Genomic DNA, 109,532 nt, shown 5'->3' on the forward strand with positions numbered 1-109,532 from the left:
ATACTCAACTAGTCTCAAGAAGGCCAGTTGTATTGCTTCTTTAATCAGCACAACAGTTTTCAGCTGTGCTAACATAATTGCAAAAGGGTTTTCTAATGATCAATTAGCCTTTTAAAATTATCAACTTGGATTAGCAAACACAACGTGCCATTGGAACACAGGACTGATGGTTGCTGATAATGGGCCTCTGTACGGCTATGTAGATATTCCATAAAAAATCAGCCGTTTCCAGCTACAATAGCCATTCACAACATTAACAATGTCTACACTGCATTTCTGATCAATTTGATGTTATTCTAATGGACAAAAAAGTGATTTCCTTTGGAAACAGGACATTTCTAAGTGACCCTAAACGTTTGAATGGTAGTGTACCTGCATGGAAATAGCTCAGCCAATCACAGGTGAGAAGAGTAGACTGACAGGTAAGATGAGTCGCTACAACAAAAGGAGCTCACAATGACAAAAGCAGTGTTCTGAGAGACTTTACATTGGTCAACAAATACACTAGAGGGATATTAGAAAAGGTCCTGAATTTGAAGATAATAATAATAATAATAACTTTATTTGTAATAGCGCTTTTCAATTATGTAACAAAGTGTTTCACATCATAAAATAATAAAATAAAAGTACTTACAAAGAAACAAAGACAAGAGGAAGGATAATTAATGAGAAGCATCCCAAATGTCTTTGTCAAACAAACTGAAACATTCATCTTATCATAGAAAAACCTTGAAATCCCTAACTAAGGATTAGTCATCATGCCATGTCTTTATATGAATCAGGGTGTTCATGTGAGAGCTTCCTGGGGGGGGGGGTTGTGTTGAGAGCGTGACGCACCATGTTTAGTGACTAATATCTAAGGAAAGTACGGAAGGTTCTAAGACTGACAACTTAGAGCCCCAGGGCAGGATAACACTTTCTCAAGGACAGATTTTTCACCTAGTCGGCTCGGGATTTGAACCAGTCAATCAATCAATCAAATGTATTTATAAAACCCTTTTTACATCAGCAGATGTCACAAAGTGTTATACAGAAACCCAGCCTAAAACCCCAAACAGCAAGCAATGCAAGCATGGTGGCTAGGAAAAACTCCCTAGAAAGGCAGGAACCTAGGAAGAAACCTAGAGAGGAACCAGGCTCTGAGGGGTGGCCAGTCCTCTTCTGGCTGTACAGGGTGGAGATAGTACATGGCCATTAAGGCCAGACTGTTCTTCAAGATGTTCAAACATGCATAGATGACAAGCAGGGTCATTCAGAGGTCAAGCAGGTGCGGTAGAGAGAGAGAGATAGAGACAGAGAGAGAGAGAGAGAGAGAGAGTCAAAAACAGCAGGTCCGGGAGCAGCAGCACGACCAGGTGGACTGGGGACAGCAAGGAGTCATCAGGCCAGGTAGTCATGAGGCATGGTCCTAGGGCTCAGGTCCTCAGTGAGGGGAGGGAGAGAGAGATAATTAGAGGGAGCATACTTAAATTCACACAGGACAGCAGATAAGACAGGAGAATAACACCAGATATACCAGATATAACAGACTGACCCTAGCCCCCCGGCACATAGACTATTGAAGCATAGATACTGGAGGCTGAGACGGGGGGGTCGGGGGACACTGTGGCCCCGTCCAACGATACCCCTGTACGGTGCCAACCAGGCAGGATATAACCCCACCCACTTTGTCAAAGCACAGCTCCCACACCACTAGAGGGATATCAACAGACCACCAACTTACTACCCTGAGACAAGGCTGAGTATAACCCAGGAGTATAGGCTGAGTATAGCCCAGGGACCTTTCGTTACTGGCCCAACGCTCTTAACAGCTAAGCTACCTGCTGGCCAACATATTTCCTATTCTCAAGGAATGGATTCTTCTGATGGTGTTTTAGTTGCATATTTTTAGTTTAATGGTTTTAGTTTAATGGTTTTCTTAGGCAGCTGCACAAACCAGAATGCATTTTTAGTCCTCATCATTGGACAGAAAAAATACCTGTTGATGCCATGCATTAATAATCCTGTCAGGTACAGTGGGGAGAACAAGTATTTGATACACTGCCGATTTCTTACAAAGCATGTAGAGGTCTGTAATTTTTATCATAGGTACACTTCAACTGTGAGAGACGGAATCTAAAACAAAAATCCAGAAAATCACATTGTATGATTTTTAAGTAATTCATTTGCATTTTATTGCATGACATAAGTATTTGATCACCTACCAACCAGTAAGAATTCCGGCTCTCACAGACCTGTTAGTTTTTCTTTAAGAAGCCCTCCTGTTCTCCACTCATTACCTGTATTAACTGCACTTGTTTGAACTCGTTACCTGTATAAAAGACACCTGTCCACACACTCAATCAAACAGACTCCAACCTCTCCACAATGGCCAAGACCAGAGAGCTGTGTAAGGACATCAGGGATAAAATTGTAGACCTGCACAAGGCTGGGATGGGCTACAGGACAATAGGCAAGCAGCTTGGTGAGAAGGCAACAACTGTTGGCGCAATTATTAAAAAATGGAAGAAGTTCAAGATGACGGTCAATCACCCTCTGTCTGGGGCACCATGCAAGATCTCACCTCGTGGGGCATCAATGATCATGAGGAAGGTGAGGGATCAGCCCAGAACTACACGGCAGGACCTGGTCAATGACCTGAAGAGAGCTGGGACCACAGTCTCAAAGAAAACCATTAGTAACACACTACGCCGTCATGGATTAAAATCCTGCAGCGCATGCAAGGTCCCCCTGCTCAAGCCAGCGCATGTCCAGGCCCGTCTGAAGTTTGCCAATGACCATCTGGATGATCCAGAGGAGGAATGGGAGAAGGTCATGTGGTCTGATGAGACAAAAATAGAGCTTTTTGGTCTAAACTCCACTCGCCGTGTTTGGAGGAAGAAGAAGGATGAGTACAACCCCAAGAACACCATCCCAACCGTGAAGCATTGAGGTGGAAACATCATTCTTTGGGGATGCTTTTCTGCAAAGGGGACAGGACGACTGCACCGTATTGAGGGGAGGATGGATGGGGCCATGTATCGCGAGATCTTGGCCAACAACCTCCTTCCCTCAGTAAGAGCATTGAAGATGGGTCGTGGCTGGGTCTTCCAGCATGACAACGACCCGAAACACACAGCCAGGGCAACTAAGGAGTGGCTCCGTAAGAAGCATCTCAAGGTCCTGGAGTGGCCTAGCCAGTCTCCAGACATGAACCCAATAGAAAATCTTTGGAGGGAGCTGAAAGTCTGTATTGCCCAGCGACAGCCCCGAAACCTGAAGGATCTGGAGAAGGTCTGTATGGAGGAGTGGGCCAAAATCCCTGCTGCAGTGTGTGCAAACCTGGTCAAGACCTACAGGAAACGTATGATCTCTGTAATTGCAAACAAAGGTTTCTGTACCAAATATTAAGTTCTGATTTTCTGATGTATCAAATACTTACAGTGGGGGAAAAAAAGTATTTAGTCAGCCACCAATTGTGCAAGTTCTCCCACTTAAAAAGATGAGAGAGGCCTGTAATTTTCATCATAGGTACACGTCAACTATGACAGACAAAATGAGAAAAAAAATCCAGAAAATCACATTGTAGGATTTTTAATGAATATATTTGCAAATTATGGTGGAAAATAAGTATATGGTCAATAACAAAAGTTTTTCAATACTTTGTTATATACCCTTTGTTGGCAATGACACAGGTCAAACGTTTTCTGTAAGTCTTCACAAGGTTTTCACACACTGTTGCTGGTATTTTGGCCCATTCCTCCATGCAGATCTCCTCTAGAGCAGTGATGTTTTGGGGCTGTCGCTGGGCATCACGGACTTTCAACTCCCTCCAAAGATTTTCTATGGGGTTGAGATCTGGAGACTGGCTAGGCCACTCCAGGACCTTGAAATGCTTCTTACGAAGCCACTCCTTCGTTGCCCGGGCGGTGTGTTTGGGATCATTGTCATGCTGAAAGACCCAGCCACGTTTCATGTTCAATGACCTTGCTGATGGAAGGAGGTTTTCACTCAAAATCTCACGATACATGGCCCAATTCATTCTTTCCTTTACACGGATCAGTCGTCCTGGTCCCTTTGCAGAAAAACAGCCCCAAAGCATGATGTTTCCACCCCCATGCTTCACAGTAGGTATGGTGTTCTTTGGATGCAACTCAGCATTCTTTGTCCTCCAAACACGACGAGTTGAGTTTTTACCAAAAAGTTCTATTTTGGTTTCATCTGACCATATGACATTCTCCCAATCCTCTTCTGGATCATCCAAATGCACTCTAGCAAACTTCAGACGGGCCTGGACATGTACTGGCTTAAGCAGGGGGACACATCTGGCACTGCAGGATTTGAGTCCCTGGCGGCGTAGTGTGTTACTGATGGTAGGCTTTGTTACTTTGGTCCCAGCTCTCTGCAGGTCATTCACTAGGTCCCCCCGTGTGGTTCTGGGATTTTTGCTCACCGTTCTTGTGATCATTTTGACCCCACGGGGTGAGATCTTGCGTGGAGCCCCAGATCGAGGGAGATTATCAGTGGTCTTGTATGTCTTCCATTTCCTAATAATTGCTCCCACAGTTGATTTCTTCAAACCAAGCTGCTTACCTATTGCAGATTCAGTCTTCCCAGCCTGGTGCAGGTCTACAATTTTGTTTCTGGTGTCCTTTGACAGCTCTTTGGTCTTGGTCATAGTGGAGTTTGGAGTGTGACTGTTTGAGGTTGTGGAGAGGTGTCTTTTATACTGATAACAAGTTCAAACAGGTGCCATTAATACAGGTAACGAGTGGAGGACAGAGGAACCTCTTAAAGAAGAAGTTACAAGTCTGTGAGAGCCAGAAATCTTGCTTGTTTGTAGGTGACCAAATACTTATTTTCCACCATAATTTGCAAATAAATTCATTAAAAATCCTACAATGTAATTTTCTGGATTTTGTTTTCTCAATTTGTCTGTCATAGTTGACGTGTACCTATGATGAAAATGACAGGCCTCTCTCATCTTTTTAAGGGGGAGAACTTGCACAATTGGTGGCTGACTAAATACTTTTTCCCCACTGTATGTCATGCAATAAAATGCAAATGAATTACTTAAAAATCATACAATGTGATTTTCTGGATTTTTGTTTTAGATTCCGTCTCTCACAGTTGAAGTGTACCTATGATAAAAATTACAGACCTCTACATGCTTTGTAAGTAGGAAAACCTTCAAAATCGGCAGTGTATCAAATACTTGTTCTCCCCACTGTAAGTGTTAAGTGATCAAATTACATTTGTAAATGTAGCAAGAAGGGGAGGGGCAAGGTGCACAAACCAGTAAGATGGCTGTGAAACCCTTCAGTAAGATGGCTGTGAAACCCTTCAGTAAGATGGCTGTGAAACTCTTCAGTAAGATGAGTGTGAAACCCTTCAGTAAGATGGCTGTGAAACCCTTCAGTAAGATGGCTGTGAAACTCTTCAGTAAGATGAGTGTGAAACCCTTCAGTAAGATGGCTGTGAAACCCTTCAGTAAGATGGCTGTGAAACCCTTCAGTAAGATGGCTGTGAAACCCTTCAGTAAGATGGCTGTGAAACCCTTCAGTAAGATGGCTGTGAAACCCTTAGTATTAGGGCCCCTAACATCACGCTTCTACTCTGCTGAAGCTGTTGATAGCTCCTCTCACTCAGCCTCACACCTCTAACCCCACCAAAGGAGGCTGGTGGGAGGAGCTATACGAAGACGGGCTGGAATCAATGGAACGGTATCAAACACATCAAACATATGGAAACCATATGTTTGACTCCGTTCCATTGATACCATTCCAGCCATTACAATGAGCCCGTCCTCCTATAGTTCCTCCCATCAGCCTCCTCTGAACCACACCTCTCGGAGGCCAGTTTAACAGTTTAACACAGTCCCTTGCTTACAGAGTAAGACCGTCTCTGACAGGGGTAGGGTTAAAGGCTTCAGCATGCTTCAGTTCGGCTGGCGCCTACGGCTAGGCAAACCGAACTACTGTGCTCGCATGTTTCCTTAAAAGACCTTCGCTTGAAAACAAGAAAAAGCGGCAGTAGTATTGTTTGTCCATTTTGAGACACTTCCTCAAAATAGTCAGAATTGATCTAAGATCACTCAAGAAATCGGCCATTAATTTTGACGTTTTTGCCGAGATCTTAGTCGCACAATTTTATATCTAACTAAGATGTTTGGTGCAGTATTTCTAAATAAAACAATGTGCATGAAAACGAGTTGTCTCTTGTTGAATGACAAATACTTTATTGAAGAATCCCTACTGTTGACCAATCACCGATGAAGGGGCGTAGACTTTGGCTACTGACTTCGGCTACCGACTTCAGCTTTGCTTTGAGAAAAAAAATGGTGTACCTGAACAGCCGAAAAAACCCTTACCGATGTCCAAAACGATCGTAAACGTCACAAAATGTCGTCATAATATATGCCCAAACTCTTCCGAACTGTTTCGGCTGGGAAGCATGCGGACGCCTTTACTCTGTAAGCAAGGGACTGTGTTAAACTGTTAAACTGGCCTCTGAGAGGTGTGGTTCAGAGGAGGCTGGTGGGAGGAGCTATAGGAGGACGGGCTTGAGCAAGGCACTTAACGCTACTGCTCCTGTAGGTCGCTCTGGATAAGAGCGTCTGGTAAATGTAATGATAACACTTTTCTTGGATAGACCCCTTCATGTGTTCAACCCTAACCCCAGCCATAACCCTAACCCTAGATTAATGTCTACACCCCTGCTATCACTCAGACCTGGGCAGTATAGGAGCATCACTGCTCCCCGGTCTTCCTACCCACCCTGCTGCTCCCCCTATGGCCATTGCCCCCCCCCCCCCCCCAACTGACATTTACCCTGCCCCCACCCCAATGGACATTTATCATTGCACAGCTGTTAATATGTATTATTATTTATGTTTTTACTATTATCTATTTTTATTATATTTCTATTGTTTTATTTAACTTTGTCCTGCATTGATGGAGCTCGGAGCTCTATAATTTCACTGTACCCTGTAATTACATCTCCAACCCTGTACAAGTGACTATTAAACTCTCTAATCTAATCTCAACCCTAACCCTAGCTATAAACCTAACCTTAACCCTCAGAGATCAAGTCGCACCCTGGCCCCTTTCCTGAAAACGTCTGCTATCAGAGAGAAAAGGGAAGGCAATAAAAGAGCAGGGTGGATGTAACTATTTGTTTGTTCTGGGTCAGTATTACCAGAAACCAATGGTTTCTCTTCCTCATCTCCTGACATGTGGGGATTCTTAAGCCTGAGTCACTGACACTCACAGCCTGAGGTGTCTATGGGATTAGAGGACCCCCCTCTGGCTTAGCCCAAAGCCAGAGGGGGGTACGGGGGCATCCTACCCCCGAATAAAAAAATATTATAATAATTGGGTGGAGAGTCAAACAGGCTGCCAAAAACATTTGGGGCGGCAGCCCCGGAAGCCCACCCCTAACGACACCGATGGGGATGGACAGAACTTTACAGTTCTTGTCTGAAGATTTTTTGTATAATAAAGTATCTGTTACACAGTGTGTTTTACAATATGGACAAGAAATGACAGCGATACAAAGCCCATTCCAAATATCCATGGTTAAGGTTTATGTTTATTTTAACATCTTGGAACATACATAAAATGCGATGTCATACAATATAAAACACAAGTAAAAAGACAAGATCAGCCTAACTATATAGACAGTGCATCATCAATAACTCATAAACAACAAATTGTCATATCACAAAATCAATAAATATGCATATCAAATGTCTTTAGTGACAGAGAGTGTAATTTGCATATAGTTTGAGAGCTCTTGCCAAGAAATATCTCTGGTGTCTTGTATTGCGGCTTGTTGCTATTGAGTATTGCCTTGAACTCATCAGATCATACTGTCTCTGTGTAGCAGTGGAGGCATGGTTGTGTTTGATACCATTCCATTTACTCCATTCCAGCCATTATTATGAGCCGTCCTCCCCTCAGCAGCCTCCACTGCTGTGTAGGGGTTAGGAACTTGTGCAGTGGACTTGTGTGGTCGTGCAGGAGCGCTTTGAAGGTCTTGACTGTGGCTTTATCCCGTCTGCTTTCTGGAGATGGGAGTGAGTTGTAGGGAGTACCAATGACTTGACAGCATCGTCTCTGGATGCCTTCTAAGGGCTCTATTCAATCAGTATAGCGGAAATTCAGCATTAAAGCGTGATTGAAATTGAAAGGCAACGTTCCCGCGTTAGCCGAGACTGCATTCACGGTAAACGCTGCAGATGTCGGCTCAATAGGAAATTACCTTTACATTTCTAGTGCATTATCTGTAACGCTTCAGAAATAATGATTGAATAGAGCCCTAAGTCCTTGGAGAGACACTTTGGAAGGCCTATCCACACTGCGGAGGTATATTCCATGATTGGGCAGATGAAGTCGCTTTGACTAAGTCGCTTTGGATAAAAGCGTCTGCTAAATGGCATTTTTATTTTTTATGAAGGTCAGGTATACAGTGCATTCGGAAAGTATTCAGACCCCTTGACTTTTTCCACATTTTGTTACTTTACAGTCTTATTCTAAAATGGATTCAATTGTTTTTTCCCCTAATTAATCTACACACAATACCCCATAATGACAAAGCAAAAACAGGTTTTTATAAATTTTGGCAAATGTATACAAAAACCCCCTGGAAATATCACATTTACATAAGTATTCAGATCCTTTACTCAGTACTTTATTGAAACACCTTTGGCAGCGATTACAGCCTTGAGTCTTCTTGGGTATGATGCTACAAGCTTGGCACACCTGTATTTGGGGAGTTTCTCCCATTCTTCTCTGCAGATCCTCTCAAGTTCTGTCAGGTTGGATGGGGAGCGTTGCTGCACAGCTATTTTCAGGTCTCTCCAGAGATGTTAGATCGGGTTCAAGTCTGGGCTCTGGCTGGGCCACTCAAGGACATTCAGAGACTTGTCCCGAAGCCACTCCTGCGTTGTCTTGGCTGTGTGCTTAGGGTCATTGTCCTGTTGGAAGGTGAACCTTCGCCCCAGTCTGAGGTCCTGTGAGTTCTCTGGAGCAGGTTTTCATCAAGGATCTCTCTGTACTTTGCTCCGTTCATCTTTCCCTCAATCCTGACTTGTCTCCCAGTCCCTGCCGCTGAAAAACATCCCCACAGCATGATGCTGCCACCACCATGCTTCACCGTAGGGATGGTGCCAGGTTTCCTCCAGAGTTCAATCTTGGTTTCATCAAACCAGAGAATCTTGTTTCTCATGGTCTGAGAGTCTTTAGGTGCCTTTTGGCAAACTCCAAGCGGGCTGTCATGTGCCTTTTACTGAAGAGTGGCTTCTGTCTGGCCACTCTACCATAAAGGCCTGATTGGTGGAGTGCTGCAGAGATAGTTGTCCTTCTGGAAGGTTCTCCCATCTCCACAGAGGAACTCTGGAGCTCTGTCAGAGTGACCATTGGGTTCTTGGTCACCTCCCTGACCAAGGCCCTTCTCCCCCGATTGCTCAGTTTGGCCGGGCGGCCAGCTCTAAGAAGAGTCTTGGTGGTTCCAAACTTCTTCTATTTAAGAATGATGGAGGCCAGTGTGTTCTTGGGGACCTTCAATGGTGCAGAAATGTTTTGGTACCCTTCCCCAGATCTGTGCCTCGACACAATTCTGTCTCGGCGCTCTACGGACAATTCCTTCGACCTCATGGCTTGGTTTTTTCTCTGACATGCACTGTCAACTGTGGGACCTTATATAGACAGGTGTGTCCCTTTCCAAATCATGTCCTATCAATTGAATTTACCACAGGTGTACTCCAATCAAGTTGTAGAAACATCTCAAGGATGATCAATGGAAACAGGATGCACCTGAGCTCAATTTCGAGTCTCATAGCAAAGAGTCTGAATACTTATGTAAATAAGGTATTTCTTTTTCTTATTTATAATACATTTGCAAACATTTCTAAAAACCTGTTTTCGCTTTGTCATTATCGTGTATTGTGTGTAGATTGATGAGGAAAATTTAATATTTAATGAATTTTAGATTAAGGCTATTAAGTAACAAAATGTGGAAAAAGTCAAGGGGTCTGAATACTTTCTCAAGGCACTGTAGGATTTCAGTTGGGAGGCCAGCTCGTCTTGCTACACTTAGGTAGTAGATCATGGGTTTAACCTTTTTTAGGATATACCTGATGTGCTCGTCCCAGGTCAGGTCAGCTGACACCATTACACCCAGCAAAAGGAAGGACTCCACATGTTCAGCTGGATGTAAGTTTACAGTAACCGCTGGTGGAGAGGGCTTGTCAGCAGCCCTTCTGAAGCAGATTACCATATTCTTGGTTTTCTTTTCCTTCATATACAGGCAGTTGGTTTTTCCCCACTCTGCCACTGCATTGATCGCTGCGTTTTGCCTGGTAGCAACTCTGTGAGTATAAGTTCATCAAATCAAATCAAATTTTATTTGTCACAAACACGTGTTTAGCAGATGTTATTGCGGGTGTAGCGAAATGCTTGTGCTTCTAGCTCCGACAGTGCAGTAATATCTAACAATTTCACTTTACAAGGTGGACGCTGCTTGGGAGGCTGGAGTCTAGGGTGTTCATGTATCAGTGGCGGTCAGTGCCGTTTATGATGAGGGAGGACACATTTTTTTTTTCATGAACATGGCCTTATTTCTATTACAGCATGTTGGATGACTGTTCCTCATATTCCATTCACCCAGTTCAATGTAACATCGATAGTTTATGCTACTACATGATACTCTAATTTTCCCTATACCCATCATGAGGTTGCCACAACCTAGCCTATGAATGAAAGTTTACAACGTAGGTGCACACAGGTAGAAATAAAATTTGAGGTGACAGACAGTTACACATGGACAGACAGTGACACATTCAATACCGCCTTGCACACTCTTGCCTGCATCTAGCTTATCTAGGGTATAATCATTAGTCCAACAGTTGCAAACGAGAGTTTCTATTGGACGAATTCAGGTATTTCTATCCCCATTTTGTTTGCTTCCGTTTAAGAAACGTTTTTCAACAGAATCGGCAGAATGAATACACCCCTGATCACGCACAAACAGAGTTCACTTTCATAGCAGCCACATTGTATTCATTCTAGTCTCTATGCACTCTCCTCCTCTCACCTTTTCCCTTCGTTTGTAGACTTCAATGAACAACATATCAGCTGTATGTGACCAAGTGAAAAAACCTTTCCAAGCCAAACCATGTCATAACTGCTACACACACATCGTTGCCCCATATTAGCTAAAGTAACATCCTAGTCAACATAGCTAATATAACTAATCCGTTAGTAAACCCGCTACAATCATGCAGTAACGTTACAGTGTAGTCAGTAAGCAGTTAGACCGGCGAGCCCAGGTGGCAATAAATTAATAAAACCAAAAGCTTACCTTGACTTGGAAGTGTTCCAGTGTTGTGTTGGATAGTCATAGCCAGCTAGCTAACATAGCATCCCTCTGTTTGAGCAGGGTGTTTGAGTAACTAAACTAGCCAGCTGCATTTGCTAGCTAAGTAAGTGAAACTGAAAGTGAAAAAAAAAAAGATGAAATTTCTCTCGCTTCTCCTTCATTTTTTAAGAAATTAATTTGTTGAAAACTGTTCAACTGTTGTCTTTCTCGCTCTTTAAGTAAACTACTCACCACATTTTATGCACTGCAGTGCTAGCTAGCTGTAGCTTATGCTTTCAGTACTAGATTCATTCTCTGATCCTTTGATTGGGTGGACAACATGTCAGTTCATGCTGCAAGAGCTCTGATAGGTTGGAGGACGTCCTCTGGAAGTTGTCATAATTACTGTGTAAGTCTATGGAAGGAGATGAGAACCAAGAGCCTCCTAGGTTTTGTATTGAAGTAAATGTACAGAGAGAAGGACGGAAGCTAGCTGTCCTCCGGCTACACCATGGTGCTACCCAACAGAGTGCTGTTGAGGCTACTGTAGGCCTTCATTGCAAAACAGTGTGTTTTAATCAATTATTTGGTGACGTGAATATATTCAGTATAGTTTTATCTAAAAAGGATAACTTTTTCAATGTTTTACAATTTTTATTTTTTATGAAATTCACTGAGGAGGATGGTCCTCCCCTTCCTCCTCTGAGGAGCCGCCACTGTCATGCATAGCACAAACAGTAGGGGAGAGAGCACTCCACCCTGGGGAACTCCAGCTGGGACTGGCTGTGGGTTAGAAAGGCATGTTCTCCACCTCACTGTTCACTTGTGGTTGTCTAGGTAGCTCTTGATGGTGTGAGTAGAGTGAGTAGGAGCTGGCCATGGTCCATGGTGTCAAATGCTCTGCAAAAGTCTATAAAGTGTAAATGAACATCTTGCTTTGGCACTTCGTTTGAGATGTTGTGTCACAACTGTAGGAGATGGAGAAGCGCAGACACTGTTGACCTGTTCTTCACGAAGCCATGTTGTGAAGACTTGATATTCTGAGCAGTCTCCTTCTCCAGTATGTCACGTTGCAACCCCGTAAAGATTTTCCCCATGGCGCTGAGAGAGATTTGCCCGTACTCTTGGGGGATGTGGGGCTGCTCTGCTTAGGCATAGCACAGACGATGGACTGTTTCCATTGAGAGGGGAAGGAGCTGTGTTCCATACATGAGTTGAAGATATGGCACAGAACTGGTGCTAGCTCCTCACAATATGTTTTCAGGAACCAGGGGGGAATCTCGTCGGGGCCTGCAGACTTCTGCCCATTCAGTTGCTTCAGACGGGTTTTCATCCAGCCAATGCTGAATCTGCAGGGACAGAGGTTTGTAAGCTCTTATTTACAATAACTTATTTGTTCTAAGGATCGGTTCACCTTAGGCCAAAATTTACTCCTCTTTCTCACATATTTCACTTCAGATCTTCAAGAGGATTTTTCTATGGGATTTTAGTTGCCTAAGGTAAAAAGTAACATTTGATGTAAATGCACTTTGATTCTGAAACTTGTGGTGTAAATTACTGCAATAACCACAGAGGTTACACTGTTAGGTTTTAACTAGGCTTTAGTGCACTCTATGCAGATTATCAATGTTTCAGTACTTGTTTCTCTGGCAGTGACTCAAGATCTGGTCAAATATAGCATGAGGGGAATATTGACAGGATAACCACTCATAGTGAATCACTGAGAATCACAACCTGTTAGCTGAGTCACAGAACACAACTCAGGATAGTGAGGAACAACCTATCATTACCGCATGAGGCTAGTGGTACATACACAGTAAATAGCCAGTACTGTTTTAAGTGTGTTTTATATTTACAGTTTGGTCAAATTAAATTGAAATTAAATTATATTTTGGTGTGTTCTCTCTATTGCGTTGTTATTTCAGTGAACGTGTTCTACTACACTTACAGTATAATGAAATACTCTGTAGTTGTGTCACTGAGCTCTTGACCACAGGGTTTGGTTGCGGTCAGTTGTACTCATATGAAGTGACCACTTTACACAAAATGGATCCAAACCTGTAATGTTCATAGTATCACAAAAAACATTGATTTTACTGTATGCTGTAGGACCGTTGAATGCAATGGATACAGAACTGTCTAAAGTAAGTTACCCTTAACTGCCTACTGTGTCTGACATCAAAAAGCCTGTAGTGGGGTTGATGTAAATGTGGTGCAATCCCTGCAAAGGTTCAACCGAGATGCAGGCTAGAGAAACTGTGCTGCACACACACACACACGCACACACACACACGCATACACACACACACACGCACACATCCCCTCTCAGGAGGTCAACCAGCTGCTGCCATTTGAAGAAGGAAAAGAGAGAAGGGGGTGAAAAACTGTTTAATCTTGTGATTATCAAAAGGGACGAGTGATGAGCTCAAAGGAACTGCTCTAAAATTCTGAAATTCTTATGAATACATTTTCAAAAAACAAAACTTGCGAATGCATGATGTAATTCTAAGAATGTTGTTTCACAGTAAATTGTTGTGTACTTCTAATAACATTAAAACAAATCAATATGACTGCTTGGCAATATTTCAAGCTGGTCACACAACTAAACTGTACAGGGCCCAGTGAGGTAAAGGGAGTGATTTACGACACAGTATGCCCGAGTGGGCCCAGAAAGGGAAGACACAAGAGTTGAGTTCAAGTCTCTCTTATGGCAGGCACTGCTCTAATATAAACCAAATCCATTGAGAACAGAGTATGAAGTTGTACTGTATCTCAAAGCACTCAATAGAGGAAGAGATTTGACTGGGGTCTTTGACCACGGTATCCTGAGCACGTTGCCTCTTGGCTTAGGTGCAGAGGTAAAAAACTATTCCGATTAGACACAGAAAGAAGGACTTTGCACTGTGCATTTCAACCTGTAGAAGTTGTCATTGAAAACCAGCCATCTCTAAAAGCCTACGACTGTGGAATAGCACCACTGTGCTATACCAATACACTACGAATTGTATGGCTTCAAGTAATCTCAAGTGTAATGAATTTCTAATTCTGTAGATATCCTCATTCTGTATTTATTTAGATCAAAAATCCCATGTGCTGTGAAGTCTTCCCACTGAGGTGAAATCAAGGTTATATGCCCTGGAGCCAGTATCATTGTTACAAGAGCAACACTGGAAGTGTTGAGAAATGCACTGAATCCAGCGAGTAAAGAACTGAATAAGAAATACAATTATATTACAGTTTTTCTCAATCGTGTACAAGCATTTCTTTGAAACTATGTTGTCGATTTTCAAAACAGAGTCCACAAGACACCGAACTCTGTGGCCTTTTGCAAAACAGTAAATGCGTTTTCAAAATGTATTTGCCTTCTCAAAACATAAATACATTCATTCATCAAAACTATATTATACCGTCAAAATTGCAAATATGTTCATCAAAAGAACACGACTGCCTGCAAAAGATTAACACAACCACACTTTTCTCCTGAGTCCAAGGAGACAAAACAGAAAGTTAGTTGATCTTTTAAAAATCCAAATAGATCAATACATTTTCTTTGCAGTCAACTATCCAAAGGTTGTATGGATGGAAGTTGCAGAATTATGGGCAATTACTCTCCTTTTATGTATATTTCAACAAACAATTTCACATCAAATCAAATATTATTAGTGATAAAAAATTTAATAAATATAAAAATAAGCACATTGTGTGCAGGAATTATTCATCGGCATCATCACAATCCAAATCCATGTATTCAATACATAGCCTGGTTTGCTCCTAGTTTTGTAGACTTTCCATTGGCGCACAGAAACACAATCTACAATAGAAATAAGGAAAGGTTAATACAATGGCGAAACGAAACTGATGAATGTATAGGCCTCAATCCACACCAAAGCAAAGCTCTAAAATGGAAGGTCACAATGTTGGAGATGATGATTTAGGAGTAACCTAAAGTTACTTAAAAGTAACCCAACTTCATTCCCTGCATCTCTGTCCCCACTGCCTAGATATTTCCCTATATTGTACATGGTTTGACACTGAGGTGGTGATTGAGAATATTGTGCAGTAGAATTTACCGAGTGGTGCAGTGGTCTAAGTCATTTCGTAGAACATGGCGTTTGCAACGCCAGGGTTGTGGGTTCGTTTCCCACGGGGGGCCAGCATGAAATAAAAAATTATGTATGCACTCACTAACTGTAAGTCGCTCTGGATAAGAGCGTCTCCTAAATGACTAAAATGTAAATGATTGCCGGAAACAGTGAACACAATTGACCCTTAGTGAAGGGTCAATTGCACACATTTATCTTCTGATTAAAACAATGTGTTAATATTGAGTGAACAAAACTCTTAACAGTGAATTTTGTATTCACTGATGACATTTGTATTTAAAGTTTAGCAAAAGGTGGTCTAAGATAGGAAAGTCAGGTACTAAGGCAAGACAATTATCAGAAGTTCTGTACATTTAGCATTTTATCATTGCTGTTCTGCTATACATACGTTTCAACACAGTTAAAAAAATAGCTTGTACGCGATTGAGAAAAGCTGTAGTGCACTATGCACTCGTTGGCCTTATCAAAGGGCTGATATAGTTGGTCTTTATAGATCCTTCAGCTGGTAATCCACCACTATGAGTATTCCCCTGATGATACATGAGTCTGTGGTGAAGAGGGAAGACACATGCTCAAGTTACAGTTTTGTTTAATCGCTTTGGTACTATTTTCACAAGTATGTGGTAAAACTCTTAGTACAAAACTCAAAACAGATCATCAAAAAGGCTATTTTTTCAAAACTTTAAGCACATTTTTAATTGACTAAGTACAACACACAAAATCACACAGTAACTTTTTCACCAAATCTAATCAGTGTTTCATCTAGAAATACCTTTCATATAAAGTCATTGCCTTTCACAATGCAATGTTCACAATACTTTTCATATGAATCTCTTCTCATTTGTTTAAATACATTTGACCATCACTTAATCCAACTGCGCTTAATGGTTAATTACTTAACCGTTTGGTAAATCTATAGATTTTAAACTAGTTTGTCTACTATATATGGATTTTGTAAAGTATAAACATCTAAATTACATGTACATGTACAGTACCAGTCAAAAGTTTACACACACCTACTCATTCAAGGGTTTTTCTTTATTTTTACTATTTTCTACATTGTAGAATAACAATGAAGACATCAAAACTATGAAATAACACATATGGAATCATGTAGTAACCAAAAAAGTGTTAAACAAATCAAAATATATTTTATATTTGAGATTCTTCAAATTGCCACCCTTTGCCTTGATGACAGCTTTGCACACTCTTGGCATTCTCTCAACCAGCTTCACCTGGAATGCTTTTCCAACAGTCTTGGAGGAGTTCCCACATATGCTGAGCACTTGTTGGCTGCTTTACCTTCACTCTGCAGTCCGACTCATCCCAAACCATCTCAATTGGGTTGAGGTCGGGGGATTGTGGAGGCCAGGTCATCTGATGCAGCACTCCATCACTCTCCTTCTTTGTAAAATAGCCCTTATACAGCCTGGAGGTGTGTTGGGTCATTGTCCTGTTGAAAAACAAATGATAGTCCCACTAAGCCCAAACCAGATGGGATGGCGTATTGCTGCAGAATGCTGTAGTAGCCATGCTGGTTAAGTGTGCCTTGAATTCTAAATAAATCACAGACAGTGTCACCAGCAAAGCACCCCCACACCATAATACCTCTTCCTCCATGCTTTACGGTGGGAACTATACATGCAGAGATCATCCTTTCACCCACACCGTGTCTCACAAGACATGGCAGTTGGAACCAAAAATCTCAAATTTGGACTCCAGACCAAAGAACACATTTCCACCAGTCTAATGTCCATTGCTCGTGTTTCTTGGCCCAAGCAGGTCTCTTCTTCTTATTGGTGTCCTTTAGTAGTGGTTTCTTTGCAGCAATTCGACCATGAAGGCCTGATTCACACAGTTCCCTCTGAACAGTTGATGTTGAGATGTGTCTGTGACTTGAACTCTGTGAAGCAATTTCTGAGGCTGGTAACTCTAATGAACTTATCCTCTGCAGCAGAGGTAACTCTGGGTCTTCCATTCCTGTGGCGGTCCTCATGAGAGCCAGTTTCATCATAGCACTTGATGGTTTTTGCGACAGCACTTGAAGAAACCTTCAAAGTTCTTGAAATGTTCCGTATTGACTGACCTTCATGTCTTAAAGTAATGATGGACTGTCGTTTCTCTTTGCTTATTTGAGCTGTTCTTGCCATAATATGGACTTGGTCTTTTACCAAATAGGGCTATCTTCTGTATACCCCCCCCCCTACCTTGTCACAACACAACTGATTGGCTCAAATGCATTAAGAAGGAAAGAAATTCCACAAATTAACTTTTAAGAAGGCACACCTGTTAATTGAAATGCATTCCAGGTGACTACCTCATGAAGATGGTTGAGAAAATGCCAAAAGTGTGCAAAGCTGTCATCAAGGTCAGTCCAAACTTTTGACTGGTTGTGTATGATACATGATAACCATACATAACTACTCGTTATTGCTAATTGATTTCACATAGTGGTAACCACAATTTGTCACCATATAAAAGGAGGTGTGTGAACACTTGCAATATTTTCCAACATGGAGCAGGATAGACAGCATGGGAAAGGAATAAATCAAAGAGCTCGTGGACAAGGGGCCTGTCAGAGAGGTGGGTATGGGCCCTGTCAAAGAGGTGGGCATGGGCCCTGTCAAAGAGCTCAAAGAGGTGGGCATGGGCCCATTCAAAGAGGTGGGCATGGGCCCCGTCAAAGAGGTGGACATCAGAGAGAGGGAGGCAGGGAACTGTTGTGTCTAATGAAGTCCGGGCCATCGTCGTTGACCATGTGGTAAACAGAGGCCTTACCATGGCAGAGGCTGCCAGATTAGTTCACCTCAATCTGAAACGATCAACTGTCAATTCGATCATGAGAACATTTCGCCAAGAAAACCAGTAAGTCTGCAGGATATGCACTATACTTTACCATTACATTTACAGTAAATTACATATTGTAATGCATGTAAATTCACATAACATGTCACGGTATTCTTACAGTATGATCTATTGACAGTATACTCTGTTCTACCCTCAGAATTGACAGAAGACCCCATGGTGGTGGCCGTGTGCTGACCGACCAGCAGGAGTGGGCAGTGGTGGAAATGGTGAGGGCCAGAAATGACATACGGCTGTCAGAAAAAGAAAGCAGTCCATTGAGGAGAACGATGACTCCTTTGCCAATGTGCATCCATCAGCCTACCAACAATCACCTGCCTTTTGAAGAGACACCAGGTATCTATGAAACACATTTACCTGGTGCCTTTTGAGAGAAACAACCACCGGGTGAAACAACTGGGTGCTGAGTATGTTCAGGTACTGCACTATATACTGTATTACTGTTACTATTTGATGCACATGCTACTTCACAATATCATATTGGAACTATCCTGTAAAAATAACGAAACTAACTATCTTTGTTGATGAAGCGGGCTTCAACCTGGCCAAAACCCGACGCCGTGGGCAGAACCTCATTGGCCAACGGGTGACCGTCCAAGTGCCTGGACAACGTGGGGGAAACATCTCCATGTGTGCAGCTACCTCTGAAGATGGTGAGGTAGGACGTAGGCCATTACTTGGATCCTACAATGCTGCACACCTCATTGTGTTTCTCAATTAAATTGAGCAGGCCTGTCAAGGTGAAGGGTCACCTATGTCATTGTGTGGGACAATGTCAGGTTTCACCATGCAGAGGTGGTTCAGGCATGGTTTCTGCCCATCCCTGATTCCTGACCCTATACCTGCCATCATACTCTCCTTACCTCAACCCTATTGAGGAATTTTTTTTCAGCATGGAGGTGGAAGGTTGTACGATCGCCATCCCCATGAGCATGCCACCTTCTTTCTGGCAATGGATGAGGCATGCGACGACATCAATGCAGACCAATGTCAAGCTTGGATTCGCCATGGCAAAAGGTTTTTCCTGCGGTGCATGAACAATGAGGACATTCACTGTGATGTGGATGAGAATTTATAGCCAAATACTCAAGACAGGCTTGATGCAAATGAATCCGTGCTAAACGTTATGTTTTATTTTCATTTAATTTGTTTCATTTAATTTCTTACATTTGATTACAGACAGTACACCTATGTTGCAATTATATCTGAAATTTAAAAAAACATTTTTGCATGAATGATTGTAGAGGATGTCTTCATTGATCACACCTTTGATTACACATTGGATAGATATTATGGAAATTATCAATTTTCTCTAAATTTTGTTGGGTAATGTAAGTGTATTGGCTAATGTAAAAACTGTAATCTACTGTATTTACAGTACTGTAGCATATTACTTTCAGCACTTTTAAGGGCGATTTGAAACACCTATCTTGCATTGTTTGCTATTGGATTAACTGGTAGTTAAAACTACATTGAAAAGATATCGTTGTTTTTTGGTGATTAAACCAATGTTCTCATTACATTTCACTAACTTATATTTTAAATCAATGGTTGTGCGGTGAGAGATGTTTACGATCCAAATGAATGCACAATGACAGGTTTTGAATGAAAGACTGGCTGCGTTACAAGTGTGACCAGTTTGGAATTTTGTACTAGGAGTTGTGAAAATGTACCACATACTTTTGAAAATAGTACTAAAGTGATTTTAAAAAACAAGCGTTTGTGTGTGTTTTTGATTCTACTATCATTGTGGGGACCAAAGTCCTGACTAGGATAGTAAAGCAAGAAATTGTGTGCACATTTTGTGGGTCCCCACAAGGAAAAATCACAGGTTAAGAAGTCAACAGGATACTGGTCGGGTGAGGTTGTGTTTCTCTAGCAGGAGGTAAGCTTGGCTTCTTATATGGTGTCGAGTAAAGCTTAAACCATGTATTTAGATTGTAGGTAGGTATTGTAGTTAGGTATTGTAGGTAGTTTATCTGGGTAGTTATTGTAGGTAAGTATTGTATTCGGCTGAGCCCGGTGAAGCACGAGGCTAGCTAACCCACTACCTGGACCAATAAAGCTAGCTAGCTAGCGGGTAGCTACTGGTAACTATTAGCAACTGTGGATAGTTGTTTCCAATGTTATTTCATGCTTAAGAGTACCTGTAATTATGCCAGCTAGCTACCTACCATTCAGCTGTTTTTCTAACCTCATTATCTGAAGCGTTAACGTTAGGTAGTTAGTAACTACTGTACTCGAAATGTAGCTAGCTTGTTGCTACCTGGATAGCTAACTAAACAATAGCTGGAACGACCTAGCTGTAATATTTGGAGGTGCTTTCTCTCCATTGGGACAGATGCGAACTGGCTGAATCGATTCAGTGGATAGCTTTGCACTTAACTGGCTAACAGTAGCTACTAAGGGTAAGTTATAACCTACATTTATTTTTGTTTTGTTTTTACATACAGTGAGGGAAAAAAGTATTTGATCCCCTGCTGATTTTGTATGTTTGCCCACTGACAAAGAAATTATCAGTCTATAATTTTAATGGTAGGTTTATTTGAACAGTGAGAGACAGAATAACAACAACAAAATCTAGAAAAACGCATGTCAAAAATGTTATACATTGATTTGCATTTTAATGAGGGAAATAAGTATTTGACCCCCTCTCAATCAGAAAGATTTCTGGCTCCAAGGTGTCTTTTATACAGGTAACGAGCTGAGATTAGGAGCACACTCTTAAAGGGAGTGCTCCAAATCTCAGCTTGTTACCTGTATAAAATACACCTGTCCACAGAAGCAATCAATCAATCAGATTCCAAACTCTCCACCATGGCCAAGACCAAAGAGCTCTCCAAGGATGTCAGGGACAAGATTGTAGACCTACACAAGGCTGGAATGGGCTACAAGACCATCGCCAAGCAGCTTGGTGAGAAGGTGACAACAGTTGGTGCGATTATTCGCAAATGGAAGAAACACAAAAGAACTGTCAATCTCCCTCGGGCTGGGGCTCCATGCAATATCTCACCTCGTGGAGTTGCAATGATCATGAGAACGGTGAGGAATCAGCCCAGAACTACACGGGAGGATCTTGTCAATGATCTCAAGGCAGCTAGGACCATAGTCACCAAGAAAACAATTGGTAACACACTACGCAGTGAAGGACTGAAATCCTGCAGCGCCCTCAAGGTCCTCCTGCTCAAGAAAGCACATATACATGCCTTCTGAAGTTTGCCAATGAACATCTGAATGATTCAGAGGAGAACTAGGTGAAAGTGTTGTGGTCAGATGAGACCAAAATGGAGCTCTTTGGCATCAACTCAACTCGCCGTGTTTGGAGGAGGAGGAATGCTGCCCATGACCCCAAGAACACCATCCCCACCATCAAACATGGAGGTGGAAACATTATACTTTGGGGGTGTTTTTCTGCTAAGGGGACAGGACAACTTCACCGCATCAAAGGGACGATGGACGGGGCCATGTACCGTCAAATCTTGGGTGAGAACCTCCTTCCCTCAGCCAGGGCATTGAAAATGGGTCGTGGATGGGTATTCCAGCATGACAATGACCCAAAACACACGGCCAAGGCAACAAAGGAGTGGCTCAAGAAGAAATACATTAAGGTCCTGGAGTGGCCTAGCCAGTCTCCAGACCTTAATCCCATAGAAAATCTGTGGAGGGAGCTGAAGGTTCGAGTTGCCAAACATCAGCCTCGAAACCTTAATGACTTGGAGAAGATCTGCAAAGAGGAGTGGGACAAAATCCCTCCTGAGATGTGTGCAAACCTGGTGGCCAACTACAAGAAATGTCTGACCTCTGTGATTGCCAACAAGGGTTTTGCCACTAAGTACTAAGTCATGTTTTGCAGAGTGGTCAAATACTTATTTCCCTCATTAAAATGCAAATCAATTTATAACATTTTTGACATGTGTTTTTCTGGATTTTTTTGTTGTTATTCTGTCTCTCACTATTCAAATAAACCTACCATTAAAATTATAGACTGATCATTTCTTTGTCAGTGGGCAAACGTACAAAATCAGCAGGGGATAAAATACTTTATTCCCCTCACTGTACTGGTAACCAGAGTCGTTCAAGGGAATTCGGGACATGGATGACTAGTTAACGTTAGCTTGGCTCTCTCTGTGTTTCGTGCCGTGGGAGGAGGGGTTGGTTCGTTGGCAGAGAGCAATGGCTAGCTAGTATGCTAACTATTCTAGCTAACTAACTGGCTGAATAAGTTGACGAAGTACTCACTCAAACTGTCAAAACTAACCCAAAACTTTACACAACGTTAGACACGGACACAAATGATCTGTTTGGCGTGTTAACACACTGGTGGTTTGTTGTAACCGAGTATTGGTGCTAATCCATGTTATTGGAGGCTAGCATGCTAGTTGGCTATGGCGTCATAGGATTCGGTGCCCTGGACGGTTTTCACAGAAGAATACTGTACCAAGTTAGATGCTGAATAAACTAAGTTAGAGTATATTCCTAGAAAACATTGAACCGCTGTAGTTTACAACAATTATAATTTATAAAGTGGAAGTTGGGAGAGTTATATTTGAGTGTTTCAGTGAAACGTGAGGGAGGCCCCGCTCTCTCACTTTCCCAGATGTTTAGTTCATTTCATTCCGATCTCCTTTGCATTATTGTAGCCTTTTTCTGTAGCCTGTCAACTATGTGTCTGTCTATCCCTGTTCTCTCCTCTCTGCACAGGCCATACAAACACTTCACACCGTGTGGCTGCTGCCACTCTAATCTGGTGGTCCCTGCGCGCACGACCCACGTGGAGTTCCAGGTCTCCGGCAGCCTCTGGAACTGCTGTTCTGCGGCCAACAAGGCAGAGTTAATCTCAGCCTATGCTACCCTCCAGTCCCTCGACTTCTTGGCGCTGATGGAAACATGGATTACTCCTACTACTCCTACTGCTCTTTCCTCGTCTGACCATGTGTTCTCGCATACCTCAAGAGCATCTGGTCAGCGCGGCGGTGGCACAGGAATCCTCATCTCTCCCAAGTGGACATTCTCTCTTTTTCCCCTGACCCATCTGTCTATCTCCTCATTTGAATTCCATGCTGTCACAGTCACTAGCCCATTCAAGCTTAACATCCTTGTCATTTATCGCCCTCCAGGTTCCCTTGGAGAGTTCATCAATGAGCTTGACGCCTTGATAATTCCTTTCCTGAGGATGGCTCACCCCTCACATTTCTGGGTGACTTTAACCTCCCTACATCTGCCTTTGACTCATTTCTCTCTGCCTCCTTCTTTCCACTCCTTTCCTCTTTTGACCTCACCCTCTCACCGTCCCCCGTCCCCCCCTACTCACAAGGCAGGCAATACGCTTGACCTCATCTTTACTAGATGCTGTTCTTCTACTAATCTCACTGCAACTCCCCTCCAAGTCTCCGACCACTACTTTGTATCCTTTTCTCTCTCGCTCTCCTCCAACACCACTCACTCTGCCCCTACTCAGATGGTAATGGTATTTCCTGAAATACCTACATGAAAATACACAAACCACAACATAGAAACTGGGGAACGTAACACACCCAAACGAGGGCACTACGTTCATCCACCTCTGGCCTGCTAGCTCCCCTACCTCTATGGAAGCACAGTTCCCGCTCAGCCCAGTCAAAGCTATTCGCTGCTCTGGCACCCCAATGGTGGAACAAGCTCCCCCACGACGCCAGAACAGCGGAGTCACTGACCACCTTCCGGAGACACTTGAAACCCTACCTCTTTAAGGAATACCTGGAATAGTATAAAGTAATCCTTCTTCCCCCACCCCCCATAAAAAAAAAGGTGGTTGTCCCACTGGCTATCATAAGTTGAATGCACCAATTTGTAAGTCGCTCTGGATGAGAGCGTCTGCTAAATGATGTAAATGTCAATGTAAAAGGCTATTTTAGGGTTAGAATTAGGTTTAGGAGTTAGGGTTAGGGGTTTGGGGTTAAGGTTAAGCTTAGGTTAAGGTATTAGGGAAAATAGGATTTTGAATGAGAATCAACTGTTTGGTCCCCACAAGAATAGTAAAACAAACACGTGTGAGAGAGAGTGCAGATCGTTCTGGATTCTTGTGACTCATCTTACAAGTTTCAACCAAATGTTTACGCCTCAGGCTGAATTAACACCTATCTACTGTACTGTCCTCTCAACTGAGTTTACCTTCCCACTAAGTGGTTAAAATGTTATCTCTATATGGATGCTGGAAATCAACCTGGACTGTGCACCAAGTCACATGGAGCTGAGTGAAGCAGCCACTGACTGCCTGAATTTGGGATGCATAATTATCTCGAGCGGTTTGTGCCAAGCTGGGGAAGGTACCGTATTTCCGTGTCCTGCAGATGATCAGAGATAAGCATGGCCGCCACACAGATACATAAATTAATAGTCTGTCCTATTTTCACTTGAACCCAAATAGAGAGACAGTTTTGAGAATTGACTTACCGTATGACATTTACACAAATGAAGGCATATGATGTGACAGTTTGCACTAAAACATATTTTGTCACCCTTTCTATGAACTGCCTGTGACTAACTCATTATGACTGCAATATGTGTGGTTATAGAACAATAACAGGGGCTTATTGACTTTTCATGAAAAACAATGTGGTTTAATCAACAATGAAAGAAAATTCCAGAAACATTTTTTTTTTTAAGATGAAAAAAGGCTTTATACAGGCACAACAGTATTGCACAATTGAAATCACAACATTGCAATCTTTCAGTGCAAATTAGAAAATATAAAAAATAACAATGACATTTTGCTACAAATGTACTGGGTCCTGTGAGTCAGATAGATCAGTTTCTGTCTGTCTGCGCAGAGTGCAAAAGGGTCCTGAACAGACTGAATTCTGGGTACAGTAATCATAGTGCAAGAGGTACAAACCTGCACTTGTATGGATCCAACTTGGGAATTTTGATGTGTCTGGGGAAAATGCTATTCCTCTTTATGGTCTCTATCCATTAAGATGGATGGACAGTATGGACCATGCAGTCACTCAACGCATATACAGTGGGGGAAAAAAGTATTTAGTCAGCCACCAATTGTGCAAGTTCTCCCACTTAAAAAGATGAGAGAGGCCTGTAATTTTCATCATAGGTACACGTCAACTATGACAGACAAATTGAGAAAAGAAAATCCAGAAAATCACATTGTAGGATATTTAAAGAATTTATTTGCAAATTATGGTGGAAAATAAGTATTTGGTCACCTACAAACAAGCAAGATTTCTGGCTCTCACAGACCTGTAACTTCTTCTTTAAGAGGCTCCTCTGTCCTCCACTCATTACCTGTATTAATGGCACCTGTTTGAACTTGTTATCAGTATAAAAGACACCTGTCCACAACCTCAAACAGTCACACTCCAAACTCCACTATGGCCAAGACCAAAGAGCTGTCAAAGGACACCAGAAACAAAATTGTAGACCTGCACCAGGCTGGGAAGACTGAATCTGCAATAGGTAAGCAGCTTGGTTTGAATAAATCAACTGTGGGAGCAATTATTAGGAAATGGAAGACATACAAGACCACTGATAATCTCCCTCGATCTGGGGCTCCACGCAAGATCTCACCCCGTGGGGTCAAAATGATCACAAGAACGGTGAGCAAAAATCCCAGAACCACACGGGGGGACCTAGTGAATGACCTGCAGAGAGCTGGGACCAAAGTAACAAAGCCTACCATCAGTAACACACTACGCCGCCAGGGACTCAAATCCTGCAGTGCCAGACGTGTCCCCCTGCTTAAGCCAGTACATGTCCAGGCCCGTCTGAAGTTTGCTAGAGTGCATTTGGATGATCCAGAAGAGGATTGGGAGAATGTCATATGGTCAGATGAAACCAAAATAGAACTTTTTGGTAAAAACTCAACTCGTTGTGTTTGGAGGACAAAGAATGCTGAGTTGCATCCAAAGAACACCATACCTACTGTGAAGCATGGGGGTGGAAACATCATGCTTTGGGGCTGTTTTTCTGCAAAGGGACCAGGACGACTGATCCGTGTAAAGGAAAGAATGAATGGGGCCATGTATCGTGAGATTTTGAGTGAAAACAAGGGCATTGAAGATGAAACGTGGCTGGGTCTTTCAGCATGACAATGATCCCAAACACACCGCCCGGGCAACGAAGGAGTGGCTTCGTAAGAAGCATTTCAAGGTCCTGGAGTGGCCTAGCCAGTCTCCAGATCTCAACCCCATAGAAAATCTTTGGAGGGAGTTGAAAGTCTGTGTTGCCCAGCGACAGCCCCAAAACATCACTGCAAAACATCACTGAAAACCTTGTGAAGACTTACAGAAAATGTTTGACCTGTGTCATTGCCAACAAAGGGTATATAACAAAGTATTGAGAAACTTTTGTTATTGACCAAATACTTATTTTCCACCATCATTTGCAAATAAATTCATAAAAAATCCTACAATGTGATATTTTGGAGAAAAAAAATCTAATTTTGTCTGTCATAGTTGACGTGTACCTATGATGAAAATTACAGGCCTCTCTCATCTTTTTAAGTGGGAGAACTTGCACAATTGGTGGCTGACTAAATACTTTTTTCCCCACTGTATATCTAGAGTACATGGAACCATTGGCTGACTGTCGGAGAAGTTTCCATATCAGTTTCAGAAGGTGACAGTTCAGCTTTCAGTTGTTCTCTTGGAAAGCGTCTCTAGACACGACTACATAAACCCTTCTGAGATACAGTACTTTGAAATGAGGTTTTTGGTTTCATTTGGCAACACCAAAAAAGAAAAGACAGTCATACAAGATATAGAACATGGCAGAGCAGTAAAATGTTGGTGCCAAGAAAAACATGACAGAATGGTACACATGATGCACTTCTCAAAATTGGGTTTGCAGAACTGTCATCAACCAATACCATCAACCTTATATTTCATCTCCACGGTCAGCAAAACATTTTTTTTAATAAATCCAAAAGGCAGATTTTTGCCACATAAAACCTTGAATGAGCTGTAAGTGCTATGTTATTTTAAAGATATGCTTTTATCATTACATTTTATACTGTCAACATGCAATTTCCTGGATAATGTTTATTGAACTGTGGGTGTGGAATGAGTTTTCACATCAAATACCAACAGACTGACAGATGGGAGGCATTGGAATCAAAAGGGTGACCAAGGTAGTTGGACTGAACCACACCTATACTGTACTTTACAATAGGAACCAACCAGCAAAATGACAGTATAATCAATCTTTGGGTCACATGAGGGGACACATACAATTTAAAACCCATGGTGCAGAATGTGGTCACATTTAACATGAAACATCCAAAGTAACCCTACTTCACTTTCTTAAAAAACACATTCATACTACCACAGATCAGAAATACAAAAATGTTTCAAGAATTTTGTCAAGAATGCTTGGTGGTTTTTCTCACTATCTATCCATCTAAGTTCTCAAGCACTGCGAGTGATCCCACCCATTCAAACCTGTATTGAATCCATTGGCTCTCTATACCTGTTCCTCTGGCTAATGTTGGCTCATAGTTTGGTTCTCTTCCAGCAAAGCTTCTATGAGCTTTTAATGACCTAGCAACACTGCACTGGACTTGGCTGTCAACTGGGCTAACAAAGCACTGACAACAGCAGGTCCGAGCCAAAGGCTAAATGATAACAAGAATGATGTTTGACAGCTGATAAGGGCGGGGGAAACAAGTGAGATAACAGTAAAATACGTTGTTTCAAGAAGTTACATTGTTTGCCCTAATTCATGTAGATCTACTTTGATTTAATTATATATCATTATTTTAGGCATTGTAGTTGCTATCAATGTTTTTTTTCTGTTCTCACAATGACTACTAACATCCATGCTATTGCTCTTAATACTGAATATGTTTAGAAAGGCAATACATCAAAAAATGGTGCTTACATATAATTTAATTTAATATTTTATATCTGGCTTGACTGAAATTGCATCTTCAGTTATTGCTCGAGGTTAATACCTAAAGGGTTAATAAAGACAATTGAAGTGCACACTCAACTGTTGTCTAAAACTACTCCTGGACTTAAAAAAACACTTTCAATGGAGACTCTCCATTAAACAGACTTAATCTGGGTCCATGGAACCGGCCATGGGACTGACTGCATCAAACTACATTTGCAGATTAGTTTTGGGAGGGAAACAGTGAGTTGCCATGAGGACCAGGAGGAACAGACACAGCGCAGACTCTACACATCTGACCAATGGGTAAACTCACAAACACATAGAAACAAACAAATTAAATACAGAGGTGAAAAATACATAACTGCAAGAAAAAGAAAACAGCGCAGTAGTTTTAGAAAAAAATAAGCTGTACAAGGTACATGTAACCTCCACAAAGCATTATCCACACAGCATTATCCCTGTGAGCGCTCCACAACAGGACACTCCATCTTTGGTTCTTTGATTAGGCTCAGCTTTCCAAATCCGCGCAGGAAACATAGGTGCAAAATTCCAGGTGTTGTAGAATTTCAAAAGAAAGTATTCCCAAAGCTTTACAAATTCCCTATCCCAATTTATGCTGGATCAGGGAATCTTGAGGCCATTCAAGGTCAGAAACCATCAAGACAAAGTTGTAAAGGTCCACATATGAAGGAGAGTCCATTTTGAAAATGTGACAATTTTACATATTCATTTATGTAATGGGTCTTTAACAGAAGTCTCCCAGGTTCTACAGTATGTGTCTGCTGGGTGCTCCAGAGGATGGGATTGGGCCTTCTGTCTGTCCATCATCTTCTCCGCAGGATTATCTGTAATAGTCGTCCAATCAGAACACCCATCCACAGTAGGAAGGTGGGCTCTTGGTGCATCTGCTGCAGGTTTCCCTGGGCAACCTGACCGTTTCTGCCTGCAAGGCGCTGTGGAGGACACAGAGAAAGGAGCCGTGTTACATACACATACTCTTGTACATACAGTATAACCACTAAACATACTCCACAAACATAGAGCATTCAACATTATTGCCACAACACACAGTGTAAAAAGCACCATTCACCTCCAGACATATGATTCAAACAACTAGCACTAATAAACAGATTTATCCTCAGTGAACCCATGGGGGGTCTTGGCTGCACCATAAAGACCCCTGCTGTGTGTCGAAGACAGACAGCTGAGGTTAGCTGATAATACTGGACACGGCTGAGCTCAACTGTGGTCGGTGTGCCAGTCCTTTCATGACACACATGCAACCCTAACAAACACAGGAAGCAGGCCAACACAACTCAACATCCTGCCCCACCTCACCCCAAACCCATGGTCCCTCTCCAGGTGTCAGGATCAGTGGGTTCACTCCACACTTAGCCCAGGCAAACAAATGAAACGTTCTTACATGTGTTTGTGCTCCAGTGAAACTGTGCCAGGATGCGCTTGTGTACAGTACGTGTGTTTGTTAATTATGTGTACACAGTATTGAATTATACAAACACAATTGAGCATTAAATGAGCAACCAGAGTAAATGTATTTACCCTCTCAATGGATTGTTGATGCTCTGCTCTTTGGATCTCTGTGTCAACATTGCTGTGTTGGGCAGAGGCCCTGCAAACCACCACACTAGAGCCTTGGGCTGAACTCAACCCTCACACACGAACATACCAGGTTTACAACATGAGTCATATTTCTTAATGAGAAAAACAGGGCAGCAGCACGGTCATAAAAGCCATTCTATTAGGTCAGCTACTTCAGCTTCAGATGGAAGAGGCACTTGATGACCTAAACACAAATAGGGAAATTTTTCCTGTGAGATGAATTGAGAGATTAGGGAAGATTGTGAGCCATTCTATTAGGTTTTTAGCAGTGCACTTAGACTTGGCCAGCTCATGGGGTCCTAATAATGGGGGATGGATAGACTACTCCCTCCTCACAGACAATTACCTCTGCAGACTTGGCAAAGGGGAGGTGAAAACAGGTGGCTGTCTTGGCCCGGCCTTCACGCTGGCCTGAGGTCACTAGATTGGCAGGGCTTTTGCGATAAGCGCTGGTCATTTCCCCTGTGGCCTCTTTGGCAGAGGGGACAGAGGAAACACCAAGTCTGAGTTCTACTTTTACCAGAAACTATGTTTCTGACAGGAACTATGCTGAAGTATGACTGAGGCATCACTCCATTAGTGAATCACTGCATGTGTGTGGATTCAGAGCAGCTTGGCAGGGAGCCATACAGTGCAGACATTTAGGAACAAATGAATGGGGGATATCAACACTTTGTTTTAGTTTAAATGAGTCATGCCAAGAACCACAAAAGCCTGGAGTGACTGTGAATAGTGTCTGAGGAAACAGGTGATGAGGAAGTGGACTTAAATTGAAGTGCATTAACCCCTCTGTAAGAGAGACTTAGAGCAGAACTGGCAACCTTGCAAGACCCCATTCACCTTCGGGCCAAACATGATGAGTTCATGAAAGAAATGGCAGGCCGATGGTTTGGCTAGATATAAATGATTGCCCTGAAAGATTTAACAAGAACTTAAAACAAGCTGTTGAAAGGTTGTTTGATTAGAACATACAGTGCATTCAGAAAGTATTCAGACCCCTTCATTTTTCCCACATTTTGTTACGTTACAGCCTTATTCTAAAATGGATTTAAAAAATACAATAAAAACTCAGCAATCTACACACAATACCCCATAATGACAAAGTGAAAACAGGTTTTTAGAAATTTTAGCACATTTATTAAAAAATTATAAAACAGAAATACCTTATTTACATAAGTATTCAAACCCTTTACTCAGCACTTTGTTTTACTGAGATTTTAATAGAATAAGAAAGATGTCTGTACTTACTGTAAGCTTGACTAATTGAACCGTTCCAGGCAGTGGTTTCAACACAGGGTATACACATAGACTTGATCCAGATATTTGGCCATTGAGTCTGAGGGTAAAACCTCTCTGGTGTGTATTAGAGTATTGTGACTCAATGTTGCATTTTGTATTGCATTATATAGCTAGTACACACATTATGTAATCACACGGCACTTCACACCCTGAGGCATGCAACATGAGAGGCTGGAAAAAGGCAAATCAACAGGTGAATGATCCCTTTAATAATATATTATTAAAGGGATTTTGTACTGTACTTGCTACTTTCCTTAAAAATGGGATCAATTTATCTTTCCCTTTAAGAATCAGGTTTTTGGCAGTGATGACGTTAATACACAAATTCACTGAATACACACACTGACAGTTTCGCACCCATGCCCACAAACAGCTAATTGGTACAATATTACAAAACATTAACACTTTTCAATCTAGTCTCAAGTCTAATGGATCAGGGCCTGAGTATTCAGCTGTTTCTGTTCCCAAACTGTGTGATTTTCAGGTACCACATGCTGACTGGCCAATCTCTCTCTGACAATTGATCTGATGTGAGAGAACGCAGAGTGAAATCTGCAACACCACATGCAAGCTTAACAAAAACGTCCAAGGCCAGAAGAACACTGAAAAACAATTCGAACAAACTGGGAGAGCAGCCACAATTTGAAGTAGAAGACATGCAATTAAAGTGACTCGCTAATACGTTCGCAGATGTCTGCCTGCAATTGCTGAGGAAAAACAAAGTAGTCACTTACACTCAGCGAATGTGCTTTTATTTGATTAAAAAAGCTATTACGTAGCTGCTTAAAATAGTTCCCAAACAGACAAACTTCTCTCTCCCTTGTTCTACAAGACAAAGACTGCAGGTCCTAAACCAAAATAATATTGCGTCACAAATAAGATGGGCCGTCACTGCTTCCTAATGAAAATCCCTTTGCGTAACAATTTAAAAACAAGATAGAAACTCCACAAAGAAGTGAGCTGCCATGTGAATGCTCAGATAATTTGAGTGGCAAAATGCAGACCTTAGTTATCTTAGAATAACAACATGTTTCTGTGGCCAGACATCTGCTTTGCATTAGCAGGGTGCTTGTCCTTATGTCTCACACTACTATATTCACCACTGGAGAGACGTCTCACCAGACCTGGGCTCAAATAGTACTTGGATTTCTTCCAAATACTTTAGCTGTGCTTGATTGAGCTGGCCTGGTGCAATGGAACCAATGGAATAGCTCCAAAAGTGCAAACCCTGAACCAGAGAAAGCGAGTACTGAGACACCCAAAGCCGCAACACACTCAAAGACTTAACAGTGGACCAACTCCACTCAGAAGTTCTTTCCAGCGCCTCACACAAAGCATGACAACCTTTGGAGCCTTGGTTCAAACTGACCCTGGGAGAAGATGACAAAGATCAGGTCTGGAGGGCCGGAGCTGGACTGAGTGTGTCTCCATGGCGCTGGGTGAGTGAGGCCTGTAAAGGCGGACCAGTGGATAATTAGAGCCCACAGTGGGCTCCCTGAGAGCCTTAACCGCAGGGTAGGCATAATAAAGCTGAGCAGTCACGTAGTCCTGCTATGCTGCAACACAACCACTCACTCACCAACCAGCTACACTGCACCATCCCTGTAACCTGACCCTTCCTCCTGCCAGTCTCAAACCTCTGGCCTTGGCCTCATTGACCTTGATTGCACACTCAGACAGCCTTAATTAGTATTTTTCATGATGGCTTTTAGGCAGAGAAGGAATGGTGTGTGTGTGTGTGTGTGTAGCAAAACAAAACCTGGTCATCGCTAGTGTAATGTAGGTCACTGGTCAGTTGTGTGGGTGGCCAGAGGCCATAGAGCCAATCAGAAGGAAGAACTAGGAAGTTTGACAGATGACACAGACCTGTGGATCAGTAAACAAAGTGTGCAGGAGGTTTTTTGATTCACCTTACGTGACACCGTAAAACACACAAACACTTTGTCTACAATGAAATGACTCACTTTATAGTCACTAGCTAGGAAGTAATATGGCTCATCCAGATACAAGCATTATGACAGTTATTGGCAGTTGAAAACCTATACATAGAACTGTATGAAACACCTGCACTTGGCAGTAACACACAACGTAATAACCTGTATAAAGTTATTTAATAGACAATTGTGACAGATGGGAGACATATGAGACAGCTCTAGATTCTAGAAAGAGACAGTCTTGCAGAATTCCTCTCTGACGTCAACCAAACACCTGAGACCAGAACATGGCACATAGACACACACACACACACCCTGTTCTGTTCTAGAATGTGTGTTTCAACAGCCTCACCTGTTGAAAGGTGTGTCAATATGTATTTCTCCTCCGACACCCTGAGCCATTAGTAACACATTATTCACAGCAAATGCTCATGCACTCATTAGAAATAAATATTTCTGTTTTTTTAGTGAGCAAATACAAAGTCCAGTCATCAGTTCATCTTTTTGATTATACAGACAAACCTTCCCCTTTTATGGGTACCAGGAAGTGGCCCTTGGGGATGGCGATGAAGAAAACAGATACAAATCTACACGACGTCCATGACAGGAACATCCCGGGGTTATGGACTGGCAAGAAAAACAGTCAACAAATTCCATGCACAGTCACATCGAAACTCCCTGAAATGCATGCAACATGCATTATCAACAGCTTTCAAACAGATGTGGGGCAGCAAGGTCGCTGGTTTGAACCCCTGAGCCGACTAGGTGAAAAAATATTTTGTTGTTCCTTTGAGTAAGGCACTTAACCCTATTTGCTCCTATAAGTTGCTCTGGAAAAGAGCGTCTTCTAAATTACGTAAATGTTAAAAAACATTTTATGGGTCTTTCATTTCAGCCAATTCAAGACTGCTCAGATGGAGAGTGACAAGAATGGAACATTCTCTATAAACTAAAAATTCCCTCCAAAAATTAACCCAACAAAGCTCTTTGAGTATGATTGGTGTTCAAGTGTAAGATCTGGACAGAGTTATGGAATTAACCAGGAAATGGGTAACCCAGGGTAAGATTAATCCCCACCTGACAGAGATTGTTTTAGCTACAAAGAGCCTGTCCTGTAGCTACAGATGTAGGATCTTCATTTGATCACTCTTTTGTTGCTGAGAATTTTCCTGCACTGCAGGAAATGCAGATGAGCTTCGTGATATACATAAATTAACTGAAAACCTGCAATAACACGTTTATATGAACAGTATTGCACTTTTCATGTAGCCTCTCTCTCTCCCTCTCTCCTTCTTTCCCTCTCCATGACCTCACAAAACCTTTTCATGTCTGTACTGAACAGACAGCCTCCTGCTGGGGGTGTCTTTGAACATTAGGCCGGTCGTGTAACAGCTGATACGTGATATTCACACATGTATAGCAGGCCAAGAGTCATAATATGACCCTCCACGGCATATGCCATAGTGAGCTCACTGAAAATGATTAAGGTATACAAATACTATTATTTTGGTAACAACATATTATTCATATGCATTGTATTATAAATAATGTTCTAAAGCCAGAGTGTCCTCAGTACATAAGAAATGAGAGCACAGAATGTGTCTATGCTAGGTCAAGGACACAAATAGAAATCATCTAGAATGGCACATGTTGAGCTGTGCACCTTATCAGCTCCATTTGATACAGTGCAGTCCTTGATATGGTTTGTAAATAAGGTGATGCAACCTCCAGAAATGTAATGTGCAAGTAGCAAGAGAAAGAAACCAACTCTGATGGCTGCACAAGCATTTTCTTCAACGATGCTGTCATCGTAGCTCAATTGGTAGAGCATGGCGCTTGTAATGCCAGGGTAGTGGGTTCGATCCCCGGGACCACCCATATGTAAAAATATATGCACACGACTGTAAGTTGCTTTGGATAAAAGCGTCTGCTAAATGGCATATTATTATATTATATTATTATGATTTCGGCAGCAGGTCTGCGAAAACGCTTAAATAATTGACACTATCTAATGGGAAGATGAACTTTCCCTTGTCCTGCAGCGACTACTGTGATCATAATGATCCTGATATAATTGTTTTTGTGTATCGTATCCTTTGAGAGTGGTTGACAGCCACTAACTCACTTAGAGATATTTGAACTGAAGCTAACAATTCCCTGAAAGTGATGGTTTAATTCATTGTTTTCCCCCCAGAAATGACGTATCATCAGGATATATGGGTCTCTTTTTAGGCTCCTCCCTCTGTAAGTGTATAGTAGACTGCAAGTCTCAGTGCTGGTGTAACTACTCACCCCATGTATGAAGAGGTTGTTAAATTCATCTCCAATGCGCTGAAGCTCCTGACCGATTAGTATCTCTGGCCGCATGTCCCCCGCAGTCGGTGGTGGGCGTGCTCTATTGGGCCGGAGGGGGTTGGGCCACACGTCTGGGGGACAAAGAACAAATGGCTCTCAGAACTCATTGGCACACAATCTAATAACAAAGACCAAGCTACAACAGTACTAAGAAGAGTCCAGTATGACTCTCTTCTGACGTGCTAAGTGGTTCCTATAGTGTGGTTTAGTTGTCAATATGAATGTGTTCTGATCTCTTGTTATGACTCACGTGTCATGAACCATATGTCTAATATTTCTCATATCCCTCAGGGCCCCTGCAATATCAGTTGTACTATATGTTAATATGGAAACCCTTTACTGCAAGTAGCCTGGCATAATGGCTTTATATCACTGTCATAAAAGAGACAACAATAACACACACCACAGTGACAATTCATGACATGCATCATGCATCACCACAGCATTTCCCATGATGAGTGTAGGACTATTGTTATGAAATGTTACCTTTTGTTATCTTATGACAATCTTATGAGTGCGTTATAAAGGCTATTTGTCAAGAAACCTCAAGAAAAGTTGTCAAAATCTAAATGTAATTTAATGCACCAAAGGCATCAACTAGATTCAGCTGCGGGACAATTTTTTCTTGAGTGGATGGAAAACATAATTACAAATAATTTGTAGACGCCAAATTGACCACAAGAAGCCCAAACAGATATAATGTTTGACTAAAACATAATCATTTCAAACCTTGCTTACATTTGTATAAAATCACTCTGAGCTGATTTCCTTTTATTATTTCTTGCTCAGAAAACTTGGGGGGCCAAATATAAACCACCCACGGGCCAGTTGGGGAACCCTGATATAGACTACCAGATACTACACCACACTTGTGATTTTCTATATGTGTGCTAGGATCAATCATATCTGATAGTCAGAAAATAAAATGTCTGAGTAAAAAAAACAGGTAAATAATTCCTCCACAGCGTCTGCCTCCGTCAGGCAATAACAGGCGGTGGTACTAAAACTGGAGAACATTGATGATATTCTCCACAAACATACTCTTCAGACTTTATCTTAAGAAATGGCTCTGAGTGGGGCCCAGTTCATTGGCTTCCCAACATCAGAGATAGAAAAGTTGTTGTTCTCTACCCTCTTAGAAAAAGGGTTCCAAAAGGGTTATTCGACTGTCCCCATAGGAGAAACCTTTTTGATTCCAAGTAGAACCCTGTGTGGAAAGCCTTCTATATAGAACCCAAACGGGTTCTACGTGATTCCAAAATGGGTTCTTCAAAGTGTTCTCCTATGGGGACAGCCGAAGAACCCTTTTAGGTTTTAGATAGCACTTTTTTTTCTAAGAGTGTACCCATTAAAGGAAAATTCTATCCCAAAAATATATTTTAGTAGTGGTAGCAGAATGCATCATACTGGCTGTATTTCTGTATTTTGAAAGTTATATATCTTGAAAACTTGATTGCTGACATGCACAACATTTTGGACTATGGTCTAATTAAACAAATACCAAAAGATTGTTTTTGGGTGGAGTTTTCCTTTAAGTGTAGTCTCTTTGGGATTAGAGATGTGTGTGAAACACTACAGATAGAGATGTATCTGTCCCTCATATCAGCCGGCTCCTAAGGAGAATGAGCAGGGAGGAAGCCCTGTTTGCTGTTGACAAAAGATACAGAGGTCTATTCTGACTGGCCTCTACTCCAACTCACTACATGTGGCCTCTACTCCAACTCACTACATGTGGTCTCTACTCCAACTCACTACATGTGGTCTCTACTCCAACTCACTACATGTGATCTCTACTCCAACTCACTACATGTGGCCTCTACTCCAACTCACTACATGTGGCCTCTACTCCAACTCACTACATGTGGACTCTACTCCAACTCACTACATGTGGTCTCTACATGTGGCCTCTACTCCAACTCACTACATGTGGCCTCTACTCCAACTCACTACATGTGGTCAAATAAAAGTACACAGGTGAATTAGGCTGCTCAATCACATCTATTATGCACTAAGGGGACAAATAGCAGTGCATGTTTATCCCTGTGTATTTCCTTTTGCTTGTCTTCTATGGCCACTGGCTTTGTCACGGAATGTTATTGAGATTGAGTGTAAGTCTGTGTGCAAGCACAGGTGCCGTTAAACACATGTGCACGCATGTTTTGCTATCACGCACACACGCACACTCCTTGGTGGCTTGTTATGACAACTCAGTAAACGGAGGGCAGATACTGATCTAAAAAAACTTCCTGCTGAGGTTAAATCCAACTATTGGCTCATGGTCACGTTATTAAAGATGCTCGACCCATACAGATATCGTAATGACTACGGTATTTAAATAAATATAACTATAGACATTACAAACCACCCAAGGGACAATTAGCGCGCAATAAACCAAGACGCATCCGTGCATAATAGCCCGCCATCCTCCCCCCATATCAATGAATACGCTACAGAACCAATGGTCCTTAGTACATTGGAATAGTCAGAGGATGTCGTCAACTGGTGTGAGTTAAGTGTATAAAAAAAGTGCACTTTCTGATTGCCACAAGGGCAGCGCACATCATTTTTGCGCGTAAAGAGTTTATCATGTGCGCCATGCCATGTACCTGCCCACCTCGAAGCCAGCGCTCTGGATTGTGAGTAACAACCTGTGCGACACCAGCAAGGGTGCGTGCCTTACCATAATCTCGCCGGGTCTCCAGTGCCTGAGACATGCGCTGCAGTGCGTGGGTAATGACTTGGCTAGATGGGCTCGGAGTCTGTGTCGACTTGTTATCTTTCAATATCGGGGAGCTTGGAATAGAATCGCTGTCGAACGAAAAATATCCACTGGAGCCCCTGGACAGTGTTCTGAACACCGGCGACCTCGACTGGAAACCAAGCAGACTATTCGGAACCATTATTCCTCCCCGTGACTGCTGGTCCCCTTCGCAGGACTGGGGGATGTCAGACGGTTCGGCACGGGAGGCTGCTCCACCACCCGGATGCGACTCTCCGCTTTTCCCTCTCTCAATTAGAGTGGTCGAGACATTGGACCGATTGTGTGGTCTGTAGGATAGATCGAGTATCAGAGTTAGGCTATTTTTTATTATTTTGTCCGTGCATTGTCATTATTTGTTGGAGATTTCCTCTCCTAGAATCTAAAATCTAAAACTGCCATAATTTCTAGAAAACGTAGGCTAATAAAACAGAACGCGCATGGCTAAATATCCCGCAGGGTCGAGTCCAGTGTCCAGTCTATCCAAGTTTTTGAGTCGGCCGTTCCTTCTTCTTCCTCTCCACGTACCTCCATTGTTTGTACAGAAGTGCTGATTGCAGCATTTCTAGTAGGGAAAAACAGTTGGCATGAAGTTACGAGCCGTAGTAACTGCGTCACAACCCAATCTCCAAGCCAAATTAACTTATTCTATCCGAAATTAAATGTGTGAATAGCCTATTGTGGATCCCCAGGACAAATCTAGTTATAGTCATGTTTTTCGAAATTAATCTGATCGTTACTTGTATTCCATAGTCGAATTGGTTCCAAATAGCGCATAAAGGATCTCTCTTGCGCATGAAGGACCGCAGGCAGCATACACTTTTTCTCTATTATGCCTATAGGCTATCTGTCGACTTTATAATACTTTATATAATACTTTCAGTAACCTACAGTAGCCTACTATATCATAAATACTTACTCATATCAAACACATTCAAAGTTAAATCGAAAGCCGCATTTTAGAGACAACCAAATCGCAGACAGTCAGACAACGAACAATAGAGTACAAGCACGTCTAGCAGTTTGTTGCTTGAGTGTCCGCACACATTTGTTATGAATCTTTTTTTTCTACGAACATGTGTTGAAAGCAGACCTGATTGGATTAAAGCCTCTGTGACTGGCAGGCGATTGGATTAGCCAAATGAAACGCATCCAAAATCATAGGCTAGTCTACGGGTCCATTATCGCCACCCACAGGTTGCAGTAGTAGCTTTCCTCATTATATTTAAAAAAGTATTTTTTACTTTGTCTTGAAAATGGAAACACATTTTGACCCCTCGCCTTTATATCACTGAATCACCTGAGAACAGGAGACCCATTGTCGTTCAACTTCAACAGGTGATTCATTTATTGCTGGATCGTCTGAGAAGAGTGAGGGTAGGTTAACGTGGAAAACAAAAGAAAAACAAAACAGGTACCTTTCACTCATCCCCATCCTCAAAATAAAAAACTGCCTACTGGCGTATTATAGGCTATATAATGATGTCATCCATCGCATTGTAACCGATAATAAAGTAGACCAATAGGCCTACAAAATATAGCAGCCTAAATCTCAGGAAATAGTGGAAAGAAATGTGAATATGGTCTTTATTTTAATTCTATTCAATAGCAAAGTCCAACGAGTTCAGTGTTTCAAGCTTTTCTAGGATGATGATTATAGGCTACTAAAGATAATCAGGAACGATTGACATCGGTTAAGATAACATAATTCTCATATGCTAAACCGCTGTGCAGACACGGGGGTGGACTTCATCAAAACAAGCACGAACTTTCTCCAAATAATGCCAAAGCGCTGTCGACGCGAGGCGTGCGCAAGGCGTGCGCCGTGAGCGGAATACGATACTTTTGTTGCATTACGAAAACACATGACTAGCCAATTTGATATGGTAGCCTACAAATTAAATGCATTTAGACCAGACACCATAATTCTCTAAAAACGATTAAGTAGGCCTATGGGGCTTTCGTGGCTATTTTGCTCAGAATCACGGTTTCTTGACAACTGAGTGAAGTCTAAATTTGGGAGAATGGCGGTGCAATTTTCTGTTACATTTGTCTATTCTTAGTCTACTGAAATTATAACCTTTTTAAAAACAGTAAATGCATGCGATATTCTGATGTTCATTTTGCACTCACCTGGACGAATCGGACATGTCCTAAACCGCTTTAGTAGCGGGACATAAGAGTTGTCAATAACAGTAAAATATCTGAAAATCCACTGTTGAACTTCTCACACCTCCTAAATGCAAAATATTAGAGCCCACCCAGTGCCCTTTTAATCAGAAAACGACGATGTCAACATCGAAAGAATAGTGGTTCCGCTTTGTAAAAACAGATCCTCCAAAATATAGGTTGGTTGAAGGAAAGGAAAAAGCGTTCGACTCTTTTGTCTCCGGTGTGGATATCTCAACTGAGGATACTTCCTTGCTGTAGCAGCTCACTCGCAACTGATAGAAAAAGTTGAAACGTCTGGTCTGTGTCAAGAGCGCGGTGACGCCTGTGTGCCATCCTCCGCCTCTTGACCCGCCTACTCTTTCACTGGGTGGGATCTCAGCCTCCTCTCAAAGCATCCCTTCAAGTGTCCAGATAAACCTTCTCTCTCTCTTCCTCTATCTAGCCTATCTATTGATCCTGCTCCTGGTCACTATTAGCCTACTCTTGTTTCCATGTTGATATTACCATAGTATTTATACATTTCTGCTACCAGTCACTTTTCAGCCATGTTTACACTTCTACTATTTACTACTATTATTGATCCAGTCACTTTCTCCCAATCCCTGCCTACATTTACATATCTACCTCAACTACTCCAGGATCCCTGCCTACATGTACATATCTACCTCAACTACCCCAGTATCCCTGCCTACATGTACATATCTACCTCAACTACTCCAGTATCCCTGCCTACATGTACATATCTACCACAACTACTCCAGTATCCCTGCCTGCATGTACATATCTACCTCATCTACTCCAGTATCCCTGCCTACATGTACAAATCTACCTCAACTACTCCAGTATCCCTGCCTGCATGTACATATCTACCTCATCTACTCCAGGATCCCTGCCTACATGTACATACAGTGAGGGAAAAAAGTATTTGATCCCCTGCTGATTTTGTACGTTTGCCCACTGACAAAGAAATGATCAGTCTATAATTTTAATGGTAGATTTATTTCAACAGTGAGAGACAGAATAACAACAAACAAATCCAGAAAAACGCATGTCAAAAATGATATAAATTGATTTGCATTTTAAGGAGGGAAATAAGTATTTGACCCTCTCTCAATCAGAAAGATTTCTGGCTCTTAAAAGGAGTGTTCCTAATCTCAGCTTGTTACCTGTATAAAAGACACCTGTCCACAGAAGCAATCAATCAATCAATCAGATTCCAAACTCTCCACCATGGCTAAGACCAAAGAGCTCTCCAAGGATGTTAGGGACAAGATTGTAGACCTACACAAGGCTGGAATGGGCTACAAGACCATCGCCAAGCAGCTTGGTGAGAAGGTGACAACAGTTGGTGCAATTACTCGCAAATGGAAGAAACACAAAATAACTGTCAATCTCCCTCGGGCTGGGGCTCCATGCAAGATCTCACCTCGTGGAGTTGCAATGATCATGAGAACGGTGAGGAATCAGCCCAGAACTACACGGGAGGATCTTGTCAATGATCTCAAGGCAGCTGGGACCATAGTCACCAAGAAAACAATTGGTAACACACTACGCAGTGAAGGACTGAAATCCTGCAGCGCCCTCAAGGTCCCCCTGCTCAAGAAAGCACATATACAGGCCCGTCTGAAGTTTGCCAATGAACATCTGAATGATTCAGAGGAGAACTGGGTGAAAGTGTTGTGGTCAGATGAGACCAAAATCGAGCTCTTTGGCATCAACTCAACTCACCGTGTTTGGAGGAGGAGGAATGCTGCCTATGACCCCAAGAACACCATCCCCACCGTCAAACATGGAGGTGGAAACATTATGCTTTGGGGGTGTTTTTCTGCTAAGGGGACAGGACAACTTCACCGCATCAAAGGGACGATGGACGGGGCCATGTACCGTCAAATCTTGGGTGAGAACCTCCTTCCCTTGCCAGGGCATTGAAATGGGTCGTGGATGGGTATTCCAGCATGAGAATGACCCAAAACACACAGCCAAGGCAACAAAGGAGTGGCTCAGGAAGAAGCACATTAAGGTCCTGGAGTGGCCTAGCCAGTCTCCAGACCTTAATCCCATAGAAAATCTGTGGAGGGAGCTGAAGGTTCGAGTTGCCAAACGTCAGCCTCAAAACCTTAATGAATTGGAGAAGATCTGCAAAGAGGAGTGGGACAAAATCCCTCCTGAGATGTGTGCAAACCTGGTGGCCAACTACAAGAAACATCTGACCTCTGTGATTGCCAACAAGGGTTTTTCCACCAAGTACTAAGTCATGTTTTGCAGAGGGGTCAAATACTTATTTCCCTCATTAAAATGCAAATCAATTTATAACATTTTTGACATGCGTTTTTCTGGATTTCTTTTGTTATTCTGTCTCTCACTGTTCAAATAAACCTACCATTAAAATTATAGACTGATCATGTCTTTGTCAGTGGGCAAACATACAAAATCAGCAGGGGATCAAATACTTTTTTCCCTCACTGTATCTACCTCAACTACTCCAGTATCCCTGCCTACAGGTACATATCTACCTCAACTACTCCAGTATCCCCGCACACTGTAAATGTGGTACTGACACTGACCCTGTATATACTGTAGCTTACAATCTCCTGTTTTTATTTCTTCCTTTCTTATTTCTCGTGTTTCTCTATTTTTCTAGTTATACTATTTAAATATTGAATACTGCATTGTTGGGAAGGGCTCGCAAGTTAAGCATTTCACTGTACTTGTGCATGTGACAAATAAACCTTGATTAAAAAAAACTTGAAACTCTCCCTCTCTCTCTGTAGGTGAACAGTTTACAATACTGTAGTAATACATTAGCTACCAATTTCAAAGAGAGGCAACTTCAGATGTCAAAATCCTATACCAACCAACATTTCAGTTGTCAGAGAAATTATGAGGAGGGTCTCTTTCTATTAACATAACAAACTCCATTAGATGATAATACATTTTAGTCAAAAATTGTTTTACAGATAATCAACTTTGAGAAGAATTGTAATTTTCTAGAATCATTTAGTACACATTGAGCCCCTGAAATAGTTGTTGGATTGGTTCTTCACACTTTCGCCCACACATTCTCAGTTAGAAGAACAGCTATTTCACAAGACAGCGTTAAAAAGCCAGCTGCATCTTCTCACAATCATGTATGTGTTGATCATTTGCACAATATAACACTAATTATATAACTGGTTCACTACAAATTCAAACACAGCATGGTATGTACTTTTATGAATACTGAGCAGACTACTTTAACTTCTTGGTTCAACTGTTGACTGCAAGTCTTCAACAAAATTATAAAGAAAAAACATGAGTGAAACAAGATACACCATACAGTACATTTATTACCATACAGTACATTTATTAAGAGCATTGACAATTGATTTTCAGATATGACAAAGATACAGTACAAAACTGATGACACTTTGTCATGGAAAAGTTTAGGTTTCTATGCAAGCACAAGTAGCCTACAGAGTAAACAATGTTTGTTCATCAAGAGTCAGTCAATATTACAGGCCAACATGTTATGCAGACAACTGATCAGAGAATTGAAGGAGATAAAGTAGGCTACATTTCCCACATGTATTGTGTCACAAACCATTTAGTTACTGTGCTCATGTTAATAAAATATATTTTAAACATATCTTGTGTAATTACCATTTTTGTATCTTGCTGAATCAAACAGCTGGCCATCATGATCTAGTCGGTCTTGATGAGGGAAAGTATCTGGCAGAGAGATTCACAGTCAAAGTGTGTCTCTGTATATGCTGGGGATTTTATTGGTTGGGTGGGTGATTGCACATAGCTCACTGGTCCACGTTGTGAAGTTACCACATGCTGTTAGCATTGCAGCCTACCTGTCTATTGAGTCAGTCTGCTCCCATACACCTACGGTCTGGTCTCAGGCTTGGTCTCAGCAAGTAAGGGAAACCAGTATCAAATGTTACATTAGTCTTTCTTAATATTAAGACAAATAGAGTTGTTAAAAATGTAGTTGTGTTCCACTAGTGTCATGAATAAATTTCATTTCAAAGCTTCTTTTTATGTACAAACAAAATTAGCAAATGTTCAATAAGCAACACTGATTGTGTCAAGCTATTCTGAGCCACATAGGCATCTACTGTATATAATGGATTGGACCAAGCAAAGTACAAAAGCTTCCAAATGCACACATATCAAATAAAAACACACTGATTTGACAGTATAACAAACATGAAGCATTTGAACATTTCTTTGAAAACCGATAAGAGATTTAAATAGAAATTCATCAAAATAATCAAAGAAAATGAGACTGTCACATTTCTATGGCTGCGACTAATGGCACTAGTCTAGACAACAACTGGGCCTGTAGTCTTCAGACCTTGTCCAGATTAGGCAAAAGATCATGGGCTCTGTTCTAATATCCACACTACGTCACTTAGAATGCATGCCAAATACGTTGCTTCATTCTAAGTGGTATGCTAATATGGACATTGTAACACAGCCCATGGCTCTTTACTGAGACCAGGATGAGTCAAGCAGTGAGCAGGGCCCGTATCCACAAAGCATCTCAGAGTAGGAGTACTGATCTAGGATCAGTTTAGCCTTTTAGATCATAATGAATAATATTCTATGGACAGATCCTAGATCAGCACTCTTACTCTGAGACACTTTGTGGATACGGTCCCAGGTGTGAGCTGATACTCTGAGATGGGTACAGCACACTGCACAGTGGGGCTCATAACTTGGAGGCTCGGATGGGGTGCTCCGGTGCAGAGTAGAAGGCCCACTCAGCCCGGGGGTTGGCCACCCCAGCGATTGGGGCCTGGATGCAGCAGGAGGGAACGTTGAAGTCAGACACTACCTTCAGGGCCTCATCCTTCACCGATCTACACAGCTCCAACAGCTGGAGGACAAACCCAACAAGAGCCAATGACATTTACATAAATCAATGCAATCAATGAATGAGTGTGTGAGAAAATGGTTAGCCATGGATAAGGCTGGTATGAATAACCTTGTAAGTAGCTTGGGTCAAAGGTTGAATTGGTGGTTTTTATAATGGAGGTTATGTATTGGAATTCTAGACAATGTAGGGCAAGGTATAGACAAATATTGCTAATTAATCTGATCTGATTTGATTTGAGATGACCTTCAAGTCAAAGTTCAGTACAATCTTCTACTTTTCACAACCGTCCCCAGCAGGAGAATGACTCAGCATCTTGAGTAAGCAGCATTGGACATCATGGTATTGGCGGTACACTCTGGGCAGACAGGTGGCAGGTGTTGTATTGGATCAGAGGATCTAAGTATTCCAATAGCAACAGAAAGTCCAGACTGACTCAAGGAGCTAAATAACAGAGCCCATTGTCTTTAGAGTTCAGACTTACAACAGATTCAACTGCATATGAACAAAGTGTACTTGCATGATTGGGGGAATTATGAGAGTTTTTAAAAGATAACAATGGGACATCAGTGCAGAATGACTCAGTCTTCCTAACTGTAACTGCTAAAACAATTTGTCTGACTTTCTTGGTTTCCACTAGTTACCACAGTCCCAACGTAAAAATTGGCTATATTGTAAACATTCATGAAAACAAAAATTGGCCTTAATTTAAGGTTAGGGTTAGGCATAAGGTTAGCAGTGTGGTTAAGGTTATGGTTAGGCATAAGGTTAGCAGTGTGGTTAAGGTTATGTTTAGGTAGAACATCTCCTTTTAAGAAGATACATTGTAGAAATAGGCAGGGTTTATGACTTTGTGGCTCTGGTAACTAGTGACAACCAACTTTCTTGCTTTGACATTCAAAGTCTCTTGTTCTAAGAAAATGCTGGAACCAACACCTAATCTGAGCTATCTGTATTCACTGTGCCACTAAACAGGAAGGTAACTACACAGCAATAGGCAAACCTAATTATAGCAATAAACATTGAGATTAGCAATTGACTAATTTCAGTTGACCTCAGGTCTCTGAGTCACAGGTGCAGACAGCCTCCCTCATTAGCCGACCAGTTTCCCATTGCTGTTGTGTGGAGAGTCATATTAATCATAATCTCAGGAGGGCCTGTGATGTAATTGTTCCCAATCAGTAGGAGGGTAAACTTAAAACAGCCTTATGGGACAGGGCTGTGGGAGAAGAATTGCCTGTAGATCATTCAGAAACCCATTAAAACCAATGTGGTGGAAAGGGTGAGTAATGCACGCCAACCCCACAAATCACTGAGACAGTGTGAACAAATAGAGCACAATGCTGGGTTTATTTCTTAAAACTAGAAAAATATTTTTTCCCCCCCTTATATGCTGTAATTAATTTATTGAATGTTTTTCAGCTCAACACTTAGTAAGCAATTCAGTTTGTGAAGTGAGGCAACAGCAAGCATAATTGTTAAAAAAAAGGCTAAATATTAGCCCATAATATGCCTGACTAAATGTATATCCTCAATTCTGCTTTCATGTAGTTAATCTAGTAACATGTCATTGTTCATACAGGTCTCCAGTTGTGTGGAGAATATTCATTTCATGAACAGTGATTGTTCCCTCAGATTCACAGCTTGTTCAAGACCCATTGTAATGCCTGCCACCTAGTGGCTCCTAACCAGAAAAGCACTAGCACGTTTGACTCCATTATGTTGACTACGAGGCAATCTACTGCGCATTCAAAAAACTAAGTATTTACCTGTCCATCTGGTATTTGTTACAGTACATTTGTGCTATTTTATTTCACCCCTGGACAAGGGGAAGTTTATAGAGACTGTGTAGATACTGCAATACAACTTGGATATAATTTAGTCCTAAAAAGTAACTTACTGATGAAAGAACAAAGAGACCAGGGTTGTGATAAAGTGTTCAATTTAACCAACTCTTCAGTGTTTTATTTGCGTAACTCCATCTTATCTGTGGTCTATAAGGCACTAAATGATGCTTGGGCATGTTTGACGTGTAATTGCACTCTGCACCTTTCTAAAGAGCTCTCCCCCCTATAAAAGGTACTGAGGGTGTCAACCTGTCTCTCTGTTGAACATCTATCCCTCCACACTCCCTCTCGCTCTCTGAAGTCTCATTCCCCCCTTCCCTCCCTCCTTGTCAAAGATGAAAGGAGCGTAGCGCCCAGACTGGAGAAAGCAAGAGGAACGCCAGGTTTAAACAAACAGAGAGAGAAAGAGGAGCCAGAGGAAAGGTCACAGCAGACCGAGGGAGAGAATCAGAGTCAGAAGTAATAGTCTGTATCAGATAGTGAGCAGTGGCTATAAGGTTAAGAACATGTGTGTTTGGGGTTATTGACGACTAGTTATTGACAGCTACAGCAGTCCCCCCCACCCCTGGCAGAGCCCAGGTTCCCATGCAGTGAACCCTACCACCCCCGCGTGGCTGGAAGGGCTGGACACATGCTGAGAAAAACCACTGTGTTACAACTGTTCTCTTTAGTAAGCCTTAAGCAAGATCACATGGAGCCACCATGCTAATAAACTATTTCACAGTCAATTTTTAACAACAACAACAGACATCCTTATTATAAAGTAGAGGACGAGAGGGCTACTTTAGAGAACACCAGGCTTTTACAACTCCCTCATAAAGTCTCTCTGACTCAAGCAGACTGTTACTACACGGTATCAAAAACAAAATACAGGGACTGTCAGGAACAGTTCCAATATTGACCTGACAAGAACAGCAACAGCAATCAGCAGTGTGTGGGCACACATCAACTGTTGGTGCGTGCATAGAGATCAATCTGATGATCATCACCCACCCGGCCTAGTGTACAGGATGAGCCTGTTTCTGTCCAGGCTCACACAGTACCGTCAGGTAGGCAGGGTTTTGACTAGACAGTATACAGCTTTTGTCAGATTTGACTTTTCGTAGCAGGTTAGGAGAACTTACGCAGCAGGTTAGGATAATTAAAGTAGCAGGTTAGGAGAATTAGGTTAAGGTTAGGAAAAGGGTTTGGGTTAGGTAAAATGCAAAATAATTATACTTTTGACATCAATTTGACAAAAGCTGTATCCCTTCTAGCCAGGACCGGTGGACAGGGGCATTTGCATGGCCTGTTTAATACTGCTGCCTGTGTGATGATAAGCAAAGACAGTCACTCTTATCTGCTCTGTTTTTCAGTGACTCTCACTCCACCTTCAGAGGAACTCACCTTTGAGAGATGAGGCTTAGATATGCAGGAAATGGAAGGTACAGCAGATCGGCTCGTTACATAATAACAAGAGTTAAATATAGCTTACCTGACATAAGGAGTGTGGAAACCAAGCCTGTGTACATTTCTGAACACAGCCTACTACTTATATTCTGAAATATATATATTTCTCTCTACTAACAGATGTAGGATCTTAATTTGATGACCCTGTTGCAGGAGAACCTTCCTTGTACTGTATTGAGGTTTAAAAAGGCTTCTAAAATGTTTTATATGCACTTGATTTTCCCTTATGAAAATCAACAGCTACAAAAAGGTCCATTAATTTTAATCTACATAGTAACTCACATTTTCTGTTGATGCAGGATTATTTTCCTGCTGTAGCAAACTGGCTCAAATTAAGATCCTACATCTGTACACCTTTCTTATTAACTTTGTTCAGGGTCTACAAGTGATATTTTCATCTGTCCCAATGATCTAGTTCAGCACCATGTTAAATAACTGTCTCCTCAGATATGACTGTTCCCAGTGGGGGCTCTGGCAGTAATTAGGAGTATTGACACAGCGAGCAGCAGCCATTTTGTTCCTCTGGAGGCAGTGTAAACACATAGCCTGAGCACCTGCTGGTTAGATGCTAGCACAGTGGTGTCGACTCCCCCGTCTTATCGGCCATCGACGTGCTCTGCAGAGTGGGATAGCCCTCATCATAAACACTGCTGTTTGATCACAGCTAACTGTGAACAACTGGAATAGCAGTAGGTATACAAGGGGCTATGGAAGTGGGGTTCTTGTTTTTGCCCCATGCTAATTATCCATCTGAAGTTAGCATTTTTCACAGTTGTTCTCTGATGGTACAACAGCAAGACTTTAGGTAAATTCAAGACCTTACTAATCAATGTTTATCCCTCCATGTAGGTACACACACACACACACACACACACACACACACACACACACACACACAGAGGAACGACATACAAGAACATATACATATACTATTCTATATGTCAGATATCTTACCTGGGTGCGTATCTGTCGGCTGGTGGTGGGGGTCAGGTAGTGATGCTCTAGATACCAGGCTCTCTCCTGGTACACCAGACTGGTGCCATGGAGAAGACAGAACTAAGGAGAAGCACACACAAACAAACAAGCAATGGTAAAAATATGTCATAGTTAAATGTGTCATGTTATACCTCCTAGCATGACGAAAAGCTTGTGGATGAGATCAACCGCTATAGTAACACAAAAATTGTGCACATCAATTGTTAGAATGAAGACAAAAGGGATATTTGATTTGACATTAGAGTTGTTTCAATTGAGAAATGCAACTAGGTAATACAATTATAGCATTATATCAGTTAAACACAGAGCCTCCATCTTAATGCACCAAACAAACACAGTTGTTTCTGACTACGCATCCGGTTATTGTGTTAAAATAACATGTTTGTTCCTGTCAGGTCAGAGCTGGTACTGTGTATTCTGAGGACCATGAAGGAAATGGAAAAACAGAAATGGGTGGTCTAATATCGCATCTCTTCAGAGGTGATGGTGATGACAGCAAACCGCCACAGAAGATCAAAAGAGAGGAGTGGAAAATAGATAGAGAGAGAGAGAGAGAGAGAGAGAGAGAGAGAGAGAGAGAGAGAGAGAGAGAGAGAGAGAGAGAGAGAGAGAGAGAGAGAGAGAAAGAGCAGCCCCTCAGCTCTCCACTGAGAGCAAAACAAGGCAATTGACCTCTAAATAAAGAACTCCACAGTTCAGGGGGTTTATCACGTTTCGGCAGCTTTGCTCATTTCCTTGGTTCACATGGTTCGGCTAGAGAAGGGATGCCCACTGCGTGAGAATAGTCGAAACCGAACATGACCACACGGTCCATAATCTCGGAAACCCAGAACTAAAATCTTGCGTAATTACGTCCGATGCGCGATTAAGTTCTGGGGGAGATGTTAAGAGAAAGATACTAACGCGAATTGTGAAGTCTCCACCACCCTATATGGAAACTCTCTGCAAGTCTCAGGCAAGTATATGACCCAAATGTCCCCTCTCCTTCCAAAATCCTAAAGATGCGAGCACCGGCAGGGCCGGATGAAGAAATCATAGGCCCTGGGGCTTAGCTGCTTTATAGCCCCCTAACCTAATTGAGTTGATATGAACAGCTGATTTTCCAATGTCATTTCATATTGCCACCATTAAAAGTCAAGCATATCTCTCCACACAGGGGCTATCGCCCAGAACATACTCAGCATGTGATATCTATGGGAAATGCAATGCATTTGATATCACTAGCAATGTCAACATCCGTACATCAGATGTGTGACACTGCACTTCCAATACTTAAGTGACATGTATATACAGCGCCTTCGGAAAGTATTCAGACCCCTTGACTTTTCACATTTATTACGTTACAGCCTTATTCTAAAATGGATTACATTTATTTTGTTTCCTCATCAATCTACACACAATACCCCATAATGACAACGCAAAAACTGGTTTTTAGAAATGTTTAATAATTCATAAAAAAATACAAACTGTAATATCACATTTACATACGTTTTCAGACCCTTTACTCAGTACTTTGTTGAAGCACCTTTGGCAGCGATTACAGCCTTGAGTCTTCTTGGGTATGACTCTACAAGCTTGGCACACCTGTATTTGGGGAGTCTCTCCCATTCTTCTCTGCAGATCCTCTGAAGCTCTGTCAGGTTGGATGGGGGAGCATTGCTGCACAGCTATTTTCAGGTCTCTCCAGAGATGTTAGATCGGGTTCAAGTCCGGGCTCTGGCTGGGCCACTCAAGGACATTCAGAGACTTGTTCCGAAAGCCACTCCTGCGTTGTCTTGGCTGTGTACTTAGGGTCATTGTCCTGTTGGAAGGTGAACCTTCGCCCCAGTCTGAGGTCCTAAGCGCTCTAGAACAGGTTTTCATCAAGGATCTCTCTGTACTTTGCTCTGTTCATCTATGCCTCGATCCTGACTAGTCTCCCAGTCCCTGCCGCTGAAAAACATCCCCACAGCATGATGCTGCCACCACCATGCTTCACCGTAGGGATGGTGCCAGGTTTCTTCCAGACGTGACGCTTGGCATTCAGGCCAAAGAGTTCAATCTTGGTTTCATCAGACCAGAGAATCTTGTTTCTCATGGTCTGAGAGTCTTTAGGTGCCTTTTGGCAAATTCCAAGTGGGCTGTCATGTGCCTTTTACTGAGGAGTGGCTTCCATCTGGCCACTCTACCATAATGCCGTGATTGGTGGAGTGCTGCAGAGTGGTTGTCCTTCTGGAAGGTTCTCCCATCTCCACAGAAGAACTCTGGAGCTCTGTCAGAGTGACCATCGGGTTCTTGGTCACCTTCCTGACCAAGGCCCTTCTCCCCCGATTGCTCAGTTTGGCCGGGCGGCCAGCTCTAGGAAGAGTCTTGGTGGTTCCAAACTTCTTCAATTTAAGAATGATGGAGGCCACTGTGTTCTTGGGGACCTTCAATGCTGCAGAAATGTTTTGGTACCCTTCCCCAGATCTGTGCCTCGACACAATCCTGTCTCGGAGCTCTACGGACAATTCCTTTGACCTCATGGCTTGGTTTTTGCTCTGACATGGGTAATGGGTTGAAAACAAAGTCACTAAAAACAGACACCCCTTTATTATTATTATTATTTTATAACCAATTTGTTTTTTTGTCTTAATTAATCTAAATGGTATAGTCTACATACTTGAGCATTAGTATACCATCATGCCAATAGATTGTGGTAGTAGGAGAAACAGCAAGTTCTGGCCAAGTGCGCGCAACATTCTTCAGAATAAAGAAAGCGCCAGAACTTTGCAGATGTAAACTTGTGTCCGTTCTCTTTACTATTACAGGTCTGTAACAGAACTTCAAAACTTTTTAATATCGAAAGAATATGTAATAACATGCTATTAAACAACTTTGTCAAGGTGTTATCACGTTAGGAAAGGTTTGGTGTTGTTTTTGTGTCGAACTGAGAGAGAGAAGAACATGAGTTACAATGAGTGAGAGTATAAGTTAGCTTGATGCTAGCTGAGTTAAAAACGATTTGCAAGTCACAGAGACTTTACTGAGTAGCTTACTTGTACTGGATTTTGTCTAGGAGATTTTATAAAAAATCTATTTGTTAGGGATTTCTGAGTTCGTTTGACATGTTATTGGTTTTGTGTAAAATTGTGCTCACAAGCTGGTAAACTCACTGCGCACGCAGTGTGGGTGCATAAGAGAGAGACGATTTTACGGAGGTGCTACCATCTTAAAGCTGTCAGTTTTCTGTATTGGTAGAGGTATATAGAAAAACAGTCAGTTATTTTTGTCTTCATATGCAGTTGAAGTCGGAAGTTTACATACACTTAGGTTGGAGTCAATAAAACTCGTTTTTCAACCACTCCACAAATTTCTTGTTAACAAACTATAGTTTTGGCTAGTCGGTTAGGACATTACTTTGTGCATGACACAAGTAATTTTTCCAACAATTGTTTACAGACAGATTATTTCACTTGTAATTCACTGTATCACAATTCCAGTGGGTCAGAAGTTTACATACACTAAGTTGACTGTGCCTTTAAACAGCTTAGAAAATTCCAGAAAATGATGTCATGGCTTTAGAAGCTTCTGATAGGCTAATTGACATAATTTGAGTCAATTGGAGGTGTACCTGTGGATGTATTTCAAGGCCTACCTTCAAACTCAGTGCCTCTTTGCTTGACATCAAGGGAAAATCAAAATAAATCAGCCAAGACCTCAGAAAAAGATTGTAGACCTTCACAAGTCTGATTCATCCTTGGGAGCAATTTCCAACCGTCTGAAGGTACCACGTTCATCTGTACAAACAATAGTACGCAACTATAAACACCATGGGACCACACAGCCGTCATACCGCACAGGAAGTACGTTAATCTCCTAGAGATGAACGTACTTAGGTGCGAAAAGTGAAAATCAATCCCAGAACAACAGCAAAGGACCTTGTGAAGATGCTGGATGAAACAGGTACAAAAGTATCTATATCCACAGTAAAACAAGTCCTATATTGACATAACCTGAAAGGCCGCTCAGCAAGGAAGAAGCCACTGCTCCAAAACCGGCATAAAAACCCAGACTACGGTTTCCAACTGCACATGGGGACAAAGATCGTACTTTTTGGAGAAATGTCCTCTGGTCTGATGAAACAAAAATAGAACTGTTTGGCCATAATGACCATCGTTATGTTTGGAGGAAAAAGGAGATTGCTTGCAAGCCGAAGAACACCATCCCAACTGTGAAGCACGGGGGTGGCAGCATCATGCTGTGGGGGTGCTTTACTGCAGGAGCGACTGGTGCACTTCACAAAATAGATGGCATCATGAGGAAGGAAAATGATGTGGATATATTGAAGCAACATCTCAAGACATCAGTCAGGAAGTTAAAGCTTGGTCGCAAATGGGTCTTCCAAATGGACAATGACCCCAAGCATACTTCCAAAGTTGTGGCAAAATGGCTTAAGGACAACAAAGTCAAGGTATTGGAGTGGCCATCACAAAGCCCTGACCTCAATCCTATAGAACATTTGTGGGCAGAACTGAAAAAGCGTGTGCGAGCAAGGAGGCCTACAAACCTGACTCAGTTACACCAGCTCTGTCAGGAGGAATGGGACAAAATTCACCCAACTTATTGTGGGAAGCTTGTGGAAGGCTACCCGAAACGTTTGACCCAAGTTAAACAATTTAAAGGCAATGCTACCAAATACTAATTGAGTGTATGTAAACTTCTGACCCACTGGGAATGTGATGAAAGAAATAAAAGCTGAAATAAATCATTCTCTCTACTATTATTCTGACATTTCACATTCTTAAAATAAAGTGGTGATCCTAAGACAGGGAATTTTTACTAGGAGTAAATGTCAGGAATTGTGAAAAACAGAATTTAAATGTATTTGGCTAAGGTGTATGTAAACTTCCGACTTCAACTGTATGTGTTTCTATTGTATGAATGTGAAGTACATTTTGGTTTTCCTGTGAAATTATAGAGTAAGACAAGGTTATGTTGAATTCTGCTTTAGGTCAAGTGCATTTATGTTGTGTAATTTAATGTGTGCACTTGTTAAAAGTACGAACAAGAAAATAGACAATTGAACAAGAGAAAAAAATAACATTCTTCAGAATAAAGAAAGCGCAAGAACTTTGCAGATGTAAACGTGTGTCCGTTCTCTTTACTATTACAGGCCACCTCAGCTACAGACTGAGGCCGGTAACACATGCACTGTCAATTGTGGGACCTTATCTAGACAGGTGTGTGCCTTTCCAAATCATGTCCAATCAATTGAATTTACCACAGGTGGACTCCAATCAAGATGTAGAAACATGTCAAGGATGATCAATGGAAACAGGATGCACCTGAGCTCAATTTTTGAGTCTCATAGCAAAGGGTCTGAATACTTATGTAAATAAGGTATTTCTGTTTTTTATTTTTAATACATTTCTAAAAACCTGTTTTCGTTTTGTCATTATGGGGTATTGTGTGTAGATTGCTGAGGATTTTTTTATATTTTTAATCCATTTTAGAATAAGGCTGTAATGTAACAAAATGTGGAAAAAGTCAAGGGGTCTGAATAATTTCCGAAGGCACTGTAACTAGTGAACTGTGACAGGTGCATTGTGAAAACCTAACTGTGCATTGCTGTAGCTTAACTGTCTGCACAATGGACATGCAGTCACAGTATCTGCAATGAGCAATGGTTTTTTTTCTCTATGGTTTTGGTGGGGAACAGTAATACCCATTTAGAAGGATGAAACTCGAGGACCACAGTAAAAGCTATTTTGTATGAGAACAAGCTGTATTGATTGATTTGTTTGTTGAATAAGATATAGTGTTTCATTAATGCACAAAGAGTCACATGGAGAGAAGCTTAAGGGACACTTGAGGCTCTCTGTGCTTTTACAACAGACAAAGTCTGTATCAGGGAGCGTTGGAACTGCCCTACAGCCTACAGTCATTCCTTTGAAAATAAATATTGACGAGAGTCGATTCAATGTGAAATTGTACAAGTTACATAATAAGGGGGACAACATCCTAGCAACAACATTTTGGGGGAGCATCAACATTGTAGAAACACCTAAGGGTTTGTTGGATATTCATCAGGAAGGTGTCCACTAGATAAATACACTGATAAACAGTTGATGTGTTGTTCACTCACAGTTTCTGTTGACCAAAACCTAAATTAAGAATCACCATTGAACTTCCTCCTTATTCCCATTATAACATATACTGAGTCTTCAAAAACTCCAACTATGTGTCACATTAAACATAACTCTGATTTTTTATATCACAAGGCATGTCCTTGTATTCAGATGATGGGCTCGAATCACTGGCAACACTTTAAAATGAATGTAATGAATAAACTATTGATAAGTAGAGTACATACTAAATGAGTATTCCGGTATATAAAAACATTACAAACTTTTTAAAGCATTGAAACGTATTTATAAAGGGAGTTATTGAATTTTACCACCAAGAAATGTGTGTAACATTGCACGTCCTCAGATAAACGGCAGTGTTAGTTCAGTACAGATACAAGTAAATCTAACCAGTGTAAGAGCTGGCATAAAACATAACTGGGTGAAGATGAGGCCATCAGTAGACAACAAACTCAATCTATCAAATTAAATAAATACTATTGATATGATATCTGTTTAGAGTGGTTGCAATTCATAACAATATTGTAACCATGCGTGTGGACCAGAGTAATAGAATCATATGATGTAGCATCATTTGGAATCTGTCTGACTTACGTCTCCAGGCGCTAGGTCAGACAATTGGTCAGACATTGGTGCTCCCTACGGCCACTTACATGCTTCTACTTAAAATGCTAAAAGAAAAAAATAAATAATCTAAAAACAAAAGATTCCAAATGATGCTACATCATATGATTCCATTTGGTTCAATACACGAAGCAATGGTTTCAAAATAGATGCCTACCATCTCTATAATGAATAGGCCGACCAAAATATAACGTAGCCATTTCGAGACTCCAATAGATAACTCAGTTATTTTTTGCTTTTCTCGTGACAAAAGTGATAGTAAAATATTGTGAGCCAGAAATCTTTAACATTAAGCAACACGAAATCGTAATTTGTCCAAATGATCAGTGACGAAAAGTCAGCATCCCGGAACTAAGTTCCCCGTTAGTAGTCGCATCCCACAGTCTGTTGACAGATGCTACTACGATTTATGTTACGTCTGTCCACCATAAACCATGGTTCGTAACAAGAAATGTTTCATTATTGGCAACTTTATTACCTGAGTGAACTGAATGCTAATTTCCTGGTGTGTGTGATTTGTGGTAAATGAGGACGAGGGGTGTTTGTGGCAGCTCTCGTCAAACATGAGGTCTGGCCCATGATGACATTGTGTTGACATTGCTGTGTGAATGGCACACGGAAGCGTCGGGCCTCTCTCTGTTCCCACTCTCTTCCTATTATGCAAAACTGGTAACCTGGCAAAAAGGGCTGGACAGAAACTTATCACTAGGTCATTAAGTTTCTTATCGAGGACAATCCTCCCTAAATGCTCTTTAAAGGCAGGTCTACATGGTATGTATTGGAGCATCGTGGGGCCATCAGAGATTATTTGACATCAGATTGGATGTCTGACCTTGTTAGCAACATTGCTTGGAGCAATCTGAAACTGACAAAAACCACAACACAGGACTGACTATAAGAACAGCATAGGAAGACTGCATTTGAGCCCTATTCATACAGATAGGACCGCCAATATACACTACATTACCAAAAGTATGTGGACACCTGCTCGTTGAAACATCTCATTTCAAAATCATGGGAATTAATATGGAGTTGGTCCCCCCTTTGCTGCTATAACAGCCTCCACTCTTCTGGGAAGGCTTCCACTAGATGTTGGAACATTGCTGCGGGGACTTGCTTCCATTCAGCCACAAGAGCATTAGTCAGGTCGGGCACTGATGTTGGGCGATTAGGCCTGGCTCGCAGTCATCCTTCCAGTTCATCCCAAAGGTGTTTGATGGGGTTGAGGTCAGGGCTCTATGCAGGCCAGTCAAGTTCTTCCACACCGATCTTGGCAAACCATTTCTGTACGGTCCTCGCTTTGTGCACAGGGGCACTGTCATGCTGAAACAGGAAAAGGGCCTTCCCTAAACTGTTGCCAAAATGTTGGAAGCGCAGAATCGTCTAGAATGTAATTGTAAGCTGTAGCGTTAAGATTTCCCTTCACTGGAACTAAGGGGCCTAGCCCGAACCATGAAAAACAGCCCCAGACCATTATTCCTCCTCCACCCAACTTTACAGTTGGCACTAGCATTCGGGCAGGTAGCGTTCTCCTGGCATCCGCCAAACCCAGATTCGTCTGTCGGACTGCCAGATGGTGAAGCGTGATTCATCACTTCCTCAGAACACGTTTCCACTGTTCCAGAGTCCAATGGCGGCGAGCTTTACACCACTCTAGCCGACGCTTGGCATTGCGCATAGTGAGGCTTGTGTGCGGCTGCTCGGCCATGGAAACCCATTTCATGAAGCTCCCGACGAACAGTTATTGTGCTCATGTTGCTTCCAGAGGCGGTAGTGAGTGTTGCAACCAAGGACAGAAGATTTTTACGCGCTACGCGCTTCAGCCCTCGGCGGTCCCATTCTGTGAGCTTGTGTGGCCTACCACTTTGCGGCTGAGCCGTTGTTGCTCCTAGATACACTTCATAATAACAGCACTTACAGTTGACCGAGGCAGCTCTGGCAGGGCAGAAATTTGACGAACTGACTTGGAAAGGTGGCATCCTATGACGGCGCCACGTTGAAAGTCACTGAGCTCTTCAGTAAGGCCATTCTACTGCCAATGTTTGTCTATGGAGATTGCATGGCTGTGTGCTCGATTTTATACACCTGTCAGCAACGGGTGTGGCTGAAATAGCCAAATCCACTAATTTGAAGGGGTGTCCACATACTTTTATATATATATAGTGTATGTATTATGTAAGGTGCTAACAGTGTAGTTTAACATAGGGTATGTACTTACTATGGGACCTACATTATATGACCTCCAAGTCTCTATGAGGTCAGATTATGGTCAGGCTTTCTAGACAGCATATTGGTTTACAATATTAGCCTCAGTCTCAGTCATGCTCTAATGTGTAAAAGGACCCTGATGACATGCTGTGTGTGTCCCAACATTATGGCCATATCTGTCTGACCCAAAATAAAAGGGTTGAGTGATAAGAACAGCACAAGCCTTGTTATTGTGGTAATCACACGATTGGTGTGGTTTCTATATGTGCTTTAATGTTTTAGCTTACTGAATGCATGGTGTATGAATACCACCGTAAAAAACTATTTTGCCTTTTGGATTACTGGTGTTTTTTGCCTTTTGGATTAAGTTGTCTTGTTGTCAACGCTGAGATGTTACCATGGAATTGCCCTTAAGCAGTGTTGGAATGTGAACATTTCCAACGCTAGGCTCATTGAACAGACAGCAGGTATGACATCAGTCAGCTTCTGCTTCAGTAGCTAATGCCGCGTTCAAGACAACTCGGAACTTGGAAACTCAAAAATGTCAGACTTGGAAACTCATTGTAATTTTGTTTGTTTGTTTAAATACAAAAAATAACTCATTGTAGAAAGATGAGCTCAGAGTTTCCCACTTTGAAAATATCAGATTCAACCAATTGAAAGCTATATGCAAACAAACAAAAAAATTCACATTTTAACTCGGAGGTTCCGAGTTTCCGAGTTGTCTTGAAAGCACCATAAGCACCAGCTGTATACAGACATCATCCACCATACCTAACCTGTCTGTCCAACGAGAAGAAATCATAGGATGCCTCCCTTCTGACTCCAAGTATGTGACATTTACATAAGGCTACTACTTTGCATCCACACACTGTGTCACCTGACTGAATGTCTGCCAGTTCTACACAATGTTCTAACACTGACACCAAACATGTGTTTATTTGAGTAGTTCACATGCAACCAGAAGCATCACACAAAGACAAAAACATACCATCTTGAAAATGTATGATATTTTAAGAGCAGTAGAGGGTGGGTAGAGGGTGTTTTCCATCCTAAAATGAAGTATGACCTTTATGCAGCCCCTAACATACAGTTAGAGATACAGAGGTACAGGGGAGAGACCTTGATAGTACACAAAGAAAGGGGCTTATCTGCCTATGCAGGACTAAGGCAAAGCAGCAAAGTAATCGAGCACATACAGGATGGGTAGATAGCTGTGTAGATTGTATACTAGGAGCAGCTGACACTATGGCTGATGCAGAGATACAGTGCTTTCAGGAAGTATTCACACCCCTCGACCTTTTCCGCATTTTGTTGTGTTACAGCCTGAATTTAAAATGGATTACATTGACATTTGGTGTCACTAACCTACACACAATAACCCCATGATGTTAAAGTGGAATTATGTTTTTAGAAATGTTTACAAATGAATTACAAATGAAAAGCTGAAATGTTTTGAGTCAATAAGTATTCAATCCCTTTGTTATGGCATGCCTAAATAAGTTCAGGAGTAAACATGTGCTTAACAAGTCACATAATAAGTTGCATGAACTCACTCTGTGTGCAATAATAGTGTTTAACATGATTTTTGTATGACTACCTCATCTCTATAACCCACACATACAATTATCTGAAAGGTGAGAAAAAAATTATATTAAATCAATTTTAAATTCAGGCTGTAACACAACAAAAATTTAGAATAAGTCAAGGGGTATGAATACTTTCTGAAGGCACTGAATGGGAATTGCAGCTGTACCCACACACGTGGCAGAGGAACAGCTCTCACTCATTGATATGTCACTCCATGATGGTCAGTGCTTCCCTGTATTCATTTAGCAGCGATAGCCCACTGTAGCTAAATTGTTGTCACCGCTGCAAAAAAATATGATGTCATGTTTTTTATATATTTCTGCAGAGATGCGCTTTTAAATGGATAGTCCTTGGCTCAATGACTGGAAGTCTATGGGAACAGCTAGCATTTCATTGCACTAACGCTAGTAGCGATGCACCTCCACTCGCTACCCTTGCCACCACTACTGAAAAGAATCCTAGGGGAAACACTGATGGTACAGTAATGCAGAAAATGTATACAAATTTAAATTCTACTGCATAGGGTATTAAGTGAGAATTTGACTGTTTTCTCAACATGTTATTTTTACAAGGACAAGTAAGAATTATAGGAAACATAATTTTACGATTTTTGCATTCTCAAATTGTATTCTTCGTAAACACACAAAATGTGAACAGGACAGGTGTGACTAGGTTATACAGTAGGTTCATACGAGGACTTATCACATTATTACCTTGTAAAGAACTCGTGAAGCATGTTCAAAGTGTTGTTTCTGAGAACTTTCCATAGGACCTAACTGATGACTCAAAAGCAGAGCTTATGGTTTCCTATTGAATGGTGAGAGACACAAGAGTGGAAAACTGGTTTCACACATACCTTCGTTAGCAAGGTGTGGTCTTCTTCGACTGGGCACTCTTGAACGGCCAGCGCAAACTGCTCCAGAGTTACTATGGAAACAAACAAAAAACAGTGAGGCTAAGCAAACAGTGCTATTACCCAGCTAGGCAGTGGGTCACTATTGTTCAGCCTCAATGCAGTGACAGTCACACTGAACAACATTTCATGGAAACGTAATGAAATATTGGGTTATCTTTTGTGGTTCGTAGCTTTGCCTTATTGTAATACAAAACAGGATCCCATATGCACATGTAATTAATTATAGTCAGTAGATAATTAATAAGAATGTGATGATCGACTAAATAAATCTTAACAATTTATTAACAATAAACACACTAAAGAAAGTGTTGCACAAAACTAAATGTTGTACCCACAAAAGTATCTGAATATGAATCTTGTGTAAATGACAGAACTGAATCACTGTTCAGAATCAGTATGTGTCGGTCGGCCAATTGTGTTGGGGAGACCTACAACTAGACCCACAGTATTACAGGATCTCATGACATCTAGTCATAGTGTTACTAGGCATAAGCACTAACCCACATCAAGGCCATCACACTGGATTTTTTTTGTGCTACTGCACCACGAAGAGACAACTACTATGCAACTTCACTGCAATTAAGGAAACTTTTTTTTCAAGTCCTGTCAAAACTATAGGGCAAAGGCATTATATTGCTAAGGAATGGAATATTACAACAAAACCCTTTCACACTGAGGGTGCCTCTGTGTATCAGTCAGCCCCCAGACCGCTCTTATCTTTCAAACATCAGACACCTTTGTGCTTTTTAGTATTTTATGGCTGATTAAGGTTGTGTGTGTGTGTGTATGTGTGGGATGAAAGTGAGAGAATGGAAAGGTTATGGTCTTCTAAGAGACAGTGATGTCTTTACATAGACCCACTGGTTCAAAACACAAACCCCCTACACTCATGCACGTAGTTTTAGTACACGAATACAGATTCTGCTAACTTAGTTTTCATACGTAATGACCACTATATGCATTTATCTACTTAACGCCAAGGAGAGTTACAAAAGTTCACGTATGATTCGACTAATCAACTAGTCTCGATGCGAAGGTGAATCATATGTTAATGCTAGGCCGGACCAAAAGCCTGCATAGTGCACACGCAGTAGCTCTCCAGGACCACGGTAGCCTGTAGTCTACCCACCTCTGTGTATGTGTGCTATGGCCAGGCCGGTCACATGATGAAGACAGGAGTTCCAGGCATCAAAGAACTCCTCTCTTTTCTTCTCTACCTGCAGGAAACAATGGACAGAGCAATACAAGGCTTCATTAAGAGTTCATAAAGTCTTGATCAATCCTCTCCAAATCAACTGTGAATCAATTTACACCTTGCTGTATCAACATCAAAACAGACGTTTGACAAACTGGTGCTAAATAGTAAATTCATGCCTTTAACATTTCTGTTGTTGGACTTTACTTCTTGTACGCAATGCCTTTAGATGAGATGGACTGGGTGATGGACTGACCTTGTTGTAGAGTCTGGTTGTTAGGCTGCGCTGTAGAACCCTCTCCCTATAGGACACTGCTTTCAGCAGGAAATTCAGGTCCCCCACCGTATCCACATTGATGCCAAGGAAACTACCGGAGAAAGACAAGCAGACATCAACCTGAACAAATTATATCATTGCACAATTCTATAGACATGAGGAAAGGGGGAAGTTAGTGTACTATTTGAGTGTACTAACGCACTCACACACACACTTCCACAAGTGGGTACAAGGAAGACTATTCTCTCATTAAGGACTTTTTAGATCAATTGTTTGTATTATACAGTATCTTCAAGCAAATAGGCAGAATAAACAGCATTGGACAAATAACAATTGCATCGTCAGTGCACATCCGACACATTTTCACATGACATTCAGTAAAAACAAAACAAAAAACGATTTAGAAAATAAAACCTAAATGAAACCCATCCCATCCACCCACCCAAGTGACCGGTTTGATTTAACTCCTTATAGAAAGAGACCTTTAACTTTCAGCTGCGTTTGACCACATTGTTAAGGTTCTTTCATTTGTCCTTTCATTAAGGACTTCTAATAACTTTCAAGGTGGTCTCATAAGCCAAGCACAGGGATTGTTTAAAAGTTGTACACACTAAACGGACATGACACCTAGTGTGAAGACATGTCACCAGATAGTGGAAAACCACACTACCATAGTAGCAGAGGGAAACTGTAGCTTCTTAAAAAAAGCATATAGCTTAATGTTCCACTTCACAATAAGATGAAAGAGTTTGTGTGATAGCTTTTGAGAAAAATTGTGGTTTCCCCTACTAGGAAATATGAGAATATACAAGAAATATGAGAATACATGTGAATAAAGAAGATATTTGAGAGGAGTTGAAAGTGTGGACTCATTTCTGAGTTTTTGCATTATATTTTGAATGCTACATTCTCGAGGTTTATGGGTGTAAACGCGTCTAAAACTGTCCCCATGAGCAAGAAATAGCTAACGTGAATGTACTTATTTGAGGCGGAAAAAGCAGTGTATACATTTTTAATCCATTTCCTAAAGTGTAGCTAATAAAAATATATTTTATTGTCACATACACCAGATAGGTACAGTGAAATGTCAGCCATTGTAGTACAGCGCCCCTGGAGCAAATTAGCGTTAAGTGCCTTACTTAAGGGCAAATCGACAGATTTTTCACCTTGTCGGCTCGGGTATTTGAACCCGCGACCTTTCATTTACTGTCCAACGCTCTAACCACTAGGCTACCTACCACCCTCAATGTATGACCCTCTAATGACCTTGTGGCGTTCACTGACCTGGTTCTGAGGCTGTCAGACACTGAGCTGGTCCAGGTTTTGATGAGTCCGCCCACCACACTGTTTCCCAGCTGCCTGGTGAACTGGGTCATGAGCTCCTTTACCACCACCTGGGACAGGTCAGAGGTCAAAGGTTGAGTGCTTGAATGCTGAGTTGTCAAACATGCAAACCTCTGTTGTACTAGTACAGCTACATGTATTTAAGAATGGGGACAATGGTGGATGATCAGGATTTATCTAGATAAATGTATAGATGTCCTGCTTGTCAACATTCATTGTGAAAAACAAAGGCTGGGGGAAGCTAAACTGAACTGAAGTGGTCTATACCTAGCAACAATACATATTTTAACTGCTCATACAGTAGCATAACCAGTCTTTCAATGTAGAGCTGGATGTTAATTGCCATCTCATGATAGGTGAAACACTAGCAATGTCATAAATGGGGAAATCCACTTTTGGAACTGTAAAAGAGAGATCCTATACAATCTGGCACACCCTTCATGTTTCAATTTGGGTAAAATGTCAGTTTGGGTCAGCTGTGATTGGATCAAATCAAATTGTATTTGTCACATACACGTGTTTAGCAGATGTTATATCGGGTGTAGCAAAATGCTTGTGCTTCTAGCTCCGACAGTACAGTAATATCTAACAAGTAATATCTAACAATTAGTTTTTGTATGGCCTTATTCATGCTTTCAGGTCAGTTGTAAACTGATTAAATGTGGTTGGGGACTGTCATCTTCATTAGGGGTGCAGTGGGGACACTGGTGGTGGAGGGTTGAGTTGAGTTCAGCTGGCAGAGCCTCCTCTCTCCTTGTGACTGCAGCCCAGGCAGACAGACACTTCAGTTGCCAAGATTCAGGCAGATAAAAATGTCTGACTTGACACTGTGCTTGACTTCAAGTTCCCTCTGCGATTTTTCATACTTGACTTTGCACTACATGTCCTTTGATGTATATGAAGCAAAATAAAATAGTTATACTGTACAACAATGTCGAAAGGATAAGAACATATGATTGTACAATAGTTGGTCTGACACAAAACCACCTTCATGTTCACAGTCACACCCTTGTAAATACAAATTAACCACCTGTCTACAGAGATATCCTCCATAATGAAATCAAACTGGGACAATGATTTCACTATCCACTTGATGGTTTATGAATATTTCCCAGGGTCTGCGAATAATTCTCGTTTAGGATGAGCTAATCTGATTTCTGAGTCTCCCTCTGCCTCAACAGCACTGTATCCTATTCTCTCAGACTTCAGAGTTGTGTGTGTGTGTGTGTGTGTAGTACACTCATCACTTGCTTCGTAGTTCCACTCTACACTCGCAAACAAGGAGAAATCCCCCTCATCCCCAATAAGACAAAATAATAATATCCAATAACCAATTGTGTGAAAACACATCCTAATGAAATTCTCTCAAAGCACAATCCCCTTATCAAGTTGCAGGGGCTCTGCTCTAGAAAATGTCAGTCTATAGTTTTTGCCAAAACTGTAAGGTTCATCTAACAGTTTTGAGAAACAAAGGCAGACTCTGTGAGCTCTATCAACTTGTCTGTCTAGGAGCCATGATTAGTATACAGTAAATGTGAAAATCACATTAACAGTTTAAAACATTTCACATCAAAAGTGTGATCAACAGCAAAAACAACATAATATGGCTGCCCCTCCTCCTTGCTCGGGCAGGCTGCGGCGTTCGTCGTCACCGGAATACTAGCTGCTGCCGATCTATGTTCTATGTTTCTATGTTGCACCTGTTGTCTATTGTCACACACCTGTTGCCCATTATTGTAATCACGCCTTCCCTATTTAACCCAGTGGCTCCCAATGTGTTTTGTGCGTGGTTGTTTTTCGTTTCGTGTGTCGTTGGTGAGCGGGTTAGTTCCTCCCTGTGTGGAGGTATTTCTGTGTTGTATTCTTTACTCATTTCAGTAAAGTACGTTTCTTCGAGTTCTGTGTCCTGCGCCTGACTTCGATCCACCGCATTACACTGACACTCGTGACAGAACCACGCACCATTTATGGAGTCAGCAGGTACAGCCAGTCAGTCCGAATCGATGGAGGAACGATTTCAACGACAGGAGAGTATCATCCAGGCTCTCGGCACCGCCATGGAGAGGGTGATGAATACTATGGACCGTTGGGAGAGAGGTGGCCTTCCCACACCTCCTCCAACCACTCTACCACCCATACCACAGTCCACCCCTTCGCCACCTGGACCCAGTGGGATTCGGCTCTCGCTCCCGAGGGCATATGACGGTACACCAGCCGGGTGTCAGGGTTTCCTTCTCCAGGTAGAGCTCTACCTGGCATCCATTCACCTGGCGCCCTCTGGATACGAGAGCGTATCCACCCTCATCTCCTGTCTGTCGGGGAAGGCGCTCGAGTGGGCCAACGCCGAGTGGGGAGGAATTGACGCTGCATCGGTCCACTACGAGGATTTCACCCGCCGCTTCCGGGCGGTATTCGATCATCCACCGGAGGGGAGAGCGGCGGGCGAGCGTCTGTTCCACCTACGACAGGAGAGGAAGAGCGCCCAGGATTTTGCGCTGGAGTTCAGGACGTTGGCAGCCAGCGCTGGATGGAATGAGAGGGCCCTGATCGACCACTATCGTTGCAGCCTAAGGGAGGACGTTCGGTGGGAACTGGCCTGCAGGGATACCAATCTCAACCTGGACCAACTGGTGGAGATGTCCATCAGGCTGGATAACCTGTTGGAGACCCGCGGACGTTCTGATCAGGGCCCATTCATTCCATCCCCCAGCACCTCCTACTCTACCCCCATGGAGCGCGGAGGTGCTGCGCTTAGGGAGACCAGGAGAGGGGCCGTCCCCTGCACCAACTGTGGCCGCAGAGGACACACTGCGGGTCGGTGCTGGGGAGGCTCCCCAGGGAGTCGAGGCAGTAAGCAGAGCACTGGTCGACCATCGCAGGTGTGTAGGCACCCGACTCACCCAGAGCTCCCTGTTGGTCAGTTGTGTATAGAGGTTGTGTTTCCGGAGTTTTCTCCTCATTCCCAGCATAAAAGGCGCTAGTAGATTCAGGCGCAGCTGGGAATTTTATTGATCGTCAATATTCTCATAGGTTAGGGATTCCTACTGTTCGTGTTGATGTGCCCTTTCCTGTCCACACATTAGATAGTCGCCCGTTAGGGTCAGGTCTAATCAGGGAGGTTACCGCACCACTCTTAATGAGGACACAGGGGGGTCATGAGGAGAGGATTAGTCTCTATCTGATTGATTCTCCTGCGTATCCTGTGGTGTTGGGACTTCCCTGGTTAACCACTCATGATCCCACTATTTCCTGGCAACAGAGGGCTCTCAAGGGATGGTCCAGTCAGTGCTCAGGGAAGTGTGTAGGGGTTTCCTTGGGGGCTACTACGGTGGAGAGTCTAAACCAGGTCTCTACAGTGCACATTCTTTCTGAGTATGCCGATTTGGCTCTCGCCTTCAGTAAGAAGAGGGCGACTAAATTACCACCCCATCGTCCGGGGGATTGTGCGATAAATCTCCAGGTAGGCGCTGCATTTCCCCGGAGTCACGTGTATCCTCTGTCACAGGCGGAGAAGGTGGCTATGGAAACATATGTCTCCGAATCTCTGAGACAGGGATACATTCGGCCTTCCACTTCACCTGTTTCCTCAAGTTAATTTTCGTGAAGAAGAAGGATGGTGGGTTACGCCCGTGCATTGATTACCGTGGGCTTAATCAGATCACTGTCAAGTACAGCTATCCCTTACCTCTGATCGCATGTATGACGGAATCACTGCACGGGGCGCGCTTCTTCACGAAATTGGATCTCAGGAGCGTGTACAATCTGGTGCGTATTCGGGAGGGAGATGAGTGGAAGACGGCTTTCAGCACTACCTCAGGACACTATGAGTACATCGTAATGCCAGACAGGTTGATGAATGCTCCATCAGTCTTCCAAGCCTTTGTCGATGAGATTTTCAGGGATCTGCACGGACAGGGTGTAGTGGTGTATATTGATGACATTCTCATATACTCCGCTACACGGGCCGAGCATGTGTCCCTGGTGCGTAAAGTACTTGGACGACTGTTGAAGCATGACCTGTATGCCAAGGCGGAGAAATGCCTGTTCTTTCAGGAGTCCATCTCCTTCCTAGGGTACCACATGTCCGCGTCTGGGGTGAAGATGGAAAGTGACCGCATTTCGGCCGTGCGTAATTGGCCGACTCCAAATACGGTAAAGGAGGTCCAGCAATTTTTGGGATTTGCCAATTACTACCGGAGGTTTATCCGGGGCTTTGGTCAGGTAGCGGCTCCCATTACCTCGTTGCTGAAGGGGGGACCGGTGCGTCTGCGGTGGTCAGCTGAGGCGGACAGGGCGTTCAATCATCTGAAGAACCTGTTTACCTCGGCTCCAGTGCTGGCTCATCCTGATCCCTCCTTGGCCTTCACGGTTGAGGTGGACGCGTCGGAGGCTGGGATAGGTGCGGTACTTTCCCAGCGCTCGGGCACACCACCCGAGCTCCGCCCCTGTGCGTTCTTTTCTAAGAAGCTCAGTCCGGCGGAGCGCAACTATGATGTGGGGGACCGGGAGCTGTTGGCCGTGGTCCAAGCCCTGAAAGCGTGGAGACATTGGCTTGAGGGGGCTAACCACCCTTTTCTCATTTTGACTGACCACCGCAATCTGGAGTACATCCGAGCGGCGAAGAGATTAAACCCTCGCCAGGCAAGGTGGTCAATGTTTCTCACTCGTTTTTGTTTCACCCTTTCGTACAGGCCAGGTTCCCAGAACGCTAAGGCAGATGCTCTGTCCCGACTGTATGACACGGAGGAGAGTTCCGTGGAGCCCACTCTCATACTTCCGGCGTCGTGTCTGGTGGCACCGGTGGTGTGGGAGGTGGACGCGGACATCGAGCGGGCGTTGCGTAACGAACCCACTCCTCCCCAGTGTCCAGAGGGTTGTGTGTACGTCCCGCTGGAGGTCCGCAATCGTTTGATCTATTGGGCTCACACGTCACCCTCCTCTGGTCATCCTGGTATCAGTCGGACAGTGCATTGTCTTAGTGGGAAGTACTGGTGGCCCACCTTAGCTAAGGGCGTGAGGGTTTATGTTTCCTCCTGCTCGGTGTGCGCCCAGTGTAAGGCTCTTAGACACCTGCCCAGAGGGAGATTGCAACCCCTACCCGTTCCACAACGACCGTGGTCCCACCTATCGGTGGATTTCGTGACGGATCTTTCCCCCTCACAAGGGAATACCACGATCCTGGTCGTTGTGGATCGGTTTTCTAAGTCCTGCTGCCTCATTCCTCTGCCCGGTCTCCCTACGGCCCTACAGACTGCTGAGGCCCTATTTACACACGTCTTCCGGCACTATGGGATACCTGAGGATATAGTGTCTGATCGGGGTTCCCAGTTCACCTCGAGGGTTTGGAGGGCGTTCATGGAACGTCTGGGAGTCTCGGTCAGCCTGACCTCAGGGTTTCACCCCGAAAGTAACGGGCAGGTGGAGAGAGTCAACCAGGAGGTGGGTAGGTTTCTGAGGTCGTTTTGCCAGGACCGGCGGGGGGAGTGGTCGGTTTTCCTCCCCTGGGCAGAGATGGCCCAAAACTCCCTCCGCCACTCCTCCACTAACCTTACTCCATTCCAGTGTGTATTAGGTTATCAGCCGGTTCTGGCACCTTGGCATCAGAGCCAGATCGAGGCACCTGCGGTGGATGAATGGTTTCGGCACTCACAGGAGACCTGGAACGCTGCCCATGTGCGCCTGCAGTGGGCCATCGGGCGGCAGAAGGCGAGCGCCACCGCAGTGAGGCTCTGGTGTATGCACCGGGGGACCGGGTCTGGCTCTTGACCCGAAACCTACCTGCCCCTTCGCCTGCCCTGCCGGAAGCTGGGTCGGCGGTTTGTGGGGCCATTCAAAGTCCTGAGGAGATTGAACGAGGTATGTTATAGGTTACAGCTTCCTCCTGAGTATCGTATTAACCCCTCGTTCCATGTGTCTCTCCTCAGGCCGGTGGTAGCTGGTCCACTCCAGGAGTCTGAGATACGGGAGGTTCCTCCGCCCCCACTGGACATCGAGGGGGCACCGGCGTACTCGGTCCGTTCCATCTTAGATTTGAGGCGTCGGGTGGGAGGCCTGCAGTATCTCGTGGAGTGGGAGGGGTACGGTCCGGAGGAGCGGTGCTGGGTCCCTAGGAGGGACATCCTCGATCCCTCCATGTTGAGGGATTTCCACCGTAGTCATTCGACTCGCCCCGTGCCGTGTCCCCGAGGCCAGTGTCGACGCACGGCTGGAGCCGCGCGTCGGGGGGGGGGGGGGGGGGGGGTACTGTCAAGGATTCTGCTGAGGCTGCCCCTCCTCCTTGCTCGGGCAGGCTTCGGCGTTCGTCGTCACCGGAATACTAGCTGCTGTCGATCTATTTTCTATGTTGCACCTGTTGTCTATTGTTACACACCTGTTGCCCATTATTGTAATCACGCCTTCCCTATTTAACCCAGTGGCTCCCAATGTGTTTTGTGCGTGGTTGTTTTTCGTTTCGTGTGTCATTGGTGAGCGGGTTAGTTCCTCCCTGTGTGGAGATATTTCTGTGTTGTATTCCTTACTAATTTCAGTAAAGTACGTTTCTTCGAGTTCTGTGTCCTGCGCCTGACTTCGATCCACCGCATTACACTGACACTCGTCACATGAGTAAAATATTGAAGAGGACTTTGCCCTCTTTGCTTTGGCTCTTTTACCTGTAACATGACGACGTTGTCCCCTTCAAATGTGACAAAGACATCAGAGTCACACTTCAGAGCAGGGATTCGGTTCTCCATCATAAAACCCTAACAGAGGTCAGAACACAGAGAAACATGTTATCCACCGATATAAAGACACACTTAATTTATATACAGTAGTGATGGGTTTCACATTCACATGTCCAATTCATGTATATAAATGAAATTAGTGGTCAACAACCCTGGTCCTAAAATGCCACAGATTATGTAGGATTTCAATGCAGCACTAGAACACCCAATTCCACAAATCATGGTAGAGGGACCAGCAGGGTTGTCGACTTATATGTCGACCAATAAATAATAGATCAACACTAGTTGGCAATTTTACATGAAGAAAAATTGTGTGACTTGCTTCAGCTCTTTGAAAGTATTTTCTGGTAGTGGCAGAAGTTTAAAACCTTTTACTTAAGTGAAGCGGTTAAATATATTAAAATATCTGGTCTGATTACTTTGAGACTACTATATCAACCTTATGACTTTTGAGTGTGGGGCAGTTGGATCACATAATTAATCACAAATAAGACTATTACACTTTTAAAACCACAGTATATGCAAACTGTAATAATTACTCATAAGGAATTAGAAAAGTTTTAGGCTATCATTTGGGGAGAGAAATATGATGGTGCCTCTAGTGGAAGTTTAGAAGTTTATTTTAGCTATAGTAACCTCCCTTCAACCATACATTTATTTCATAACCAAATGATAAAGCCGTTAAAAGAAAGTTATGACTGGATGGATAGATCAATAAAGAGGATATATAAATAAATGGATAGATACATAAAGTAAGGACACAGGATGAAATACCTAATGGATGGAAGGATGAAGGGATAAATGCAAAGATAAAGTAAGTTATGGAATATGGATGAATGGACATTTTCGGTCGAATGAGAGTTGTCAGTGTGTTGTGTAAGTCAGTATGTCTTTCTTTACTCCACACAAAGAATGTTTGAAATCAAAACAAAGGCGTCTCCAATCCTACTTCTGCGTACTAGTCAAGGAATTTCAGAAAATTCCTTGGTTCTGGTGGGTGGTGAGCACAGAACTGCACATCAGTGCCGCCAGCTGAATGAGGGTTTAGGACTGTGCAAGGCAGCCTACAGACAAGTACTAAAAGGTAAACGATAACTAAATGTAGACAAACAGTGGTGGGTTGGAGTGAGCTGTGTGGCATAATAAGTCTTATGTGCTCCCCCATTGTTACATTTGAAAGTTCTGAAAAGTTCCATGGCATTTAATTCAACAGTGTGAAGGTAGCTAAATGAGGTGATGTGGTTACTAAAACAGCTGTACCTCTTGATTGGTAGTAGATAATTATGTTCTGATTTAAATAGCAGAGAATTAGATCAAGATGTCATACCCTTTAAGTTTTTGTCTAAAGTGATGGGTATGTGGTCAAAGATTCAGTTGTTTGTAAAAGTTGAGACGAAAAGTAGTTGATGCCGTTACTAAAAGAGCTGTCATTTTTGATTGGTAGAAGATTATTCTGTTCTGATTCCAGATTTGAATAGCAGAGAAGTAGACCAAGATGTCATAGCCTCTACGTGTTTGTCTAAAGTGCTGGGAAGGTGGAAAGAAATTAAGTTGTTTGTAAAAAGTTCGATATTTGGTTTGCTAATGCGGTTACTAAAACAGCTGTAACGTTTGATCGGTAGGATACATATTTGTTCCGACTTCAGATTTGAACAGCAGAGAAGCAGACGAAAATGTCATACCCTTCAACTTCTTGTCTAACTTGTTGGGAAAGTGGTAAAAATGTCAGTTGTTTATAAAATGTTAGAGGAAATGTTGTTGATGCGGTTACTTAAACAGCTGTAACGTTTGATCGGTACCAGATCATTCGATTCTGATTTCAGATGTGAACAGCAGAGAAGTAGAAGAAGATTTCACCCACTAACTTTTCATCTCAGTTGTTGGGAAAGTGGTCAAAGTAGCTGATTTGTGTCAAAAGTTGTTGGGGAGTGATGACGTCACAATGGGACCTTTAAAATGCTGAGGAACTCCCATGAAAGTGAATGGAGGACATTAAAAAGGACAAAAACTTGTATGCAAGCACAATATTCCAGACCAGTCTACACGTTTTAAAGTTTGAACAGCGTTTCTAGTTTAAACGGTGTAGGAGTCACGTTGTAAAGAATAATAACTATAAGTCAGAAATCATTCCTACAATATCTAAAGAATATTCTGACTTGAGAAATGAGACTCAAACATGTTCATTGTTGTTTCATAAATAATTTTAAAAAACTATTTCAAAACAGCTTCACTTTTGAAAGCAGTGAAATAAGCAGGTAAAAGTCAGATGGTGTCACTACAAAGTGCGGTCTGTGTAGGATCAGACACTCAAGAGATGCGAGCACTCCCACATGACAAGGTGCAGCGTTGTGGTTTCCCAAGTTGCCCTTAGATCACCTCAACGAGAAACACTCAAACCTATTCATCACAGCATTAGACTTATTACAATGAAACTATCCCCTACAACAGCAGTATTGTATCCACTGAATGAGTAGACAGAAATGACCTCCAAGAACCCTCTGCACTCTACATGGACATGGTCACAGTGTCAGAGGTGGGGAAAGAGACACCATCATCCAAAAACAAGATCCAGAACTAGACAATGGACCTGGTCTTTAAATGAAAGCAATATGGTTAGCAGATGACTGGGGAGTTGTGGTATTTTAAATAGGACTGGAATAATATGCGTCACATACACATGTATGCATGCAGGCATGCACACTCAGACATACAAGCAAACGCACACACACACCATGCCCCCGGTGCACTCTCGGCACTCTTGAAGGCAGGCGAGGTTCTCCCAGGTACTGTAGGCTTTGAGTCCAGCAACCAGAGCCTGGAGAGAACTATTGTTCTGTAGAACCTCTCCTTTGCACAGAGCATGGTCCATCATACATGCTGCAAACCTGAAACACACACAATGGACACATAACATAAGAAATTAGAACACATTCCTAGTATGATGTTCTATAATTATAATACAATATAATTGTGAGGGACATACCTTCAAAAGAAAAAGGAGAGAATCTCTGTGATTTTTAGTAATGTTGTACAACAATGATGTTGATTTGTTTATTTTCCAAATAACAGAGACAACTGTTCTGTACAGACAAAATACTGACAGACAGAATACTGACAGACAGAATACTGACAGACAGTATACTGACAGACAGTATACTGACAGAGAGTATACTGACAGACAGTATACTGACAGACAGTATCCTGAAAGACAGAACACTGACAGACAGAACACTGACACTACAATACATCATCATAGTGACAAGACTGTCATCTACTGGCATCAGATACAACTTCTTTTCACCACTATGTCAGTAACATCAAACCCATCAGTATGTGGAAGAAATAACACTGTTTAAGAGTAGTGTTTCCCTTTATATATGCCAGTGTAGGGCCCTGAGAGTAGAGGCAGTTTCAAGTGGTGTTTGACTAAAGTTCTCTCTGATATTGATGTGTGTATAGGAAAAAACCCTGAAGAAGGCCAAAAGCCGAAACGCATAGGTTTTACTTTTTGCAATAAAGAAGCTTTTATATTTAATTCCATTGTCCTCCAAGTGTTGCTGAATCTCCTCTCTAACTCATTTTGCTCCTCATGCACCTTGGTTGGAAAGCAAGGTTGCGGCAGTGACCCCTTCCCTTTCCACTGTAGAGCAGGACACTCCAACCCTGTTCCTGAAGAGCTACCCTCCTGTAGGTTTTCAATCCAACCCTGTTCCTGAAGAGCTACCCTCCTGTAGGTTTTCAATCCAACCCTGTTCCTGAAGAGCTACCCTCCTGTAGGTTTTCAATCCAACCCTGTTCCTGAAGAGCTACCCTCCTGTAGGTTTTCAATCCAACCCTGTTCCTGAAGAGCTACCCTCCTGTAGGTTTTCAATCCAACCCTGTTCCTGAAGAGCTACCCTCCTGTAGGTTTTCAATCCAACCCTGTTCCTGAAGAGCTACCCTCCTGTAGGTTTTCAATCCAACCCTGTTCCTGAAGAGCTACCCTCCTGTAGGTTTTCAATCCAACCCCAGTTGTAACTAACGTAATTCAGCTTACCAACCAGCTAATTATTAGAATCAGGTGTGCTAGATTAGGGTTGGAGCGAAAACCTGCAGGACGGTAGCTCTCTAGGAACAGGGTTGGAGAGCCCTGCTGTAGAGGAAGTGCTAGCAGTACCTGGTGGTGAAGGTGAGAGCCAGAGCTGCAGCCAGGTGAGGCATCAGTCTGATGTACTGGGTCTGGTGCTCAATGATCTTCACCTCCTGCTGGTCCTTAGGCCCAAACTGACGACGACTGGAGGGAGAGAGAGGAGGGAAAGAGAGAGAGGAAAACTTGTGTGAGAGGGGGAGAGAGTAGAGCAGGGTTCTTCAATTCCGGTCCTGGAGGGCCGAAACACCTCTGTTTTTCATCCTCTCCTTCTAATCAGGGGCTAATTCAGACCTGGGACACCAGGTGAGTGCAATTAACTACCAGGTAGAAATAAAAAACAGAAGTGTTTCGGCCCTCCAGGACCGGAATTGAAGAACCCTGGAGTAGAGCGTGTAAGAGACTTACATTTTGTGTGTGCGTGCGTGCGTGTGTGCGCATGTGTTGTACTGTGAATATGTACAGTGCCTTCAGAAAGTATTTATACCCCTTGACTTATTCCACATTTAGTTGGGTTTCAGCCTGAATTGAAAATGTATTGAATAGTTTTTTGTCTCACACATCTACATACAGTACAATAACCCATAATGACAAAGTGTAAACATGTTTTTAGAAATGTTTGCAAATGTACAGCTGTGAGTCTTTCTGGGTAAGTTTCTAAGAGCTTTCCACACCTGGATTGTGCATCATTTGCCCATTATTCTTTTCAACATTCTTCAAGCTTTGTCAAATTGGTTGATGATCATTGCTAGACAACCATTTTCAGGTCTTGTCATAGATTTTCAAGTAGATGTAAGTCAAAACTGTAATTCAGTCACTCAGGAACATTCACAGTCTTCTTGGTAAGCAACTCCAGTGTAGGGCCTTGTGTTTTAGGTTATTGTCCTGATGAAAGGTGAATGAAACAGGTTTTCCTCTAGGATTTTGCCTGTGCTTAGCTCCATTCCATTTATTTTTATCCTGAAAAACGTAACGATTACAAGCATACTCATAACATGATGCAGCCACCACTATGCTTGAAAATATGGAGAGTGGTACTGTTGTATTGGATTTGCCCCAAACATAACAATTTGTATTCAGGACAAAAAGTAAATTGCTTTGCCACATTTTCTGCAGTATTACTGTAGTGCCTTGTTGCAAACAGGATGCATGTTTTGGAATATTTTTATACTGTACAGGCTTCCTTCTTTTCAGTCTGTCAATTAGGTTAGTATTGTGGAGTAATTACAATGTTGTTGATCCATCCTCTGTTTTCTCCTTTCACAGCTATTAAACTTTAAATGTAAAGTCACCATTGGCCTCCCTGAGCAGTTTCCTTCCTCTCCGGCAACTGAGTTAGGCAGGACGCCTGTATCTTTGTAGTGACTGGGTGTATTGATACACCAAGTGTAAACAATAACTTCACCATGCTCAAAGGGATATTCAATGTCTGCTTTTTTTTTTACCCTTCTACCAATAGGTGCCCTTCTTTACGAGGCATTGGAAAACCTCCCTGGCCTTTGTGGTTGAATCTGTGTTTGTAATTCAGTGCTTGACTAAGGAACCTTACAGATAATTGTATGTGTGGGGTACAGAGATGAGGTATTCATTCAAAAATCATGTTAAACACTATTATTGCACACAGAGTGAGTCCATGCAACTTATGTGACTTGTTAAGCACATTTTTACTCCTGAAGATATTTAGGTTTGCCATAACAAAGGGGTTGAATACTTATTGACTCAAAACATTTCAGCTTTTCATTTTTAATTAATTTGAAACATAATTCCACTTTGACATTATGGGGTATTTTGTGTAGGCCAGGGACCAAAAATCTAAATGTAATCCATTTTAAATTCAGGCTGTAACACAACAAAACGTGGAAAAAGTCAATGGGTGTGAATACTTTCTGAAGGCACTGTATGTGCTGATGTGGTGGAACATCAGTTTTGTGGAGTGTATGTTGAGTGTTGAGATGTGGTCACCGTCACCGTGCACCTGTTGCTCTGGAAGCATTACAAAGTTTATCTCTGAGTATATCTGCACAGGTGTCTCAGTGGGGAGAGTGGGGGAGGGTGGGGGGCAGACGAAGGCGATGGATGGGGGTACAAGTGAGTTTCAAAGAGATTGCAGGGGAAATGTAGATGCTGCTGTCTCAAAGGGATGGCACTGTTATCATTCCTACTCTGATTTCTAGACCGAGGGGCAAAATATACTAACTTTGATGACATTGGTTCACTAACCAAGATACTGTAAAGTTCATGTAATGTGACACTCAGATGTACTTCAGATGTATGGTTTAAGTTGTACACTAACTGTGCGATTGACGGTCCCATGTTACTAAATAATGTGTTAACCAGAAAGATCACACGGATGTTTCTACTATGTCAAGGTTTGTCCTCTGCCAGACCACAGAAGAGCGCACACCTGCGTGTTTACACAGAGGGGAAGTCCTCACACAGATGACGATCCCACAACCTCTCCTCAAAGTATAGTAGACTCAACTCTGAAAACAAAGCTAACAGTGGTTACACAATGTACTGTTCAAACACAGCTAACCCTAATTGTATGGCTGACTCAAATATATCTTTAATGCTACAGGCACTGACAATACGACAATTATCACTCACACTACCAAGACCACTAGCCCCACGTCAAAGTTCCTAAAGGTTTTACTATGCGTGTTGGTGGTGCATTGGAGGGTTTGGTGGGTGGGTGGGGAGGGGGGGGGGGGGGGGGGGGGGGGGTAAGCCTGATACCACGGTTTGGTTCAGAACAGGACGTGTGTCACAAAACAGGAAACGTGTCCTCCATGTGCAGTAGTCTGCATCGGTCTTGTGATTACCTCCCTCCCTCTTTCTTTCTTTCTATCTATCTTTCTGTCTCTCTCTCTGCGTGGGGGTGATTTGGGGAGATTTTTGGGGATGCCAACCACAGAGAAAACCCTCCCCTTTCCCCCCACCCACGCTCTCGCCCCCACATTGGAAACTTTAGCAGAACACACGCAACCCACACGTGAGGATGCACAAAAACAGATATGGAAAAACAAGAGACTCCCTCAATATGGCTGTCAAAATAATGGGTGTTCTCTGAGGTAAACAAAATAATGCTTGATATCAATTGTTGTTTTCTTTCCATATTGAGCTGCTTGTTCTTTTGTTGACATTCAGAAGCATTTTACACATAATAGGAATTGAATGGAGTTGAGTCAGCGCTGAATGGAAAAAATAACCATCTACATAACTTTTACATCGATTATGGGATGAGTTGGTGTGGACCTAGTCTCGTGTTGCCATACCTCCAAAATCACGTTGTTGTCAAGCCTCCCTTGGAGGTCTGGAGAATTTCGTATTGCAAAAACGGTTTGAATGGTCCGCTGGCTCCCAGCGACAAGTTTCTGATTGGATGTTACATTTCAAGAACCCTCCCCCCACACTCCTGTAGAAGGGCTGCTGTGTGTTATGTGCGTCACTGTTTTCCGTCCGGGTAGGACACAATTTTGTAGAAAGTTGGTTTCAAATGCTCGTTTTCAAGTTATCAAGTGTGGCCGACAGTCTGCGATTTACATTTATTGAAATTGAAAGTGAATTACGCCGGTAAAGTCAAACGTCACAACACGTTCTAAACTGCTCTGGTGACAAACACTTTTTGGGCTCATCTCCATTCATCCACATGGCTGCACTTTGCTACCACAAATAACATCTGGAAGGCACCCAAAAAATGGAGGAAGTTGGAGAACCTAAGTAAATACATTTTATTAATGTAAAAACAACTATGTATTATTAACTAGCTAGCTAACTAGCTAGGCCACTTTGTAGACTAACTCAGCTGAGCTGCTAGTAAGGTAGCTAACTGACTTTACACACTGTTTAGCTAGGGGAATTAAAATGTCATCAGCTAGTTAACTTCCTATTAGCTAGCTATCTTGATGTAATCATTGTAAATTAAAAACACACAGTCTCTACATGCATTTGTAGATAACAGCCATGGAATAGTGTGACATTTCAGCTCCAGCTGTCAGTAAAGGGACAGTGTAGGCATTGATCAGTTCAGTGAAGTATGGAATGGGAGAGTTCTGATAGCGGCCTGTACATGTCATGGGAGTGTTCAGTTTGTGGCAGTTGAGGGTTTCCCGTCCAGTAATCTACTGTCTCTAAAGTGTCTGTTTCTGTGTTGTATGCTCAAATGAACATTTCCTTTTCGTCTAGTTGTAAGATCTCCAATGTTTTTTGATTGTTACTCTTTTTCAGTATATCAACTATGTCAATCCATTTTGCAGCTCATCATATGGCATGCATCGCCAATGCAGCCATATGCCTACAGTATGACGGCACTACTGGCCTTATGGGCACCTGTCATCTGAAGTAGAGAATAGCTAAACTCACATTTCCATGTTGAGCTATATGTTCTCAATTTAAAATGATACCAGTAGACAATGTATGTGAAGCACACCATATACCAGATGTTGTAGATTCCTTTTGAGTGCTGACATATACAATTTTTAGGCAATTAGGCTACAGGAGATGAACATTACAGGTAACATCTTATGAGGTTCATTTTATTTCACTTATGTTGCTCCTACGGCACTAATCTGGTGAGCACCAAGCGTGGGGGTGATTTTTTGGGATGCCAACCACAGAGAAAACCCTCCCCTTTCCCCCCACCCACGCTCTCGCCCCCACATTGGAAACTTTAGCAGAACACACGCAACCCACATGTGAGGATGCACAAAAAAAAAACAGATACAGAAAAACAAGAGACTCCCTCAATATGGCTGTCAAAATAATGGGTGTTCTCTGAGGTAAACAAAATAATGCTTGATATCAATTGTTGTTTTCTTTCCATATTGAGCTGCTTGTTCTTTTGTTGACATTCAGAAGCATTTTACACATAATAGGAATTGAATGGAGTTGAGTCAGCGCTGAATGGAAAAAATAACCATCTACATAACTTTTACATCGATTATGGGATGAGTTGGTGTGGACCTAGTCTCGTGTTGCCATACCTCCAAAATCACGTTGTTGTCAAGCCTCCCTTGGAGGTCTGGAGAATTTCGTATTGCAAAAACGGTTTGAATGGTCCGCTGGCTCCCAGCGACAAGTTTCTGATTGGATGTTACATTTCAAGAACCCTCCCCCCACACTCCTGTAGAAGGGCTGCTGTGTGTTATGTGCGTCACTGTTTTCCGTCCGGGTAGGACACAATTTTGTAGAAAGTTGGTTTCAAATGCTCGTTTTCAAGTTATCAAGTGTGGCCGACAGTCTGCGATTTACATTTATTGAAATTGAAAGTGAATTACGCCGGTAAAGTCAAACGTCACAACACGTTCTAAACTGCTCTGGTGACAAACACTTTTTGGGCTCATCTCCATTCATCCACATGGCTGCACTTTGCTACCACAAATAACATCTGGAAGGCACCCAAAAAATGGAGGAAGTTGGAGAACCTAAGTAAATACATTTTATTAATGTAAAAACAACTATGTATTATTAACTAGCTAGCTAACTAGCTAGGCCACTTTGTAGACTAACTCAGCTGAGCTGCTAGTAAGGTAGCTAACTGACTTTACACACTGTTTAGCTAGGGGAATTAAAATGTCATCAGCTAGTTAACTTCCTATTAGCTAGCTATCTTGATGTAATCATTGTAAATTAAAAACACACAGTCTCTACATGCATTTGTAGATAACAGCCATGGAATAGTGTGACATTTCAGCTCCAGCTGTCAGTAAAGGGACAGTGTAGGCATTGATCAGTTCAGTGAAGTATGGAATGGGAGAGTTCTGATAGCGGCCTGTACATGTCATGGGAGTGTTCAGTTTGTGGCAGTTGAGGGTTTCCCGTCCAGTAATCTACTGTCTCTAAAGTGTCTGTTTCTGTGTTGTATGCTCAAATGAACATTTCCTTTTCGTCTAGTTGTAAGATCTCCAATGTTTTTTGATTGTTACTCTTTTTCAGTATATCAACTATGTCAATCCATTTTGCAGCTCATCATATGGCATGCATCGCCAATGCAGCCATATGCCTACAGTATGACGGCACTACTGGCCTTATGGGCACCTGTCATCTGAAGTAGAGAATAGCTAAACTCACATTTCCATGTTGAGCTATATGTTCTCAATTTAAAATGATACCAGTAGACAATGTATGTGAAGCACACCATATACCAGATGTTGTAGATTCCTTTTGAGTGCTGACATATACAATTTTTAGGCAATTAGGCTACAGGAGATGAACATTACAGGTAACATCTTATGAGGTTCATTTTATTTCACTTATGTTGCTCCTACGGCACTAATCTGGTGAGCACCAAGCGTGGGGGTGATTTTTTGGGATGCCAACCACAGAGAAAACCCTCCCCTTTCCCCCCACCCACGCTCTCGCCCCCACATTGGAAACTTTAGCAGAACACACGCAACCCACATGTGAGGATGCACAAAAAAAAAACAGATACAGAAAAACAAGAGACTCCCTCAATAGGGCTGTCAAAAGAATGGGTGTTCTCTGAGGTAAACAAAATAATGCTTGATATCAATTGTTGTTTTCTTTCCATATTGAGCTGCTTGTTCTTTTGTTGACATTCAGAAGCATTTTACACATAATAGGAGTTGAATGGAGTTGGGTCAGCTCTGAATGGAAAAAATAACCATCTACAGTGCATTCAGAAAGTATTCAGACCCCTTGACTTTTTCCACATTTTGTTACGTTACAGCCTTATTCTAAAATTGATTAAATTGTTTTTCCCCCCCTCATCAATCTATACAAAACAGTTTTTTTGCTAATTTATAAAAATAAAAATAAAAACTGAAATATCACATTTACATAAGTATTCAGACCCTTTACTCAGTACTTTGTTGAAGCACCTTTGGCAGTGATTACAGCCTTGAGTTCTTGGGTATGACGCTACAAGCTTGGCACACATGTATTTGGGGAGTTTCTCCCATTCTTCTCTGCAGATCCTCTCAAGCTCTGTCAGATTTGATAGGGAGCGTCGCTGCACAGCTATTTTCAGGTCTCTCCAGAGATGTTCAATCGGGTTCAAGTCCGGGCTCTGGCTGGGCCACTCAAGGACATTGAGACTTGTCCCGAAGCCACTCCTTCGTTGTCTTGGCTGTGTGCTAAGTGTCGTTGTCCTGTTGGAAGGTGAACATTCGCCCCAGTCTGAGGTGCTGAGCGCTCTGGAGCAGGTTTTCATCAAGGATCTCTCTGTACTTTGCTCCGTTCATCTTTCCCTCGATCCTGACTTGTCTCCCAGTCCCTGCCGCTGAAAAACATCCCCACAGCATGATGCTGCCACCACCATGCTTCACAGTAGGGATGGTGCCAGATGTCCACAGAGGAACTCTGAAGCTATGTCAGAGTGACCATCGGGTTCTTCGTCACCTCCCTGACCGAGGCCCTTCTACCCCGATTGCTCAGTTTGGCCGGGCGGCCAGCTCTAGGAAGAGTCTTAGTGGTTCCAAACTTCTTCAATTTAAGGAAGCCACTATGTTCTTGGGGAACTTCAATGCTGCAGAAAATGTTTGGTACCCTTCCCCAGATCTGTGCCTCGACACAATCCTATCTCGGAGCTCTACGTACAATTCCTTCGACCTCATGACTTGGTTTTTGCTCTGACATGCACTGTCAACTGTGGGACCTTATATAGACAGGTGTGTGCCTTTCCAAATCATGTCCAATCAATTGAATTTACCACAGGTGGACTCCAATCAAGTTGTAGAAACATCTCAAGGATGATCAATGGAAACAGGATGCACCTGAGCTCAATTTCGAGTCTCATAGCAAAGGGTCAATACTTATGTATAAGGTATTTCTGTTTGTAATTTTTTATACATTTGCAAAAATAACCTGTTTTTGCGTTGTCATTATGGGATATTGTGTATAGATTGATGAGGTGAAAAAATTAATTTCATCCATTTTAGAATAAGGCTGTAACGTAACAACATTTTGAAAAAGTCAAGGGGTCTGAATACTTTCCGAATGCACTGTAGATAACAGCCATGGAATAGTGTGACATTTCAGCTCCAGCTGTCAGTAAAGGGACAGTGTAGGCATTGATCAGTTCAGTGAAGTATGGAATGGGAGAGTTCTGATAGCGGCCTGTACATGTCATGGGAGTGTTCAGTTTGTGGCAGTTGAGGGTTTCCCGTCCAGTAATCTACTGTCTCTAAAGTGTCTGTTTCTGTGTTGTATGCTCAAATGAACATTTCCTTTTTGTCTAGTTGTAAGATCTCCAATGTGTTTTATTTGATTGTTACTCTTTTTCAGTATATCAACTATGTCAATCCATTTTGCAGCTCATCATATGGCATGCATCGCCAATGCAGCCATATGCCTACAGTATGACGGCATTACTGGCACCTGTCATCTGAAGTAGAGAATAGCTAAACTCACATTTCCATGTTGAGCTACAGTGGGGGAAAAAAGTATTTAGTCAGCCACCAATTGTGCAAGTTCTCCCACTTAAAAAGATGAGAGAAGCCTGTAATCATCATATGTACACGTCAACTATGACAGACAAATTGAGAATTTTTTTTCCAGAAAATCACATTGTAGGATTTTTAATGAATTTATTTGCAAATTATGGTGGAAAATAAGTATTTGGTCACCTACAAACAAGCAAGATTTCTGGCTGTCACAGACCTGTAACTTCTTCTTTAAGAGGCTCCTCTGTCCTCCACTCGTTACCTGTATTAATGGCACCTGTTTGAACTTGTTATCAGTATAAAAGACACCTGTCCACAACCTCAAACAGTCACACTCCAAACTCCACTATAGCCAAGACCAAAGAGCTGTCAAAGGACACCAGAAACTAAATTGTAGACCTGCACCAGGCTGGGAAGACTGAATCTGCAATAGGTAAGCAGCTTGGTTTGAAGAAATCAACTGTGGGAGCAGGGGCGGTGTGTTCATTAGGGCGATATGGGCGACGCACTGCCAAACGGGAAAAGCAAGGGATTTTTTTTCTAATCAATTATATCACGGCAACAGTAGTTATCAGTGTTCTAATCTAGACGTCTGATCTGCCACTAAATGTCCAATCAGGCTAAAGTCGTGCTTCAAATGGCCCCGCCCGTTTTGGGGCGATTTCAGTCAGGTTGAAAATCGCCCAGAAGTCTCTCATAGCCTCTCATGTAAAATCTTTTTTTTTCAAATATCAGAGCTTTCAATACAATCTCTATGGGTTTCTGAGGGCTTGCACTTACGCGCTTTCGTCATACGTAACATAACCATGAACGTAACTAAGAAAAAAGCGGGTAGCAGCGTCAATCAATTCACGTACTACTATCAAGATGGCTATAGCGTTCAGTGCAACTCGATTGTCTCTTTGAAAGAAGTTCACATCAAAGACCATTCAAAACGAGCTACTGGAGTGTATGCTAGCGGTCATGAGGGAACATATTGTGGAGGAGGTGAAGTCGGCGAACTTCGTAGCTATCCAAGCTGACGAGACCACGGACGTTTCTACACATACACAGCTGGTGCTGAGGTACATAGATAGCAACCACAGAGTGCAGGAGCGCTTTTTTGAGTTCCTTCCCATCTCGGAATCAACCTCAGTCTCAATCGCCAGTGTGCTTTTGGAGAGACTGAAACTGAGAGTCAAACTCATTGCGCAAGCTTACGATGGAGCCAGTGTGATGAGGGGAGAGAAGGCTGGTGTGCAGCAAAAGGTACGTGAGCATTTCAAGAATGCCCATTACGTGCATTGCTATGTGCATCAGCTGAATTTTATGCCTGATTTCAATGAGAAAGTCATTGACCGCTTTGCTGCATTGAAAGAGAGAAGAGAACAGTTTCAGTACAAGTAATGTAGCCTCTCTCTCTCTTTGTCCCTCCCTGTCTGTCTCTTTAACACACACACGCCCAAATCAGTTCACAGTTGATGTTGTTTAAAATAGTTATTTTTCATTAAAAAAAAAGTAAAACTTTTTTTTTACAAATCTATACAATTGGCCAGAATATGGTTGTTCATATTTACAAATCTATACAATTGGCCAGAATATGGTTGTTAATTTTTACAAAGCCATACAGATAGCTGTGTTTACCTTTTCTAGAAATTATTTTCAAATTCTGTTTTCAGGCAAAATGTCTATCACTGTTCATTTTCACAAATCTATACAAGAGGGCAGAATATGGAAGTGTATAAACATTTCCTATTACCAATAACTTGCATCAATGTTTTCAGTAGCCTCTATCAAAAGCTCCTGCTTGCTTGTTGTGAATTATGCTCAGGTGCACATATTTCCAATTCAACCATGAGGCCTTTTTGAAGCAAGTAATGTGTATATCAGTATTGACTTATATGCTGCCCCTGTCTTCATGTTGTTGCTGGACATATCTTTTTTTAAATGTGTGTAGGTCACCTAAATCATCAGAAAAATTGCCCCCCCTGAGAATTTTTTCAGGAGCCGCCACTGTGTGGGAGCAATTATTAGGAAATGGAAGACATACAAGACCACTGATAATCTCCCTCGATCTGGGGCTCCGCGCAAGATCTCACCCCGTGGGGTCAAAATGATCACAAGAACGGTGAGCAAAAATCCCAGAACCACACGGGGGGACCTAGTGAATGACCTGCAGAGAGCTGGGACCAAAGTAACAAACCCTACCATCAGTAACACACTACGCCGCCAGGGACTCAAATCCTGCAGTGCCAGACGTGTCCCCCTGCTTAAGCCAGTACATGTCCAGGCCCGTCTGAAGTTTGCTAGAGTGCATTTGGATGATCCAGAAGAGGATTGGGAGAATGTCATATGGTCAGATGAAACCAAAATAGAACTTTTTGGAAAAAATTCAACTCGTCGTGTTTGGAGGACAAAGAATGCTGAGTTGCATCCAAAGAACACCATACCTACTGTGAAGCATGGGGGTGGAAACATCATGCTTTGGGGCTGTTTTTCTGCAAAGGGACCAGGACGACTGATCTGTGTAAAGGAAAGAATGAATGGGGCCATGTATCGTGAGATTTTGAGTGAAAACCTCCTTCCATCAGCAAGGGCATTGAAGATGAAACGTGGCTGGGTCTTTCAGCATGACAATGATCCCAAACACACCGCCCGGGCAACGAAGGAGTGGCTTCGTAAGAAGCATTTCAAGGTCCTGGAGTGGCCTAGCCAGTCTCCAGATCTCAACCCCATAGAAAATCTTTGGAGGGAGTTGAAAGTCTGTGTTGCCCAGCGACAGCCCCAAAACATCACTGCTCTAGAGGAGATCTGCATGGAGGAATGGGCCAAAATACCAGCAACAGTGTGTGAAAACCTTGTGAAGACTTACAGAAAACGTTTGACCTGTGTCATTGCCAACAAAGGGTATATAACAAAGTATTGAGAAACTTTTGTTATTGACCAAATACTTATTTTCCACCATAATTTGCAAATAAATTCATAAAAAATCCTACAATGTGATTTTCTGGATTTTTTCCCCTCATTTTGTCTGTCATAGTTGACGTGTACCTATGATGAAAATTACAGGCCTCTCTCATCTTTTTAAGTGGGAGAACTTGCACAATTGGTGGCTGACTAAATACTTTTTTCCCCCACTGTATATGTTCTCAATTTAAAATGATACCAGTAGACAATGTATATGAGGCACACCATATACCAGATTTTGTAGATTCCTTTTAAGTGCTGAGGCTATAGGAGATGAACATTACAGGTAACGTATTATGAGGTTAATTTTATTTTATTTCACTTATGTTGCTCCTACGGCACTAATCTGGTGAGCACCTTTGGAGCTCCACCCAAGCAAGGCATTTGATTGGTTTGATGTGTTGCGAGGCGTCACCAATTTACACCGGGTTCCAATCCCTCTTTAGCTGATTTCTGCAACTGAACTTCCCCAGGCTTACCGTTTTAGGGAAGCCTGGTTCGTGACGAGGCTAGTGTGGAGCTAACCCATCACTTCTTTATATTATACCCCCTTTTCAGATCTTGTCTCATCGCTGCAACTCCCCAACTGGCTCGGGAGAGGCGAAGGTGGAGTCATGCGTCCTCCGAAAAACATGACCCGCCTAACCGCGCTCCTTAACACCCGCCAGCTGAACCCGGAAGCCAGCCGCACCAATGTGTCGGAGGAAACACTGTTCAACTGGCGACCGGGGTCAGCCTGCACGCACCTGGCCCGCCACAAGGAGTCGCTAGAGTGCGATGAGCCAAGTAAAGCCCCACCGGCCAAACCCTCCCCTAACCCGGACGACGCTGGGCCAATTCTGTGCCGTCCTATGGGACTCTCGGTCACGGCCGGTTGTGGCACAGCCCGGGAATGAACCCGGGTCTGTAGCACTGCGATGTAGTGCCTTACACCGCTGCGCCACTCGGGAGGCCCTTAACCCATCACATCTATCGGCTTTATGTAAATGTTCCACATTATGAAAAGTGCTTCAAATAAACAATTGTGCATGAGCAGGAATACAAAAGACTACCACTAGAATGTCAGAACCTTTTCAGTTGAAATACAATGGAGAAAATCATATAATTCCAATCTCAATCAAATCCATGTACTTGTCAAATAAAACATAAAAGCAACTCATTTTTAGATAATATGGGATGTATGGGAGCGTCAGAAGTGCACTGGGGCAGCAGGTAGCCTAGAGGTTAAAAGGTTGCTGGTTCGAATCCATGAGCCGACTAGGTGAAACATCTGCCGATGTGCCCTTGAGCAAGGCACTTATCCAGACCGCCTTACAGTATTCTCAGAGGTTACCTAACGTGGACCTTGCCGTTATATCTCTTGACGCCGAAAAGGCCTTTGACCAAGTTGAGTGGCCCTATCTATTCAAGGTCCTACAGAAATTATTTAAAAAATATTGGAGATGGGTTCATAAATTGGATCCAGCTTTTATATAGGAACCCCTGTGCGAGAATACTCACTAACCAATCAATGTCGCCCCGATTTAACCTTCACAGAGGGACAAGGCAGGGTTGTGCGCTGTCGCCTATGCTCTTCGCCCTAATTATTGAACCTCTCGCTCAAGCGATCAGATCTCATTCAGCAATACACGGCTATAATACTAAAGATACTCTAAATAAGATTTCCCTATACGCAGATGATATTCTCCTCTATGTAACAGAACCCCAAGCTAGTATTCCAGCTATTCTTGAGGTGATTAATTTGTTTGGTACCTTCTCGGGATACAGAATAAATTGGAACAAGAGTGAATTAATGCCCATACGGTTGCAAAACAACTCCTGGCTAGAACATCTTCCAGTTAAGTTATCTTCAGAAAAATTTATCTACCTTGGAATTGTAGTTACCAAACAATACTCCTTACTATTTAAAGAGAATTTCCCTTCTCTGATGCAAAATCTCAAGGCAAACATAACATTTTGGAGAACTCTCCCAATTTCTCTGCTCGGAAGAATTAATGCCATCAAAATGGTCTTCCTCCCACAACTGCTCTACCTATACCAGAACATCCCAGTATTCATACCTAAATCCTTTCATAACCAACTGGACTCTATTATCAATCCTTTCATCTGGGACTATAAAACACACAGGATAGGTAAAAAACACCTATGTAAATCCAAGATGGAAGGAGGATTGTCTCTCCCAAATTTTATATTTTACTACTGGCCCGCTAACCTCCGCGCTGTTACGTTTTTGCTGGATGACGCACCCCCGCCATCCAGCTGGCTTAGCATGGAGCGGGAGGAGTGTCACCCCTTCTCTATTGGTGCTGTGATTTTGTCACCTGTCGATCTGGAGATGTCACTTTATCGTAACAATCCTATTATACATAGCACAGTCCGAATCTGGAAGCAAATTAAAGTCCACTTTGAGCTTAGACCAATATCATTCATGCTCCCTGTTGCCAGGAATCCCTCCTTTGCACCCTCTAACCTTGATAACACCTTAGAGCGATGGGGAGAGTTGGGGATAAGTACCATAGGGGATTTATATATAGAAGGGACCTTTGCTTCCTTTGAATCGCTGAGGGAAACGTATAACCTTCCCAGAAGTAACTTTTTCAGATACCTACAAATTAGAGACTAATGCTAAACCTTCCATGTTTGACGGATGCATAAAAATATGCCCCACCTCAGACAAACTGATATCTCGTCTATATGACGCTTTTCAATCTGTTAGCGCACCCTGTACTGATGCCATTAAGGCAAAATGGGAGGAAGAACTAGGGACTGATATTTCGGTGGCAGACTGGGAGGATAGCTTGGAGTATATCCACACCTGCTCCATTAACTCCAGACATCGTCTCATACAATTTAAGGTATTACACAGATTACACTATTCCAAAACTAAACTGCATAGGATATTTCCTGATACATCCCCTATGTGTGATAAATGTCAGGCTGAGCAGGGTACACTACTCCACTGCTTTGCCCTATGCTCTAGTCTGTATGGTTATTGGTGTGGAATTTTTGGGGTCCTCTCTGAAGTTCTGGAGACTTCAATAGACCCAGACCCGCTTCTGATAATCCTGGGAGTGTCCGATTCCCTAAACGGATTAACCAACTCCCAAAAACAACTAATCTCTTACAGTCTCATTTCGGCAAAAAAATTAATCTTGTTGTTTTGGAAAAGGAGGGAAGCGCCCTCTACCAAATTATGGCTCAGCGAATTGGCAAACACTGTACACTTAGAAAGAATTAGATATATTCTGAACAATAAATTATCAACATTTGATCAAATCTGGCAGCCTTTCCTCTCTTACCTGGACCAGTCGGCGCTGTGAATTTGTACTTTTTAACACACTCTCAATTGTCATATTGTAATCTACCTTTGGGCAGCGTGTGCTGGCCCCGACATTCGAGCAGTCGGGAGGGGAATAGGGTGGAATAAAGGGGGGGGAATAAAGGGGGGTATAAGTGGGGGGGGTTACATCTACCCTTTTTCTTTCTACCTGTCCCTGTTCTATATGTCTTGTTTTGTAATATTTGTTTTGTGTTCAGAACTCTGGGTCTTGTTGTTCATGTCTGTTCTCTTATGTTTAGATAAGAACTGTACACATGTCTTTCATACCTATACACCATTCTTCTGTGTTCAATAAAAAATATTTGAACAGACCGCCTTACAGGAGCGATTAGGGTTAAGAGCGTCTACTAAGATGTAAATGTACGGTACCTGTGGCTGTAACGCACTGCAATGATGAGGCCCAACTGTAGGTGAGACAAACAAAAGACACACACTGTAAGAACTCTACACAGAACAGGGCTGATGCTACATGCCTTTATCTGGAGGTACTGCTTCAGTGCAAAATCAGATCCACATTTGTTTTCTGTTAAGTTCTTATAGTTTCAAAATCAAAACCCTAAGCTTAAATATGAAACTGTGTTTATTTGAAACTGTGTTTATGGACCATCATGTATTATTTTATTTCACTTAAAAGAAGGACAGGTGCAAACTTTGTACAGGTTCAAAGGCTAAGTTACTGTGACCCACAGCCTATACACACTGATAAGATCAGTCCCAAAGAACACCATAGGCATAATCTGGGCTAGACAGATCTATTAGCACCTCTGATTTCTATGCTTCTCTGCTCTCCCCAAGCTAATAATAGTCCATTATAATTTGAAGCAGCCAGATCTGTTTTAGTAACTCATTCAGAGTATGACAATTCTATTTTTGCAACCAACCAACATCACCAAAGGGTCACCTAGGGGCAGAGCTTTGTATGATTGTCTTGGTTACCTGCCAGACTTGGGACACAACCTAGAATTCAGTCCAGTTATTGGGTACACACAGCAGACTATGATGCCAACCCATCTGGCATAGATTTACCCAGACTGATGCCCATAATCCGCTCAAACTGCAGATGACTGAGCTGATTTCTCTCATTAGAATAGCATGTAGAATGTCAAAGATGGTGTAACAAACGCAGTGTTCAGGATACCTGTCGGTGTTGTGCTTTGTCCCTATGAGGGAGGTAAATCAAGACTGCCCTCTAGCTGTCACTAACCATGGTAAGATGGGAAACATGGTTAAAGCTAAAGAGAGCTAATCAGTTGACATACACTAGCCTAAATCATACTACACATGGCCCTGTAAACACACCTTCATGGCAGCCATGGCCTGGACAGTGAGCCCCAGCCTTGTAGGGGTGAGAGCAGCCAACATGGCGTTAAAACGTTTGCTCTTGTTCTGGACAGGAGAAGAGTACAGCCCATCTGCCGACACACAGCCAAACCTGGAGCAGGAGGGTCATAAAACACATTGATGCTGCATCCTTTACACTGTACACAGCTAGGCATAATTCAAGTGAGGACATATTCCAACGATGTCTGGAATGCATTCAACTTCCAAAGGCAGTTATAGAGAACTGTTCACTGACCCGGCAGTGGAGCACATAATATTCATATGTTATATAGAAATACAATGATTACAGTCCACTCACTTGCTGAGTAGGTTCTTCCTCGGTATCCTGACATTGTCGAATATCAAGATGCCATTGTCAACCCCGTGTAAGCCTGTGACAACACACACACACACACACACACAGCATGCCTAAGTGTCAAATGTTCAATAAAAATCCACATATTAATACACAACTGTGTGCATTTGTGACAATAATAATTGTCTCACAGTATCATATTCATGGCACACAGTTGGAAGAAGAACACTGCTTGCAGGAAAAACAGGCCATTGAAAACTAGCTACCTTCTTTGTGCTTCATGTCAATGGCTGTCACTCCAGGATTCATGACTCCATGTCGGTCTCGGATTGGGACAATGAAACAGTGAGGACCTATGGGGATGAATACAAACATTGAACATACATTAGTAAATGCACAGGGGCTGTTGCTAAACACAATCCATAGCAGACAGACTGTTGTATTGAGTGAGTCCCACCTTGGGAATCTCCATTGATGATGAGCTGAGCGAACACGGAGGCATAATTCCCCTTCATGGAGTTTCCGATGTACATCTTCTGGGCATCCTCACACGGTGTGTGGATGATGAACTCCTGAAGGCCAAAAGAGAAATGGATATAACTAAATATGATCAGTAAAGAAAGGCCCATGACCTGCATATTTCACATACATATTGATATAGTTGTGTAACTTTGTAACACAATATGATCTAGTCCACTGTGTTACGGATTACGTACAACAGACTGTATCATTTGGGGTATGTGGTATAATGTCCTCTGCACATAGTGGAACTAATTATGATACACTGTAACTAAAGTGGAATTTCATCTTAACCCAAATGACCGGTACAGTAGGTCAATGTTGAGTGGTGAAAAGAGGTTGCTGCCGTGTTGAACCAATCAACTGCCCATCAGTCCAGAATTCCTCATTACCTCAATGGTGTCACTTGATTTGTGAGTGTGTTATGCATGTTATTAAGCTGACCTGTGTAGATGGCTCGTAGCAGGCCTCTGTAAGGATTCCCCGGACGTTACTCCCATGACCCCTCTCTGTCATGGCAAACATCCCAGTGAACTCCGAATCCTGACAGAAGTTACACCCAGTCAAAACAATTGTGATGAAGAGTTGACAAAGGATTAAAAATTAAAGGCTAAATCCATTGTTGTATCGGATAAATAACAACATCCAATGGCACTATGTGCTGTGGATGAATGTGAATGTGTATGGCGGAAAAAGCTATGTGCAAGTGCATGCATGGTAAGAATGTAATGACAAGAGGCAGACATTGGGACAAAAGCTGTAAATGATCTGTTACATTACTTTGCATGTGAGCTGTGTGAGTGACAGTGGACACGTACCGTAACCGGGAGATACCATGTTTTTTTCTGTTCAGGGCTTCCAAGGTTTGTGACTGCACCACCAAACAAGCCACAGACCACACCCAACTGTGGACCAGAGGGGAGAATGCCAAAGAGCACAGTACAGACAGCCAGTACACACAGCCTACACAGTGTAATCATGAATTTGGTTATATAATTATATAATGCTTACCTTACTATGCCTATGACAAGCAATGCTTACCTGTGTGAGTGTGTGTGTGAGTGTGTGTGTGTGTGTGTGTGTTGGAGCAGTCAATTAGCATACCTTTACTCCAGTGGACATATCTGCAGAGCATATCAGTTCCGTGATACCCAAGCTCTTGGCTATGAAGCCTGGTTGTTTCTCTTTCATCTAAAAACCCCTCAAGACATACAACTCAGTTTCATATCTGAACAACACCCAGACAAACATTCTGCAATGCGTGAGGTGTAAAACTGCTATCAGTTGAGGGGTGTAAAAGACTGAATTTGTTCACCTGATCTTTGAGGTGATGTCGCATTAGTGGCCTCGTTAAGATATACTCCAGTCTCTCCACCGTCAAATCTCTATTCTGGTCCAACGTGAGACCATAACTGTAGAATAAAGATGTGTTACATTTTAGTATGTGATAGAACTAAACATGAACAGTGAATTGAACATGAACATCGCAGCTGTGAAATCAGCTTTTTTTTTTATCCAGATGTGCCCGCGACGCTCAACAGCTGGAAGCCGCACAAGCCCTTTTCCAACCGCTGAAAACTGTAGATAGATACGTAAAATTGCATGTCCTTAAACCTTAGCTATCACAGGAATATGTCGTGATGATCAACATATGATAGAAAAGTTGGATAAAACCACCAGTAAGAGATCACGAACCTGCTAGTTCGAAAGGGCTCGCCTTGGGATATTTCTTCACGAATATGATCTTTGGTTTCCCAAAATTCACCATCGAGGTATCTTGCAAGACTACTTGGAGTAGATTTGTCAGCCATTGATGTCTCATATATCCTCTCTTTTTGGGAAATATCCACTGTCAAGCAGAGCACACAGAGCACAACCAGACACAACTGAATATTGTCACTTTCACAGTCAACTTCCGCGTCCGGATGATGTCACTATTTGTGCAGCTGAAACGTGTACAAAATAATACATGGTTGCGATTACACAGGCAGCCCAATTCTGATATTTTTCCACTACTTGGTTTTTTGACCAATCATCAGATCTTTTCACAATATATATATTTTTATCGGATTCCTCAAAATACAAATTTGTGATTTTTTTTATTGGGTTATGGACACGCAGCAGTATCATACATTTTTTTACATTTAACATTTCTCTCAAAATGAGAAAGAAGATTGTTTGAGACAGACATGTATTTTTTATGGCAATTGAGGAAAAAGCATTCAACATGCACCAATCGAACATAATTTAATACCCTTCCGGTTGCTGTAAGGTCAACTTCATGAAAAATTGCCTATTCAATTGAATAGGCCTGCATAGGTTACCATACATGCCCAGAACTTGCTCATAAATATTTTTCATAGAGGTTCATTCCTTTTCAAGATAGATATTGATGATATAGTGTACATGTATAGGTACATGGGAACAATTGAAAAAACGATTCAATGAGTAATGCACTGCATCATTTAATTAATGTCCCATCATACAGTGCATTGAAACCAAGTCTGAAACGCAGGAATTGAAATTCAATTATGTTGTGTGACTTACGCTCACTAGATGTCAGCAGAGAATAGACTATAGCCGACAAACTGGAAGCTACAGGTAACTGCCAAAATAATGGAAACGCTTGAGTAAACGAGGGATACAAAGTATATTGAAAGCAGGTGCTTCCACACAGGTGTGGTTCCTGAGTTAATTAAGCAGTTAACATCCCATCATGCTTAGGGTCATGCATCAAAATGCTGGGAAGGCCCTTATTTTGACTATCATGGCTATGCCCCCATAGGATGTAAACCGTCTCAGTCACCAGATCTCAACACAACTGAACACTTATGGGAGATTCTCGAGCTGCACCTGAGACAGCGTTTTCCACCACCATCAACAAAACACAACATTTCTTGCAGAAGAATGGTGTCGCATCCCTCCAATAGAGTTCCAGAAACTTGTAGAATATATGCCAAGGTGCATTGAAGCTGTTCTGGCTGGTGGTGGCCCAACGCCCTATTAAGACACTTTATGTTAGTTTCCTTTATTTTGGCAGTTACCTGTATGGTAAAGACAATGTGAATGCAGAGGTAAGCCTACTCTCTGAATGTAACAAAAATAGTCAATTTTTTTTAACATATGGTATTTCTTGAGCTACTAAAATAAACGTATGTATGTGTAATGCTTGACTGTCCACAGTGGATATTAATTGATTATCTGATCATTTGACTAATCAATTAACAGGGTGATTTATTAACCAAAATCTAGATATGTAGCTAGTAAAAATGCTTAGGTTGCATTTAAACAGGCAGGCCAAAGTAGATATTTGGCCAATTATTTGCATATCTCATACCACAGGAGGTTGGTGGCACCTTAATTGGGGAGGACAGGCACGTGGTAATAGCTGGAAAGGTATCAACAACATCAAACACATGGTTTCCAACAGATCCGAACTTTTAGCTTAAAAGTGTTGATAAACTATTAGGCTATTTCTTCACATTATAAGCGCAGCAATGCGCACACGGAAGTAGGCTGTAAGCGAGAATGTTCCAATAGTGGGAAAACGCCATTATCAAAAGTAATCACAAATGCGATTATGCATGTAACGCTTTTATTATAAAGGTGTATTTTTATGGTGAAAAGTATCTTCCCCAAACTTGAAACTCACGCGCTGCTTATGTATGCCAGTTAGGCTCTACACCCCTTGTAAGGCAGATTAATGCGCTTAATTTTAAGAAGTTATTTGGCAATGTTAATTGTGATACAAACCTTATCAAAACATATAGGCCTATGGGCTAGGCTACGTGAGGTGTGCGACTATGATCAATCTCAAGGTCATCAGACTGTTAAATAGCCATCATTAGAGGCTGCTGCTGCCTATTTGAAATCACTGGCCACTTTAAGTAATGGAACACTAGTCACTTTAATCATGTTTACATATCTTGCACTACTCATCTCATATGTACAGTGGGGGAAAAAAAGTATTTAGTCAGCCACCAATTGTGCAAGTTCTCCCACTTAAAAAGATGAGAGAGGCCTGTAATTTTCATCATAGGTACACGTCAACTATGACAGACAAAATGAGGGAAAATCCAGAAAATCACATTGTAGGATTTTTAATGAATTTATTTGCAAATTATGGTGGAAAATATAATGCTTCACAGTAGGTATGGTGTTCTTTGGATGCAACTCAGCATTCTTTGTCCTCCAAACACGACGAGTTGAGTTTTTACCAAAAAGTTATATTTTGGTTTCATCTGACCATATGACATTCTCCCAATCCTCTTCTGGATCATCCAAATGCACTCTAGCAAACTTCAGACGGGCCTGGACATGTACTGGCTTAAGCAGGGGGACACGTCTGGCACTGCAGGATTTGAGTCCCTGGCGGCGTAGTGTGTTACTGATGGTAGGCTTTGTTACTTTGGTCCCAGCTCTCTGCAGGTCATTCACTAGGTCCCCCCGTGTGATTCTGGGATTTTTGCTCACCGTTCTTGTGATCATTTTGACCCCACGGGGTGAGATCTTGCGTGGAGCCCCAGATCGAGGGAGATTATCAGTGGTCTTGTATGTCTTCCATTTCCTAATAATTGCTCCCACAGTTGATTTCTTCAAACCAACCTGCTTACCTATTGCAGATTCAGTCTTCCCAGCCTGGTGCAGGTCTACAATTTAGTTTCTGGTGTCCTTTGACAGCTCTTTGGTCTTGGCCATAGTGGAGTTTGGAGTGTGACTGTTTGAGGTTGTGGACAGGTGTCTTTTATACTGATAACAAGCTCAAACAGGTGCCATTAATACAGGTAATGAGTGGAGGACAGAGGAGCCTCTTAAAGAAGAAGTTACAGGTCTGTGAGAGCCAGAAATCTTGCTTGTTTGTAGGTGACCAAATACTTATTTTCCACCATAATTTGCAAATAAATTCATTAAAAATCCTACAATGTGATTTTCTGGATTTTTTCTCAATTTGTCTGTCATAGTTGACGTGTACCTATGATGAAAATTACAGGCCTCTCTCATCTTTTTAAGTGGGAGAACTTGCACAATTGGTGGCTGACTAAATGCTTTTTTCCCCCCACTGTATATACTGCATTCTATTCTATAATATTCTACTGAATCTTAGTCCATGCCGCTCTGTCATTGCTTGTCCATATATGTATATATTCTTAAATCCCATTCCTTACTAGTTTTGTGTGTATTGGGTATATGTTGTGAAATTGTTAGAAATTACTTGTTAGATATTACTGCACTGTCGGAGCTAGAAGCAAAAGCATTTCGCTACACCCGCTATAACATCTGCTAAACGTGTGTGTGACAAATAAAATGTGATTTGATTTGTAAAACTGTTCGCTCGGGTTCAAGTCCAGGCTCTGGCTGGGCCCATCAAGGACATTCAGAGACATGTCCTGAAGCCACTGCTGCGTCGTCTTGGCTGTGTGCTTAGGGTCGTTGTCCAGTTGGAAGGTGAACCTTCGCCCCAGTCTGAGGACCTAAGTGTTCTGGAGCATGTTTTCATCAAGGATCCCTCTGTACTTTGCTCCATTCCTCTTTGCCTCGATCCTGACTAGTCTCCCAGTCCCTGCTGCTGAAAAACATCCCCACAGCATGATGCTGCCACCACAATGCTTCACCGTAGGGATGATGCCAGGTTTCCTCCGGACGTGACGCTTGGCATTCAGGCCAAAGAGTTAAATCTTGGTTTCATCAGACCAGAGAATCTTGTTTCTCATGGTCAGAGAGTCTTTAGGTGCCTTTTGGGAAACTCCAAGCGGGCTGTCATGTGCCTTTTTATGAGGAGTGGCTTCCGTCTGGCCACTCTACCATAAAGACCTGATTGGTGGAGTGCTGCAGAGATAGTTGTCCTTCTGGAAGGTTCTCCCATCTCCACAGAGGAACTCTAGAGCTCTGTCAGAGTGACCATCGGGTTCTTGGTCACCTCTCTGACCAAGGCCCTTCTCCCCCAATTGCTCAGTTTGGCCAGGCGGCCAGTTCTAGGAAGAGTCTTGGTGGTTCCAAACTTCTTCCATTTCAGAATGATGGAGGCCACTGTGTTCTTGGGGACCTTCAATGCTGCAGAAATGTTTTGGTACCCTTCCCCAGATTCCCCAGATGTTTTTTATTTTTAATACAGTTTCAAAAAACCTGTTTTCGCTTTGTCATTATGGGGTATTGTGTGTAGATTGATTTTTTACAAAAATAAATTTTAGAATAAGGCTGTAATGTAACAAGTCAAGGGGTCTGAATACTTTCCGAAGGCACTGTACATGGCGAGTATGAAACACAGTATATGGGTCTTTCCATGAAATGAGTCCCTTTTGCGTCCCTTTGATATTGGATTTTAAAAGCCTGTTATAGTAAATAAAGTGCACTTTAATATAGACCACATGGAAAATTAAATACATATTTTTAATATGAATAAAGACTTGCTAAAGTGTCCCTCTGCACTCTCAGTGACTTCCCATAAGATTTTAACCCACTTAACCCCAACATTTCGCCAGGTTTTCACCATCATTGATTGTAAAGCACTAGTTATTTTGTTGCTTTGACAAGGTAATTTATGAAGATTATTATTTATTTCATGTAATTTAAGGTTAAAAAAATTAATTTAAAACCTGTCCCTAATTTTAAGGTCAACCCTATTACATGAATTGAACTCTCATTTTAATATGGTGAAACTATTCCTTTTTAAATCTTTTTTTCAAAAGAAACATAGAACATCTAATAGTCAAATCATAGTGTAAAAGCAGGTGAGACGGTTCTACTCTACTCTTTTTGGACATTTTCTGGTGTTTTGTGGTGGGAAACTGAGTGGGTTGAGCAAAACATGTCAACCCTGTTACCCATAGAAATGTTTTAACAATTAAAAAATGTTTGTGAAACTTGCAGACAACAAGCTTCCATTCCCCTTGTCACAACGGGATTTATGGCTGCTTTAAGATGAAACAGTCAACCCTGTTACTTTATTTGGCAGTGGTGAGAGTACCATGTGCTCTCACCACTGGTGTTCCCCAGGGCTCAGTTCTAGGCCCTCTCCTATTTTCGCTATACACCAAGTCACTTGGCTCTGTCATATCCTCACATGGTCTCTCCTATCATTGCTACGCAGACGACACACAATTCATTTTCTCCTTTCCCTCTTCTGATAACCAGGTGGCGAATCGCATCTCTGCATGTCTGGCAGACATATCAGTGTGGATGTCGGATCACCACCTCAAGCTGAACCTCGGCAAGACAGAGCTGCTCTTCCTCCCGGGGAAGGACTGCCCGCTCCATGATCTCGCCATCATGGTTGACAACTCCATTGTGTCCTCCTCCCAGAGTGCAAAGAACCTTGGCATGACCCTGGACAATACCCTGTCGTTCTCCACTAACATCAAAGCGGTGGCCCGATCCTGCAGGTTCATGCTCTACAACATTCGCAGAGTACCTTACACAGAAAGCGGCACAGGTTCTCTCATGTCACCCCACTCCTTCGCACACTCCACTGGCTTCCAGTTGAGGCTCGCATCTACTACAAGACCATGGTGCTTGCCTATGGAGCTGTGAGGGGAACGGCACCTCCTTACCTTCAGGCTCTGATCCTACACCCAAACGAGGGCACTACGTTCATCCATCTCTGACCTGCTAGCTCCCCTACCTCTACGGAAGCACAGTTCCTGCTCAGCCCAGCCAAAGCTATTCACTGCTCTGGCACCCCAATGGTGGAACAAGCTCCCCCAAGACACCAGGACAGCGGAGTCACTGACCACCTTCCGGAGACACTTTAAGGAATACCTGTAATAGTATAAAAGTAATCCTTCTTCCCCCACCACCCATAAAAAATAAAATAAATAAAGTTGAATGCACCAATTTGTAAGTCGCTCTGGATAAAAGCGTCTGCTAAATGATGTAAATGTAAATGTACTATAGTCTTTTTTTTTATGCAGTAGAACATTTGCTCTTTATGACAGAATGTAAGCATTTTGTGAAGTAAACATGTTTTTTTCCCCTCACCAAGTTACACTACAAAAGGGACTCATTTCGTGGAACGTCCCCAAAATCCCAGCCCACCAAGTTAAATTTTGGTGGTGTGATAATCATGTATGGAACTACCTATACAGGTGTGTAACAGCCTTTTAGGAATGTGTACAGAGTGTGCTTTGCTCTTATCTGTTTTTATCAGTGGGTGAAGCTGACCATATGATCGCATTATGTAACTGCCACTCAATTAGATGAGCAATTAGATTAACATGTTGTTAGCAATATTAACAGGTTGCGATCTCAATGAATGATAATGCACAATGCATAATAATAATGTTGTTACAAAATAATTAGTATTTGTATGCCTTAATCATTTTCTGTGAGCTCACTATGGCATATGCTGTGGAGGGTCATGTTATGACTCTTGGCCTGCTATACATGTGTGAATATCACGTATCAGCTGTTACACGACCGGCCTAATGTTCAAAGACACCCCCAGCAGGAGGCTGTCTGTTCAGCACAGACATGAAAAGGTTTTGTGAGGTCATGTAGAAAATAGAGGTCCTCCTATACTACCTTTACCATACCCCAGCAGAGTGAAACCGTACAAATCAATGAGCGACAGACACAGGCGGCTGGTGGCACCTCAATGGGGGAGGACGGGCTCAAAGTAATAGCTGGAATGGAATAAATGGAACGGTATCAAACACATGCTTTCCATGTGCTTGATACCATTCCATTATTCCATTCCAGCCATTATTATGAGCCATCCTCCCATCACCAGCCTCCTGTGGTGACAGACTATATGAGAAGACAAAACAAACACTGTACTGTATTTGTGGGTAACAGTCATGGTTTGTTAGGCAGACAGACAGTAAATGAGTAATTCATTCAACCTATAGGAGGTTACCAAAGGTCATTATGACAATGCGTTCTTTCCCTGGAAAGGACAAGGGTGGTTTAAGGATAGAGAGGACTAGGAGACCTGATACATCAGTCTGTATTTATAGTCAACATGCATCATATCAAGTGTTTGTTTGTCTCACCATAATCCCACAATTTCTGTCTCCAGTGGGTGGGATTAAACAAACAGTCACTATGGAACAAAGCTTCCTCTTTCCACATACAGTGCTCTCTCTCTTGCTCCCTCTGTCACTCTCACACACACACACCTTTCCTGTAGAAGAAATAGTCCATTTGAAGGTGCTCTCCTCTGCGATGGCCTGGACCTGGGCATCACTGAGACTGAAACCAAATAACTCAGAGACCCTTCACACACCTTCACTCAGCTCCTGTGTGGGTCACAATTAACAAGACAGAATGTAAATGACAGAAAGCAGACCGATCAAAACTATGGTCTATATCAGGGGTGTCAAACGTCCGGCCCGCGGGCCGGATCAGGCCCGCAAACGGGTTTAATCCGGCCCGCGAGATGATTTTGTAAAGTATAAAAATGAGCTGCAATTTTTCAATAAAAGAAACTGCTGTTCCAATTGTGTCCACTGGATGGCGCAATAGCAATTGTGTTAAGCAAGCAAACTGTTTATACCGGTGCAGCCAGTCCGGATGAGCTACTTTGTTTTGCCCGCGATATTTATTACGGCTTCTACTTTTAATATTATGTGCTTTGGCACCCTCATTGCCCCAATTTGTCTCTGTCAAAAAAGAGAAAAGTGGACGCAGAGTGCAGAGTGTTCCAAGAAAAATTGTCATCCTTCTATTTATTCACGGAATTGAATGGGAAAGCTGTATGTTTGGTGTGTTCACAGCATGTTGCAGTACTGAAAGAATATAACCTTCGTCGCCACTATGTGAGTCTTCATGCCGACAAATATGACAACTTTCAAGGACATCGGAGAAGAGAGAAGGTGAATGAACTGTTGGTGGGTCTGAAGAAACAGCAGTCTGTGTTTACTCACAGCCGAGACATCAGTGACGCTGCAGTGAAAGCTAGCTACCTCATTGCTAATGAAATCGTAGTGGCTTCAAAACCATTTAGTGAGGGTGAATTTGTAAAAACATGCATGATGAAGGCAGCAGAGATTGTGTGCCCTGAAAAGCACCAGGCTTTTGCAAATATCAGCCTGACAAGAAACACAGTTGCAGACAGGATTTCCGATCTTTCAGTGGATTTGGACAGCAAGTTGAAGCAAAAAGTAAAGTCATTTATTGCGTTTTCGGTTGCAATTGATGAAAGCACGGACATTACAGATGTTGCACAACTGGCCATTTTCATCCGCGGAGTTGATGACACATTGACCGTCACCGAGGAGTTCGTGGAGTTGGTGCCGATGACAGATACAACGACAGCAGCTGATATTTTCACTGCACTCGTCGGCGCGCTGGACAGGGTCGGAGTGGACTGGTCCCGCGCTGTCAGCCTGGCTACAGATGGTGCGCCCTCAATTATCGGGAAAAAAGCAGGCGTTGTGACAAAGTTCAGAGAGAAAGTGCAATCTGCAAATGGAGGACGTGATTTTTGGACTTTTCACTGTATTTTGCACCAGGAGGCTTGGACACATTTTATCAGAATCTCTTGCCAGGTTACCCCAACTTGACAGCCCTCGCTGCAAAACAGTTGTGCATGTTTGGAACCACATATCTTTGTGAGCAAGTTCTCTGTAATGAGCATAAATAAAACAAAGCTGCGCTCAAGGCTCACGCACAAGCACTTGAATCACATCCTGAAGTTGGCTGCCACTCAGGATGTGACGCCTGATATTGATGCGCTGGTGAAAGCTAAAAGATGCCAGGTATCAGGAGTCAAATAAACTATGCAACCCCACTTAAAGTGCTGCATGAGACACCCTGATATAGTTCTGTGATCTGTGATATACTTCTGTGAATCACTGAGGCATTGTGTGTTTGTGTGTTGTTTGTCCTCAGAATTTCAAATAACTTGAGGTGTTTTATGATTAATAGTGATGTTGTGCTTTTGGACACACTGTCCTCAGGCTCCAGCTTTATGTTTATATGTTTTTATGTTGATGTGCTATTGTTTTTAATTGATTTTATTTTATTTGTATATTTAACCTATTCTTGACTCTGTGGTTCTTGCACTTGTTTGGGGAACAGGATTTCATTATTTGTATCTACATTTCTGCCTGAGAAATGACACCCTGATATAGTTCTGTGATCTGTGAAACAGTTATGTGAATCACTGAGGCATTGTGTGTTTGTGTGTTTTTTCTTTAGAATTTTCAAATAAACTTGAGGTGTTTTATGATTAATAGTGATGTTGTGCTTGTACTATTTTGGACACACTGTCCTCAGGCTCCAGCTTTATGTTTTATGTTGATAGTATTAAAACAAAGAAAACAATCTGAAGTTGTTGTTTTTAAGTTATATATACCATGATTTTACCGGTCCGGACCACTTGGGAATAGATTTTCCTCCATGTGGCCCCTGAGCTAAAATGAGTTTGACACCCCTGGTATAAAGTGTTTCTGTGTGTGTGTGTGTATGTGTGTGTAAGAGTGTGCATGGGTTTGTGTGTGGAGGGTGGTATGTGCATTCAAATTAGGGAAATTATACGTAAAACATTGATTTTGGAATGCTATTACATGATCGGTTGAAGTTACTACATTATAAATAAAAAAAGGGTTTACAAGATATTACATTAACTGGTTTTATTACATTATAAATTGAAAAGTTTACATTTAGACGTTATTACATTAGCCGGTGTTATTACATTAACCGTTGTTACAAGGTATTACATTAACCGGTTGTATTACATTATAATAAAGTATACACCTCACACACATGGTTATGGGCTTAAAAAATAGAAGACACCTGTACCATGTCAGATATATAGTTGAAATGTATTTCATTTTGAGTTTGCATTCTATTATTACACTTTATATACGTCACAGAAGACTGAAATATTACAACCGTTTGACATAGAAACACTGGATTTGTCAGTAAATAAATAAATAATGTTTATTAATTATGAAAAATATTAATAACGTTCCACCCATGAGGCCACTAGGTCATTTGATTGCAGGAAAGGGCTACAGGGTTCTTTGGCTGTCCCCACAGGAGAACCCTTTGAATAACTATTTTTGGTTCCAGGTAGAACCTTTTTGGTTCCACAGATGGTTCTATATGGAACTCAAAAGGGTTCTGAACCAAAAAACATTCTACTTGAAACCAAAAAGGGTTTTCCTATGGGGACAGCCGAAGAACCCTTTTGGAACCCTTTTTTCTAAGAGTGTACAGTAGGTATGGGCAGAGAGTAGACTACTAAAGATCAAGTGGAACACTCCTTATTTCACTGATTAAACTTGATATAATAGGCTAGTCAATAACTATTAGAAAACGTAAATGCTTAATCAAGATGCCCATTGCCGAAGGATGTCTCTCAAGAAACTAACTACACATAACTTTATTAATGCACATTCTTCTGACCATCTAAATGTTTAACAGTTTTTCCATATTTAAATATGGTTTTGACTTACCACATTTGGGTTATGCAACTAACATGACATCATCTGCTCTTGCTTCCAGCCTCTCCATAGCCTTCAGGTTCTCCTCTGGACTCATGAGGACCGGGTACAGCACTCCGTTATATCAGTACAACTTATCCTCCTCCTTCATATCTTTAGCCAGTTCCATTTTGGACTGGATTTTGGCTGAGAAAGAGCTGCTCATTTTGGATAATCCTGCAGAAAATCTCAAGCTTGAATCTCTTCAGTTTACATCTCTTACAGGCATCCAGTGTATTTGTTCAGCTGGACTGCCACGAGCTCCACTCTGTGTATGAGTGTGGGTGTGGGTGTGTGTGTGTGAATGTAGTTGTGTGTGTGAGAGTGAGTATAGTAGGAGGAGAAGGAGGTGTGTCCTTCACAAATATCGCTTGTGTGAGAAGTAGGAGTTTCCTGGTTTCTGTAGGGGCGGTTGGAAGATCTGGTTTCCTGTGTGTGACATCGCAGATGTTGAAATGTTCTCCCACTAGTGTTTATATAAACCATACATACACTACCAGTAAAAAGGTTGGACACACCTACTCATTTTTCTTTATTTTTTATATTTTAAACATTGTATAATAATAGTGAAGACATCAAAACTGTGAAATAACACATATGGAATCATGTAGTGACCAAAAAAGTTCAAATAGCCACCCTTTGCCTTGATGACAGCTTTGCACACTCTTGGCATTCTCTAAACCAGCTTCATGAGGTAGTCACCTGGAATGCATTTCAATTAACAGGTGTGCCTTCTTAAAAGTTAATTTGTGGAATTTCTTTCCTTCTTTATGCGTTTGAGCTAAACAGTTGTGTTGTGACAAGGTGGGGGGGGGGGGGGGGGGGGGGGTATACAGAAGATAGCCCTATTTGGTAAAAGACCAAGTCCATATTATGGCAAGAACAGCTTAAATAAGTAAAGAGAAACAACAGTCCATCATTACTTTAAGACAGGGTTCTTCAATTCCGGTACTGGAGGGCCGAAACACTTCTGTTTTTTATTTCTACCTGGTAGTTAATTGCACTCACCTGGTGTCCCAGGTCTGAATTAGCCCCTGATTAGAAGGAGAGGATGAAAAACAGAGGTGTTTCAGCCCTCCAGGACTGGAATTGAAGAACCCTGCTTTAAGACATGAAGGTCAGTCAATACGGAAAATGTCAAGAACTTTGAAAGTTTCTTCAAGTGCAGTCGCAAAAAACATCAAGCGCTATGATGAAACTGGCTCTCATGAGGACCACCCCAGGAATGGAATACCCAGAGTTACCTCTGCTGCAGAGGATAAGTTCATTAGACTTACCAGCCTAAGAAATTGCAGCCCAAATAAATGCTTCACAGAGTTCAAGTAACAGACACATCTCAACATCAACTGTTCAGAGGAGACTGTGTGAATCAAGCCTTCATGGTCGAATTGCTGCAAAGAAACCACTACTAAAGGACACCAATAAGAAGAGACCTGCTTGGCCAAGAAACATGAACAATGGACATTAGACCGGTGGAAATGTGTCCTTTGGTCTGGAGTACAAATTGGAGGTTTTTGGTTCCAACTGCTGTGGCTTTGTGAGACACGGTGTGTGAACGGATGATCTCCGCATGTGTATTTCCCACTGTAAAGCATGGAGGAGGAGGTGTTATGGTGTGGGGGTGCTTTGCTTGTGACACTGTCTGTGATTTATTTAGAATTCAAGGCACACTTAACCAGCACGGCTAACACAGCATTCTGCAGCGATATGCCATCCCATCTGGTTTGGGCTTAGTGGGACTATCATTTGTTTTTCAACAGGACAATGACCCAACACACCTCCAGGCTGTGTAAGGGCTATTTTACCAAGAAGGAGAGTGATGGAGTGCTGCATCAGATGACCTGGCCTCCACAATCTCCCGACCTCAACCCAATTGAGATGGTTTGGGATGAGTCGGACCACAGAGTGAAGGAAAAGCTGCCAACAAGTGCTCAGCATGTGTGGGAACTCCATCAAGACTGTTGGTAAAGCATTCGAGGTGAAGTTGGTTGAGAGAATGCCAAGAGTGTTCAAAGCTGTCATCAAGGCCAAAGGGTGGCTATTTGAAGAATCTCAAATATAAAATATATTTTGATTTGTTTAACACTTTTTTGGTTACTACATGATTCCATATGTGTTATTTCATAGTTTTGATGTCTTCACTATTATTATACAATGTAGAAAATAGTAAAAATAAAGAAAACCCTGGAATGAGTAGGTATGTCCAAACTTTTGAATGGTACTGTATGTGCAGGAATTTCCCTTAGAATATAGTGGCCCATATAGCTTCATCCACTCAAAGGCTAAAGTAAATACTGTTGCCTCATTCACATTTCTCACCGTCACTTGATTAACCGTTTCTGTACAATGTGACTACTCATGTCCAGAAATAAGCAAATAAGCTTCCTCTCTGGCCTCCCTCTTGGCATGGTGCCACCAACTCAAACACACCCAGAGGGACATAAAGCATGGCGTGTGGTCACTCTTCACTTTTTCCCATACTCTTCATGGAAATCTCTGAATAATGCTTTTGGAAATGAGGCCCATTCAATAGTGCCGGTAATAGACAAGGTCAGGGGTTCAGTGAACATTGAGATAGGAATGTATTCACAGGCTTCAATAAATAAAATGGGAGGTTTTAGTTAGATGTTTCACCGCAAAGTGCATCCTGCTGGGATCTCGGTATGCATATGTCATTAATTCTTGCTTTTATTGTAGGTTGTTATTGTTGGACTACTCCTTACTGAGACATCTACTGGTAATACAGGGTAACATAATGACAACCCATCAACCCTTAAAAGCCCAAAACAGAGGAGACAGAGAAGACGTGATAGCATCTCTAGAGCAGTTTTTTTGTTTGTTGCTTATGTAGGCTTAGTTAGGCCTAGTTGTATGCGGCACAGGCTTAGTGGTGAAAGTGTGCATTGGATGAGATGTTGACATGATGTGATATGTTTTGACTGGGGTTATTCTTACCCTGTCCCATCGACGGGACAATACCCTTTTTCTGGATGACTTAGAGAGGTTACATATACTGTATACCACCCACCCACACAGAGCACTATAATGGAAAGACTCAAGTGCACATAAGTATGTTTTATTGCCCAAAGCTGCACAGCAACCAGACTCTAACTCACCTTGACACATGTCAAAGCCGTTCGTGGAGAAAGAGGTGACGGCATTTCTAAAAGATGAGGTCCTCCAGTTCAAGCAGCCAGTCAGGAGATGTGCCCTGTGCTAAACATGAGAAGCTCTAGCAGGACTCCAGTCTCTCCAAGTGATTACAGGACTAACAATGGCTTTATGACCAAATTAATTCAATAAATGCAGATGCAGATCTGAACACAAACACAGCACAGTCAAGCCTTCTCATATGGCTCTTCAGTGTTGTAGCAAGCCCATAACACTGTGATAACCTGGGGAGAAATAATTTTTAAAATAATAATGTTAAAATAATGTAAGAAATGTATGAGGTACTGAGATACAGAGGAACCGTTGAACCAAACTGAAACATTCAATGGTTCAAGATCATGGACCACTCAAAATTGGCTGCCACTGCCGTCAGGCAGTCAAGTTCAGCCTTAATTCATTGTGAAAGCATGGGGGGGGGGGGGGTAGATAAGCTTTAATATTGCAGATTGTGGCTTCTATCAATGTAATTGTCTGCATCATTTCCAATCCCCCATATATTTTTGGGTAACTATATATTTTTTTATATATTTTCCTTCTTTATTATGATCCCCTAACCCTACCACCCCTCCCCTAATTGGAGTAAACTAATGGACAACAATACTTAGGCTTCTACTTCCAGCTTACACATACTGTCACGGTTTCGGCCGAGGCTGCCTCTCTTCCTTGCTCGGGCAGGCTTCGGCGGTCGTCGTCTCCGGAGTACTAGCTGCCACCGTTGTATGTTTCGATGTTCGTTTGGTTTTGTCTTGATGTTGTACACCTGTTATCGTTTAGCGTTCATTATTTGTCCTATAAGTTCTCGTTGTGTTTGTCATGTGTTGTGTGTGATTGCGCTACTGTTGGTTGTCTGTGCTTCGTTGTTTTCCTCCTCTGTTTGGGAGGGTTCTCGCACATGTTAGTGCGCCTTTTGTTTTACGCCTGTGTGCGTATTTTCTCGCCTCCGGGCTTTTTGGCTCGTATTCTAAGTGATTGTTCACTAAAGTCTTTTGGACTAAGTTTCTGCGTCCTGCGCCTGATTCCTGCACCACACCCACCTACAGCACCCGCTGACAGAATCACACACCCACAAGGATGGAATCAGCAGGAGCCGCAGCAGCACCTGAGTCTCTGGAGGATCGGGTCCGTGAGCAGAACGATCAGATCCTTCGTATCGGGACCGCCCTTCAGGACGTGATTAACACCCTTCAACGCTGGGAGACCAGAGGGACACCCACAACTCCACCTCCCATGCCATCACCATCGGCCAGTCAGCCCATTCAAGCTCCGGAACCCAGGGGAATTCGGCTCTCGCTCCCGAGGTCCTATGATAGGACCGCTGCCGGGTGTCAGGGCTTCCTTCTGCAGTGGAACTATACCTGGCCACCGTACACCCGGCGCCCTCGGGACACGAGAGCGTGTCCGCCCTCATCTCCTGTCTTACCGGCAAGGCGTTGGAATAGGCCAACGCCGAGTGGAGGAGAATAGACGCCTCCACTATCACCTACTCTGAGTTCTCCCGCCGCTTCAGGGCTGTGTTTGACCATCCACCTGAGGGGAAAGCGGCGGGGGAGTGTCTGTTCTACCTCCGGCAGGGGAGGAGGAGCGCCCAGGAGTTCGCTTTAGAATTCCGAACTCTAGCGGCGGATGCAGGGTGGAATGAGCGGGCCCTCATCGATCACTACCGCTGTAGTCTACGAGAGGACGTCCGTCGGGAGCTGGCCTGCAGGGATACCAGCCTCACTTTCGATCAGTTAGTGGACATGTCCATCAGGCTGGACACCCTGCTGGCTACCCGCGAACGTTCCGAGGGGGGTCCGTCCATTCCATCCTCCAGCACCTCCGAGCCGAGCCCTATGGAGCTCGGGGGTGCTGGCGCTAGAGAGAGGAGGGGTCGGAGCACGAGGGGGGCCGTCCCCTGCACCAACTGTGGCCGTGGAGGACACACCGCGGCTAGGTGCTGGGGAGGGTCTCCTAGGGGAGAAGACGACAGGCTCCGCACTGGGGAGTCCTTCCAGGTGAGTAGGCGCCCCACTTACCCAGAGCTCTCTGTTGCGCACTTCTGTATACCTGTGCGATTTCCACAGGTTGCACCTCATTCCCAGCATAAGGCGCTAGTAGATTCAGGCGCGGCTGGGAATTTTGTTGATAGTAAATTTTGTTTAGAATTAGGGATTCCCCTTCTTCCTGTTGACGTCCCATTCCCCGTTCATGCCCTAGATAGCCGTCCGTTGGGATCGGGCTTGATCAGGGAAGTCACAGCACCACTTAGGATGTGTACGCAGGGGGGTCATGAGGAGATTATCCAGCTATATCTGATCGACTCTCCTGCGTATCCGGTGGTGCTGGGAATGCCCTGGTTGAGTATCCATAATCCGTCTATTTCGTGGCAGGAGAGGGCTCTGATGGAGTGGTCTGCCCAGTGTGTGGGGCGATGTTTAGGTGTTTCCGTGGGGGCTACCTCGGTGGAGAGTCCAAACCAGGTGCCCGCATTGCACATTCCCCCTGAGTATGAGGATTTGGC

The 109,532-nt window shown here is 42.6% G+C and overlaps 2 protein-coding genes across 2 annotated transcripts; both read right to left on the reverse strand.

Moving 5' to 3' along the window:
- Nucleotides 1-26,794: 26,794 nt before the first annotated feature.
- On the reverse strand, nt 26,795-39,057 carry bcl2l11 (BCL2 like 11). Its single transcript, XM_084153740.1, has 3 exons — nt 38,079-39,057; nt 35,336-35,469; nt 26,795-29,143 (listed from the first exon to the last, which is right to left on the reverse strand). The coding sequence occupies exons 1-3, from the start codon at nt 38,296-38,298 to the stop codon at nt 29,015-29,017; spliced, it is 483 nt and encodes a 160-aa protein (XP_084009866.1). The 5' UTR covers nt 38,299-39,057; the 3' UTR covers nt 26,795-29,014.
- A 4,579-nt stretch (nt 39,058-43,636) lies between these two features.
- On the reverse strand, nt 43,637-93,340 carry acoxl (acyl-CoA oxidase-like). The gene is made up of 19 exons (XM_084153490.1): nt 93,132-93,340; nt 92,752-92,848; nt 92,541-92,627; nt 92,255-92,341; nt 91,881-91,979; nt 91,375-91,489; nt 91,184-91,270; nt 90,921-90,993; nt 90,581-90,713; nt 89,651-89,685; nt 74,624-74,740; nt 73,199-73,352; nt 70,396-70,485; nt 63,686-63,795; nt 62,381-62,492; nt 62,059-62,146; nt 60,870-60,940; nt 49,443-49,544; nt 43,637-45,195 (listed from the first exon to the last, which is right to left on the reverse strand). Exons 1-19 carry the CDS (start codon nt 93,245-93,247, stop codon nt 45,028-45,030), a joined length of 1,941 nt encoding a protein of 646 aa, XP_084009616.1. The 5' UTR covers nt 93,248-93,340; the 3' UTR covers nt 43,637-45,027.
- Nucleotides 93,341-109,532: the final 16,192 nt, after the last annotated feature.

The sequence above is a fragment of the Coregonus lavaretus genome (assembly GCF_964263955.1).
Source record: "Coregonus lavaretus genome assembly, chromosome: 36".
In the NCBI taxonomy this organism is placed as follows: domain Eukaryota; kingdom Metazoa; phylum Chordata; class Actinopteri; order Salmoniformes; family Salmonidae; genus Coregonus; species Coregonus lavaretus.

Bases quoted from the DNA above. Each gene is read 5' to 3' on its own strand.
- acoxl (XM_084153490.1), bottom strand. From the start codon at position 93,247: ATGGCTGACAAATCTACTCCAAGTAGTCTTGCAAGATACCTCGATGGT. The intron at 92,628-92,751 runs GTGAACAAATTC...AGGGGTTTTTAG, and splicing joins GACATCACCTCAAAGATCAG to ATGAAAGAGAAACAACCAGG. The intron at 91,490-91,880 runs GTCAGCTTAATA...TTTGGCCTTCAG, and splicing joins GCTACGAGCCATCTACACAG to GAGTTCATCATCCACACACC.
- bcl2l11 (XM_084153740.1), bottom strand. From the start codon at position 38,298: ATGGTTCCGAATAGTCTGCTTGGTTTCCAGTCGAGGTCGCCGGTGTTC. The intron at 35,470-38,078 runs GTAAGGCACGCA...TTTGTCCCCCAG, and splicing joins GGAGACCCGGCGAGATTATG to ACGTGTGGCCCAACCCCCTC. The intron at 29,144-35,335 runs GTGAGTAGTTAC...TGTCCTCCACAG, and splicing joins ACAACCTCTTCATACATGGG to CGCCTTGCAGGCAGAAACGG.